The 118893-nt window shown below is 41.7% G+C and overlaps 1 protein-coding gene and 1 long non-coding RNA gene across 3 annotated transcripts; both read right to left on the bottom strand.

Moving 5' to 3' along the window:
• Positions 1 to 18575: 18575 nt before the first annotated feature.
• On the bottom strand, positions 18576 to 95206 carry LOC116975181 (neurabin-1-like). 2 transcript variants are annotated; one of them, XM_033023948.1, is made up of 17 exons: positions 93094 to 95206; positions 67422 to 67554; positions 66314 to 66434; positions 65182 to 65286; positions 58434 to 58572; positions 56973 to 57095; positions 55592 to 55821; positions 54564 to 54660; positions 54331 to 54475; positions 50312 to 50362; positions 49936 to 50087; positions 44875 to 45220; positions 40756 to 40837; positions 29461 to 29532; positions 29088 to 29286; positions 22768 to 22947; positions 18576 to 21320 (listed from the first exon to the last, which is right to left on the bottom strand). In XM_033023948.1, exons 1-17 carry the CDS (start codon positions 94597 to 94599, stop codon positions 21150 to 21152), a joined length of 3852 nt encoding a protein of 1283 aa, XP_032879839.1. In that variant the 5' UTR covers positions 94600 to 95206; the 3' UTR covers positions 18576 to 21149. The 2 variants fall into 2 exon arrangements, with proteins under 2 accessions (XP_032879839.1, XP_032879840.1); XM_033023949.1 differs by having other exon boundaries at positions 40756 to 40834; positions 93094 to 95190.
• On the bottom strand, positions 59226 to 61312 carry LOC116975182. Its single transcript, XR_004412561.1, has 3 exons — positions 60835 to 61312; positions 59425 to 59430; positions 59226 to 59236 (listed from the first exon to the last, which is right to left on the bottom strand). It is a non-coding gene; the product is annotated as an uncharacterized LOC116975182 (long non-coding RNA).
• Positions 95207 to 118893: the final 23687 nt, after the last annotated feature.

The following is a 118893-nucleotide window of genomic DNA, read 5'->3' as shown; positions in this document are numbered from 1 at the left end:
GAAACTGCTCAAACAAAACAAAAAAAATGTTCAAAACAAAAACATTTCTGCAATTGCCAAAAGACAATGTTGTGGCTATTAATTTGCATATATTTTGCTAATTACAGGTCCTCCATTGATTTTCTGGCAACTGATGGTCCGGCACCTCCATTAATCCATACAAAATTATGAGAGCGCACTTGAAATCCGCCTCAAATGTATCACCTAGGTGGGGTAGGCGTCCAATCTCAACCTCATCCGGACTTCTGCGTTGAATGGTGGGTCGAATTTGCCCCCTGCGGCCGTAACTCTGGCCTGGCCAGAGTCGGCAGATCCGTTCCCATAGCCGACTTTGCGGACCGGTATCTCGGTCCCTCAATGGCTTGTTCCAGCACAGTTGGACTCCTCTCAGATGCCTTGACCTCTGTTGGTCCAGCAAAATGGAAAATTCAGAAAGGCTCTGCAACCAAGGGTAAACGGTGGTGGACTAGTCTTTCTTTTCTTCCTCGAAAGCTTCTTAGCAACTGTAAGCTCAATTTTTGAATGGTTGTTTTTCTGTTGCAGAGTATGCAAAACTTGCTATGTTGCACAGTGCCAGAGACCCGGATTCAATCCTGACCTCGAGTGCTATCTATGTAGAGTTAGCACGTTCACCCTATGACCTAGTTTCTTGCAGATGCCTCGGTTTCCTCCCGCATCCCAAAGATGTGCGAGTTTGTATGTTAATTGGCATTTGTAAAATTGCACCTAGCATGTAGGGAATGGATCAAAAAGTGAGGAAGTAGAACTAGTATGAACAGGTGCTTGAATATCAGCATAGACTTGGTGAACTGAAGGGCATGTTTCCATGCTGTATATCTACACTGACCTAAACTTTCCAAGCTAAGCTTTAAAAAAAATTTATTATTACAGAAGATTATTATGATATTACATCTCTCGTTATTATTCATCCATAATGTTTATCTGTTTGAATGAGCACAAACTTCAACTTGGGCTGTTGATTACATCAGCAGACCTCCACAAGGACCATTTGCTGTTTTTCTTTACAAACTGAAATAAAGTTTTGTGAATTAATTTCTGTACAGTGATTTCTTCAAGTCACATCAGATAAATGGGGATGGAAGAAATAAGCCTTTCCTTTAGAGTCTTTTCTCATTTCTGGATATACTGGCATTGTACAATCAAATAATTAAGTGCAGTTTCTTTTAAGAAAACACAGCGTTCAAATAGTACACTGGCAAAATCAGCAATGACGTAAACAGACATAGCTGAGAGAAGACTGAAAAAAGGGCCATGCAATTTAAGGGCCCAGGTGACGTGGGCAGTACAACATATGTCCATTGGCAAAGATTTCAAGAACCACAGCACAAAGCTTTTAGGATCTAATAAAAGTACTTGTATGTACGCGCTACAACTACAATGATGTACCCTAGACGATGGAAATTGGGATTAGGCTGAATAAGACAAGCAATTGTAGCTAGTATCTTGAGCAAAACACAGTGCTGGAATGTTAAGTGGTGTTCACCTGGTCAGTAAATTTCTGTGATGACTCAATATGATCATGGACGATCTAATGCGATCTCTACTCTAATGTTGCAGTTCCACAAAACTCAACTTCCTCGATCTTTCAAATAGTTATCCATCTCCAACTTAGACCACAGTCTTAGAATAAAGGGGAGGCCATTTAAGACTGAGGTGAGAATTTTTTTTTTCATCCAGAGAGTTGTGAATTTGTGGAATTCCCTGCCACAGAGGGCAGTGGATGCCAAATCACTGGATGGATTTAAGAGAGAGTTAGAGAGAGCTCTAGGAGGCTAGTGAAATCAAGGGATTGGGGAAAAGGCAGGCACGGGTTATTGATTGGGGACGATCAGCCATGATCACAACGAATGGCGGTGCTGGCTTGAAGGGCCGAATGGCCTCCTCCTGCACCTATCTTCTATGTTAAATATCTAATGAAGATAGACACAAAAAGCTGGAGTAACTCAGCGGGACAGGCAGCATCTCTGGAGAAAAGGAATGGGTGACGTTTTGGGCCGAGACCCTTCTTCAGTCTGGTTAGGAGTAAGGGAAATGAGAGATAGTGATGTGGAGAGATAAAGAACAATGAATGAAAGATATGCAAAAAAGTAACGATGATAAAGGAAACGGGCCATTGTAATCTGTTTATCGGGTGAAAATGAGAAGCTAGTGCTCCTTGGGTGGGGGAGGGAGAGAGAGAGAGAGAGGGAATGCCAGGGCTACCTGAAGTGAGAGAAATCGATCATCATACCACTGGGCTGTAAGCTACCCAATATGAGATGCTGTTCCTCCAAGTTGCATTTAGCCTCACTGACAATGGAGGAGACTGAGAACAAAAAGGTCTGTGTAGGAAAGAAAAGGAGAATTAAAGTATTTAGCAACTGGGAGATCAAGTTGGTTCAAGTGGGCTGAGCGAAGGTGTTCCATGAAACAATCACCCAGTCTGCGTTTTGTCTCGCCGATGTATAAGGGTCCACATCTTGAACAACGGCTACAGTAGATGAGGTTGGAGGAGGTGCAAGTAAACCTCTGCCTAACCTGAAAGTACTGTCAGGGTTCCTGGACAGAGGGAGGAGGTACAGTGACAGGTGTTGCATCTTCTGCGGTTGCAGGGGAAGGTACCTGGGGAGGGAGTGGTTTGGGTGGGAAGGGATGAATTAACCAGGGAGTTGCGGAGGGAACGGTCTCTGTGGAAGGCGGAAAGGGGAGGAGACGGGAAAATGTGGCTAGTAGTGGGATCCCGTTGGAGGTGGCGGAAATTTCGGAGGAATATGTTTTGTATGCGACGGCTGATGAGGTGGAAGGTAAGGACTAGGGGGACTGTCTCTGTGGTGACTAGGGGGAGGGGGAGCAAGGGCGGAGCTGCGGGGCACCGAGGAGACACGAGTGAGGGCCTCGTTTATGATGGGAGAGGGGAACTCCCATTCCCTAAAGAATGAAGACATCTCGGATATTCTAGTATGGAACACCTCATCTTGGGCGCAGAATACGGCGTAGACGGAGGAATTGAGAGTCGGGGATAGAGTCTTTGCAGGAAGCAGGGTGGGAAGAAATGTAGTTGTGGGAGACAGTGGGTTTGTAATAAACGACAGTCAATAGCTATTTCCCATGATGGAGACCGAGATCAAGAAAGGGGAGGGAGGTGTTGGAGATGGTCTAAGTAAACTTGAGTGCAGGATGAAAACTAGTGGTGAAGTTGATGAAGCCCGTGAGTTCTGCATGGGTGCAGGAGGTAGCACCGATGCAGTCATCAATGTAACAGAGATATCAGAGTTCAGGGATAGGGCCAGTGTACGCCTGGAACAGGGATTGTTCAACATCCCCTACAAAGAGGCAGGCATAGCTGGGGCCCATGCGGTTGCCCATAGCTACGTCTTGGACGCAGGAAGTGGGAGGAGTCAAATAAGAAGTTGTTGAGGGCAAGGACCATAGAAACATAGAAAGTAGGTGCAGGAGGAGGCCATTTGGCCCTTCGAGCCAGCACCGCCATTTATTGTGATCATGGCTGATCGCCCCCAATCAATAACCTGTGCCTGCCTTCTCCCCATATCCCTTGATTCCACTAGCCCCTAGAGCTCTATCTAACTCTCTTAAATCCATCCAGTGCATTGGCCTCCACTGCCCTCTGTGGCAGGGAATTCCACAAATTCACAACTCTCTGCGTGAAAAAGTGTTTTCTCACCTCAATCTTAAATGGCTTCCCCTTTATTCTGAGACTGTGGCCCCTGGTTCTGGACTAGCCCAACATTGGGAACATTTTTCTTGCATCTAGCTTGTCCAGTTCTTTTATAATTTTATATGTCTCTATAAGATCCCCCTTTATCCTTTTAAACTCCAGTGAATACAAGCCTGGTCTTTTCAATCTTTCCTCATATGACAGTCCCGCCATCCCAGGGATAAATCTCGTGAACCTACGCTGCACTGCCTCAATCATAAGGATGTCCTTCCTCAAATTAGGAGACCAACACGGTACACAGTACTCCAGATGTGGTCTCATCAGAGCCCTATACAACTGCAGAAGAACCTCTCTACTCCTATACTGAAATCCTCTTATTATGAAGGCCACATTCCATTAGCTTTCTTCACTGCCTGCTGTACCTGCACGCCAACTTTCAGTGACTGGTGTACAAGGACGCCCAGGTCTCGCTGCACCTCCCTTACCTAACCTAACCCCATTGAGATAATAATCTGCCCCCTTGTTTTTGCCGCCAAAGTGGATAACCTCACATTTATCTATATTACACTGCTCCGCTAGGTGGAGTAAAGTGTTAGTAGAGGGAAATTCGATGGAAGAAACGGAGGGATTTAAGGCCTTCGTGGTGGGGGATGGACGTGTAGAGTGACTGAACATCCATAGTAAAGATGAGGGAGTCATAAAAGAGACGAAGGGCATGTGAGGTATCTTGAACATACTGTAGGTCAGGAGAGATTCGACCAGGGGGGATAGGATGGAGTCGAGGTATGTGGAAATCATTTCTGTGGGACAGGAACAGGCAGAAACAATGGGTCTGCCAGGGCAGTTGTTTGTGGATTTTGGGGAGAAGGTAAAAACGAGCTGTGCGGGGCTGGGAAACAATAAGGTTGGAGGTTGTGGAAGGCAGCCAGCCAGAAGTGATGAAATCAGCAATGGTGTTTGAGATTAAGGCCTGGTGCTCATCTGTGGGATCATGGTCTAAGGATAAGTAGGAGGAGGTATCTGAGAGTTGTCGCCTGGCCTCAGCCCGGTAGAGGTCAGCGCTCCAGACTACCACGGCACCTCCCTTGTCGGGGGGGGGGGTTTGATTATAATGTCAGGGTTGCTGCAGGGAGGGCTGTACATTCAGAGGGGGTGAGGTTGGAGTAGGTAAGGGGAGTGGAAAAGGTGAGTTGGTTGATGTGACACCGGCAGTTAAGGAGCTGTCCCACTGCGGCGACCTAATCTGCGAGTTTAGAAGTTTGCCCACGACTCAAACTCGCAGCATGGTCGACACGTGGATCTAGGAGGTCCTATGAGGTCACTGGAACTCTCCTTCATGCTCGAGGGAAATTCCAGCCTACTCGCGCGTTGAAAAATTTTCCACGAGTAAAATGTGATTGGCATGGTCCTTTTTAACTCGTAGTGCAGTGGAGTGGGGTCTCTATTTAGTTACAGGCAGTCGAGGGCAGCCGTAGGCAATCTCCTTCGCCGACCGGGCATTTTGGCTCATAGGAGATTTCAGGTCCAAGGAAAACCGACCGGTAGGTAAAATGCCCGTTAAATTTTATTAAACGTTGTATGACTTCTTAAAAGTATCTCCACTCCTACCCCCCCCTTCTCTCCTCTTCTCTCTCCTTCTTCCCCCCTCCCCCCCCCCCCCTCCGCACTCTGTACAGGACTTACCGTACACTGTGCAGCTGTCTTTTACCTTCCTCTTCATCGCGGGTGTGAGTTTCAGACAACACTCCCCCGCTTTCCCTGGTCCTCTCCTTTGCGATGTGTATGTTCGGTCGGTCGATCCAGCTCGCGGTTTCAACGCTGACGGTCGATCCAGCTCAAGGTTTTCCAGGCGAGTGCCCTCGAGCTTGAAGGTCGAAGACACTCTTCTTAACTCTCGGATTAGGTCGCCGCAGTGGGACAGCCCCTTTAGAAATGTAGAGGTCTAGAGAGGGTAGAATGCTGTTCTGGGGAGTCCAAGAGGAGGGGCGGGGGGCGTGAGAAGGGGTCATCACTGGGTGGTGAGGACTCCTTCCCATAGATAAAGGCGCGGAGGCGAGGGAAGAAAAGCTCAAAGTCGTGGCGGACCCTGAACTCGTTGAGGTGGGGGCGGAGGGAAACTAAGGTGAGGCCTCTGTTGAGGACAGACCGTTCTGTATAGAAAGAGGGAGGTCAAGGGGGATGGTGAAGACATGACAAGGGTGGGGTTGTGGTCAGAGGAGGGCCGGGGAGTGGACAAAGGGCGAGGCGTGATCTGGTGGGGGGGATGGTGGGTGTTCAGAGAGGAGTCATATAGTATAGAAACAGTCCCTTTGGCCCAACTCATCTGCACTCTTTCCAGCTTAATGACATCCTTCCTGTAGTGGGCTGACCAAAACTGAACACAGTGTGGCCTCACCAGCGTCTTGTACAACTGCAATGTAACAACCGTTGGAAACTTTAAGTTCATGATTCTTTTTTTTCCTAAAGTACTCACTATGTGAACAAGTCATTGAAATGATGGAATGAACATGCATACATTTTGACAGGTTACAGACCAAGAGATTTGGAATGTAACATGAGATCCCAACTTTTATATTAAATACGGTGACTGATGAAAGCCATTGTACCAAAAGTCTCCTTGACCACCCTGTCTATCTACCTGTGACACTCGGGGAACTATTTACCAGCACTCCTACCATTCTCCGAAGGTCCTGCTCTGGTTTGACTTCTTCAAATGCAACATTCCACAATGTTGTGGCTATGCCCCCTTGTTCATGACTTCTATTTGAGCAAATTTCACATGCTCTCTTTCCATGGAATTATGACCAATTACGCTATAAAATGTTACAATGAAGCTTATGGGGGAAAAAATGATGATAAAAAATTGAAGGTGATGTACAGTTTTCTGTTCCCTCTAATGGCATTCTCCATGAGTACTGTAAATAATTTGGATTCTGTTCAGCTTTTTTTTAAACATTCACCTTTCCAATTATAGACAATTAATATGCAGTTACTATAACATGCATCCTCAACTGACCTAAAATCTAAACATACTAGCATTACCTTTTTAAACCTCTTGGACTGTAATCTGGAAAATGGCAACACATGATATTTGTTCCATTTATTTCGTAGACTTGTTCATTTCTGAAAAAAAGAGAATACCGATGAACTTTACCTGATAGCATTTTTCTAAAGATTACACCAGCTTTTCAAATACTTAAGTTAAAGTCTGAAAATATATATTCACCTACTAAAATCAATTGGATCACACTGCTGCACCTGGCAAATTAGCTGTACTGAATAGATGAACCACAATGTGCTATTTGCATCTTTTCATACCTCTAGTTTCCCTCTCCCCTGACTCTCAGTCTGAAGGAGGGTCTCAACCCGAAACATCACCGACAGTATTCCTTTTCTCCAAAGATGCTGCCTAACCCAGTGAGTTACTCCAGGATTTTGAGTCAAAACCACAATTCTATTACCCTCACTCTCTCAACTCAGTTTTGGGCTCCATCAAGATGAAATTTGGAGCTTCAAGACAGCAATAAAAGTTAGTTGGACGAGTTTGTGAATATTTAATTTAGTTTAGAAACATAGAAATTAGGTGCAGGAGTAGGCCATTCGGCCCTTCGAGCCTGCACCGCCATTCAATATGATCATGGCTGATCATCCAACTCAGTATCCCGTACCTGCCTTCTCTCCATACCCTCTGATCCCCTTAGCCACAAGGGTCACATCTAACTCCCTCTTAAATATAGCCAATGAACTGGCCTCGACTACCCTCTGTGGCAGAGTTCCAGAGATTCACCACTCTCTGTGTGAAAAAAGTTCTTCTCATCTCGGTTTTAAAGGATTTCCCCATTATCCTTAAGCTGTGACCCCTTGTCCTGGACTTCCCCAACATCGGGAGCAATCTTCCTGCATCTAGCCTGTCCAACCCCTTAAGAATTTTATAAGTTTCTATAAGATCCCCTCTCAATCTCCTAAATTCTAGAGAGTATAAACCAAGTCTATCCAGTCTTTCTTCATAAGACAGTCCTGACATCCCAGGAATCAGTCTGGTGAACCTTCTCTGCACTCCCTCTATGGCAATAATGTCCTTCCTCAGATTTGGAGACCAAAACTGTACGCAATACTCCAGGTGTGGTCTCACCAAGACCCTGTACAACTGCAGTAGAACCTCCCTGCTCCTATACTCAAATCCTTTTGCTATGAAAGCTAACATACCATTCGCTTTCTTCACTGCCTGCTGCACCTGCATGCCTACTTTCAACGACTGGTGTACCATGACACCCAGGTCTCGCTGCATCTCCCCTTTTCCTAGTCGGCCACCATTTAGATAATAGTCTGCTTTCCTGTTTTTGCCACCAAAATGGATAACCTCACATTTATCTACATTATACTGCATCTGCCAAACATTTGCCCACTCACCCAGCCTATCCAAGTCACCTTGCAGTCTCCTAGCATCCTCCTCACAGCTAACACTGCCCCCCAGCTTAGTGTCATCCGCAAACTTGGAGATATTGCCTTCAATTCCCTCATCCAGATCATTAATATATATTGTAAATAGCTGGGGTCCCAGCACTGAGCCTTGCGGTACCCCACTAGTCACTGCCTGCCATTGTGAAAAGGACCCGTTTACTCCTACTCTTTGCTTCCTGTCTGCCAGCCAGTTCTCTATCCACATCAATACTGAACCCCCAATGCCGTGTACTTTAAGTTTGTATACTAATCTTTTATGTGGGACCTTGTCGAAAGCCTTCTGGAAGTCTAGATACACCACATCCACTGGTTCTCCCCTATCCACGCTACTAGTTACATCCTCGAAAAATTCTATAAGATTCGTCAGACATGATTTACCTTTCATAAATCCATGCTGACTTTGTCCAATGATTTCACCACTTTCCAAATGTGCTGCTATCCCATCTTTAATAACTGACTAGCAGTTTCCCCACTACCGATGTTAGACTAACTGGTCTGTAATTCCCCGTTTTCTCTCTCCCTCCCTTGTTAAAAAGTGGGGTTACGTTTGCTACCCGCCAATCCTCAGGAACTACTCCAGAATCTAAAGAGTTTTGAAAGATTATTACTAATGCATCCACTATTTCTGGAGCTACTTCCTTAAGTGCTCTGGGATGCAGCCTATCTGGCCCTGGGGATTTATCGGCCTTTAATCCATTCAATTTACCCAACACCACTTCCTGGCTAACCTGGATTTCACTCAATTCCTCCAACTCCTTTGACCCGCGGTCCCCTGCTATTTCCGGCAGATTATTTATGTCTTCCTTAGTGAAGACGGAACCAAAGTAGTTATTCAATTGGTCCGCCATATCCTTATTCCCCATGATCAACTCACCTGTTTCTGACTGCAAGGGACCTACATTTGTTTTAACTAATCTCTTTCTTTTCACATATCTATAAAAACTTTTGCAGTCAGTTTTTATGTTCCCTGCCATATTCTTAATTATAAATGCAGACAAAGCATTCCATACTACAGCTTGAAGAAATAACAATATACGCTGTACACTGGCCCTATTCCTGAACTCTACCTCTGCTACGTTGACGACTGCATCGGTGCTACCTCCTGTACCCATGCAGAACTCACTGACTTCATCAACTTCAAGACTAATTTCCATCCTGCACTCAAATTCACTTGGACCATCTCCGACATCTCCCTACCGTTTCTAGATCTCACCGTATCCATCACAGGAGACAGACTATTGACTGACATCTATTACAAACCCACTGATTCCTATAACTATCTTGACCACACTTCTTCCCACCCTGCGTCCTGCAAAGACTCTATCCCCTACTCCCAATTTCTCCGTTTACGCCGCATCAGAAATGTCCTCATTCTTTAGCGATCCCCTCTTCCATTATAGATGAGGCTCTCACTAGGGTCTCCTCAATATCCCGCAGCTCCGCTCTTGCTCCCCCTCCCCCCATTCATAATAAGGCCAGAGTCTCCCTTGTCCTCGCCTTCCACCCCATCAGCCGTCACATTACGTATATAATCCTCCAACATTTTCACCACCTTCAACAGGATCCCACTACAGGCCACATTTTCCCATCTCCACCCCTTTCTGCTTTCCGCAGAGACCATTCCTTCTGCAACTCCCTGGTCAGCTTGTCCCTTCCCATCCAAACCACCCCCTCCCCAGGTACTTTCCCCTGCAACCGCAGGAGATGCAACACCTGTCCCTTTACCTCCCCCCTCGACTCCATCCAAGGACCCCGACAGTCTTTTCAGGTGAGGCAGAGGATCACTTGCACCTCCTCCAACCTCATCAACTGTATCTGCTGTTCCAGGTGTCAACTCCTGTATATTGGGGAAACCAAGCGCAGGCTCGGCGATCATATCGCTGAACACCTCCGCCCAGTCCGCCTTAACCTACCTGATCTCCCAGTTGCTGAGCACTTTAACTCACCCTCCCATTCCCAATTTGACCGTTCTGTCCTGGGCCTCCTCCATTGTCAGAGTGAGGCCGAGCGCAAATTGGAGGCACAGCACCTCATATTTCGCTTGGGTAGCTTACACCCCAGCGATATGAACATTGACTTCAAATAGTCCTTGCTTTCCCTCTCTCCCAATCCCCTCCCCTTCCCAGTTCTCCCACCAGTCTTACTGTCTCCAACTACATTCTATCTCTGTCCCGCCCACTCCACTGACACCAGTCTGAAGAAGGGTCTCAACCCGAAACGTCACCCATTCCTTCTCTTGGTTCTTGGTTTCTTGGTCCTCCAAAATATTCCAAATGGAATTTAAACTGGAGGTGGTGGAGGTAGGACTATAGCCAGAAAGGGTTTTTGGGAAGAAAGAGCTACCTTAAATTTAGTTGCATCTGGTTGGGTAACTATGGTAGGGTGAAGATTATTCCATGCTTTAATTGTGCGGGGGAAGAACGAATTGCTGTACACATCTGCCTTGGTAGCTGGTATCTCAAATTGGATCGAATGCGCTCGTCTGCTCCTAATTGGTTGTGGTTTGGTGTAGGTCTTGTAATCTATGTCGAGCTGACCATTTAACATTTTGTAAAAACAGGTCAAACGGTGAGCTTCACGTCTGTCTTGGAGAGGGTTCCACCCCAGTGAATTCAGAAGTTTGGTAACACTCGCTTCTCTCGCATAGATGTTAGTAACAAATCGAGCTGCCTGCCTTTGGACACGTTTGATGGGAGAAATGTTTTTATTTGTATATGGGTCCCATGCTGCAACTGCATAGTCCAAATGAGGTCTAACGAGGGTGAAGTATAGCTTCTCCTTGACAGAAGTTGAACAATGATGAAAGTTGCACCTCAGAAAATTTAGGACACCTGTTGCTTTCACCGTTGCATGATGAGTCTGACCATTCCAACGCAGAACATTCTGCAATTTGATGCCAAGATACTTGGTTTGTTTGGATTCTTCAAGGGTGGCACCAAGTATATTGTAAGATGTTTCGCCTGGATTCCTCTTTCTGGTGACACGCATGGTTTCACATTTGGAAGGGCTGAACTGCATGCCCCATTGTTGTGACCACTCAACCATTGTATCGAGGTCCTTTTGGAGAGCATCTTCATCATCAGCTGACTTAATTGGACGGTACAGCAAACAATCATCAGCGAATAGTCTGGTCGTACTTGCGACTTTTTCATGGATGTCATTTATGTAAAGCGAAAACAGATGTGGGCCAAGTACTGTGCCCTGAGGTGTACCACTCAACACTGGACGCCAATTGGAGCTCTTTCCGTTCACACACACACACGCTGAAGACGTTTTGTCAGGAAACTGGAAATCCATCGTTTCGTGTTGGAACGAATACCATAGAAGTCAAGCTTCCGAAGCTGTCTCTGGTGTGGGATGACATCAAATGCTTTAGAAAAGTCCAGCACTACTAAATCCGTGATGGCGTTACCATCAAGGTGCTTGGCCAGGTCATTTGTCGTCAGGATAAGCTGAGACTCACATGATCTATGCCTCCTAAATGCATGTTGGTTCTCAGCAACAATGTTATGTTTGCTCACGTGTCGCATCAGATTACCATCAATTAAATGCTCCAGCAGTTTGCAGCAAGTACTTGTTAATGAAACTGGACGATAATTTGCTGGGTTGGTGGTTGAACCCTTTTTAAAGAGAGGAGTGATGTTAGCCTTCCTCCAAGTCAGCGGAACATCACCTGAGTCAAGCGATTGTTGGAAAATGAACTGCAAAACTGGAGCCAGTTCTTCGGCCGCGATCTTGAGGGCTTGATACTGTATCTGATCTGGTCCAATTGCTTTTGTGGTATTGATGTTGAGCAATAACCTCTTGACATCTTCAACCTCAATTTTAATACCAGGCATATCAGCATACGGGCTGGGCGGTAGATCTGGAAATGATGAAGGCTCCATATCTTCCCGGGTGAAAACGTGTTGAAATTGGTTTGCAAGAACTTCTGCTTTCGCCTGGTCCTCAGTGATCAGGCAGTTGTTCACTTTAAGCATCTGGACACCAGTGTTGTCTGTCCGTCTGGATTTCACATATCTCCAAAAAGCCTTGGGTTGCTTTTCCCCCAAGAATAGAAGAAACATGGTGTCTATGAGCACTCCTAATTGCACGATCAACTTGCTTTCGCACTCTAGGAAAATTGTACCAGTCCAGTTTTGTACCCCTTTTTTTGGCACGGATATAAAACTTCTTTCTTACTGCAGAGACGTTTCAGTTTTGCCGAAAACCAAGGACACATACGGCCCTTAATGAGTTTTTGAGGAACATGATTTGTAACAATATTGTTTAAAGAGTTTCTCAGCCACACCCAGTTGTCTTTTACGGATCTTTTATCTGGTTGCAGGTTGAAGAAATCTTTTCCCAGTTTTTTTGCTAAGTCTTTAAATTCCTCACTGTTCACTTTTCTCCAGAGGGAAATTTTACGCGGTGGTTTTGAAGGAACTTTAAGCTTTGTGTGCAGTTTTGTTTGGATAATATAATGATCGCTAATTCCAGCGCACGATGAAACATCCAAAATTAAATCCGGATGCGAAGTGAACAATAAATCTAAAGTATTTTCAGTGGCACTTGTCTCATCACGCCTGGTAGGGAAAGTGACTTTTTGGGACAGGTGATTTTCCAGAGTAAAGGGCCTGTCCCACTTGCATGCGATTGCGTGCGTTTGGCGCGACCATACAGAAGCGGAGTTAATGCGAAGCTCGCACGTGACGTCATTTGCGTCATGCTTACCTATCAGCTGGGCAGGAGGCGGTCCGACTAAATTTGGCCGTCACACGGCATCGGGCGGTGACGTCATCGCGCAACGCCACACGCTAGGCGTACGTCAAGACGCTGCATACGCCGTCAAGACGCTGCGTACGACCGCAATGCGCCTACGTGCCTACAGGCCGTTGGCGCGCAAAGATTTCAGACACTGACAGATTTTCGGAGCCCCGTGTGATGTCGGGACCAGCCCCGCACAACTCCGCATTCTAAGTGGGACCGGCCCCGCGCGGCCATACGGTGCCTGTATGCCTCAAGTGACCACAAGGTCATGTAATTTGCGAGCTAAGGTCGCGTAAGTGGGACAGGCCCTTCAGGTCAGCTAGGGCTTCCTGGAGAGCCCCTTTTGGTTCGCTTTGTATGCCGTCAGACCAATCTACACCTGGGACATTGAAATCGCCCCCCAGGATGATAAGTGGAGAGCGTGACGAGGTGTTAATTTTGGAGTTTGATCCAAGATCTAAAAGAGGCTCCGTTTTCATGTCAGGTGGTCGGTAAAAGCTTCCGATCTGGAGGACCAAAAAACTAACATCAGATTTGCTGTCTAAGTCAGTTCTTTCAAAACAAGGAATGTTGTTAACTCCGATGAAGACACCACCTCCATGCAAGCTTCTGTCCTTCCTAAAAATTTGGAGGTGAGGAGGGAAAACCTCAGCAGATTTGATTGATGGGTCCAGCCAAGATTCAGACCCGATAAGGATATCAGGGTTTTCAGTTTCAATAAATGAATTGATCACAGCACATTTTCCTTTTATACTGCGGCAATTTATTAAATCTCTCCAGAGATGCTACCTATCCCGCTGAGTTACTCCAGCATTTTGTATCTACCTTCAACTATGTGGATAATGGATTAAGAATTTAATTTATTAGGGTGCAATTGGGACATTATTGCAAAATGGTGGTACTTTTGAATACTGAACATCTATCTGTTCCTTCTGCAGAGAAGATTCTCCAATCCACCATCACACCCAAGTGCTGCAATGCGTGACAATTTAATGGAAAGTGATTGTAAATATTATATTTTAGCTGTACAAAATGCTCTTGAAAAGATTAAGATGGTCTGCAAGGAAGGCAAATTAAACAAATCAAAAACTTTTGCCAGATGGAAGAATTGCTTATGTTCAACTTATGGAAACTTGTCAAAGATCGATCTTCACCTACAGAAACTCAAATCCTCTCGTGACATTAATCTTGTGGAATTATGTGACAGCCTTTATAGGTTGACTTTTCAAATGTTGTTACATTTTCACCTCACAAAATTTGTCTTAAGATAATTAAATTATTTCCAAAGACATTATCACCCAAGGAGATTTTATAAGTACATTAAGACAAAATGAAAGACGGAGAGAATAGGACACCATAGAATTTAAAGTGGTCATTTATGTGTGGAGCCGCTGGAGGTATAGAGGTATGCAGTGTGGAGACGGGCCTTTCGGCCCAACATGCCCACGCCAACCAAACAGGTCTACACTTGTCTCACCTGCTTACTTTTGGCCCATATGCCCCTAAACCTATCCTATCCATGTACCTGTTGAAATGTGTCTGGAACATTGTGATAGTACCTGCTTCAACTATCTCCTCTGGCAGCTTTTTCCATTTACCTACCACCTTTCATGTAAGAAAGTTGCCCCACATGTTCTTATCTTTCCCCTCCTCACCTTATACCTATCTCCTCTGGTTCTCGATTCCCTTACCCTACGTAAAATACTCTGTGCATTTACTCTATTTATTTCTATCATGATTTTACACAATTCCTCTCGTGATTTTATACGGCAGGAAGTAGAGGGTGGTGGTGGCAGATTGTTTATTGGACTAAGCCCATGTAGTAGTCTGCCGCACCAGTGGCTAAATTTGATGTTTGTAATCTGTATCAATAATTTGGATGAGAATATATGAGGCATGATTAGTAAATTTGCAGATTACATTAAAATGGGTGGCATTGTAGATAGTGTACACGATTAGCAAGATTTAGAGCAGGATCTTGATCAGCTGGGCAAACAGGCCAAGGAATGGCAAATATTGTTTAATTCAGATAAGTGTGAACTTTTGCATTTTGGGAAAATTAACCTGGACAGCACCTTTACAGTGAATGGTAAGATTCTGGGAGTTGTAGAGCAGAAAGATCCAAGACTACATCATTCTATGAAAGTGGTGTTAGATGTAGATAGGTGGTGAAGACAGCTTTTATAATGCTGGCCATCAGTCAGGGAATTGAGTATAGAATTTGGTACGTTATGTTACAGTTATACAAGACGTTGGTGACAACATTCTTGCGTATTGTGTTCGGTTCTGTCATAGGAAAGGTGTTATTAAGGTGCAAAGTCTAGAGAAAAATTATGAAGATGTTGCCAGGACTCAAGGGGCTGAGCTATAGCAGAGGTTTGGCAGGCTCGGATTTTATGGCTTAAAGTGCTGGAGACTGACGGGTGATCTTATAAAGATGTATAAGATCATGAGGGGGTACAGATAGGGTGAATGTAGTCTTTTTCCCCAAGGTAGGGGAATCAAGAACTAGAGGGCATAGGTTTAAGATGAGAAGAGAAAGATTTAATAGGAACCTGAGGGGCAATTTTTTCACAAAGAGGGATTGGGCATATGGAACGAGCTGACAAAATATTTGAGGCAGGTACAATAACAACATATAAAAGTCATTTAGACAAGTACATGGATTGGAAAAGTTGAGAGGGGTACTGGTCAAATTCAGGCAAATGAAACAAGCTTAGATGGGCTCTCTTGGTCAGCAAGAACGAATCAAAGGGCCTGTTTCCATGTTGTATGTCTCTATGACTATAAATTTCAAAACTTAAATTTAATAAAATATGCTGGAAACATCTACCTAAATATTATTGCAAAATGCCGCACCACATCAAAAATCTGAATTAAAAACCAAATATTGCCAAAAAAGTTTGTTTAGACCACATTTGTTGAGAGGGAAACAAAGATGACATTGCTGGCATTCATCAAAATGCGAACTTAGTGTATGAATCTTTATCTACCTGGCTGGTGTGGGAAGCCTTTAATATCCCCTGTATTGCCAACCAAATAAACACCTATCAGGAAGGAGGCACTAAGAATGCATCGAATAACGCACATTAATATCGCTGCACTTTAGTCACTGCTTGTCAGCTTCTTACCTCGCTGAAATATGCTTGCCCACGTCATCACTCCCACGGGCAAATTTCACATTATGCTCGTTTTATGGCAAATGTGGAAGTTTATGCATTCATCTCTTCTGATAGCACCAATATTGCCACTGTTAAAGGTATACCCTCCAAACACCCTCGTGATTAGTACAGGTGTCAGGGGTTATGGGGAGAAGGCAAGAGAATGGGGTTAGGAGGGAGAGATAGATCAGCCATGATTGAATGGCGGAGAAGATTTGATGGGTCGAATGGCCTAATTCTACTCCTATTCCTGACCTGTTTATTGGCTGGATAGGTAATAACAGACACTCAAAAACTACCTTTATAATTAGGATATGTGACAATGAAAATGTTCATACTGCAAGTTCTACAACTCCACATTTTATGAACACAAACTACTTATAATTTACATTATGAATGTTAGTAAATAGTGTGCAAAATCTCAATAGACTACATTGATCATAACTTGATGATTCAAATTAAATTAGAACTTTTTAAAATAAGATTTGTATGCGGTTTTGGTTCAGCAAAGTTTACAATATAATCCCGTTTTGTTGACATTAATCTGATCAATTTTACATGAGAATAGACAGTCATGTTTTATTTGTCTAGAATCCAAAATTTGCCAAGTATATTTTCCGTCGTAAACCACCACAAATTCTACATCCTTAAAGGTCATTATTGCATATCCCAATAACTGGGCTAGCCAAATAGTTTTCTGCCTGCCTGACAGAGACAACTGCTAATAGCCAGCAGTGCAGTTCAGGCACAGCAGCACAGCATTTGCCTCACAGCATTGTTGATATGGGTTTGTTCCTGAGTTCTGATGGTCTCTGTGTGGAGCTTGCACCTTCTCCAAGTGATTGTTTGGGCTTCCCCCAAGTGCCCTGGTTTCCTCCCATGTCCCCAAAACATGTGGCAGGTTAACTGGTCACAAAAAATCACTCCTAGTTTACAGAAGAGTAGAAGAAAGTGGGGCAGGAATTTGTGCATGAAAGAATACAAAAGGATGGAAGTAAATCGGGAAAAAACAAACTGCTGGAGGAACTCAGCAGGTTCAGGCAGCAGCAGCTGTGGGGAGGGGAAGGAATTGTTGATATTTCCAGTCATGCCCCTGTATGAGGACTAAGAGTAGACATGGAGGCTAATAATATAAAGAGGAGTGGGGGAGGAGCGATACAGAGTCCAGTCGATGATAGAACAGGAGAAGAAAGAATCATTGATGAATGGAGCCAAGTGGAGAAGAGCGTTGGGAGACAGAAGCAGATGGATGGTAAGTGGAAGTATAAATGGGTGCTTGATGGTGGCTGTGTGACTTTTTCATATCCATCATTGTCTTACCAATAAACAGGCACCTCAAACTGCAGTTGTTCCTGTGCATCTGCCAATCTTCCCTACCCATCCCAAATCCTGACCAAACCATTATTTCCCAGCATCTCACTTAGCCAGAGGACTCCTGACATTGTCTCTCCATTAATGTGGCCAAACCTCAAATCCCAATGATTATCTGACTAATCAATTCCTGTTTCCCTACCTGAACATCGCCCTCTCCACAAACGATTTTCTACCCCTGCATTCAAGATTTATCTTCTTGTAAGCTAAATAGCCACCAGCATGCTGCTGCTATGGAGATGATGCAAACCACATTGGATCTTTTGATTATCCCATCAATTTCATATAATGAAAAATGCAAGAAATACTCAGGTCAGGGAATATCTATGTAGAGACAAGCAGTTAGCATCAACTCTGGAAACATTATTTCTGTGTCAAGAGTGTTTTATTGACTCTCTCTACGTATGTTATTTGACCTGCTGAGTATTTACAGTACCTGCAGCTTCTTGGTTTTTGATTACCATACAAATTTCTCAGATCGAAATGTTTGGTAAACTATCTTAACAACATAACACCATGGCTGAGTTTCTTCTATTTGCCGCTTTTCTGTTTGAGATTGTTGCTAAAACACAGCCACTGGATGGCAGTACAGTCTACCCTTGTTATTATGGACCCATTTATAACAGATTTAGATTATATGGTGGATGGAACGTCCCCACGGTAAACAGACACCGCTTTTTGTTTAAGAACACAGGCTGCTGGTTACACTGCAGGAGGTCTTAGAAATTGATAACCAATTACTTTGATCGACACCAGTGTAATGATACTCTATTAAACAATGTAACAAACAGCCGTCAGAATTTTTAGCTTACATTAACAAAAATATATTTTTAGCTGTTAAAAAGAACTTTGTACTTGAAAACAACTAATTGTTTCACAGAGTGACCACTAGGTGGTTGGAGCGAATCCCTTACTCGGTTATAGCGGACAATCGGCAATAACGGACACCATTCTTGCCCCCCCCCCCAGTCCGTTATAACGAGGGTTATCTGTATACAACTTTTATGCATCAATTGCAGCACCTACATCATAAAATACTGTTGTCGTCAGAAAGTTTATATTGTTTGAGAAAAAAAATGATTAAAGAACAGTGCAATAAAAGAAAAATATAAATTAAAACAGCAAAGATCCATTAGTTCAAAAAAAGAAACTGAAAGGACTTTATAAATTATTTTTATTCTCAATTTGTATTTCATTTCAAAATGTTTTAGAGCTAAACCATGTAAGACTATTAATCACTCTTGTACAAGGGGTAATCCATTCTCCTCCCAGCTATTGACCAAGACTGAACCACATTAACTACCTTGATGTTGTACTTGATTTCAAGCTGAGTCTCAACCCCATATTCTCAAGGTCATTACTCAAACCACCTACTTCTGTAGCACCTACCATAATTCCTGTCTCAGTTTATTTACTGCTGAAGCATTCTCCATATTTTTCCAGTTTGTTATCTCAATTCAATTGCTCCAATACCTTCCAAGCCAACCTCAACTTCCACCTCCATAAACATGAGCTCCAAATTCTTCCACCTGCATCCTAATTTCTCTGCACCCTCATGCTTGTTGACATAACATCTAGACCAGCAATGCTGTGATTTAACAATTATCATTCTCCATGACATTATCTTCCTGTCATCATAACATCCTCAAACTTTATAACATTCAACTGCATTCATCCATTTCTGGCCTTGTGTATCCTTGATTTTCACTAATGCTACTGGTGGGCAAATCAAAACACTGACACCACAAAATAACAAGATAGCAGTAAACTGACAATATTCCAAAAGCTGAAACAAATTCCCAACAAAATACAGTTAGAGTAAATAGTTACTGGATACCACAGATAAATGACAAATTGATCTTTTTCCATTTTTTTTAAATCAGAAGAGTTGATCTCAAAGCATGAGAAAAATCAAGATGCTAAACAATGTATGTATTGAAACAGGCTGGGGAATAGAAGGCACCTATTAGATGTCTATCAAAGAAGACACGTCATCAATGAACTACATCCTACAAATCTAATTTGGATAATTATTTGTTTTATTCCCCAGCTAAACAAGTGAAAATGAGCCAATTTTCCCTTTCCTTTTATCATTCAATTTTTCCTTAGCAATGAAGGGAAAAATATTAACTTTGAGGAACAGACGAAACACAGGCCCCATAATACAAAATTATTAAATTCTGCTCTAATTGTGTTATCAAACAACAGAAAGTAGTTTCCTGGTTGCAGACATTGGCAGTAACACCCACTGACAAAAAATGCACTCCGCATAACAAGTTAGACTTGATTTTTAATGATTAGTAATATAACGGCTCTGTTTTCAGTTTTTACTTCAGAAAATCACATTCAAGTGAAATTCAAGAGAAAATAGTTTAAGGAAAGGCAATGATCCCTCAAAGTACTGCATGTCTATATACACTTTTTAAAATTAGGCACACTTTAAAATATCTTTCCAATTTTATTTAAAAGTATAAAATTGGAAAAAATGTGACAACAAATTATCTGCTTTAATCATTTAAAATAACTAATAAAAAGTGAGGGAATCCAGGATATTTCAAATTAGTACTCTGTGCTAAATGGACACGACAAAGGAGAATACAAATTAAACATGGGGCCAGGGACAAGATGGGCATCACAGAGCAATCAAATTCATGTGGAAGCTGACCAAGCTGGCAGCAGATGGGTGAAAGTAGATAATCATTGTTATGCTTCACATCTGCTGTGACTTATCTTCTGATGGATAGTGGACAGAATATGAAGGTAATGTATTCCAAATTATGTTAATTAAATCTTGATGTCCAACCCAAATAAGCACATTAAACAAAAAATCTAGTTGCTTTCACAAATCTAGAATTTCAGAAAACAGCACGTTGGGAATATTTTCATATATTTGATGATAAAAGGCCAGTAGAGTGTAGAAACTGAAATCAGAGAACCATAAAAGTAACATAGCTTCACACATCATTAAAAACTTGTAAGTGGGAAGATAATTATTAACCTCCCATAACACCAGTGTCATAGTTTGGACTATGTGAATTTATGTATTAGAACACTCAAAGGGATCTTCTTGTAATCATTCCTGATCATTTATCCTTTGGTCACCAATGACCTCAACAGAGAAGATTAAAGGACATAAGACAAAACAGTGGTATCCCTTCTGTGCAATGGATTTATAAAGTACAGAATTATAAAATTGTAACATTGTATTGTTTGCAATGTAAATACAAAAATCTATTGCAATTTTATCCCTTTGTGAAATGTACAATAAACTATGGATCAATTAATGCCACAGGCATAACATTTAAATGTTCCACCTTTGTACCTTTTTCTCAAAAACTGTGTACATCGCTGAGTGGGTAGTGTAACTTTCCTTGCAATGTAGTTTGAATCACATTAGAACACCCTTTAGAAAGTATTTGATTAAATTGTAATAGTGTGCTTAAGTTTTAAAATATTAATTTTATTTACTATTTAAGGCCAGAACTATTTTAAGACTGCATAGAATTATAAACCTACAAAAACGTATGAACATTATATACAGAAAATCACCCAATCCATTAAACAAACCAGAAATGTACCATAAATTTCTAATATAAAATGTCAAAGTAACGTACATTTGAGTTGCTCTGTATATGTGAATAAACTATTTTGTGAAGTATTCAACATACAGCCACACTGAAATAGAACAACTATCTAAAATATTTGTACTCAATTGCACTTAAGAGTCCTATTTAACATATTGTTTCTACTGATGTGGCCTGTGTACCGGTTCTTCTTTGTTGATCTTTCTCTTTCTTTTGAATCTTCTCTCTTTGTTTCTCTATTTTTTCATGCGTTTTCTTAATTTCCTTAAGCTTTTTCTTAATGGTGGCACGATCACTTTGACTGGTAACGCCTAACGCCTACAAAATTAAAGCATAACAAAATGTAGAGAACTGTAACCGGATTTTAACCCATTTCTATTGCATGATCTGTACATCATAATACAAACTGTATGCTGTGAATTTACATTAAATTAACAACCAGAAGAATGATAATTAGTTTGACACTTGAGAGTGGAAAAACACAGCTGATTTGTAATGAATCTGGTAAATTAAAGGTCTTTCAAGGGGATGAACCAGTTGGTGCAATCAAATTATGCAACACATTCTGAAAAAGTAAAAGGCCATACTACTGAAAGTATAAAATAAAACCTGATTATTTAAGTCCAGAACACGGAAAGATGAAGTACATTCCTTAAGTATCTGTTGAAAATGAATGAGTATTTGAGGACATGCAGGTCAGAATGGGAGTGAAAAAGAGAATTAAAATGAAAGACAGCTGAAATCTTGGGGTCATGATTGTAGACTGACTAGAGATGTTTCATGAAATAGTGACCCAGTCTGTGTTTGGTATCCCAAATGGGGAGGAGATCACATATGAGCGCCATTATGAGGGATTGTGCCCCTGGTCATAGTGCAGGGCAATAGTCAGTGCTTTTTTTGTAATGGTACTGTGTATTGGCACTTCTAAAAAGTTAAACATTATTTTGTTTTCCGGCCACATTACATATATGACAGACTTATGCTTACTAGCATCTTTTTGTCTACAAAAAGCATTGGTAATAATTTAAGGTACACAAAATTGCTGGGGAAACTCAGCGGGTGCAGCAGCATCTATGGAGCGAAGGAAATAGGCGACATCTGCTGCTATCAGGTAATAATTTAGTCTAGTTTAGTTTAGAGATACATTACGGAAACAGGCCCTTCGGTCCACCGAGTCCGGACTGACCAGCAATCCCCGCATATTAACTCTACCCTACACTAAGGACAATTTTTACATTTATAGCAAGCCAATTAACCTACAAATCTGTACGTCTTTGGAGTGCGGGAAGTTCTCGGAGAAAACCCATGCAGGTCATGGCGAGAACGTACAAACTCCCTACAGACAAACACCCGTAGCCAGGATCAAACCCAGGTCTCTGGCATTGTAAGGCAGCAACTCTACCGCTGCGCCACCGTGCTGCCCATTGGACTTATCAGACATCTGCTGCTATCAGGATCAGCATGAAACGGTCATTCAGCCCATCAAATCCATGCATATTAATCCCATCTTAAAGCATTGGTTTCATAGTCTTCAATGCCAAGGCAATTCCTAAGTGCTCATCTATACAGCTGTTAGCAACTCTGCCATTAAACGGGAAAGTGAGATCCCGACACAAATCGTTTCCCAGCATAAATCAATGAAGGGCCAACACTTTTGGTTGCTGTTGCAAGAATGGAATGGTTAAATTTCATAACCCACTGGGCCACTCAATCACTCTAATATAATATTTTAAATGGAGATTATAGAAGAACATGCCATACCTACCTTTAGTCTGCTGTTATCTAGTTGCATTAATTGTTCTCCGTCAATGTTTTTAGAAAGAAATTCTGCAGAATATTGCTCTAAATTAATTTCTGTCAGCCAGTGACAGACTTGTTGGGTTGTCCATTCAGGAACTGTGCGAATTTGACATTGACTTTTCCCTGTTGTTTGCGTATCAGATATCTATTTGGACAAGGCAATAAAATCATGGGCGATGTATATATTTTTTACATCCTGTACATAAGACTGACATAAGGAGGTGAAAATCTAAAAACATGCACATTCTGTTCAGTAACAAAATGCCCAAGTCCTTTAATACTAATCAATCAGATTACAGTATTGCAAATTTTTTATCTCATGGATATAACTGTTATATGATAAACCGACTGCCTGAATACTGACTAACCATATACTCTCACCTAAATTTCAGTTATCCAGGGGCAATAGACAGGGATGTGCATTATCACCCGTTATTTGCCCTTGCGATTGAACCTCTAGTGGCGCATAATTGTGAAGTGGAAGGAAAATGATACATGATTTTCAAATTTTTTTACAAATAAAAAACTGAAAAATGTGGCGTGCAAAAGTATTCAGCCCCTTTTACTCTGATACCCCTAAATAAAATCCAGTGCAACCAATTGCCTTCAGAAGTCACCTAATTAGTAAATAGAGTCCATTTGTGTGTAATCTAATCTCAGTATAAATACAGCTGTTCTGTGAAGGCCTCAGAGGTTTGTTAGAGAACATTAGTGAACAAACAGCATCATGAAGCCCAAGGAACACACCAGACAGGTCAGGGATAAAGTTGTGGAGAAGTTTAAAGCAGGGTTAGGTTATAAAAAAATCTCACGGAGCACTGTTCAATCCATCATCCGAAAATGGAAAGAGTATGGCACAATTGCAAACCTACCAAGACATGGCCGTCCACCTAAACTGATAGGCCGGGCAAGGAGAGCATTGATCAGAGAAGCAGCCAAGAGGCCCATGGTAACTCTGGAGGAGCTGCAGAGATCCAAAGCTCAGGTGGGAGAATCTGTCCACAGGACAACTATTAGTCGTGCACTCCACAAATCGGGCCTTTATGGAAGAGTGGCAAGAAGAAAGCCATTGTTGAAAAAAAGCCATAAGAAGTCCCGTTTGCAGTTTGCCACAAGCCATGTGGGGGACACAGCAAACATGTGGAGGAAGGTGCTCTGGTCAGATGAGACCAAAATTAAAGTTTTTGGCCTAAATGCAAAACGCCATGTGTGGCGGAAAACTAACACTGCACATCACCCTGAACACACCATCCCCACTGTGAAACATGGTGGTGACAGCATCATGCTGTGGGAATGCTTTTCTTCAGCAGGGACAGGGAAGCTGGTCAGAGTTGATGGGAAGATGGATGGAGCCAAATACAGGACAATCTTGGAAGAAAACCTGTTAGAGTCTGCAAAAGACTTGAGACTGGGGCAGAGGTTCACCTTCCAGCAGGACAACGACCCTAAACATACAGCCAGAGCTACAATGGAATGGTTTAGATCAAAGCATATTCATGTGTTAGAATCAAAGATCCTATAGCGGAGCAAGATGGATTACTCTCACGCAAACGTGTAGTACGCTCATGGGCGGATTCATGGGCGATTTTATGACTCATTTTAGCAACCTGCCCCCGCCATCTTGTTCCGCCATTTTGCTCCGCCCTCTTGCTTCCGGCCAAAGATTGGATCCGCAGTGCGGAGAGGGAGTGCGGGGCCCGGTGCAGCGGGGAGAGAGAGTGCGGTGCAGCGGGGAGAGAGAGTGCGGGGCAGCGGGGAGAGAGAGTGCGGGGCCCGGTGCAGCGGGGAGAGAGAGTGCGGGGCCCGGGGCAGTGGGGAGAGAGAGTGCGGTGCAGCGGGGAGAGAGAGTGCGGGGCCCGGTGCAGCGGGGAGAAGGAGAGCGGGGCCCGGTGCAGCGGGGAGAGAGAGTGCGGGGCAGCGGGGAGAGAGAGTGCGGGGCAGCGGGGAGAGAGAGTGCGGGGCCTGGTGCAGCGGGGAGAGAGAGTGCGGGGCAGCGGGGAGAAGGAGTGCGGGGCCCGGTGCAGCGGGGAGAGAGAGTGCGGGGCAGCGGGGAGAGAGAGTGCGGGGCAGCGGGGAGAAGGAGTGCGGGGCCCGGTGCAGCGGGGAGAGAGAGTGCGGTGCAGCGGGGAGAGAGAGTGCGGGGCAGCGGGGAGAGAGAGTGCGGGGCCCGGGGCAGCGGGGAGAGAGAGTGCGGGGCAGTGGGGAGAAGGAGTGCGGGGCCCGGGGCAGCAGGGAAAGAGAGTGTGGGGCCCGGGGCAGCGGGGAGAGAGAGTCCGGGGCCCGGGGCAGCGGGGAGAGTGCGGGGCCCGGGCAGCGGGGAGAGAGAGTCCGGGGCAGCGGGGAGAGGGAGTGCGCGGCCCGGGGCAGCGGGGAGAGGGATGGCGGGGCCAGGGGCAGCAGGGAGAGGGAGTGCGGGGCCCGGGGAGAGGGAGTGCGGGGCCCGGGGCAGCGGGGAGAGGGAGTGCGGGACCCGGGGCAGCGGGGAGAGGGAGTGCGGGGCCCGGGGCAGCGGGGAGAGGGAGTGCGGGGCCCGGGGCAGCGGGGAGAGGGAGTGCGGGGCAGCGAGGAGAGGGACATAGGAGGGGGGGGGGAGATATTGTAGTGAGGGGGCAGGCGAGGGAGTGCCGGGGGGATAAGGCCTAGTATGTGTGAAGCTGCGGGGAGGTTTACAATGTTTCTTATTTAATGTCCCTTGTCTAGTCTGAAATAAAGTTCATTATTGGATCAGAAGAAATATAATTGTGTGTGTTATATGATTATATACATTTATATAATTTTCATGTATGTGTGTTTATAAACATTTTATTCTTTAACAAGAATTAACAGAATTATGAACTAACAGAATTATGAATCTAACCCTATATCACGCACAAAAAGTTCCGCAATGTCAATCACCCTGCGAGTCGGGTCGGTTCCGGTTACTACAAAATCAACTCAAAACACTGCTTGTGAACCATTTAAAAAGAAATGATTTAAAAAACATTAAAAAAGACAATTACCAGAATCAAATGTTATTGTTGACAAGAAGTATGAACTGACAGATTTATGAATCTAACCCACACAAACTGTTGCCCCACAACATTGATTACACTGCGAGTCAGGTCGGGTCAGGTAGGCTCAGGTTACTAAAATGGGCGTGGAAAAATGCCCATGATCCCCTCCATAGCGTACTACACGTCAGTCCATTGCATTTCGCAGGAGTAGCCTATCTTGCTCCGCTATAAGATCTTTGGTTAGAATGGCCCAGTCAAAGTCCAGACCTAACTCCAATTGAGAACTCTGGCAAGACTTGAAAATTGCTGTTCACAGACGCTCTCCATCCAATCTGACTGAGCTTGAGCTATTTTGCAAAGAAGAATGGGCAAAAATTTCAGTCTCTAGATGTGCAAAGCTGGTAGAGACATACCCCAAAAGACTTGCAGCTGTAATTGCAGCGAAAGGTGGTTCTACAAATTATTGACTCAGGGGGGCTGAATATTTTTGCATGCCACACCTTTCAGTTTTTTATTTGTAAAAGGATTTAAAGACCATGTATCATTTTCCTTCCACTTCACAATTATGCACCACTTTGTGTTGGTCTATCACATAAAATCCCAATAAAATACATTTACGTTTGTGGTTGTAACGTGACAAAATGTGGAAAAGTTCAAGGGGTATGAATACTTTTGCAAGCCACTGTATCTGGGTGTTCAGGTAACCAGAAAATATACTTCTCTATTCAACGCAAACTTCCCTCCTTTAGTTACTAAATTAAACGCCCTTATTCAATTTTGGAAAACACTTCCGATGTCTCTAATAGGCAGAATAAATGCTATAAAGATGATCTTCCTTCCACAAATCCTGTACTTATTCCAATCAATACCGATATATCTTCCTAAGTTTTTTTTCAAAAAACTTCATTCTCTGATTACAAACTTTATTTGGGATTATAAAGCACATAGAATTCATAAACGGCATCTATGTAAACCCAAAGAAACTGGTGGATTGGCTCTCCCCAACTTCTTATACTATTATTGGGCAACGAATATTAAAAATGTAATCTATTGGCTGGACAATACAAGCCAACAGGTAAATTGGTTAATAATGGAGAGAGAGGATTGTTCGCCTTTTAATATAGGCGCGATTCTTCTCTCTCCAATAAATTTGAAGAACACGCTATATGAGAAAAATCCGATTATCCACAGTACTTTACGAATCTGGAGACAAGTGAAATCAACCTTTAAACTAAAGAAATGTATCTCTTCTTTCACCAATTGCCAATAATCCTTTGTTCAAGCCAGATATATTAGACAAAACGTTCACATATTGGGAAAGATTAGGAATCAAAAAACTCGGAGATTTTTATGAGATGGGAACTTTTCTCTCATTTCAAGAATTACAGTCGAAATATCACCTGAAAGGTAATCAATATTTCAGATACCTTCAAATTCGAGACTATCTGAAAACATATACCCAAGACTACCAATCTTTGTTGCCAGACATACTAGACGAATGTATATGAATAGAAATTCGGAGTCAAACAAGTTAATATCATATCTGTATAGCACCCTTTTAAATATAGAAATCCCATCGTCAGAAGTAATTAGAAGAGCCTGGGAAGATGAACTTGGCCTAAAAATTCTAAAAGAAGAAAACCTTCTATATATACACACACAATTGTTCGATTAACGTTAGGCATTCGTTAATTCAATTTAAAATACTGCACAGACTCTATTATTAAAAGTCTAAACTGAGTAAGATCTTTCCAAATGTATCTCCTATTTGTGATAAATGTCTCCTTCAGGAAGCAACTATAACACATTCCTTCGCCTCTTGCATAAAGTTACATAGGTTTTGGAGAGGAATGTTTGAAATGTTTTCAAAAACACTAAAAACAAAATTGGACACCGACACGGAATTGATTATTCTAGGTATGTCAGAAGCCTGCTCTGCGCTATCATTATTTCAAAGACGTTTCCTTAATTATGGCCTGATAACGGCAAAAAAACTAATGCTCAAATTTTGGAATCATACATCTGTCCCTACTCTTAAAATGTGGATTACAAATATGTCTGAGACACTACATCTTGAAAATATTAGACTTGTCTTAGCAGAAAAAACAGATCATTTTTCGAAGACATGGACACCATTCATTGATTTATTACAAGGATAGTATAGTACAACACAATTTTGGAGTTAAATCTAATTACGAGTTGGGTGATGGGTGGGGAGGGATGCGAGGCAGGTATATCATCACTTTTTTCTTTCTTTCTTTTTATTTCTCTATTCCTTTCTTCTTTCTTTTATTTACTCACTCTTTGGCTACACCACTTTGGTAGTCTAGGGGTTCTATCTTTGCTCATTTCACCTTTTCTCTTTCTTGCTTTTTCTCTTTTCTTTTCTTCCAACTATAGCTAAAAGTCAAAATTGAAGCTGTACAATAACTGTATTATGTCATATGCTGCTGGTTATATTTTTGTACACTTGCTTCTAATAAATAAAAACGAAAAAATAAATAAAAAGTTAAATACTTGGATGCAACGTTCAACAGGGAAATTGAACAGCTAACATAGAATGAGAAACAAAGTGCTAGAGGTATTCTGTTCGTCAGGCAGCATCTGTTTCAGTAATGGACAGACGATGTTTTGGGACGGAACCCTTTTTTTTATGACTGTGCTTCCCCATATATCAGCATCTGCAGTTTCTTGTTTCTCCATAACATTGTTCAGAGTTCGTTTTTGCTACATATTGAATTTTTTGTAGTAAAATTCATGCAAAAAATTATCAATCACTACCACTGCATTCTGATTTACTGGAATAGATCATTCTAGTTGTAAATATACATTCTAATTGATTTAACCCCCCCCCCCCCATTTAATAAAGCAACTATTAATATATTCAGCAAACCATCACTGAATATTTAGGAGAGTTTATTTATAATAGTTATTTATTATTCCTCTTCAAATTTGAAAATCATTATATTTCAAACATATATTTAATCTTTGAATACTGCGGTTCACTATTTATGTGGAGAAATCTATCACAATACCCATGATCTTGCTTAATTTGATAAAGCAACGAAGCATAAATCAACAAACTCGGTCACAACTGTAAGCAGTAATTACAGAAAACTATCATGCTTTTCAGAACCTTAACTATTTTTTTCATTGTTGGAGTGGAACTAATTGTAAAATACATCAACCATCTTTTTAACATTATTTAACTGCTAATCTGTAATAGATGACTCTCTCATGTCTCTACTTTCCTTGCATGAAAGGGCCAAGCACCAATTTTATTCGAACTTACTATATTTTTTGGCTTTTCTTTATCCTGTTCACACGAAACATCATGTGAACTTGAAGGCGATGGAAGACTGGTGTCAGAAGTGGCAGATTCTTTACGACCATCCCCAAACCAAGAAAAAGGCATGCAAGTTGGTATAGATGAAACTGAATCTGCAGCTGAAAGGTTACCACCTGACCTATCAAGCAATTCTTTTGATCCCCTGACAAACACAAAAACAATGTTTAGAAATCATATTTAGCAATAGAACTATTTAACTTTATAATGCAAGGTGCATGCAAATTATACCATTACAACATTTACAAGTATTTAAACACCAACTGCGTCATGAACTCTGATCTGAAAAGATTAACTGGCATAATCGAAAGCAACATACCTGCTATCAAGTGAAGTTCTACGATCTTCTTTATCTACTTTCTTGCCTTTTCCGCCAGATTTTCTTAATCCACTTTTTAGTAAAGTAAACAAAGAGTTGGTTAGCCAAGAAGGAAACAAAAACATGAAAAGAAAACAATGTACCAATTCCTAAGAACTGCTAATCAATACCGTATTTCCCGGTGTCAAAGACCACCTTTTTAAGTTGCTAAATTTTGAAAAAAGGCTGGCAGGACAGGATCAAGGGTTTGGTTTAATCAGTAGAAAGGAAAATGTGAAACTCCTTCAAGGAGGCAATGAGGACCGGGGAGCCGCCATCTTCGCCTTCCCACAATGCGCTGTGCGGTTCAGGTCTGAGGGACAGGGACTTCCTGGCTCAGGGAAATCTTATAATGGGGAGAGAGAGCGAAAGAGAGCGAGCCCGGGACGGAGCAGCCAGCCTTCCGCCCAGTAGCTGCCTGCCAACCACCACCTCCACTGGTTGCGCCTGTGGCTGGCTGGCTGGCGGGCGGGCCGGCAGAAGGTGGCAGCCGGTTCCGCTGTCCAGTCCCAGCGGCCGCTCACAGCCACCCGAGCTACTTCCCTCCCGGGCCACAATGCGGTGGCTCTGCGCCCGGAGCGCTGCGGCAGCTGCGAGTGAGCGAGTTACAGGCATGATCCCCGACCCCCTCATTCTCAATGCTCCTGCCCTCCCGCAACTTTACCCCTGGCGGCCCAGCCAAGTTTACTACTTTGTGCAGCCCAGGCCGTGCTGACCTGGGCCATACTCCCCACACGCTGTGGAAAGGAACTCTTCCCCCCCACCCAGCGGCACTGTCCTTTTATAGCCGCTTCCCACTTCACACAGTTCCAGGGTCGAAGGCGCAGGTACATTTTCGGGCATAATGTTAGAGTAAAAAATAGTGTCTTGGACGCCGGGAAATACGGGTAGATATTTTGTCCATAAACAATAAAAAATAATTGTTGAATTATTATTGCCTGGTATTCTTTAGTTTGTAGAACCTGAAATTATATTCTAATGAAAATACACTTTCACATTACCGTATGTTTCGTTTGGACAGGAGAAAAGAAGAATAACTGTTTTTGCCATCAAGAAGAGGAAGAAAAAAAAATCAGATTTAGTTTTATGACACAGATGGGCAGAATAGTGATTCTCAATTCTAATGAAGCTAGGGACAAGACCCTTCTCAATCACTATTGGGCAATTATCCTCCCCTTCGGCAGTTCCTCAGGATCGAGTTTGTGGGCTTTTAGGTAGCTGATGAGGCCATCAAACCACAAATTTTTAAGCAGAAGAGGCAGGCAATGGTTGATTAGGTGACAATTTGAGAGGTGGTGCACTTCTGTATGCACAGCTTCATGGTTCTCAGTATCATTCCATATTGTTCTCCACGGCTTTTGAATAGACATGGATCAGAACTTCCAAAGTATCAGTTGGGGCTTGCATTTCCTCACAGAGGCATTGTGAACATCCTGAAATCTTTTTGTCCATCCAGTAAGCTTCTGCCATGGCAGAGCTCCAAATAGAGTGTTTTGGTAGCCTTGTATCAGGCATGTGGGCACAAGAGGCATATATTTCAATAAGATTATGCTTCTCAGCTCAAAAGAGTACATCAAATTTCTTTGGCCACTCATGATTAGATGAAAGAAATTGCATTTTGCCACATTATGGAGATGATGAGTGAAAGTTAAGCTCAAGCAGGTCAATATGAATGACTTTGACTCAACTTGATCTGGGTTTGGTAAAAACCCGATAATGCAGCACACTTGGCACTATAATGGTATCCAACTGGCAGATTTACGAACTATTAGATATTACTCTTATTTAAACTCTAACATAGCTTTCATTCTTATTTATTAAGATGCCACATAGAAGTATAATAAATGTTCAAGTAAACCAATTAAGTTTAAGTGAACTATCGGGGAAAAAAAGTACTGAGTGAGTTTAAAGTAGCATGAGAATGGGGCTCTGGTGATTTTAAAAGGAGCATGAGAAATGGGACCCATTAAGTTTTAAAGGAGTACCACAAATGAGTGTGGGAGCAAGAGAAATGGAATCCAGACTTCAAAAGGAGTGCAGGAAATGAGGTTCAATGCATTTAATGGGAGAGTGGAAAACACAGGTAACAAAATTAGGCGAGATGCCAAACTATTGGTATTTTTAAACAGGATAGTGGATTATCCAGATTTGACTATAATGTTATGTGAATTCTGAATTTATTTATTGTAATTATTAATTTATCATTACTATAGGTATACTATTATATATAATTCTAAAATGAGTGTTTCCATAATGCAAATTAAAATCATGCAATATTTGTATTTCTAAGGCTGAATTGGTTTAACACTTTCAATCAGGAACAAGAGAATAACTAAAACGTTACTTTGGAAATTGACGATATCTCCTAGTGGCGGCATGCTGTAAGGTTGCAAATTTGTTTGCTCCCTTAACTTTTAACTTTTGCTTACCATTCTTTCAATGTTACTTGTTATTACTTGATTTCAAGGCACGGTCTAACTTTTCTTAAAGTGTTAACACTTTTATACGTTTTAATCGTGTAAAAGATGGAGACAAGAGGGAAAGGAGCTTCTCCGAGGAAGGAGCGTGGAAAAGGCACAGCTTCTGACTGGTATCTTAGAAGCAATATCGAAAATGAAAGATGAACTGAAAAATGAAATTAAAACAAGATTTTGCAGTTTGGAAGAAATGGTGAAAGGAATTTCGAGCAAATTGAAGGAAGTTCAAGTCAAGCTGATTATGTTACAAGATGAATCTCATGAACAGAAGGAACAAATTGATAACTTGCGAACCCTGGGCCAGGAGAGAGATTTGAAGATTGAAAAACTGGAACGGAAAATGAATGAAAATACTCGGGCACTCCAGCAATACAAGATTAAAAATATGGATCTGGAAAACAGAAGCCGTCGACTGAATTTGCGATTTGTTGATTTGCCGGAAGGTCAAGAAGGAGATAATGTTATAAAATATGCTTCTAAAATGATAAAGGAGACTTTCAACATCGAGCACTATGAAAATCTTCCAGTTTTGGATAACGCACGCAGGATCGGAAAGAAATATTGTTCCCAAGAAAAACCGAGACATTTGATTGTTCGGTTTCACTTCTTGCAGATGAAGGAGAATATCCTTCAGGCAGCAAAAAAGTTGGGCATGGTTGAATATGAAGGATGCAAGTTTTGGGTTGTTCCTGATTACAGCCATGAGCTTTTAGAATTAAGAAAGTCTTTCCATAATGTAATGTCTGAGTTGTTTAAGAAAAAGTTGCGCCCTGCCTTACTTTATCCAGCCAGACTGCGTATACGGAGGATCTTTTGCTTCTAGCTTAATTTTTTTTTATCTATGCAGAATTTGAACTACAAAATGTCTGAAATGTCGTCACTTCTGGCTCAGCCCTATATTTTTCTCCTTCCAGTATCATGAACTATTATGCTTTAAGAAAATAACTCTTTACATTCCACATGATTTTTACAAACAATATGGATAAAGTTATTAACTTCCTTTCATGGAATGTGAATGGTTTGAACCATCCCATTAAGAGGAAAAACTGTTTTAAAGTTCTTCGTAGATTAAATGCTCAGATTATCTTTGTTCAGGAAACTCATGTAAGGCAAGACGACATTCAGCGATTTTTCAAGTTTTGGAGAGGACAGCAGTTTCATTCAAATTCACAGGCTAAGGTGAAAGGAGTCTCTATTTTTATTGACTCCTCAATTCTGTTTGTTCATTATGAAACAATTTCTGATCCATATGGTCGATTTTTGGTGATTACTGGTTTCTTCATAACCAAAAGGTTGCTATGGTGAATGTTTTGCACCAAATATTGATCACCCTGAGTTTTTTTAAACAGTTAATCCTAATTTAACTGAACACTTTTTAATAATGGGTGGAGATTTTAACTGCTGTTTGAAACCCTCGATGGACAGATCTGCATCTGATCATGTGCTTACAAATAAATCAGCTAGTTTTATACATTCTTTTTTAGTTGACTCTGGAATGTTAGAAGTCTGGAGATTCTTACACCCAAATGACAAAGAATTTTCTTTTTTCTCTCATGTATATCATAGTTACTCGAGGATTGACTACTTTATAATAGATTCTCGGCTAGTTTCATCGGTCACTGCATGTAAGTATGATGCAATTGCTATTTCTGATCATGCACCAATCAAACTACCCGATTCCAAGTTTAGTGCTAAACAATGGCGATTTAATGCTACTTTGCTTCAAGATCTAAATTTTGTTAATTTTATTGAAGATCAGATTGCTTTTTTCTTCTTAACAAATTCTACTGAAGAAATATCCAATGGTGTAGTCTGGGATGCTTTTAAGGCATATATTCGTGGACAAATTATTTCATACTCTGCGGGATTAAAAAAACAAACTCAAAATGAAATACGTATATTGGCTGATGAGATTAAAGAAATTGATAAAAAATATTCAAAAGCTCCTAGTTTAGAGCTCTATAAGAATAGAGTTGAACTTCAATTGAGACATGATTTGTTATTAGTATCATCGATTGAGAATGAGCTACTTAAAACCAAGTCAATTTTATATACATGGCAAAAAATCTGGTAAATTACTCGCTAATCAGTTGAAAGTGATGTCGGCCAAACGTCAGATTACTAAAGTGAGTAAACGGGATGGTACACTGACTGTGGACCATGATGAAATTAATAAATCCTTTCAGGAATTCTATACCTCCCTATACCAATCAGAATTTTTCACTGATTCCAATATAATGCATGAGTTTTTAAAGAAACTGAACTTGCCAAATTTACCACATAACGAGTCTCTGTTGTTAGACGAACCCATCACGGAGGAAGAATTACAGAAAGCAATCCTCTCGATGAATTTTGGTAAAGCTCCTGGTTCAGATGGGTTTACAATAGAATTTTTAAAGTATTTCTCAAGTTTACTGTCTCCCTGGCTATGAAAGGTTTTTAAAGAAGCCGTTTTAATGAACAGATTACCACAATCCTTTTATGAAGCATCTCTTTCTTTAATTCTTAAAAAAGATAAAGACTCTACTGAAGTGACATCATATAGATCTATATCACTGTTAAATGTAGATTCCAAAATTCTTTCCAAAATATTAGCTATGAGATTGGAAAATATTTTACCGCACATTATTTCTGAAGATCAGACAGGTTTTATTAAAAATCGTTACTCATACTTTAACGTTAGGAGATTAATGAATCATATATACAGCTTCAAATAAAACTCCAGAATGTGTCATTTCATGATGCTGAGAAGGCGTTTGATAGAGTAGATGGGAATACTTATTCAATACACTTGAAAAATTTATGATTTGCACAAATTTATTTCTTGGATCAAGCTGATATATCATATACCTCAGGCTTCTGTACTTACCAATAATCAGAGATCCCTTTTTTCAGGCTCTTTCGAGGTACGAGACATGGCTGTCCTTTAAGTCCTTTACTGTTTAATATCACTTTGGAACCTTTGGCCACCGCTATTAGGGAATCCCCTAATATTTTTGGAATTGTCCGCGGGAATAAGACACATAAGCTATCTCTTTATGCAGATGATCTGTTATTATTCATCTCTAACCCTGAGAAATCTATTCCGGCAATAGTAGCTTAATCAATTTACTTAATCAATACTAAATCAATTTAGTAGTTTTTCTGGTTATAAACTAAATCTTAGTAAGAGTGAGCTTTTTCCATTAAACAATCTAGTTTTGAATTATGGACAGTTTCCATTTAGATTGACTACCAAATGTTTTACTTATTTAGGCATTAAGATTACCAAGAAATACAAGGATTTATTTAAAGCCAATTTTACGCCTCTAATTGACCATATCAAACAACAGTTTACTAAATGGTTACCAATGTCCTTATCTTTAATCGGCCGAATCAATGCTATTAAAATGTTTATCTTACATAAATTTTTGTATTTATTTCAGTCAATACCAATTTTTATTGCTAAATCTTTCTTTGATATTATTGACTCCAAAGTTTCTTCATATATATGGCAGAATAAAAATTCCAGACTAAGTAAAAAATACTTACAGAAATTAAAAAAAAACGGTGGTTTGACACTGCCGAACCTTAGATTCTACTATTGGGCAGTTAATGCTCATATTTAACGTTTTGGACAAAAGATTTAGAAGTACCCAATGCCCAGGATGGATAAATCTTGAACGTGATTCTATGCAAGGGCTATCATTAGCTTCTATTCTAGGGGCCTCGTTACCTTTTACAATTACGAGATTGAATAAATATACGACTAACCCAAAAATAAGACATACATTCCGAATATGGTTTCAATTTCGTAAGTTTTTTGGATTGAATAATTTTATCTTATCGAGTCCTATCATTTCTAATTTTTTCTTCCAACCTTCTAGTACTGATCAAGCCTTTCTGTTATGGAAGAGGAAGGGGTTAGTAGCTTTTCATGATTTGTTTTTACATGGTTGTTTTATGTCTTTTGAACAACTCTCCAATAAATATAATCTATCTAACTCACACTTCTTTAAATATTTACAAATTAGACATTTTTTGAAGGCTACTCTACCCTTTTTTCCGTTACATCAAACCGAAATCTTGGAAAAAAATTTACATTTGAACCCTTATCAGAAAGGCTTAATAACGACTATTTATGAGTTGGTTTTGAAATTACAAGTAGATGAAGGAGAATATCCTTCAGGCAGCAAAAAAGTTGGGCATGGTTGAATATGAAGGATGCAAGTTTTGGGTTGTTCCTGATTACAGCCATGAGCTTTTAGAATTAAGAAAGTCTTTCCATAATGTAATGTCTGAGTTGTTTAAGAAAAAGTTGCGCCCTGCCTTACTTTATCCAGCCAGACTGCGTATACGGAGGATCTTTTGCTTCTAGCTTAATTTTTTTTTATCTATGCAGAATTTGAACTACAAAATGTCTGAAATGTCGTCACTTCTGGCTCAGCCCTATATTTTTCTCCTTCCAGTATCATGAACTATTATGCTTTAAGAAAATAACTCTTTACATTCCACATGATTTTTACAAACAATATGGATAAAGTTATTAACTTCCTTTCATGGAATGTGAATGGTTTGAACCATCCCATTAAGAGGAAAAACTGTTTTAAAGTTCTTCGTAGATTAAATGCTCAGATTATCTTTGTTCAGGAAATTCATGTAAGGCAAGACGACATTCAGCGATTTTTCAAGTTTTGGAGAGGACAGCAGTTTCATTCAAATTCACAGGCTAAGGTGAAAGGAGTCTCTATTTTTATTGACTCCTCAATTCTGTTTGTTCATTATGAAACAATTTCTGATCCATATGGTCGATTTTTGGTGATTACTGGTTTCTTCATAACCAAAAGGTTGCTATGGTGAATGTTTTGCATCAAATATTGATCACCCTGAGTTTTTTTAAACAGTTAATCCTAATTTAACTGAACACTTTTTAATAATGGGTGGAGATTTTAACTGCTGTTTGAAACCCTCGATGGACAGATCTGCATCTGATCATGTGCTTACAAATAAATCAGCTAGTTTTATACATTCTTTTTTAGTTGACTCTGGAATGTTAGAAGTCTGGAGATTCTTACACCCAAATGACAAAGAATTTTCTTTTTTCTCTCATGTATATCATAGTTACTCGAGGATTGACTACTTTATAATAGATTCTCGGCTAGTTTCATCTGTCACTGCATGTAAGTATGATGCAATTGCTATTTCTGATCATGCACCAATCAAACTACCCGATTCCAAGTTTAGTGCTAAACAATGGCGATTTAATGCTACTTTGCTTCAAGATCTAAATTTTGTTAATTTTATTAAAGATCAGATTGCTTTTTTCTTCTTAACAAATTCTACTGAAGAAATATCCAATGGTGTAGTCTGGGATGCTTTTAAGGCATATATTCGTGGACAAATTATTTCATACTCTGCGGGATTAAAAAAACAAACTCAAAATGAAATACGTATATTGGCTGATGAGATTAAAGAAATTGATAAAAAATATTCAAAAGGTCCTAGTTTAGAGCTCTATAAGAATAGAGTTGAACTTCAATTGAGACATGATTTGTTATTAGTATCATCGATTGAGAATGAGCTACTTAAAACCAAGTCAATTTTATATACATGGCAAAAAATCTGGTAAATTACTCGCTAATCAGTTGAAAGTGATGTCGGCCAAACGTCAGATTACTAAAGTGAGTAAACGGGATGGTACACTGACTGTGGACCATGATGAAATTAATAAATCCTTTCAGGAATTCTATACCTCCCTATACCAATCAGAATTTTTCACTGATTCCAATATAATGCATGAGTTTTTAAAGAAACTGAACTTGCCAAATTTACCACATAACGAGTCTCTGTTGTTAGACGAACCCATCACGGAGGAAGAATTACAGAAAGCAATCCTCTCGATGAATTTTGGTAAAGCTCCTGGTTCAGATGGGTTTACAATAGAATTTTTAAAGTATTTCTCAAGTTTACTGTCTCCCTGGCTATGAAAGGTTTTTAAAGAAGCCGTTTTAATGAACAGATTACCACAATCCTTTTATGAAGCATCTCTTTCTTTAATTCTTAAAAAAGATAAAGACTCTACTGAAGTGACATCATATAGATCTATATCACTGTTAAATGTAGATTCCAAAATTCTTTCCAAAATATTAGCTATGAGATTGGAAAATATTTTACCGCACATTATTTCTGAAGATCAGACAGGTTTTATTAAAAATCGTTACTCATACTTTAACGTTAGGAGATTAATGAATCATATATACATTCAAATAAAACTCCAGAATGTGTAATTTCATGATGCTGAGAAAGCGTTTGATAGAGTGGTTGGGAATACTTATTCAATACACTTGAAAAATTTATGATTTGCACAAATTTATTTCTTGGATCAAGCTGATATATCATATACCTCAGGCTTCTGTACTTACCAATAATCAGAGATCCCTTTTTTCAGGCTCTTTCGAGGTACGAGACATGGCTGTCCTTTAAGTCCTTTACTGTTTAATATCACTTTGGAACCTTAGGGAATCCCCTAATATTTTTGGAATTGTCCGCGGGAATAAGACACATAAGCTATCTCTTTATGCAGATGATCTGTTATTATTCATCTCTAACCCTGAGAAATCTATTCCGGCAATAGTAGCTTAATCAATTTACTTAATCAATACTAAATCAATTTAGTAGTTTTTCTGGTTATAAACTAAATCTTAGTAAGAGTGAGCTTTTTCCATTAAACAATCTAGTTTTGAATTATGGACAGTTTCCATTTAGATTGACTACCAAATGTTTTACTTATTTAGGCATTAAGATTACCAAGAAACACAAGGATTTATTTAAAGCCAATTTTACGCCTCTAATTGACCATATCAAACAACAGTTTACTAAATGGTTACCAATGTCCTTATCTTTAATCGGCCGAATCAATGCTATTAAAATGTTTATCTTACATAAATTTTTGTATTTATTTCAGTCAATACCAATTTTTATTGCTAAATCTTTCTTTGATATTATTGACTCCAAAGTTTCTTCATATATATGGCAGAATAAAAATTCCAGACTAAGTAAAAAATACTTACAGAAATAAAAAAAAAACGGTGGTTTGACACTGCCGAACCTTAGATTCTACTATTGGGCAGTTAATGCTCATATTTAACGTTTTGGACAAAAGATTTAGAAGTACCCAATGCCCAGGATGGATAAATCTTGAACATGATTCTATGCAAGGGCTATCATTAGCTTCTATTCTAGGGGCCTCGTTACCTTTTACAATTACGAGATTGAATAAATATACGACTAACCCAAAAATAAGACATACATTCCGAATATGGTTTCAATTTCGTAAGTTTTTTGGATTGAATAATTTTATCTTATCGAGTCCTATCATTTCTAATTTTTTCTTCCAACCTTCTAGTACTGATCAAGCCTTTCTGTTATGGAAGAGGAAGGGGTTAGTAGCTTTTCATGATTTGTTTTTACATGGTTGTTTTATGTCTTTTGAACAACTCTCCAATAAATATAATCTATCTAACTCACACTTCTTTAAATATTTACAAATTAGACATTTTTTGAAGGCTACTCTACCCTTTTTTCCGTTACCACATCAAACCGAAATCTTGGAAAAAAATTTACATTTGAACCCTTATCAGAAAGGCTTAATAACGACTATTTATGAGTTGGTTTTGAAATTACAAGTAGATACATTTGATAAAATTAAGAATGACTGGGAAAGAGAACTCCAAATTTCTCTACCTATAGAGAAATGGGAGAGGATTCTTCAATTAGTTAATACTTCCTCAATGTGTTCAACATTTTCACACAACATAAATTGTCCCCTCTCCAACCATTATAATAATTATTTTACCTTGTTACGCTTGACGACAAACAGGGACTTAAATTGTTAAAATTCTTTGCAGCCCAGATTCTGTTTTGCTTTTTCCCCCCTAGTTTTTTCCTTTTTTTCTTTTTGTTTTTTTATATATGTTCTCTTTTAAACACTTAACTATATTTACATAGAGGTCTATATTCAATGTGTATTTTGACACTGGACTCATATTTATGTTATACCTGTTATTAATGTGATCCTGATCCCTATGTATCAATATCATTGTTATGATTATCATTACTTTTTCTGTTGTTTTTGTTTTTGAAAAAAAACTAATAAAAAGATTTTAAAAGAAAAAAGAAAGGAAATTGACAAGCAGAAAAAGAAAGTGTCACTGAAAAAGAAAGTGTCCCATACAGCATTAAATATTTCAGCTTGCATTAACACACATGAACTTATGGCTATTAAAAAGACAATTATTTTTGAAAATCCTGCAGGAAAAATCATTTTGTTATGTTGATTCTGCAACTCCTTACTCCCAATCCACATTTTCCATATTAACATAATCGAGTTTATAACGTGATTTAAAATATGAACGCCATCTATCTGGTTATAGCAGAATTAACTAAATACTATGAGTAAAAAGGAACTGCAGATGCTGGTTTAAACCGAAGATAGACACAAAAAGCTGGAGTAACTCAGCAGGACAGGCAGCATCTCTGGAGAAGGAATGGGTGACATTTCGGGTCTGAAGAAGGTATCGACTCGAAACTTCACCCATTCCTTCTCTCCAGATATGCTGCCTGTCTCGCTGAGTTACTCCAGCTTTTTGTGTCTAACTACATACAGTACTCTGCTTGTTTCTTATGAACAAGTCATTTTATTGCAACCTGGTGTATACGACAATAAACTAATCTGAATTTGAATCAATAGCCACGATTACACTTATACAAAATATTTTCTTCAAGGCAACGGAGATCATACCCAAAATCAGCAAATCTTCTTTTGGATTTTCCAGATACGTTTTCACTTCCATTGGCTGACTCATCTTCACTTTTCTTGCCTTCTGTCAATATAAAATAATCACATTTTCCTGTATTTATACCTCTGTTTTTAAGTTCAAGTTCACATTTCAAGTTCAAGTTCACATTTAATGCCACATGCACCAATTGAGGTAGTGGAATTTGATTTACCATGCAGTCACACAATCAAAAAGAGCACAATACACAATAGAATATAACATGAACATCCACCACAGTGGAATCAACATTCTTCACTGTGGTAGAAGGCAAAAACGTTCAGTCAGTCCTCCTCCATTGTTCATCCGTGGTCGGGGCCATGAACCCTCCGCAGTCGGACGGTCCGATGTACAGGACTTCTCGTCGGGATGCTTGAAACTCCGACGTCGGGACGGACACTCGAATTGGCTTGGAGGTCCCGAATCGGGCGCTTCCTACCGGAGACCGTGGCTTCATGATGTTATAGGCCAAGGCCAGCGGTCGGAGCTCTTCTCCGGTGATCCCCGGCGAGGGATCCCAGACTCCGCGATGGAAAGTCCATGCCGCGCCCGCGGCGAGAAGTTCCGCTTCAGGATGTTGTAGTCTGCGGGCAAGCAATCGGAGGACTTCTTCTGGCGATGCCCGGCAAGGGATCGCCCGGCTCTGCGATGGAAAGTCCGCGCTGCGCCCGCTGCTGAAGCTCTGGGCCCGACTCCGGGAGAGGCCGCACCAATCCAAGCTGTTAGACCGCGAGGGAGGCCGAAAATGCAACTAGGAAAAAAGTCGCATTCCACCCAGGTAAGTCACTGAAAAACAGTTTCCCCCCTATTCCCCGCCCCCACACCACCACACATTTTTAGACATACAGGTGCACAACCTTTTATCCGGAGTTCCGGAAACCGAAAAGCTCCGAAAACCGGACATTTTTTCCAAGATGTCGTCTGCACACCAAAGCTCGCGTTTGGCGCCAAACCTGACCCGAAACGACCCACGGTCAACCCAGGTCTGTACTACTGTAGCGGCTGCCTCCCTCCTTAACACTTAAACATCTGTAAATCATTGCTTAAATGTTAGTCAGTTAGTTTGGAGGGCTTTTATCTGAAGGGAGGGGGGGGGTGATGGGGGAAACTTTAATTCTAAGTCCCCTACCTGGTTGGAGAGGCGGGGAGCGGGCAATGCCTTACCGGGTCGCCGTGCAGTAAGCTCCGGAGCGCTGTGGCCGCCGACTCCCAACATCGCGGAGCTGGGGCTGCGGGCGTCCGGCCGCGGGCGGCGCCGGTTGTAGCTCCGACCCCGGCAACTCTACCCCTGGCTGCGCGGCGCTCCAAATCCAGCGTGGCCCGCGGCCGGACGCCCGCAGCCCCAGCTCCGCGATGTTGATTGTCGGCGGCCACAGCGCTCCGGAGCTTACCGCACGGCGACCCGGTAAGGCATTGCCCGCTCCCCGCTGGTATCCCAGCGCTGCGACGCCGCCGACTCCCAACATCGCGGAGCTGGGGCTGCGGGCGTCCGGCCGCGGGCGGCGCTGGATTTGGAGCGCCGCGCAGCCAGGGGTAGAGTTGCCGGAGCCGGAGCTCCAACCAGCACCGCCCGCGGTCGGACGCCCGCAGCCCCCAGCTCCGCGATGTTGGGAGTCGGCGGCCACAGCGCTCCGGAGCTTACTGCACGGCGACCCGGTAAGGCATTGCCCGCTCCCCGCCTCTCCGACCAGGTAGGGGACTAAGAATTAAAGTTTCCTCCTTCACCCCCCCCCCCCCACATAAAATCCCTCCAAACTAACTGACTAACATTTAAGCAATGATTCCCCGCTCTCCGGGGAGGAGGCAGCCGCTCCAGACTTTTCAAGCCGCCTACCTACCTAATCTACGCTAAAAATCTTCCATTCGGAAATCCGAAAAATTCCGAAATCCGAGAAGTGTCTGGTCCCAAGGCTTTCGGATAAAAGGTTGTGCACCTGTACTAAAAACAAAAAAAAGTCGAAAGGACGAACAGCTGCTGGCGAGGCTGCCGGCTCGCGGCGCCGCCCGATGGAGGCGGATAGATTTAAGATGTTATCAATAAATCTATTGTATATTACACAAAAGAATAGGAAAGCACAATTTTAAAAGATGTCTCGAACTATCTTTTGATTTGAATGCCAAACCTTATGTGCAGTTAAAACAATGAATGAACACTAAATTGGACAACTCCGATTGAACAGGTTTTAGGGTAAGTACAGTGCATTCAGAAAGTATTCAGACCCCTTCACTTTTTCCACATTTTGTTACGTTACAGCCTTATTCTAAAATGGATTAAATTCATTTTTTAATCATTAATCTATACACAATATACCATAATAAAAAAGCGAAAACAGGTGTTTAGAAATTTTTAGCAAAGTAATTAAAAATAAATAAGGTGTAAAATAATTAAATACTAAATATGGAGTTCCCGATATTGGTCTCTAACCAGTGACCATGAGCTCCACGATGTTAAAGTCCCGCAGCTCCCGCAGTGGAGCTCTCAAAGTCAGTCTCCAGCAAAGGCCGCCAACTCCTCGATGTTAGGCAGCAGTGTGGACGGAGATATGATACGGAAAAAAAAAAATCACATCTCCGTCGAGGTTAGAAAAAGTTCCCCCCCCCCCCATATAAAACAAGCTAAAGAACAGGAAAAACATACAATCAACACATACTAAAAAAACAACGAAGAAGAAAGGGACACACTGTTGGCGAGGCAGCCATTGCTGGCGCCACCCGATAGTTTCCATCACATCTAACAGGTGGTGGTGAAGGAGAATTCAGGTAGTCTGTCAATATGTGCAGCAGGAATTGCCAGTCCCCAAGAATGGTCCACTTTCACTGCACACTGGCCATCACAGACAGCCTCTCCACATTGAGCCATGGGTTATTCGTTGATAAGCAAGCATCAGCAGAGATGCACCCAAATCAGATGCCTTAACTAAAGTTTAAGAATGCATGTACCTGTGAGTGCATGAACTACAAGACCAATCGTACTGTAATGCTCTACCCCGTACTCTATGGGGTCGAGCTAAGCCAGGCACCAGTGTGCTTGCCTCTTAACCTACATTTTATGCTCAAATGTCTGAAGTAGAAAATGAATCACTAACATCTTGACCTGGAGAAGAGAACTACTAAACCATTAAATCCTTTTACATGTTCTATTTTGGATGCGATGCCAATATTTAGTAAATGTGCAAGTATTAACCCATCAGGGCTATTTACAACCAGCTAATGTTGACACCGTGGTAAACATTTAAATACTGAAAGATAGTACATTATTTTGTGAAGAATGAAATGACAAAAATGAAAATTTCCTCAACTGTTTTGACATTTTAACAACTGTTTTGTATCAATTGTAGGAAGTATTGGTAGGCTGAACGCGTGCAAATTGAATATGGGTTTGATTTTAAATCTCAAAGTTGTAAATAAAAAATTCAAGAGGACATCCAACAATGGATAACTTCCCTTATATTTTTTTGCCCATCCCCCTCTTTCCTTTCAGTTTGAAATAAAAATGTAAAAAAATGGTTGAATGGTGTCTAACAAGGGAATATGCATTGCTCTCATCCACCTGTGTAGTACTATCAGACTACCATCCAACAAAGATATTCTGAACCACACCAAATGAAAAAAATCAAAAAGATCAGCTGCTAAATAAATGAGTTTTTAAATATTATCTTTAAAAGTGACAAGCAACATAATACTCTGTTGTTTTATTCAACTTGATCAGAAACATAATACATGCACTATGCCTATTACCCACAATTTAAGAAGTGCATTATAGTATTTCAGCATGTAATTAATATAGATTTGCAAATCAATGAACTCTGGATGCCGGGAATCTGAAATTAAAGCCAAAAATGCTAGAAAAAGCAGGATGCTAGGCAACATATATGGAGAGAGAAATGTTTTGGCCAAAAATATTTCATCAGATCCTTCTGTTTAGAAGTCACCAACCAGAAACACCGTTTCTCTCTCCACTGATGTGTCCTTTCCAGCATCTTCCATTTTTATAATTAACTCAGAATGAATAAAGATATTCATACAGCTATCAATGAAGTTTTGATTTGAACATTACAGATATATAATAATTAAAGTAAGTTTACCAATAGTCTCTTTTCTTTTGCCTTTTGATTCTCTCTTCCTTATCTTTGTAAGAAATGATGGAGAACTTGATGGTGCTGTTACTTTGGAAAGAGACTGTTTTGAGCTTGTACTACTCTCAACACTCTTATGAACTGGTGAGGAACAAGGCGATGCAGAAGGACTTTGATCATGCAAACTGATTATGCTTGCCACATCAGACCTTTCCTCCACTGCTGCTTCTTTCATAGATGTTTCAGGTACAGGAACAGATGCATTTTCAATAGCTTGTACTGCACCCAAGTTACTTAGAATACGTGATGCATCTGCTTGCTCAACTCCTTCGATATTTTCCTCCTCTTCATTATTCTGAAAATGGAGTATAAAAATGTTGATTCGTTAGCAATGATTGGCAATATATATATAAGTAAAACTGTCAAACCTAAAAGAAAGGTAGACAAAAATGTTGGAGAAACTCAGCGGGTGAGGCAGCATCTATGTAACGTAATAATGAAATATTTTATGTATTTTATTAGTAAAGAAAAATTTGGGTTTTGGGTTCTGAGTAAATGAAAGCTTTGAAATTAGGGTTCTGTAGAAGGGCTGGGTAATCAGGAAATTGGAGGCCAGCATTCAAAGTGCATCCAAGCTACTTCCTGTTGTGCCCAAGCAAAATATATTGACAATGGTGAGAGGGGATGTATTTCTTGAGAAGGTTCTGGCTTATAGATACATAGAAAATAGGTGCAGGAGTAGGCCATTCGGCCCTTCAAGCCTGCACCGCCATTCAATATGATCATGGCTGATCATCCAACTCAGTATCCCGTACCTGCCTTCTCTCCATACCCCCTGATCCCTATAGCCATAAGGGCCACATCTAATTCCCTCAACTACCTTCTGTGGCAGAGAATTCCACAGATTCACCACTCTCTGTGTAAAAAATGATTTAACAGAAGCCATAAGAGAGGATGAGCTTTCTGAAACGTTGGAAGTTTTTGTATTCATAAACTTCTGTGGGCAATTGATAAGAATCCTTACATTCTTTAAGAAGGTACTGCAGATGATAGACCTTTAACTAACTTCCTGTTATTTTGGGGTTTCATAACTAAGGTTTGTGATCGATATAACCATAGCATGAGAAGTATTGTATTAGTGACAAGAATGCTTTCAATGGGTAAAGCTGTGATTGATATGTTAGAAGTCATTGCTGCAATTCTGTATGAACATGTGACTCTTAAGGGGTTGGACAGGCTAGATGCAGGAAGGTTATTCCCGATGTTGGGGAAGTCCAGAACTAGGGGATAAGAGGGAAGTCTTTTAGGACCGAGATGAGAAAATCATTTTTTTTACACAGAGTAGTGAATCTGTGGAATTCTCTGCCACAGAAGGTAGTTGAGGCCAGTTCATTGGCTATATTTAAGAGGGAGTTAGATGTGGCCCTTGTGGCTAAAGGGATCAGGGGGAATGGAGAGAAGGCAGGGATGGGATACTGAGTTGGATGATCAGCCATGATCATATCGAATGGCGGTGCAGGCTCGAAGGGCCGAATGGCCTACTCCTGCACCTATTTTCTATGTTTCCAAAACAGTATAAAATATGGTGTATGTCTTCATTCATTAGAGTGGTGGCCTGGGAGGAGTTAAGTATCTGCCGTATGCTTGACTTTGTATCTCCTAGCACTCTCTAGCTAAATGATTATTAAAGCTTGTATTGGTTTTACCCAACTTATTGTAAGTTGTCTGTTTTAAGAAAATGAACCTTAACAAAACCCTTCTTCAGACTGATGTGAGGGTGGGGAGGCGAGAAGAAAAAAGGAAGAGGATGAGCCAGAGGGCAAGAGGGAGAGCTAAGATGGGGAGGAGACAGTAAGGACTACCTGAAATTAGAGGTCAACTGCCAAAGCTAAATATGAGGTGCTGCTCCTCCAATTTCCGGTGGTCCTCACTCTGACCATGGAGGAGGCCCAGGAGGGGGAGTTGAAGTGCTGAGCCACCGGGAGATCAGGTTGGTTATTGCGAACCGAGCAGAGGTGTTCGGCGAAGCGATCGCCAAGCCTACGCTTGGTCTCACCGATGTAGATCAGCTGACATCTAGAGCAGCAGATGCAATAGATGAGGTTGGAGGAGGTGCAGGTGAACCTCTGTCGCACCGGGAAAGACTGCTTGGGTCCTTGAATGGAGTCAAGGGGGGAGGTAATGTGACAAGTGTAGCATTTCTTGGGGTTGCAAGGGAAAGTGCCCGGAGAGGGGGTGGTTCGGGTGGGAAGGGACGAATGGACCAGGGAGTTACGGAGCAGTCTCTGCAGAAAGCGGACGGGGAGGAGATTGAAAGATGTGGGAAGAGGTGGGGTCACGTTGGAGGTGGCGAAAATGACGGAGGATTATTTGTTGTAAGTGCCAGCTGGTGGGGTGGAAGGTGAGGACTAGGGGGACTCTGCCCTCGTTACGAGTGGGTGGATGGGGAGAGGGAGCGGTGTCATGGGATATCGAAGAAACCCTGGTGAGAGCCTCATCTGTGGTAGAAGAGGGGAACCCCTGCTCCCTGAAGAATGAGGACATCTCCGATGCTCTGGAACACCTCATCCTGGGAGCAGATGCGGCGTAGACGGAGGAATTGGGAGTAGGGGATGGAGTCCTTACAGGAAGCAGGGTGGGAAGAAGTGAAGTCCAGATAGCCATGGGAGTCAGTGGATGTTCGGTCAGAAGTCTATCACCTGCGATGGAGATAGTGAGGTACAGAAATGGTAGTGAAATGGTCCAGGTGTATTTGAGTGCTGGATGGAAGTTAGTGGTGAAATGGATGAAGTCAGTGAGTTGTGTGTGGGTGCAGGAGGTAGCACCAATGCAGTCCTCAATGTAGCGGAGGTAGAGTTCGGGGCTGGGGCCTTGGTACCTCTCGAACAAGGAAAGCTGTGCCTCTCTGCATACAATAAGCTTGTTCATCAAGTAAGAAATACATAGATATATAATTTTGACAGTACACAAAAATGCTGGAGAAACTCAGCGGGTGCAGCAGCATCTATGGAGCATCTATGGAGCGAAGGAAATAGGCAACATTTCGGGCCGAAACCCTTCTTCAGACTGGGAATTTTGACAGGTTGTGTTTGTATCTATATAACATCTCAAAAGATGATTATTCAAATTCATTCTCCATATAACTGTTGTAAACAGTCAAGCTACTTAAAAATTAACAATTGCTTCTCTCCAAGGCTATAAATTAACTCCCGTTGAGGTGCATAGTAGGTCAATAGGAAATACTAATATAACTTTTGCAACTGTTAGCTCTGGAAGTTTTAATTTAATAAATAGTTAATTGGGCAACCTTGATCTCAAGCAAACAGCTTCTTTAAACTGGGGACATGTTAGAATGCCCAGTGATATGATGCTGATCTACAATAATTTGTAAAACGGTACCTGTTTTCACTGGGTTGACCAATAATCCAATGATAATAAAATCTTTATTTAACTGAGAGTATCAACATTCAAAATGTACTTCAAAATAAAATGTTTGTGAAATAATGTTGAGAAAAATAAATTACATAAAAACAAAAGGAAATATTTCAGTATAGATCTTTTATCCTTTAACACCTGGCAAAGCTTTTTTAGGATGTTAAAAAAATGGTATGTTGGATAGTATTGCAAATGATGAGGAAGTGATTCATAATAGAATTCATTAGATTTTCCCAAGTTTCTCATTACAAACTGATGGACAGGTGAAGACTAAAAGAAACGATTGAGATTTTTTTAAATGCACGCAAAATTCACATTAAAAGTTTCAAGGTTGTGGGATTCCTGGTGTAGTTGGATCAATATAAATTTTTGTGTGTGTAAGAAGGAATTGCAGATGCTGGTTTACACCGAAGATAGACCTAAAATGCTGGGGTAACTCAGCAGGACAGTCAGCATCTCTGGATAGGAATGGGTGACATTTCGGGTCTGAAGAAGGGTCTCAACCCGAAACGTCACCCATTTCTTCGATCCAGGGATACTGCCTGTCCTGCTGAGTTACTCCAGCATTTTGTCTAAATTTTTGTGTGGGCAGTGTGTTCATGTTTTAAATAAGTCAAAGAACACTCTTAACAGTGCTGTACATAGAGTTTCCAGCACAAAGTTTTAAATGATAAGTTGTCCTCGGATTCCTCATTTCCTTCAATATGCAGAACCTCAAAAGTGCTTGAGAAGGTTTTACAAAACACTCCAGTGAGCCAAATTTTCTTATTCCTCATCACAAGCACAAGCATTCACATTTATGTTTTCTTGCCTACAAAGCTTTTAGAAGTACAGCAAAAATTACAGGTCTTATAGAACCTTGGTGAGCAATAGAAGAAAATGTGTATCAACCAAAGAAAGGATGGTTAAAAGCTACTGTTACAAAACTTCGCGACAGGTTTTGTAACAGTAGAAGATATCACATTTTCTAAAGCAAAATTGGATTATTCCTTGAAACAAAGGAAGACAACTCAGTGAGGAAAGAATAGAATTTGAAACCTCTGCATCAAAAGGAGAAATATTACCTTCTTAAAGGTTTTACAATTCCCTATAACCAGGAATTAAATTGAAAATTTAATGTAAAACTTTTAAATTACACTAGACCGAGTGCAGACCCGTTGGGTCTGCTCCCCCAACGCAGCCGTTCCCTACCCATAGCCCCCACGGGAGACGTGGTCCTCCAACTCAAGCGGCTCAGGAATCAGCAGTGCGGCTGTTTTTAAATGGCGTCTTTGAGGCGAGATGCGGGCGCCAGCAGCCGTTATGGTCGCTGGCCAGCAGGAGGCGACAAAATGAGTGAGTGGGGGGGGGAGAAGGATTTTATGAAAAATGTGTACATAAACACGACAAAATTTAATGAGGAGTGGATACTTGGAATGAAAAGTGAAATCTCTACCGAAATGGAAAAAAACTTGGCGTTTCTGGGTCTGACGTTGGCGTAGCAACGAATCAAAGACTGGCAGCCGCAAGTCAGAAACACACACAGCCAGCCAGCCACAGAGTTTTAATATTATAGATAGATTAGTGATTTTTTTTAAAGTATGATAATCTTATAGTATAAGAAAAGATTAGTCAAAAAATAATCAACGCCTTTACCTGGATACTTTCATTCTCATCATCAGCTTCAAGATATTCCTTTAGTTTTAATCTAGAAGGAGGCTGTCTTTTAACTTTCAAGGCAAGGTGTGCTCTTGCTTTGTGTGAACTTGTATCTAATCGCTTGGTTTCTGGAACAGCCTCATCAAAATCTGAAATGTTAAAATAATTGTAGACAGATATACAAGTTTAGAAACCAGTCAAATACCTAATTTTTTGATAGGGCATAGCGGGTTACATTTGTAATCAGACATTGGCATAATCATGTAAATATAATTAACTCTGATGGTCTCTCATAAAATTAAACCATAATTATAATTGTAATTTGTGATAATCCCATCAAATGAATGGACAATATTTTAGTGTACCAATTTACCACAGATCTTGGAGGTGTTGCAATATTCCCATTCCTCGGGAGATTTTGGAGCTTTAAAAATAAAAGAGGAAGCATATTTAAATTAAGACGTATTTAAAAGTAAGAAATTCTATTGATCATCTACTAACATTTAAAAGATCTTGCTGTTGCAAATGTCTCTTAATTTGTCCAAAGTACTAGCTGTGCAAAGAAACAGGTATAAATATGAAGTCACAGTTGGGAAAAAAAATACACTCCCTCCCTAACTGAAACAGAAAACCCCAACATTTTTTTTAAATTATTAGAATTTTATTTATCAGTAGTGTACATTACAATAATATAAGCCAAAAATAACATAATACATTTCCTGTACTACTTCATATTTTAAACTTTAAAAAGCAGAAAAGTAAAGAGAGCGAAATAGGATAGTAAGTGTGTGAAAGAGTGATCAAAAGAGACCCTTAAGCACGAAAAATTCGAAAAAGAATTATGAAGTAAGCCATGGAAAAAGAAAAAGAGAAAAAGAAAACAGAAGATATATTAAAAGTTAAAAAAAGAGATAAAAGGGATAAACGAACTTCGTATTTTTCCTCACCCCTCACCAGGTCCTAAAACCATTTATTTTCAGAATTCTGTTGCACCTTATACTTGTAGTAAGTCGATAAATGGAGACCAAATCTTTTGGAAATGGTCTGGTTTGCCTGCTAGAAGGAATCTCATATCTTTCAGGTATAGCATTTCGGACATATTTGAAATCCACATATTTATTGTTGGTGTTGGGGTGTTTTTCCAGAATTTAAGTATGAGTTTTTTTCCCATTATTAAACCATAAATAAGTAGGCTCTTTTGGGAGGCAGATAGCTCAGGGCTGACTTCCATTGTTCCAAAAATAATCAATTCTGCATTCGGTTTCAGTTTTATTTTAAATAATTTTGTAAAAATGTCAAAAATTTAATTCCAAAATTTTTGGAGTTTTATACAAAATACAAAGGAATGTGCTGTAGTTGCTTCTTGGGATAGACATTTATCACAGATGGGGGAGACATTTGGAAAAAGTTTACTTATTTTAGTTTTTGAGTAATATAGTCTATGTAAGGTTTTAAATTGAATTAGAATATGTCTTACATTAATCGAGCATTTGTGCACATATAGCAAATGTTTATCCCACCTCTCTTTCGAAATTTTTATAGCTAGTTCTTGTTCCCAGTCTCTTCTAATTCTATCGGATGGTGGTATTTCTATATTTAAGATGATGTTATACAAGTATGATATTAAATTAGCTGATTCGGCCTTTGTATTCATTGCTTCGTCCAATAAATCTGGAGACAAGTTATGATATTCTTGTATATATTTTTTCAAATAGTCACATATATGAAAATATTTAAAATATTGATTATTTCTCAAATTGTATTTAAGTTGTAGTTGTTGGAATGATAGTAAGTTTCCAGTTTCATACATGTCTCCAAATATTTTAATTCCTATTCTTTCCCAGTGTATAAATGATTTATCTATAATAGATGGTTTAAACGACGGATTATTAACTATTGGAGAAAGAAGCGATAGATTTCTTAATTTTAAGGTTAATTTTATTTGTTTCCAAATTCTAATTGTACTATGAATAATTGGATTTTTATTGTATTTTGTATTATTCAGGTTTATTGGTGAGAGGAGGATCGCTCCTATATTAAAAGGGGAGCAATCCTCTCTCTCCATTACTATCCAATCCACCAGCTGGGCAGAGTTGTCCAACAGGTGAATCACATTTTTGATATTTACTGCCCAATAATAGCACAAAAAATTAGGAAGTGTTAATCCACCAAATTCGTTAGGTTTACTCAGGTGTGTTCTTTGTATTCTGTGGGATTTATAGTGCCATATAAAGTTTGTAATATCTGAGTCCAGTTTAAAAAAAAACTTTTTTGGTAGGTATATTGGTATTGACTGGAATAGGTATAAAATTTGTGGTAAAAAGATAATTTGTATAGCATTTATTCGACCTATTAAAGACATCGGAAGAGTTTTCCAAAATTTAATCAGAGCGTTTAATTTATTAAGTAGGGGGATGTAATTTGCGTTAAACAAAGCTTTATATTTTCTAGTGATTTCAATTCCCAAATATTTAAATTTTTCTGTAGCAATTTTAAAAGGTGTGTTGAGTCTCGGGGTTTTATCGTCATAATTTCACTTTTATTCCAATTTATTCTGTATCCTGAAAAGGAACCAAATTCCTCTATTAGGTTTAGTATATTTGGTATACTAATTTGGGATTTTGTGATGTATAGTAGTACATCATCTGCGTATAATGATATTTTATTATTTGCATATTTTGTATTATAACCATGGATGTTCGGGTGTGTTCTAATGCTTTCAGCTAGAGGTTCTATTACAAGAGCAAATAGCAGCGGTGATAGTGAACATCCCTGTCTATTGCCCCTTGATAATTGAAATTTCGGGGACAATATGTTGTTATAGTCTGGCAGTAGGCCTGTTATATAATAGTTTTATCCATGAGATAAAATTCTCTCCCATTTGAAATGTTTGCAATACTTTAACCAGGTAGTCCCATTCCACTTGATCGAATGCTTTTTTTGCGTCCAATGAAATAATTGATAAGTCTTGTTCTACAGTTTTATATGAATGATATCTCAGATTATTGCATGAGTATCTCTTGGGTATGAACCCCGTTTGATCCGCTTTATTAATTTACTGACATATTTACTTAGTCTTCTAGCTAATGTTTTCGCTAGTATTTTTTGATCTGTATTTAACAGTGCAATGGCTCTATATGAACCGGGTTCTTCTATATCTTTATCTTTTTTAAGTATTAATGTAATCGTTGATTCCGCTAATGTTTCTGGTAATAAACCGCAACATTTTAAAGAGTTAATACATTGTAAACATTAGTCATGAGACAAGTGGTAATTACGCCATTTTCCTTTGAGATAAACCTGTCATTTAAAAAATAATCTCCCAAAAAGAAGGGCATTAATTTAATGCTTCACTGGAAAGACACTGTCATATCAGTCTAGACTCTTGTGCTCCAGCCTCTGGAGCAGGATTTGAAACCACAACCTTAGACACTGCAGTGTTAACAACTTTGCTGTGATATAAGGATGTTGATGTTTACATCAGGTCATTCCATTCATTCAGTTTACATTTATATATATATATTTTAAGTTTCTGGCACTTTAGAGACACGGGAGGGGTGTCATTAGCGGGTCAGGTATGTATTGTTGTTTCATTATCACGTGACCTCTGTTGGTCTGGGAAAAATTTAGAAAGGCTCTGGAACTGAGGTGCATGTGACAATAATTAACCAAAATAAACAAGAATCATAAATTCATGCTCTAATACTGCTTTTTAAATAAAAAATGCATCATCTAAATTGGAAAATTATGTTTCTTTCTTCTGATTGTGTTCAGTTCTGGTCACCCTGCGATAAAAAAGACACCATTAAGCTGGAAAGAATGCAAAGAAGATTTACGAGGATCTTGCCAGGATTAATAATAATAATGGATGGGATTTATATAGCGCTTTTCTAATACTCAAGGCGCTTTACATCGCATTATTCATTCACTCCTCAGTCACACTCGGTGGTGGTAAGCTACTTCTGTAGCCACAGCTGCCCTGGGGCAGACTGACGGAAGCGTGGCTGCCATTCTGCGCCTACGGCCCCTCCGACCACCACCAATCACTCACACACATTCACACACAGGCAAAGGTGGGTGAAGTGTCTTGCCCAAGGACACAACGACAGTATGCACTCCAAGCGGGATTCGAACCGGCTACCTTCCGGTCGCCAGCCGAACACTTAGCCCATTGCGTCATCTGTCGTCCCAGGATTGGAGAGTTGAGCTACATGTAGTGGTCAAGCAGGATAGGACTTTATTCCTTGGAGCTATAAAATCAAACATAAAGTTGGCTCTAATGCAATTTAATCACAAAAATTGTGTTACATTCAAGAGATCTGTGCAATGTGCTCCTCAGAAACGAAGGCAACAGCAAAAAGGGATATTTCTCCTCTCATGTTTCTGACTTACTTAGGTTTGCATCATTTTCTTCAGTGCAAATTTCTTCAAATTGTTCTTGATTCTCAAACACTGGTTTTTCTTTGTCCAGCTCATTGTAACTGAGCAATGAAGGCATATGTCCAGTAGATTGCAGTTCATTTTTCAGTTCTTGTATCTGAGGAATACACAAGCAAGTTTAACTTTCCCTCCATGAATGAATGTACTTTGTTCAAAAAGAGTAACTATTTTGATTATACTTTTACCTCGTCATGCAAACTCTTCAGCTGTTTAGCATGTTCTTTTTTTTGATCTTCCAGATATTTCCTGTGATCCTCTTCCTTTCTAATAAATTCAATCTCTCTAAAAGAGAAAGAAGATGTATATAAATTTGTATATAATTGAGATTTTATACAAAAATCGATGCAACAACTATTGCAAAGAAATTCAAAAGGGCTACATTGCGCCTAGCCAGTGCAAAATAAATGTAATTGAAAACCCAGAACATCTTGTTTACATTGTCCTTTTCTTTTCACTGTCTTGGATAATTTATGATCCTGCATGTTGTCCGAGTCTGCGTGTCTGCAATGCCGCTGCAAGTAAAACTTTCATCTTACTTGTTTGTACCTTGTCACACGTGTATATGACAATAAATACCTGATTTACATTCTGCATTATTAATCGAGACAATTAATTTTCATGGCACTATGGCATTATTTCTCAAAGCATTTTAATTTATGATCCTTGAACATGCACCCCCACCGAGTGGTTGGAAAACTATCAACATTAATAATAATGAAATTTAAGATGACAAAATTAACAGCACTTTAAAAATGAAAAAAGCAATCCACCTATTCTTAGCTTTTGAATAGGGTTGTCAATCTTTCAGTAGTTCAATAGGGCTGTGGTAGATGTATTAGGATGATGGGATGCAAAGATGTGGCAGCCAGAAAGGAAGTGTAGCCAGCCCCTCAGTTCAGAACTCAATTCAAAATGTTCAGAGGTGGAGCAAGAGGTCAACTACTTGTCTATCTCACTTTCAATTTCTGTCGCTGGCGGTTCAACTTGGAACTGGTGTCCAGCCATTAGCATGTATCTGCCAATTACTTGGCACAATCGGAGCTTCTATCAAATGATTAGAGGTGAGAATTACCTTAGGTGAAAAGGGTGCGTGTGACAAGGAGTTGAAAGTCAAATAATATGCACTAAAACCAGCGTACTAGTTCCATAATTAGGATATTATAAAGGTTTACACTCTTTGCTACTTCTCTGTTTGGGGACATTGAAAGCTTACTTTTGTTGATATTCCTTTATCAACTTCTTGGCCTTATTATATTTCTTCTCCAAAGCATCATGCTGACATTGGGTCTCTTTCAAGTGTTCATTTAGTGTTTTGCAAAGGTTTTGTGCCTCTAACCAGTACTTTTCCACCTTTTCCATTTTTTCCTTGTTTTCTTCAATACTTTGCTGAAGCTGTATCTTTGCATTTTCCCATTCAATCTTCTCTGCTTCAGCAATTTTCAGCTAGTGGAAAATGAAGAACATGCTGGGACTAGAACAATCCATACAAGCATATAGTTTTTCATTCTTAAACTACTCCACCGAAAATCTGAATCTTCCATCAATTCAGATTTCTGCTGGATGGTTTAAATTAAAGCTGGGAGTAGGTATGCAAGTTAGTATAATTTTTGAACCAACATAAAGGCAAGGTCGGATGCTTTACATACAAAGGCTGTTAATACAACATATAAATATTCCATAGTTGAATAGTATGTACATTGGTCAAAACGCATTTTCAACTTGGCCACTTAGCTGGACGATTCATTGTTGAACTGTTTATAACAATTGTCAAGGAATCTTCCAGTGATCCAAATTATTCCTAGGCAAACGGTCAAATTAAATCTTAAAGAAATTTGAAACAAATTGTTGGGACTTAAATGAGAAATAAAAAAGGGTTAAATAATGGAGCATGAGTTGGTTTTGTTAAAAACTTTATTTTTAATTCAAGAGATGGAATACACATTCTGTGTTTTAAAAAAAAACCTCAAATCAGCTTGAAAACACATTTATAAATTTATAATATCTGTCAGAAATATTTAATTAAATATTTAATCAGAGCCACTGGGAGCCAAGACAATTTTCCATTAATTCACTGGTACAGATACGTCTTAAAGTGTTTAAGATCACAATATTCAAATTCAACTTTCAACTGTGGGGAAAGAGAAAGTCCAATCACAGACCTTTGTAGAGGTCATGTCATAAGTGATAGGAGTAGAATTAGGCCATTCGGCCCATCAAGTCTACTCCGCCATTCAATCATGGCTGATCTATCTCTCCCTCCTAACCCCATTCTCCTGCCTTCTCCTCATAACCTCTGACATATGTACTAATCATTAATCTATCTATCTCTGCCTTAAAAGGAGGCAGAGACCTAAGATAAATAATTTACGCAGGCCACTAAAAGCACCAGGATAATGCATAAATATAATCATGCATTTCTGGAGAATAAAAATTAAACATGTATTCCATCTCATCAAGCAACACAAAATGCCTACCAGCATGGTAAATGTATAAATAGCAACATACAATGGTTTATGAATTGCTTGTTACGGGCAGCAGATCAGTTTAAATTAAAACATGAAAACTATCAAGGAAATAAAATACAACAGAGTTACCTCTTTTATCTTAAGAGCAAGTTGGGAATTCATATCACTTGGTTCACATAGATTATCACTTGCAGATAAATTAGGAACTTCATCTATCACCATTGCTTCATCATCTTCAGGAAATTCTTCGGACTTGAAAAAAAAAAATCAGACAGATGTGATGCACAGCAGGTTTAGCATAATATTTTTATCATTGGATACTCACAATTATTCCATGTCTGTGTTCCACAATAAGTATTCTTGTACATCATCCAACACATCTTAAATACTTATCACAGAGTAAAGAAATATTTACTTTTTAAATATAATTACTTTTGTTGATAATATTCTATTAGCCTGAACATGCTAAAGACCCAAGCAATGGAATTTCATTTAACTGTAGATATTGCAGTTTGAACTTTATATTGATAATGTATATCATTAAGACCCCAGGATGAAGCCCACCATGTCTCAAAGACATCACCCCACAGCTTCAACAATATGCCGAGTCCTATTTTCCTGGTGATTGCGATTTCCCCTGATTTTTGTCCTCCCCTCCACTTTCTGAGTTTCAGCTACAGCTGCATCTTTGTCTGTGTTCTCTTATAGGGAAGACTGAAACCAGGTACTTGCTTAATTAATCTGTCAGTCTTGTTTTCCATTATTAATTCCCAGACTCACTTTCTATGGGATCAAAACATACTTTGTTATTTTTTCTTTTATAACATATCTACTGAAACTTCTATTTTCACACTTTGGCCTAGTTTTATTTTGTACTCGAATCCTTTCCTTTCTTATTCATCTTTTAGTCATTCACGATGTTATTTACATTCTGTCCAATCTTTCGACCTATCACTTGTCATTGCATAATTATATGTTTAATTTTTTTAATCAATCTTTAACTTTTTTAGTTAACCGCAAATGGATCCCCCTTTAGAAATTCCTTTCTTGTTGGAATGTATCTACTAAGAAGATATATTAAAAATCCTCATACATGGTTTCCACTATGTTTCAAACGATTGATCATAATTTGAAGTGATAGTTGATTTTATTGACCTCTGCATTCATGACCTGATAATTGCCCTAATGTTTTATTCATCTTGGACAAAATAACTACAACATTCAATTATGATCACTGGGATAGATATCTAGGGTTACCTTCACAATTACGTCCATAATTAATCTTATTTTGTTGCACAATTGCAGAATAGCATGCTTTCTGGTTGGCTTTAGAATGTGCTATTATTGTAAACTAGCCACATTATTAATTCCTCGTTAAGGTTTCCTTTGCCTATCTGAGTTTCCTATCTTTATGCAGATTAATATTCTACTTGGATATTTACTTTCTGTTGAGCTTATTTTACACTTTCTCCTACCAGGTGTTTATGTTCAGGGGCCTATACAACACTTGCATAAATATCTTCTTGCCTTCATTGTCTCTTAATTAACTGCATTGCCACAGGCTTAGATTTAAGCAATAATTCCTCTTACCTGCTCAATATCACTTCCACTATACCGATTACAGCGCTGCTCAAGAAATGCCTCTTGGCATCTTTCCTGTTCTAGTGTTTCACTGATAAGCCGAGCAACCTCACTCTGCTGTCCAGGTTTTTCTCGACCAATAAGAAATCTAATGAAAACATTTTCACATTTTTAATTTTCTCACATTTCATAATTTTATTTTATTTTTCAAAATACATCCGTAAATGCATTATTCTACAAAAGCAAAATGCTTTAAAACCGAATTAAAGCAGAACATTCTGGAAATGCGCTGAAAGCATGGCCAATTGTTGTAGTGTATTTAGACTGCACACATTTCAGACAAACTGTGCCAATGTTGAAATAGTGTATATTGAAGGGAGTGGTCTGAGTGCTGATTAAGTGAACTGAGTATTTTGTGAGTCAAGTGGAGAACATTCTGTCACTACATTCTGCCAAACCAAGCTCAAAAACATTAAGACAAATCCAATCAAGTCAACAACCTCTCCATAAGCATAAAAACTGGAGGGCAAGATCAATAGAATGACCATAAGTTGGGCTAGAAATTAACGGTTGCCCGGTTGCCAATGGCCATCTAAAGTCCCGCCAGGCAACCTAAAAGCCGTGCCATTTTGCCCGGCTTGGCAAGCAAAAAAAATAATTGATGGGTTTTTTTTGCGATGGGTGCGATCGCACCCCCCTTTTTTTCCCCAGAGTAAAAAAAATAAAGAGTGAAAAAAAATAAAAAAATTGGGGCGCAATATTTTTTTATTCTACACCAGGACAGAGGGAGCCTTGCCTTTGGGCTCCTTGGCCTTCGCAGCCATACAGCCACTGGATGACCCTGGCGTTGCGCTCGATGACCGAGAGGGCAGAGGCTTGTTCTTCACCCGGAGCGGCTCGTTGCCGCTATCGCTGCTGCTGTGCCGGTACGGCTCGCTCTCCGAGTCTGGGCAGCTTCACGCTGCAAAACTTGAAGCCAAGGCTTTCAAAGGCGGCAAACTTCTCCCTAGTCACGTTCTTGATCACCTCGAGCTCAAGTCTGCAGTGTTCGAAGAAACTCTCCAAGCCTGAGCAGGCTCGGGAGAAGCAGCAGCTGAGGTCCGAGTGCGAGCGCCGCAATCCGCCTTCACCAACCCGCCGCTTGAGCGGCTCCTTGGGACGATCTGCTGCTGTTTCACGGGGCGTTGCGACTGGGTGGAGGGGAGAGAGGCCGGGGGAGAGGAGGGGGGAGATGAGGGGGGGAGATGGGAGAGGAAGGGAGGGGGGGGGGAGAGGAGGGGGGAGGGCGGGAAAAAGAAAGGAAGAGGTGGAGACAGTAGGCTATGGGAGAGCTGGGAATGGGAGGGGAAGGAGGGAGAAAGCAAGGACTACCTGAAATTGGAGAAGCCAATGTTCATACCACTGGGGTGTAAACTACCCAAGCAAAATATGAGGTGTTGTTCCTCCAATTTGTGGTGGGCCCTGGCCATGGAGGAGGCCCAGGACAGTAAGGTTGGATTCGGTATGGGAGGGGGAAGTTGAAGTGCTGAGCCACCGGGAGATCAGGTTATTGCGAACGGAGTGGAGGTGTTGCGCGAAGCGATCGCCAAGCCTGCGCTTGGTCTCACCGAGGTTGATTCTACGCCGAATAATCCAACCACATTTTTGTTTGGAAATGGAAATAAATAAAATTGCATTCATTGCAATGTGTAAAAAGAGTTGAGATACTATATTATAATTTTGCTGCATGTCATTGTGGTCATCATGTCTTGATTGGTGAATATGTTTAGTTTGTGACTTTATTTGAAACAGAAATAATATGTGAATGCTTCATTGAGCATAATTCCGACTGGTAACTACGCACTTCGTCCGAGCACATTATCGCACGTGCATGCAAGCCGTCTTAAATGACCATCTAAACTGTCATTTGGCAACCTAAAAAGCTGCCTAGGATGCCCGGCTGGCAACAGAGAAAAAAAGTTAAGTGAGAGCCCTAATAAGGTCATCAACTTGAAACCTTAACTCTGTTTCTCTCTGCTAGATGTTGCATGGTCTGTAGTGTATTTCCAGGATTTGTTTCTTCAGAATACAATCATTAGCTGTTTAAAAAAAAAATCAGCTGTTACTAATACTCTGTTGGCAGTTCTCATTGGAGTTTCTCCAGATCACTTGGTTTCAGACTTCATTACAACGTTGATTCACACAACGATTTAATTAATTACTATGAAAACACAAAGAAGGTGCTAGAAAACCAGGATAAGTGCTCAACCAAGAAAACCAAGCCCAAAGCCAAAGTAGTATCTGAACTGCTTATACACATTTATGCTATGAACAATAACTTTATTGTCACATGAACCTAGGTACAGTGAAGTGTTTTGTTTTGCATGCACCCTCGTAAAATCATATAGCAGACCTCACCTAGGCAATACACAAATGTCACCAAGTTTCTGGCCCAGATAAAGTTACAAAAGTTCACCGAACAGTCCTATCTTCCCTCCCCATCTTCTGCCTGCCGCCACACATAGTATGTGGCCCCCCTTCACCCGCCGGGTTGCCCGCCATTCTCGCCCCCCGCCTGGTCCTCTCACCGACCCTCCTCGCTCTCCGCGGCTGCTCACAGGTCACTCCTCACTCGGCGGCGTGTTGGGTGAGCCGGGCGGGTCTTCCGTCATCGGTAAGCAACGGGCAAGCGGGCCTGCTTGAGGGCTTGGCCCCAATTGCCTGGATACCACCAAGCATGTGGCCCGCTGGGACACCCCTGGCGATTGGCTCGCATGAAGTAAAAGTGAATGAGCCAAATTCCAAAGAAACAGTAAGAATGTATGGTCTTGACAACATTTGACTGAGTATGATATCAAGGAGCACTGGTAAAAACTGAAAGCCATTGCAATTAGAGGCTACAACTCTACTGCCTATTATTTGCAATTTTACTGACATTGAATTCAGGCATGGGCATAAAGGTACATGTACTGTGCAGGTCACACAATTGCTCAGTAATGATCATTTCTGACTATCTCACCCTAACATGTCATTATCACCGCCAAATACTCAGACACAACATCCCGAATCAGGAAGATTTGTCCATATCACCCATATCTGGGGTGCCACTAGGCTCGGTGCTGGGAAGCCAATTATTTACAATATATATTAACGATTTAGACAAGGGAATTAAATGTGACATCTCCAAGTTTGTGGATGACACAAAGCTGGGTGGCAGTGTGGGCTGCGATGGGGATGCTATGAGGCTGCAGGGTGACTTGGATAGGTTGGATGAGTGGGTAGATGCAGTATAATGTGGATAACTGTGAGGTTATCCACTTTGGTGGCAAGAACAGGAAGGCAGATTACAGGGCTCTCGCTTAACTTTTTTTCCCTGTTGCCAGCCGGGCAACCTTGGCAGCTTTTTAGGTTGCCAAATGACAGTTTAGGTGGTCATTTAAGATGGCTTGCATGACGCGTGCGATAATGTGCTCGGACGAAGTGCGTAGTTACCAGTCGGAATTATACTCAATGAAGCATTCACATATTATTTCTGCTTCAAATACAGTCACAAACTAAACATATTCACCAATCAAGACATGATATATCTCACAATGACATGCAGCAAAATTATAAGACAGTTTCTCAACTCTTTTTACACATTGCAATTAATGTAATTTCTATTTTGTTGTAAGTTCTTTCCATTTCCAAACAAAAATGTGGTTGGATTATTCAGCGTATGATCAACCTGTGTCAATAAATCCTGGACCATGGTAACATATATGCGTACGTATAGTTGTGAATGTTGCTCATTAAATAACTACAGTACTGATACTCCATATTAAGAACATTGATTTGCCGTTAAAATGAATTCTGTAATAACGTGTCAACGGCAGCAGTGACAATCGAACATTGCAGTTTTAATGTTTCACGTGTTCACAATTTAATTAATCCATCTTTATGGATTAAAACAAATAATGGGAATTAAAACACATTTGATTGCATTCCGTTATCAAACATAGTCAATGTTCGCTCTGAAGACATTTCCAGGACAATAGGGTCAGGGAGGGGTGTGTGTGTGTGTGAATCAGTGCAGGGTGGATAGATGGCTGAGGGGGAGGGGGGGGATTAGAAGGCAGTCGGTGCAGAATGGATGGATTGAGGCAGGTGAATTATTACCTGGTGGTTGGAGTTGGTAAAATTGTGAGGGGAGAGCACGGGGGATGTCAGTGATGTTGAATGGGGGGGTTCAGTACGGGATGGATGGGGGTAGACAAAAGTGCTGGAGAAACTCAGCGGGTGAGGCAGCATCTATGGAGCGAAGGAAATAGGCAATGTTTCGGGTCGAGACCCTTCTTCAGACTGTTCCCCCCATTCTTCTTGAATGGCAGGATCAGTACAGGATGGATGGGGGGGGGGGGGGGGGGGGGGGAGATCAGCGCAGGATGAATGGGGGGGGGGGGGGGGGTCAGTACAGTGTGGATCGGAGGGTCTGTGCCGGATGAATGGGGGATCACTACAGGATGAATGAGAGGAAGGTGCAGGGTAAATGGAGGGTGGGTCAGTACCGGATGAATGCGTGGATTAGTACAGGATGGATGGAGGATCAGTACAGGATGGATGGGGGATCAGTGCAGGATGGATGGAGAAGTGCAGGATGGATGGGAAAGGGGTAAGTACAGGATGAATTGGGGGACCAGTGTAGGATGGATGGGGGGGGGGGGGGGGGGGCGGCAGGAGAATCAATGCGAGGTGGATAGGGTGATCAGTGAGGACTGAATAGAGGCGGGAATGGGGATCAGTGCGGGATGGAGAGGGGTCCCAGGAGAAGGGGGGAGGGGGCGTACAAGAGAAAGAGAGAGAGAGAAGGGGGGCGAGGTATGGAGGAAGGAGGGTCAGCGCTCCTCGGACAACATCGTCCCGCTGCCTTGGCTGTTGGGAACTCCTCGCCACTGCCTCCCTCCTCCGCCAGCCAACAGCAAGGTGCGGGGCCGAGCGGTGCTGTTCAAAGATCCCATAGCTATAGTATCTTTGGTGCAGCTGCTTCAGAAGGGTCGGAGCGAATGACGGGTCCCGAACAGCGGCAGCAGCGGCCGCGAGAGCGGCTCCATCACCTCCTCCTCCCGCACCCCGCCCGCCCTGATAAGGACCGCTGCTTGCAAATGCGCTTTCAATACAAACCCTCCCGCACGCCGAGGCCTCGCCCTCCCACCCTCCTCCCTGCCTCAGCGTGCGGGAGGGTTTGTATTGAAAGCTCCGTTAGTGGATTTGCAAGCAGCGGCCGCTATCAGGGCGGGCGGGAGGAGTAGGAGATGGAGCCGCTGTTCGGGGCCCGTCATTCGCTCAGACACTTCGTCACCACGCACCTAGTATTTTTCTCACGCAATACAGCCATCACCGCTGACACAAAACGTCGCGTACCTTTTCTCCAGAGATGCTGCCTGACCCGCGGAGATACTCCAGTTTTTTGTGTCTGGCTTCGGTGCAAACCAGTATCTGGTTGCCAAGCCGGGCAAAATGACTCGGTGTTTAAGTTGCCCGGCGGCGCTTTGAGTGGTCAATGGCACCCGGGCAATCGTTAATTTCGAGCCCTGAGATTATTATCTGAAAGGTGTCAGATTAGGAAAAGGGGAGGTGCAACGAGACCTGGGCATGTTTGTGCATCAGTCACTGAAAGTAAGCAGGCAGGTACAGCAGGCAGTGAAGAAAGCTAATGGCATGTTGGCCTTCATTGCGAGAGGATTTGAGTTTAAAAGCAAGGAGGTCCTACTGCAGTGTGCAGGGCACTGGTGAGACCGCACGTGGAGTATTGTGTGTAATTTTTGTCTCCCAATTTGAGGAAGGACATTATTGCTATTGAGGGAGTGCAGCGTAGGTTCACCAGGTTAATTCCCGGGATGGCGGGACTGACATATGATGAAAGAATGGGTCGACTGGGCTTGTATTCACTGGAATTTAGAAGGATGAGAGGATATTTTATAGAAACATATAAAATTCTTAAGGGATTGGACAGGCTAGATGCGGGAAAAATGTTCCCGATGTTGGGGGAGTCCAGAACCAGGGGTCACAGTTTAAGAATAAGGGGTAGTCCACTTAGGACTGACGTGATGGAAAGAAAATTCACCCAGAGAGTTGTGAATCTGTGGAATTCTCTGCCACAGAAGACAGTGGAGGCCAATTCACTGAATGTTTTCAAGAGTTAGATTTAGCTCTTAGGGCTAAAGGAATCAAGGGATATGGAGAAAAAGCAGGAACGGGGTAGTGATTTTAGATGATCAGCCATGAAAAATATTGAATGGCGGTGCTGGCTTGAAGGGCCTACTTCTGCACCTAATTTTCTATGTTTCTATAAATACTGTATATATAATTCTCAACTCTCTTGCAGGGCAATTTAAGAAGGCAGTTATGAACTTGGTTCCAACTGAGGCTATATGAGCCAAACCAACATGGGAGAGGAAATCTTGTTCCTTTAAAGGATTTAATAATCCAGGTATGTCGATTTTCATTACTGGTTCTAATTTATTATTTCATCTTAAGGTAATTAATTAAACTTTACCAGGTACTGCATAAGAACTCATTTGAAGTCAGCAATAGCACAGGTTTCCAGATCATAATTACAAGGACATAATCATTGTGCTTTGGTACCCTCCCTGAGTTTACAAGAAACTAATGAGTCTAGTTAATAATGAAGTAAAAACAATACTCCTTTTCGCAAAACGGTGCAAGTTAAATATATATAAAATTATTGATCCATGTCTATCGCCTCTATTGTATAAATTGATTTATTACAACCACTTACCTGACCATACCTTTGGTGTTCTTCAATACAGTGGCTGCAAACATTTGTGTAACCCCAACCAAACTGACACCATCCACTTCAACTATCTGGTCATTCACCTGGATTCTGCAATAAAGAATACAAATTTATGCTCTGTGGTACAGTATATTTTATCCGATGAATTTCAAGCAGCTTTTATGAGCAAACTGCAGTACAAAGACAACCACTATTTTCTTTTCAAAAATTAGTCAGATTTTCTTAGATAAGCAGTTAAGCAAATTTAATAAAAAGGCAATTTTTTCGTGTCGCTGCAGAGTTTTAGATTCAAAGATACTACTTTGAAATAGATCATGTTTAAACTCAAGTCACAAGAAAACCAACAATCAGATACAGTGACTCCATGGATTTCAACGGAAAGGAACATGGTACAGAAGACAATTTATAGGTAATTATATGTTCTTGATATAATTATGTTAATTAAATGCATTTGCTTTGCGTATCTAATACTTTAAAGTGTTTTTTTAAATGTTATAGTTTTGATAATATTTGTACCTCAAAGGCTCATTTTAAATGTTCCTAATCATTTTCAATCTCGCAGCTTTATCAAACCATTTGCATGGGATTAATGATCAATGAAGCCTTGTGGTACCTATTGCCTTACTAATCATGTTATGGCTGGTTTCTTTCTAGACTTTTATACAGGTGGACAGAATAAGAACAGAATTAACAAGTGCATGAACAGTGAACAATAAACAATGTTATAGATATTTTGGATTGACGATCTTTGTTTCTCCAGGTATCATACAAGTTATAGAAGATATGCCAGGCTACATATGCTTCAGTAGACACAAAGTTGCAGTAACTCAGCGGGACAGGCAGCATCTCTGGGGAAGGAATGGGTGGCATTTCTGCTTAAGTGACTGCTTTCAGAAAAGGATTTGCAATTTTAAGATAAGATCAAAAATGTTTAGGAAAAAAGGCAGTCAAATTGCATTTTTATCTGAATACCGAACTATTACTCCAATTGCAAATGCACCATTTTTCACTCTTAATTCCTTATCATTCAAAAAATGCAAGACAAGGTCTGTTATTTGATCAATCCATAGCTAGATACACCAAACTCCAAAGAAGATACATTTAGTTAACGTCTTACCGTTTATCTCTACATGCAGCTCCACCCTCAGTGATAGTCTTCACAAAAATTCCCAATTTTTCAAGTCCTTGATCTGCACCAACACCCATGCCAATAATGCTAATTCCAAGTCCACCTTCACCTAAATGTTTGATACATTTTTAAACAAAGTTCATTTGTTTTAAAACAATGATCATGCTCACTTATTTAGCAAGTCTACTGTAGTAAAATATCCCCATCTCCTTCAAAAAAGTACATGGTGATTTGGTTAAAGTAAAAAATCATGCATTAGCTTGGGCATGGGGTGTTGGACAATGTCAAATAAATACATACTGAGGAGGATTCCGAGGTTATGGGGAAATATTGGAAGACTGATGAGTGAAGTAGTTTGATAGCTGAAAATATCTGTGGATATGAACCGTTTTGCGCACATGGTACATGAATTTTGGGCTAGATAATGAACTAGTTGTAAACTGTATTGAGTTATGAATAGTAATGAAGCCATTAAGTTTGAGCTCACTATTTCAGTTCAGAAATTTAAATTAAAGTAATTAAATAGATATGAAGTTTTAAAAGCTATTCTCAGTAATAATAACCATGAAAACTATCAGTGGCCATAAAAAAAGCATCCGGTTTAGATATCTTTCAGTGATGGAAGTGTACTATCCTTATCTAGTGTGAACTATATGTCACTCCAGTGCCTCCAATGGGATTCATTCTTAATTGCAATTGGGGGTTCACAACCCATGAATGAATGGATGAATGAATAAATAAATAATCTGAATGCATTGTTCCATTGACATCTCTTTCTCTTTGGCAATTACCAAAAAACAAATGACAGATGTGTCAGCAATGTGATTCAAACAATTCTTCATGTCACCCTGAAAAACACTACAAATACTTTCTGCAATGGTTAACTTTGCATTAGAATATGATACTTTATCTAAAAGGCTGAAAAAACTTAGACTTTGTACAGTTGTTGGAAATAATTTAAATATATTTCTATATGCATGTCAAATTCCATATTTTCATTATCTGATATTTTATAAATATCTTTAGAAACAACTATTTGTTAGCTGATTAAGTAGGAAAAGAGAGCCAACAACAAAACAGCTACTTTAAAACTCACCCTTCTCAATTTCAACTGGAAAAACATCCATCTTTTCCACTCTCTTCTCCAATTCGTATTCTGCCGATGCTGCCACAGGATCAACGTCCTCATTTCGCCTATCGTAATCATCATTTGAATAGGTACTGTAAACCTGCAAAAAAATTGTGAAATGTTGCCGTCTTCCATACCATCATTAAATTTCAAATCAACTAATTTCATATCTCACCAATGTTTTTCAGTAAAAATACAGTAAACAGTTACTAGGAAAATGCTACTGCTCACAAATATATTGGGACTATGCTGAAGCAAGTACATTTGTTGTAATCCTCCAATGTTCGTATTGTATAGACGTACAATAGAACATGCTACCCAAAACTTTATACTGCACTGCCATTAACTAGAACTTTAAAAAAATGTCTGCTTGGCTCAAGCAGAAGGTCTAAATTCAACTTCTGTTTTAAAACTTCACTACCAATGGAATGTATAAACTAAAACCATGATTTTCCACAAAAAAGTAAAAGACAAAAAGACTCATTCATTTTATTTGCTTTCCAAATATTAAATGAAATATTTGATGCATTTGATGTGCAAAGACGACTGCACTTAAAAAGCAATAAAATGTTAACTGTCCCTTCCCAGATTTCCATTTCAGGGATTCACATATTTAACCTGGCCAGTGAACACGATGGAACTTGTTACCACAGCAAAATCTCTGGGCTGGGACAAGCCATGGCAGTCAAGGGAAGAGGGATATAACAGCTTTCTAACAGGAGGAGATGAGAGAGACTACAGTTTAGTTTAGAGATACAACACGGAAACAGGCCCTTTCGCCCACTGAATCCATGCTGACCAGCGATACCAGCTATCCTACAAACACTAAGGGTAATTTTACAATTACAATTATACCAAGCCAATTAACGTACAAACTCCATACAGACAAGCACCCATAGTCACAGTCGAACATGGGTCTCTGGCACTGTAAGGCAGCAACTCTACCGCTGCAGTTTGTCTGCCACTGCCACTGAAGTCACGGCAATGGATGATTTTAGAAAAATAATTAAACAATCCATGGTAAAACATAAAGTTAAAGTGACACAAGGATTATAAGAAGTACATTTCATTATCTTCAAATTCTGATAAGGGATTAGGGGAGTAGAGGAATTGGAAGAAAATCCAGAAATAGGAGAAATAGTAATTAGTTATGACGACTATTAACTGTGCTTCCTGTAACAGAATCACCTCCAGATCTGGATAGTGCCAATCCTGGCCACAAATCCAAAATATATTGCAAATCAATGGCAATAAAAATGATAAAGTAGGGAAACAGTAGCAGATTCAGTTAACATAACATATGAAGAACCCGATTTTAACAAAATATACACTTTGCATGGAAAAAAGCAAGATACTGTGGAAGGATAGTTGTTATAATTTTTCAGTAATGCATAAATTGGAAAATTAAGATTGAACCCACATACCAAGATGTAAGTCACATGAAATAAATCTACCACTCTTGGCAAAAGTGCATCTTTTGGCACACCAATTGTTCCAAGTTTATTATGTAGACTTAACCAAAAAACATTACATATTATCCTATCTTTTTTCTCCAGAGATGCTGCCTCTTATAACATTATATATTATTTGATAAAATCATAATTTGTATAAATTTGTGAATACTGTGATCCTTTTTCTTATTTAAGACAAATATTCTACTGTCAAATCGAGAATGCTGTAGCAGAACTCATAATAAATTTAGTTGCAGTAATTATTTAGTTTTGTGATGTAAATAAAAATGAATATTACCATTTTTCAAGTTGGAAATGCATAATCCTCACAAAATGTTTCCTCGCGGCTTTCACACTAAATAATCTTTAATTAAACTATTGGATTTTAGCAGAGTATTGCAAAGCCTTAGGAAATATACTACTGCGCACAATTTTCTATTGACTTCATTTTTTGGGATGTGGGATTTCTGATGAGGCCGGCATTTACTACACACTCCAAATTGAGAAAATGGTGGTGAGCCAACTTCTTGAACTGTTGCAGTCCTTCTGATGAAGATACTACACAGAGCTAGTAAATCAAGAACTGCATGATTAAGATCCAAAACCATCCAAGACAACAAATCATCTACTGCAGGAACTCAGCGAATCGAGCAGCATCTACAGATGGAAAAGACCTGTTCAGGAAAGTCAGATTGGTGTGGACTTGGAGGGCAACATGTATTCCTGCGTGCATAGTGGTTGAGGATGTGGGATTGGGGATGGAGTTGGATTCACTGGAGATGGTCTTGGAGGGGAGGATGCTCCTCAAACTGCAGAGCATCTTGGACAATACCCTTTCCATGACACACTGGCCAACCTGAGGAGCACCTTCAGCAACAGACTGGTTCCACCAAGGTGCAGCACAGAACGCCACAGGAGATCCTTTTTCCCTGTGACTATCAAACTGTACAACTCCTCCCCCTTCTGTCGTGGGGTAAACTGATTCCCCTTCTCCCCCTCCCCAATCTTTGCACATCCCCAATCCTGGACTTTCCACTCATCCCTTTAATTTCATGTTTCATGTATCTTGTTGAGTTTTATGACTGGTGGCCGACCAATTTCCCTCCTGGGATAAATAAAGTTCTATCGTATCGTATTGGGAGAGGCTATCAGATTGGGAGTAGCCCCAGCCACTAACTGAAGCTGGAATACATTTCAGCCACTAGGTGGTGGTGGCATAGGGAATTAACATTTAGGGTGACTTATACAATGCATCAAATCAGATGTTCTTTCCTGTTTGCAGGAATTTGTTGCAACATTGACTTCCGGAGCAATTGTCTTCGTCTACATTATGTTAGAAGCTTTCTAGTCCTAGATAAAAACCAAGGGTCATTTTGATGAGTGGGTATTAATTATTTTATATCCATGAGTTTCAATTTTCTTCTCAGATAAATACTGTGTTCCAAATTCAGCCTTAAAATCGCAACGTTTTCTAATCTGACAACTCAGTAGTACAGTAACTACAAGACAACTAACTTCAAGATTGAGGGCGAAGAAATGTGAACATGATTTAACGAGATACAAAATATTGAATACATATACACGAGATACATATATTTGAATAAATTAACTACATTTATTCTCTCAAAATGATAGGGAAGAGGTAATAATAATAATAATGGATGGGATTTATATAGCGCCTTTCTAATACTCAAGGCGCTTTACATCGCATTATTCATTCACTCCTCTGTCACACTCGGTGGTGGTAAGCTACTTCTGTAGCCACAGCTGCCCTGGGGCAGACTGACGGAAGCGTGGCTGCCAATCTGCGCCTACGGCCCCTCCGACCACCACAAATCACTCACACACATTCACACACAGGCAAAGGTGGGTGAAGTGTCTTGCCCAAGGACACAACGACAGTATGCACTCCAAGCGGGATTCGAACCGGCTACCTACCGGTTGCCAGCCGAACACTTAGCCCATTGTGCCATCTGTCGTCCCAGTTTTATTGTCCCAGGATATTGTCACTGTACTTCACCATTCAGCAAATTTGATGAGTATACAATCCCAACACCAGAGGCAACAGGGCCTTGATCAGCTGGAATCTGCCTCACATCAAAACTATGTTCCTGTGGACATGCTGAAACAAGCAGCATGCTTCAAAGGGTTTGCCGCTCATAAGATTCAGTTCTGCAATGGCTTCTGCATAATACTTTAAAAAATGTTTGCCCAGCCCACACATACAGGTAGGCCCAAGTTTAAACAGATCCCATCCAATTCGGAACCAGTTATTCTCATTTCACGGCAGGCTAATAACTCATCTTGTGCTGCTATAAATGATTTCAAAGTCTAATATGGGTAAACAAAAAAATCTTAGCTGCTGTATGTTGGCTTCTGATGTTTAGATGTGTTCAGGTTTATATTTGAGGACTTTACTTCATATTTTTCCCTTTAGTTTTCTGCAAGATCGTTAAGATTTTACAGGCAAAAATGTGCTTTCCTACCTTTTATAAAATTAACCTTGTTTAGGATTTCACAGTACACAGTGGTCAGCACAGTAGCGCAGCTGGTATAGCTGCTGCCTCACAGTGCCAGATACCCGGGTTCGATTCTGACCTCGGCTGCAGTTTGTGTGGAGTTTACACGTTCTCCCTGTGACTGCGTGTGTTTCCACTGGGTGCTCCAGGTTCTTCCCACCTCCCAAAGACGGGCGGGTTAGCCGGTTAATTGGCAACTGCGAATTGCCACTAGTGTGTAGGGAGTGAATGTGAAAGGATGATCGATGGCCGGTGTGGACTCGGTGGGCCGTAGGTCCTGTGCCATTATGTATCTCTAAACTAAACTAAATAAAATGTTTCTGTGCATGGCGTCATTTCAGTTAAATATTGGGAAACTATTTATTGAAATGGAAACTTCTAGTAGCTATGCATTACAAAGATGACCTGCTATCCTCAAAACTGCACTGTTCCAGTAGCTTCGAATGAGATGGAGTGCAACGCTTTGATGCAGATCACGATAGTCTTAAAAGAAAATCTATCATCCATTCTGGGCACCTGTAGCATACTTATGGAAACTGGAAGGTCAGGACCCTTCTTCAGACTGACCCCGAGTTACTCCAGCATTTTGTATCCTTTTGTGTAAACCAGCATCTGCAGTTCCTTGTTTCTACTTGGTCCTCGATTTTCCCTGTACTTGTGAATACCCCATCAATAGAAATTCTTTTCACTAACACCACACTGAATCATATATGCAACTCCATAATCTGTCTGACCCATTGCCAAGTTGTATGCGACTCAAGCCTATAAAATGATGAAAGGTTTTGATAGTTTGGATACAGAGAAAATGTTTCCACTTGGGAAAAGCATAACTAAAGACCATGAATGTAAAATAGAATAAAGAGAAACCTTACTCACAGTAGTGATAATTTGGAACTTGTTTCCACCAGAGGTTACTGAACCAATAGTACAGAAACATTTAAAAGGGCATCGCAATTTATAAAATGAAAAAGATAATAGTGAAATGCAAATAGACTTTGATGAGGAAAGGAGACTCCAACGAAGTGCCCATTGGTTACACTAAATAAAGTAAAAGAATGATTAGATGAACATTGAATATTAGCCTATATCAACTAGAAGTATAACAGATTGCACAGCTATAATAAATGTAAACGCTGACCTATTGGAATCTGAGACAAGTGTTCATACTGAGAAATATTAAAGAGATAGAGACATGAAACAAATATTTTGTACCAGTCTTCTCAGTGGAAGATAGTCATTAAGGGTGCTACGAAGAAGCATACATTGGGGAACTTAAATGGATTAATATCTAAAGAGATCAAGTGCAAGGCATACTAGTAAGATTGAGGATGACAAATCCTCTGGACCTCAGCAGGGATGCACGATAAGTAACTAAAGAAAAAGTAGCCATGATCACAATGAATGGCGGTGCTGGCTCGAAGGGTCAAATGGCCTCCTCCTGCACCTATTTTATATGTATGTATGTTTCTAAGTAGTCGAGTTTTCTGGATTACTATATTTTTTGGATTCTGGAAAAGTTCCAGAAGATCAGAAAACAGTAATGCTCCCTAGATTACAAATTCCCAATTTAGGAGATTGCTAGGATTGATGACAAAGGATTTACCAGCTGCTGTGGGGCTGTTGGTATCGTCTGCCGGGTAGGAGGAGCAGGGCATTTCTATGTGCCTTGACTACCCCCCCCCCCCATCTCGAGCCAGAACATCAAGCCAAGCACATCTGGGAGTACTGGGTCACTCTTTCACTCAAGGAGGCAGTGAGGCCGGCTGGTGGCCGCCCTTCCCATACTTGCTTGCTCTCCCCATCATTATTTTTTATTGTGATCCTCTCCCATACATTACTTTGTTCATTTCCGACTTATGAACAGTTCGGTTTACAAACAGTTCTCAGAAACTGAGCCCTGTCGGAACCGGGAGTCTGCCTGTAAAGAGGACCTGGTGCACGTAGCTCATTTCCAAAAGACATCCAACAGAATGCTGCAAAAAAGGTTACTGCACAAGCTAAAGGCTCGTATTAACATATTCCTATGATAAAGATTGCTTTATTTACACTTAAGCAAAGGGTAGGAACAAACATTTTCAATTTATCGGGCAGTGATCAAGGATCAATGCTGGGTCCTCGCCTGCATACAATCAAAATTCATCATCTAGATTAGGAATCACATGTAATATGGTAATGCACCCACATTTATTAATGATGCAAAGATAGGTGTGAATTTAAGATTCAAGGACACAAAAGTATTTGCGAAGGAATCTAGACAGGTTTTCTGTGTGGGTAAAAATATATAAATTAGAATACAAAATGGAGAAATACAAGATTAATTAACTTTCAAAAGAACAGAAAAGTAGATTAGTTTAAAATTTAAAAAATGTTGATATTCAGAAGAATCTGGTGCCATAAAAGAATGATAGTTAGCATGAGGGAATAGTAAATAATTACAGCAAATCCAATGAAAACTAACTGCACACAAGAGCTTGGGGGACTTCATTTGGATGCGCATAACATAATTCAAGCAAACATCTGCATAAGTTATGTCCTCCTCTTAATGATTACAACACACAAGTCATTAGAGATAGGTGCGCCATGAATGAGAGTTTACAATTACATGGAAGTTGCACTAGGACAAAATAAAGAGTCTTTCGTGCGCCATAAGCACTAGTAGGGTGGCAGAAAATGCAATCCAGGAAGCCACAGCTGCTTGATTTGAAGTGGATACTGGAAGGCATTGTATCTACATAAATGGATACAGGAGTCAAGGGAGGAGTCTCGGATGGACCATAAGGAAGAAGTTGGATAGAAACACTGGAAGTAGTTTTCACTTTGCAGGCTTGCTCCTGAGTTTATGAACACATGCGCAGCGGCACTTCTTTTCTCCAAAAGCTTCACAAATATTGGAAATTATGCCTTGTTCTCTTTGGAATAGAAACGTCTGCAAGGGGATCTGATAGAGAGATTTAAAAATCATGGATCAAACAGAGAGTAGAAAAAGAGAAAATGCTCTCATTGGTGCAAGCGTCAAGAACAGGGAGCATGGAATTATGGCAACTGCCAAAAAAGCCAAGAGTAACCACATGTAGCACATGGAGGGTCTAAAAGGCACTGCCAGAAGTAGTAGCAGAGGCAGGTTCAAATGTAGCTTTGAAAAGGAGAGGGTTAAGTATATGAAGGAAAATAATTTGTAGGCCTCTGGGGAGAATTGGAAGGAATGACATTAGCCAAATTGCTCCTGCATAGAGCCTGTACAGATTCAATAGACCAAATGACCACGTTCCATGCTCTTACGATTAAGTGATCTAGGACACGGTTGTTAGTACAACATTACAAACTTTTGGAGACTGCAGAGTGCAGTTATCATCTCATAAAAGGAGAAAGGATTGCCTTTCACTAGTGTTTCACTAGATTGATTGCTAGGAGGAGGTGCTTATTAACCTTTTAGGAAACATTGAGTGAAGGATGTGGAGTGATCTCATTGAAACATGCAAGATTCCAAAGGGTCCGTTTGGGGAGATGATGTGAGAATGTTTTCTTTGGTGAGTACAGTTAAAGGAAAAAAGAATTAAGAAACAGAATCAACTACTGAAAATAAGATGAGGAAGAGAGCTATGAATCTTTAGAATTTTCAATCCCAGAAGGTAGTGGATACAGAATTCTAAAATAAAATTGAGGCTGAGATGGATATTTTGGGGGATTTTAAGGGGTGCAAGAATATTGGGGATCTGTTTTGTCCTCCATTTTACAAAATAGTTTGCTAATGTTTAAATTCCAAAGGGTATTGATGCACAAATGTTACAGATGTCAGTGACCTAATTTACCATTACCAGATTTTCAATTTTTGCTTCAATTTCACAGCAGATGCAGTGTTCCTCCCTTTAACTTGAACAAGTTGAAAAAGATCAAAATAAACAACACTGGACAACTGTGTTAATCCAAAACTCTAATAATCCAGCAGACTGGAGTTTGATAGTGCACAACTAGCAAATTTTCTGCACTATTAGATAACACTCTTAAGAATGCACCCATCCATTATAACTTTACTTCCTTTTAAAATGTTATACAGCTGTATATATTTTTTTCAGTAAAACAAAGTTCCAAATGAGGACAGTAAGGAAGGCCTTGGTGAATTCCTAATGAATGTAGATAAGGGGTCCCATTGAGCTCGTAATGAGGGTGAAAAGGAGGTCCTGGTGAATTCACAAGTAAAGGAAACATTATCCAGTAAGCCAGATGCCTGGAAAAGAATGTTAATATTGGTTTGCTTATCCTGCCTGTGTATTTGAAGGATTTTGCAAACATGGCATTGGTAGTTTCTTTGAGGTGCTTGCAATAAATAGTCCGTGTCTCAGAAGTATCTAGAAGGATAAGGATCACTGCATTTTTCCTGTCTCATCATGGACCTTTGTGCAGCATTGCAGAAAATATAAAAAGTGGTCAAGACAATAATGCAGACTTGCTTGACAACTCTGTACTGAGATTGGATCAGTTGTAAACCCATTGGTGAGGATGACAGCTTGCAGGTCATCAAGATGCAAATATACGATGGCGGTGAATATTATTGGGCAGGAAGATAGATGGAGGATGGTCCACTGTCCCTCCACAATAGTGTTGAACACTTTGGGCATGCTATGTATGCCTTGTACAGTAAGTTTTACTTATCAACAATGTAATCATAATAAGTAACAATAAGTACTTATCAAATAATAATTGATCTCCATTCAGGAGTTACGGTACAGCAGATGGATTTATAGTGTACAATTAACTGAAAATTATTTTAGTCTATACCATTCAATGACACGCTTGGCTATTAGGCTATCTGGTGTGACCTAGATACAAAGTCCTTTCAACATTCTTAAAAGGTTACCATGGAAACCAAACTTGAACAATGCTCTTTTATATCCAAAAATGCAGTAGGTGTAACTATCATTTACAATGGAGAACCAAGTCCCATTCAAGCTGAATATGAGGGATTACTTACAATTGTAGAAAATAGAATAAACTATTACAGTACAAAATAATGTTCTATAAAAGAGGTTGTAAAGTGCCAGACTCTGACATACTTATATTGATTTATTTTGGACTGCCAGTTCTAATATACATTTAGTTCTACTTTGCACATCAACAGATATTCAGTGAACGTATGCCATACTTTAAAAAAAAAAACATAAATAGACATAAAATGATCTTCAAATGATCAGGCGTACATTTCCTATTTTGTGCCCCGTCATGTCAATGATTTTACCACCAAATTATGCCTTGTATTACATAACCCACATTGGCCTGGCCTACATCAAATGCAAACACTTTGTTTTGTACTCTTAAAAAATACTTCCACTCAAAAGGTTGCCTTTATAATCAAGACTCCTAAGCAGCAGTTTTGGATCCTTGTCTTCTCCAGCTAGCTATAACACACGCAAAACAGGAAATGTAATACAGAGTGTGCAAGCCAGCCACATGGCAAAATAGAGTAAAGATATCACGATAAACTATTCGAAGATGTTAAAACTAAGAAATCAGAACCAAATCAAAAACGCGTTTTCTCCTAAAAAGATTGATACCTAGGTAAAGGACCCAGTTCAAAACTGGAAACACCACATATTTGAAAAACAAACCAAACAAGGTAAAACAAAGTAAATAGTTACGTTTTTTAGCCCAAATTATAAACTTTAAACTATTATGAAGAAAAATAAGAGCAAGAAAAATGAGAATTGAGGTATGAAGAAACGATGTCACAATTTCAAAAGAGTAATAAAGCTAAATCTGAATTTTGCTGCATGCTGACGATACAAAGTGAAAAGTGGTGACACAGTAATACGAGAGGTTTGAGTGAGAAATAGCAACAACACACAGCAAAAAACTCAGCGAGTCACCAAGAAGATGTGTTTTTATGTTTATGCTCAAGCTAATGTTTAACCACCTTCGTACAACTTAAACGCAAGAATTTTTTAATTTTATACATTATGAATCTGAGAACTAATGAAGACCAGCAAAGAATGGGAAAATTAATGAGACCTGGCGCATAGACACAAAATGCTGAAGTAATTCAGTGGGACAGGCAGCATCTCTGGATAGAAGGAATGGGTGATGTTTTGGGTCGAGAACATAGAAACATAGAAATTAGGTGCAGGAGTAGGCCATTCGGCCCTTCAAGCCTGCACCGCCATTCAATATGATCATGGCTGATCATCCAACTCAGTATCCCGTACCTGCATTCTCTCCATACCCTCTGATCCCCTTAGCCACAAGGGCCCCATCTAACTCCCTCTTAAATATAGCCAATGAACTGGCCTCGACTACCCTCTGTGGCAGAGAGTTCCAGAGATTCACCACTCTCTGTGTGAAAAAAGTTCTTCTCATCTCGGTTTTAAAGGATTTCCCCCTTATCCTTAAGCTGTGACCCCTTGTCCTGGACTTCTCCAACATCGGGAGCAATCTTCCTGCATCTAGCCTGTCCAACCCCTTAAGAATTTTATAAGTTTCTATAAGATCCCCTCTCAATCTCCTAAATTCTAGAGAGTATAAACCAAGTCTATCCAGTCTTTCTTCATAAGACAGTCCTGACATCCCAGGAATCAGTCTGGTGAACCTTCTCTGCACTCCCTCTATGGCAATAATGTCCTTCCTCAGATTCGGAGACCAAAACTGTACGCAATACTCCAGGTGTGGTCTCACCAAGACCCTGTACAACTGCAGTAGAACCTTCCTGCTCCTATACTCAAATCCTTTTGCTATGAAAGCTAACATACCATTCGCTTTCTTCACTGCCTGCTGCACCTGCATGCCTACTTTCAATGACTGGTGTACCATGACACCCAGGTCTCGCTGCATCTCCCTTTTCCTAGTCGGCCACCATTTAGATAATAGTCTGCTTTCCTGTTTTTGCCACCAAAATGGATAACCTCACATTTATCCACATTATACTGCATCTGCCAAACATTTGCCCACTCACCCAGCCTATCCAAGTCACCTTGCAGTCTCCTAGCATCCTCCTCACAGCTAACACTGCCCCCCAGCTTAGTGTCATCCGCAAACTTGGAGATATTGCCTTCAATTCCCTCATCCAGATCATTAATATATATTGTAAATAGCTGGGGTCCCAGCACTGAGCCTTGCGGTACCCCACTAGTCACTGCCCGCCATTGTGAAAAGGACCCGTTTACTCCTACTCTTTGCTTCCTGTTTGCCAACCAGTTCTCTATCCACATCAATACTGAACCCCCAATGCCGTGTGCTTTAAGTTTGTATACTATTCTCTTATGTGGGACCTTGTCGAAAGCCTTCTGGAAGTGCAGATACACCACATCCACTGGTTCTCCCCTATCCACGCTACTAGTTACATCCTCGAAAAATTCTATAAGATTCGTCAGACATGATTTACCTTTTGTAAATCCATGCTGACTTTGTCCAATGATTTCACCACTTTCCAAATGTGCTGCTATCCCATCTTTAATAACTGACTCTAGCAGTTTCCCCACTACCGATGTTAGACTAACTGGTCTGTAATTCCCCGTTTTCTCTCTCCCTCCCTTCTTAAAAAGTGGGGTTACGTTTGCTACCCGCCAATCCTCAGGAACTACTCCAGAATCTAAAGAGTTTTGAAAGATTATTACTAATGCATGCATTATTTCTGGAGCTACTTCCTTAAGTACTCTGGGATGCAGCCTATCTGGCCCTGGGGATTTATCGGCCTTTAATCCATTCAATTTACCCAACACCACTTCCCGGCTAACCTGGATTTCACTCAATTCCTCCAACTCCTTTGACCCGCGGTCCCCTGCTATTTCCGGCAGATTATTTATGTCTTCCTTAGTGAAGACGGAACCAAAGTAGTTATTCAATTGATCCGCCATATCCTTGTTCCCCATGATCAACTCACCTGTTTCTGACTGCAAGGGACCTACATTTGTTTTAACTAATCTCTTTCTTTTCACATATCTATAAAAACTTTTGCAGTCAGTTTTTATGTTCCCTGCCAGTTTTCTTTCATAATCTATTTTTCCTTTCCTAATTAAGCCCTTTGTCCTCCTCTGCTGGTCTCTGAATTTCTCCCAGTCCCAGTATGCTGCTTTTTCTGGCTAATTTGTACGCATCATCCTTCGCTTTGATACTATCCCTGATTTCCCTTGTTATCCACGGATGTACTACCTTCCCTGATTTATTCTTTTGCCAAACTGGGATGAACAATTTTTGTAGTTCATCCATGCAGTCTTTAAATGTCTTCCATTGCATATCCACCGTCAACCCTTTTAGAATTAATTGCCAGTCAATCTTGGCGAATTCACGTCTCATACCCTCAGTTACCTTTCTTTAAGTTCAGAACCATTGTTTCTGAATTAACAATGTCACTCTCCATCCTAATGAAGAACTCAACCATATTATGGTCACTCTTGCCCAAGAGGGCACGTACAACAAGACTGCTAACTAACCCTTCCTCATTACTAAATACCCAGTCTAAAATAGCCTGCTCTCTCGTTGGTTCCTCTACATGTTGATTTAGATAACTATCCCGCATACATTCCAAGAAATCCTCTTCCTCAGCACCCCTGCCAATTTGATTCACCCAATCTATATGTAGATTGAAGTCACCCATTATAACGGTTTTGCCTTTGTCGCACGCATTTCTAATTTCCTGTTTGATACCATCTCCAACTTCACTACTACTGTTAGGTGGCCTGTACACAACACCCACCAGCGTTTTCTGCCCCTTAGTGTTTCGCAGCTCTACCCACACCGATTCCACATCCTCCAAACTAATGTCCTTCCTTTCCATTGCGTTAATCTCCTCTCTAATCAGCAACGCTACCCCACCTCCTTTTCCTTTCTCTCTATCCCTCCTGAATATTGAATATCCCTGGATGTTCAGCTCCCAGCCTTGGTCACCCTGGAGCCATGTCTCCGTGATCCCAACTATATCATAGTCATTAATAGCTATCTGCACATTCAACTCATCCACCTTATTACGAATGCTCCTTGCATTGAGACACAAAGCCTTCAGGCTTGTTTTTACAACACTCTTACCCCTTATACAATTATGTTGAAAAGTGGCCCTTTTTGATTTTTGCCCTGGTTTTGTCTGCCTGCCACTTTTACTTTTCACCTTGCTACCTATTGCTTCTACCCTCATTTTACACCCCTCTGTCTCTACGCTCACACATTTAAGAAACCCTTTCCCTTTAACTCCATCCTCCACTATCCCATTTGACACCCCACCCCCCTTATTCAGTTTAAAACCACCCGTGTAGCAGTGGCAAACCTGCCTGCCAGAATGCTGGTCCCAGATTTATCAGTCAAATGTTTGAACATTAAGCTGAAAGCAACTCTTTCTGTAAAGATGTAAAGGAATTGGGATTGAAAAAAGTGAAACAGGTTAGAAAAGTCCACTGATTAGGATCATGTGAAGTGGTAATATCAGGGAAATGGCTAGAATGTGTGCAGAATAAATTCTATGGAGGGCAAGCATAGAGGAACAAATGTTGGTGGCCCCCTTAAAAGATTAATTATCAAGTTCAGTTCTTTTGGTAATACAAGTAATCTGAAATTGACAATCAGAATTACAACATTATTGGCTAATAAGACTAATTAGATAATTTTTTCAGTCATTACAAGAATAATGGGTCCCTTTATTCTGTCCATTGCATATATTTCAATAATTGGACCCAATTTTAGAGTCATTCTTTTCAAAGAACATTATATACAGTATTCAACCCGCCTAGAGTGTGTTAACCAAATACATATATTACAGGAAACATTTAAATAAATATAAGTATGAATGTATTTGACAATTCTTATTACCTAAAATCTTATTCCTCGAGACTTCTTACACTTCAGTTTCCTAGGATTTTTGATAATAACAGGGCAAATGTATGTGATAGCGATAATGCTAAGTTACAAATTTGGCAGTGCATTAATATTTAGTTTTTAGACCTGATATTAACTGTGTCAGCTCCATTCCAAGCCTTAAAGCAACTTCTAACAGGAAGCAGCTTTACGATGACATGTGTAGACATTCAAAGTTGGAATTACAATGGTGCAGCGAGTGCATTAGGCAATCCAGGAACTTAAGCCCCTGTCCCACTTACGTGTCCTTGGCACACTAATTACGCGACCACGTGCTCGCGTTGAGGCGCGACGGTCCCGCGAAGGTCGCGCGCGATTTCATGCGCCCGCACAGCTGTCTGGAGCGCGTGACGTCATTTGAAGATGGACACAAAATGCTGGAGTAACTCGGCGGGACCGGCAGCATCTCTGGAGAGAAGCAATGGGTGATGTTTCAGTCTGAAAAAAGGGTCTTGACCCAAAACGTCATCAATTGCTTCTCTCCAGAGAGCACGTGCTCACGTTGAGGCGCGACGGTCCCGCGAAGGTCGCGCGCGATTTCATGCGCCCGCACAGCTGTCTGGAGCGCGTGACGTCATTTGAAGATGGACACAAACTGCCGGTCCCGCTGAGTTACTCCAGCATTTTGTGTCTATCTTCAATTTTCTTGGCCCCGCTCTGGGAGTACATGTGGGGGCGGATTCGGACCGCAACGGCCGTGAGCCCCAGGTCGATTTCGGCAACGTTTGCCTGCTTCTGCTGCTGTTGGAGGTGAGACGTTGTGTCGCGCCAGGGTCTTGGGCCTGTCCCACTTTGGCCATCAGTTACGCGACAGGCCGTTGGCGCGCGAAGATTTTGTTCGCTACAAAAATTTCGGAGCCCCGCGCGATGTCGCGCACAATTACATACCCCTCCGCGCTTCTCAGTGGGACCGACCCTGATTTGCCATACGATGCCCGTGCGCCTCAACACGACGACGAGGTAGCGTAATTTGCGTGCCAAGGACACGTAAGTGGGACAGGCCCTTTAGCTAACAACAGCATTGAGAGAGGAGACCCATGAGGCAAAGACAATAGACAATAGGTGCAGGAGTAGGCCATTCGGCCCTTCGAGCCAGCACCGCCATGCAATGTGATCATAGCTTATCATCCCCAATCAGTACCCTGTTCCTGCCTTCTCCCTATATCCTACGACTCCACTATTTTTAAGAGCCCTATCCAGCTCTCTCTTGAAAGCATCCAGAGAACCCGCCTCCACTGCCCTCTGAGGCAGAGAATTCCACAGACTCACCACTCTTTGTGAGAAAAAGTGTTTCCTCGTCTCCGTTCTAAATGGCTTACTCCTTATTCTTAAACTGTGGCCCCTGGTTCTGGACTACCCCAACATCGGGAACATGTTTCCTGCCTCTAGCGTGACCAAACCCTTAACAATCTTATATGTTTCAATAAGATTCCCTCTCATCCTTCTAAACTCCAGAGTGTACAAGCCCAGCTGCTCCATTCTCTCAGCATATGACAGTCCCGCCATCCCGGAAATTAACCTTGTAAACCTACGCTGCACTCCCTCAATAGCAAGAATGTCCTTCCTCAAACTAGGGGACTAAAACTGCACACAATACTCCAGGTGTGGTCTCATTAGGGCTCTGTACAACTGCAGAAGGACCTCTGCTCACATATTCGATTCCTCTTGTTATAAAGGCCAACATGCCATTTGCTTTCTTCACTGCCTGCTGTACCTGCATGCTTACTTTCATAGACTGATGTACAAGGACCCCCAGATCCCGTTGTACTTCCCCTTTTCCCAACTTGACACCATTTAGATAGTAATCTGCCTTCCTGTTTTTGCTACCAAAGTGGATAACCTCACATTTATCCGCATTAAACTTCATCTGTCATGCATCTGCCCACTCCCCCAACCTGTCCAAGTCACCCTGCATTCTCATAGCATCCTCCTCACAGTTCACACTGCCACCCAGCTTTGTGTCATCTGCAAATTTGCTAATGTTACTTTGAATCCCTTCATCCAAATCATTGATGTATATTTTAAATAGTTGCGGTCCCAGCACCGAGCCTTGTGGTACCCCACTAGTCACTGCCTGCTATTCTGAAAGGGTCCCGTTAATCCCTACACTTTGTTTCCTGTCTGCCAACCACTTCTCTATTCATGTCAGCACTCTACCCCCAATACCATGTGCCCTAATTTTGCCCACTAATCTCCTATGTGGGACCTTATCAAATGCTTTCTGAAAGTCCTAGTACACTACATCCACTGGCTCTCCCTTGTCCATTTTCCTAGTTACATCTTCAAAAAATTCCAGAAGATTAGTCAAGCATGATTTCTCCTTCGTAAATCCATGCTGACTCGGACCGATCCTGTTACTGCTAACCAAATGTTCGGCTATCTCATCTTTTATAATTGACTCCAGCATCTTCCCCACCACCGATGTCAGGCTAACTGGTCTATAATTCCCTGTTTCCTCTCTCCCGCCTTTCTTAAAAAGTGGGATAACATTAGCTACCCTCCAATCCACAGGGACTGATCCTGAGTCAATAGAACATTGGAAAATTATCACCAATGCATCCACGATTTCTAGAGGCACTTCCTTAAGTACCCTGGGATACAGACCATCAGGCCCTGGGGATTTATCAGCCTTCAGTCCCATCAGTCTATCCAACACCATTTCCTGCCTAATGTGGATTTCCTTCAGTTCCTCCGTCACCCCAGATCTTCTGGCCACTACTATATCAGGAAGATTGTTTGTGTCCTCCTTAGTGAAGACAGATCCAAAGTACCTGTTCAACTCATCTGCCATTTCCTTGTTCCCCATAATAAATTCTCCTTTTTCGGTCTTCAAGGGTCCAACTTAAGAGTCTTAACTAATTTTTTCCTCTTCACATACCTAAAGAAGCTTTTACTATCCTGCTATATATTCTTGGCTAGCTTACCTTCGTACCTCATCTTTTCTCCCCGTATTGTCTTTTTGGTTATCTTCTGTTGTTCTTTAAACATTACCCAATCCTCTTACTTCCCGCTCATCTTTGCTACGTTGTACTTCTTCGCTTTAATTTTTATACTGTCCATGACGTCCCTTGTCAGCCATGGTCGTCCCTTTCTCCCCTTGGAATCTCTCTTCCTCCTAGGAATGAACGGATCCTGCACCTTCTGTATTATTCCTAGAAACACCTGCCATTTTTGTTCCACTGTCATTCCTGCTAGTGTATCTTTCCAGTCAACTTTGGCCAGCTCCTCCCTCATGGCCCCATAGTCCCCTTTATTCAACTGCAATTTGAACTTCAACGTGCCCTATGTCCAGGCTACTGTTTGGGGGCCTGTAGATTAGTCCCATTAGGGTATTTTTAACCTTAGAATTCCTTAGTTCTATCCATACTGACTCCACATCTCCTGTTCCAATGTCACCCCTTGCAAGGGACTGAATTTCATTCCTCACCAACAGGGCAACCCCACCCCTTCTGCCCACCTGTCTGTCTTTTTGATAGGAGGTATACCCTTGAAGATTCAGTTCCCAGCCCTGGCCCTCTTGCAGCCATGTCTCAGTAATTCCCACAACATTATACTTGCCAGTTTCTAACTGAGCCTCAAGCTCGTCCACTTTATTCCTTAAGGGCCTGTCCCTTACGGGCCTGTCCGTTACGGAGCTGGAGCTACCGTCTGTGAGGGAATCCCCGTTCCAGCGCAGGTCCGCAGAAACAGCAGATACAGCAACTACAGTACCTGGAAACAAAGGGGAAGCCTCCATTGTGTCCGGAAACGTGGCCGTCGGGCAGGACTTCAGGTCAGAATGAAGCGCAGGGGCCTTCGGCCCCCTCTCCCTACTATCCTACTGGCTAATGTACAGTCCCTTGAAAACAAAGTGGAGGACTTAAGGGCAAGACTGCTTTATCAAAGGGAGCTGAGGGAATGCTCTGTGTTCTGTTTCACAGAGACATGGCTCATCCCCAGCTCCCCAGACTCAGCGGTCCAGCCTGAAGGGTTCTCCATCCACCGCATGGACCGTACCCTGGCATCTGGGAAAGGGAGAGGAGGGGGCGTCTGCCTCATGGTCAACTCTGCGTGGTGTTCAGACGTGGCAGTCCTGTCCAACTCCTGCTCTCCACACCTCGAACATTGGCGGTGAAGTGCCGTCCCTTCTACCTCCCGAGAGAATTCACCTCCATTATCCTGACCGCGGTCTACATCCCACCCCAGGCAGATGTCCGTCTGGCACTGGAGGAGCTGCACGCCGTGGTCAACAAACACCAGACGTCTTACCCCGAGGCATTTACACCATTGCTGGGGACTTCAATAAGGCGAACCTCAAGAAATCACTCCCCAACTTCCACCAACATGTCTCCTGCTGCACCAGAGGACCTAACACCCTCGACCACTGCTACACCACCATTAAGAATGCCTATCGTTCTATCCCTCGCCCTCACTTCGGTAAGTCCGACCATACCGCGGTGCTGCTTCTTCCTGCCTACAGGCAGCAATTAAAGAGCGCACCCCCAGAAGTGAGGACAGTACAGAGCTGGTCGGGGGGGGGGGGGGGGGGGGGGGGGCAGAAGAACAACTCCAGGACTGTTTGGAGTCTGTAGACTGGGCAATGTTCAAGGAGTCGGCAACGGACTTGAACGAATATGCCACAGTCGTTACAGACTTCTAAAGAAATGTGTGGAGGACTGCATCCCTACAAAAACCTTCCGAGTGTTTCCCAATCAGAAACCTTGGATGAACTTTGAGATCCGCACTCTCCTGAAGTCCAGACACAGGGCATTCACCTCCAATGATACAGTGGCCTACATGAAGATCAGATACGACCTTGGTAAGGCCATCAAAAAGGCCAAAAGGGACTTCTGCTCCAAACTGGAGGACGAGACAGATGTTCGGCAGCTGTGGCAGGGCCTGAATGCAATCACCTCCTACAAGGCAAAACCAGGGGGCAGCTCGAATGTCGGTGTAACATCACTCCCTGACGAGCTCAATGCGTTTTACGCACGCTTTGACAGGGAGAATACTGATGTGCCTTCCCGATCCCCCATTCGCTGTGATGGCATTTCAGTCTCAGTCACAGAGGCTGATGTCAGGAAATCCTTCAGAGGGGTGAACCCCCGAAAAGCACCTGGTCCTGATGGTATACCCGGTCGTGTTCTAAAAACCTGTGCGGACTAACTGGCGGGAGTTTTTACGCACATTTTCAACCTCTCACTTCTGAGGTCTGAGGTCCCCACCTGCTTTAAAAGGGCATCAATTATACTGGTGCCCAAGAAGAGTAAGGTGACGTGCCTCAATGACTATCGACCAGTGGCACTAACGCCGGTGGTGATGAAGTGCTTTGAGAGGTTGATCATGGAGCAAATCAACTCCTACCTCGACAAAAACCTAGACCCACTGCAGTTCGCGTACCGCCACAACAGATCAACGGTGGATGCGATCTCGCTGGCCCTCCACTCGCACTGGACCGCTTGGACAACAAAAACTCATATGTCAGGCTGTTATTCATTGATTACAGCTCGGCATTTAACACAATCATCCCCTCCAAACTGGTTACCAAACTCGCAGAACTGGGTCTCTGCGTATCTCTCTGCAACTGGATCCTCGACTTCCTCATCCACAGACCACAGTCTGTTCGTATTGGTGGAAATGTGTCAGCCTCGATAACAATCAGCACGGGAGCACCTCAAGGCTGCGTGCTCAGCCCCCTGCTGTACTCACTCTATACCCATGACTGCGTAGCGAACCACAGTGCGAACTCCATCATCAAGTTCGCTGACGACACCACTATTGTGGGGCGTATCACTGATGGGGATGAGTCAGAATACAGAAGAGAGATCGAGCAACTGTCCATATGGTGCCAGCGCAATAACCTGGCCCTCAACACCAGCAAAACCAAGGAACTGATTGTGGACTTTGGAAGGAGTAGGAGGGGGACCCACAGCCCCATTTATATCAACGGGTCGATGGTTGAAAGGGTCAAGAACTTCAAATTCCTGGGCGTGCACATCTCTGAAGATCTTTCCTGGTCCGAGAACACTAACGCAATTATCAAAAAAGCTCATCAGCGCCTCTACTTCCTGAGAAGATTACGGAGAGTCGGATTGTCAAGGAAGACTCTCTAACTTCTAAAGGTGCAGTCGAGAGCATACTGACCGGTTGCATCGTGGCTTGGTTCGGCAATTTGAGCGCCCTGGAGAGGAAAAGACTACAAAAAGTAGTAAACACTGCCCAGTCCATCATCGGCTCTGACCTTCCTTCCATCGAGGGGATTTATCGCAGTCGCTGCCTCAAAAAGGCTGGCAGTATCATCAAAGACCCACACCATCCTGGCCACACACTCATCTCCCTGCTACCTTCAGGTAGAAGGTACAGGAGCCTGAAGACTGCAACAACCAGGTTCAGGAATAGCTACTTCCCCACAGCCATCAGGCTATTAAACCTGGCTCGGACAAAACTCTGATTATTAATAACCACTTTCTGTAATTTGCACTTTACCAGTTTATTTATTCATGTGTGTATATATTTATATCATGGTATATGGACACATTTATCTGTTTTGTAGTAAATGCCTACTATTTTCTGTGTGCTTAAGCAAAGCAAGAATTTCATTGTCCTATACAGGGACACATGACAATAAACTCACTTGAACACTTGAACTTGAACACCAGCATGCGATTGTATGCGTCTAGCACGACCAAACGTGGTGGCTTGAGACGTACGCCTTTGCGGGGCCGGTCCCAATTCCAACCGCGGAGGCATATGGAGTTGTGCAGGGCTGGTCCCAACATCATACTCACCAATCAGCTGGGCAGGAGGCGAGCCGACTGAATTTGGACGTTATCACGCAACGGCACGCCGGGCGGTGACGTCATCGCACACGCCACCACTAGGCATACACCGTCAAGACGCTGCGTATGCCCGTAGAGGCGCTGCGTACGGCCTCAATGCGGTGACGGGCCGACAGGCCGTTATCGTGCGGGATTTTCGGACAGCGCAAGATTTTTGGAGCCCCACGCGATGTCGGGACCAGCCCCGCACAACTCCATACACCTCCGCCGATCGAAGTGGGACCGGCCCCGCAAGGCCGTACGCCTCAAGCGACCACGTTTGGTCGCGCTAGACGCATGCTGGTGGGACAGGCCCTTTATACTTCACGCATTCATATACAGCACTTTGACCTCCGTTTTCACTTCCCCTTCATCAGCCGGATGACCTGAAACATCAACTTAATTTCTCTTCCCACTGAGGCAGCCTCACCCTCTGAATATTTCTGATGGAGGAGCCAAAATTTGTGCACAAACAATTTCAATCCTTAATTCAGCTTTTCCATAATGAATGGAATATGCCTTTATTATGTATTTAAAATCTTAAATGTTATTCCTATTTTCAAGATTTCAAGGGGTTTATTGTCACGCCACTTCCATACACGGTACAATCCTGTGTGAAAATCTTGTGCTGGAGGAATCCGTACAGTAAATATAACATCTATTTCATATCTATCTATACACTTTTAAAACTCTTTTAAAAAGGGAGGGAGAGAGAAAACGGGGAATTACAGACCAGTTAGTCTAACATCGGTAGTGGGGAAACTGCTAGAGTCAGTTATTAAAGATGGGATAGCAGCACATTTGATGAAATCATTGGACAAAGTCAGCATGGATTTATGAAAGGTAAATCATGTCTGACGAATCTTATGGAATTTTTCGAGGATGTAACTAGTAGAGTGGATAAGGGAGAATCAGTGGATGTGTTATATCTGCACTTTCAGAAGGCTTTCGACAAGGTCCCACATAAGAGATTAGTATACAATCTTAAAGCACACGGTATTGGGGGTTCAGTGTTGATGTGGATAGAGAACTGGCTGGCAGACAGGAAGCAAAGAGTAGGAGTTAACGGGTCCTTTTCAGAATGGCAGGCAGTGACTAGTGGGGTACCGCAAGGCTCAGTGCTGGGACCCCAGCTATTTACAATATATATTAATGATTTGGACGAGGGAATTGAATGCAACATCTCCAAGTTTGCGGATGACACGAAGCTGGGGGGCAGTGTTAGCTGTGAGGAGGATGCTAGGAGGCTGCAAGATGACTTGGATAGGCTGGGTGAGTGGGCAAATGCATGGCAGATGCAGTATAATGTGGATAAATGTGAGGTTATCCACATTGGTGGCAAAAACAGGAAAGTAGACTATTACCTGAATGGTGGCCGATTAGGAAAAGGGGAGATGCAACGAGACCTGGGTGTCATGGTACACCAGTCATTGAAAGTAGGCATGCAGGTGCAGCAGGCGGTGAAGAAAGCGAATGGTATGTTAGCATTAATAGCAAAAGGATTTGAGTATAGGAGCAGGGAGGTTCTACTGCAGTTGTACAGGGTCTTGGTGAGACCACATTTGGAGTACTGCGTAGTTTTGGTCTTCTAATCTGAGGAAGGACATTCTTGCTATAGAGGGAGTACAGAGAAGGTTCACCAGACTGATTCCTGGGATGGCAGGACTTTCATATGAAGAAAAACTGGATAGATTTGGCTTGTACTCGCTAGAATTTAGAAGATTGAAGGGGGATCTTATAGAAACTTACAAAATTCTTAAGGGGCTGGACAGGCTAGATGCAGGAAGATTGTTCCCGATGTTGGGGAAGTCCAGAACAAGGGGTCACAGTTTAAGGATAAAGGGGAAATCTTTTAGGACTCAGATGAGAAAAAAAATGTTTACACAGAGAGTGGTGAATCTCTGGAATTCTCTGCCACAGAATGTAGTTGAGGCCAGTTCATTGGCTATATTTAAGAGGGAGTTAGATGTGGCCCTTGTGGCTAAAGGGATCAAGGGGTATGGAGAGAAAGCAGGTACAGGATACTGAGTTGGATGATCAGCCATTATCATATTGAATGGCGGTGCAAGCTCGAAGGGCCGAATGGCCTACTCCTGCACCTATTTTCTATGTTTCTATGTCGGGAGAGATTGGACCGGGGGGGGGATAGGATAGAGTCGAGGTACGTGGAAATTGTTTCCGTGGGACAGGAGCCGGCAGAAACAATGGGTCTGCCAGAGCAGTTTGTGGATTTTGGGGAGAAGGTAAAACCGGGCTCTAAGGTTGGAGGCTGTGGAAGGGAGACAGCCAGAAGTGATGAAATCAGTAATGGTGTTTGAAATTAAGGCCTGGTGCTCATCTGTGGGATCATGGTCCAAGGATAAGTCGGAGGAGGTGTCTTATAGAGAGTTGTCGCCTGGCCTCAGCCCGGTAGTGCCAGACTACCCTGGCACCTGCCTTGTCAACGGATTTGACTATAATGCCAGGGTTGCTGCAGAGCCAGCAGAGCGCTGTACGTTCAGAGGGGGTGAGGTTAGAGTGGAAAAGGTGAGACAGTTGATGTCACGCCAGCAGTTAGAAATAAAGAGGTCTAGAGAGGGTAGAAGGACGTTTTGGGGAGTCCAGGAGGAGGGGGACCGGTGGAATCGGGAGAAGGGGTCATCACAGGTGGTGAGGACCCCTTCCCATAGAAAAAGGCATGGAGGCGGAGGCGACGGCAGAAAAGCTCTACGTCCTCAAAGGCCCGAATGGCCTACTCCTGCACCTATTGTCTATTGTCATGGTGGATCCGGAACACGTTGAGGTGGGGGGCGGGGAACGAAGGTGGGGCCTCTGTTGAGGACAGACCGTTCCGTATCAGAAAGGGGGAGGTCAGAGGGGATGGCGAAGACACAACAAGGATGGGGGTTGGGGTCAGAGAAGGGCCGGGGAGTAGATACAGGCCGAGCCGAGGACTTCTCTATCCATGTCAATACCCTACCTCCAATACCATGTGTTCTAATTTTGGACTAATCTCTTGTGTGGGACCTTGTCAAAGATTTTTTGAAAGTCCATATACACCACATCCACTGGCTCTCCCTTTTCCATTCTACGTGTTACATCCTCAAAAATTTCCGAAGATTAATCAAGCATGATTTCCCCTTCATAAATCCATGCTGACTTTGACCGATCCTGTTACTGCTTTCCAAATGCACTGCTATAACACCTTTAACAATCGACTCAAGAATCTTCTCCACTACCGATGTAAGGCTAACTGGTCTATAATTCCCCGTTTCTCTCTCCCTCCTTACTTAAAAAGTGGAGTTACATTGGCTACCCTCCAGTCCAGGGGAACTGATCCAGAGTCGAGAGAACATTGGAAAATGATCACCAATGCATCCACGATTTCTAAGGCCACCTCCTTGAGTACTCTGGGATGCAGACCATCAGGCCCGGGAGATTTATCTCCCTTCAGTCCCAACAGTGGAAGAACACGGATTGGTAACGTTTTGGGTTGGGACCCTTCTTTCAGTTCTTTCAGCAAGACTGAAAAGTTGAGTATAAAACATGAATTTGAGAACCTCACCTATCATAAACTAATTTATACATATAAACCTTAATTCATGTTTATTTATCACAAACTACTTGGAATCATTTTAATCCAGAATTTCCATATTACATGGTCACCTTTCAGAAAAATAAAATTTAGTGCAATACCCAAAAGGTATTCACCATTTTTAAAAGGGTCACATTTCCCACCAACAAAAGGATTAAATTCAGACCACATCATCATCGACATAGCTACCAATCTTGATATCGATATCCCCTAGGAAACTACTAAACATACTTTATAAAACATGTCTGACCACATTAACAGTTTTGCTTAAAAACTTTTTTTATCATATGCCAGTTATAGGCAGCATTTCCAACTAGCTGTACAAGAATGCAACAACCTTGGAACAAAAATAGTTTATAAATTTAATAAACTTTTTAAACTTTCTACTCATGGTTTTTGGTGTAAGAAAAGTAGGTGTTTCAATTCACTTGTAACAGAAAATACTTGAGATAGTTATAGTGCCCATTACTTAATATTAAACCTAACTCTGTAGAAATTTGGTACATCACATCAGCTGTTGTCTATCCAACTTTGGGGCATGCCGAACCTGCATTATGCACTAAAACTTAAACTATTTAAAAACTTAAAGTGAAGAAGCATTTTTGATCCAAAAAAATTGCTATCAAGAGTCATTTTCATTATAGATCATAGCCAAATTAATAATAATAATACTTCTTCCTATCAAAGTATGTTGGGATCTTGATTTAGAAGCCAATATTCACTTCTGATGACTGGATTGGTTTTGAAAGTATTTAATCTCAAGCACCTGACCTGAATGATCTGACCTGAACGTGATCAATGAAGATAATTTTTGCCAGCTGCTCAGTAACAACAATCCTTAACACATAGTGTGATGTACAGAATGCCTGGAACTGAACAACTTTATTTTAAACTGGTCACTCTCACATGATATTCTACATAAAACGTCATGATAAAGCATAATTGTCACATGAAGTACATATGGGGAATGTTATAATATTGAAAATTAATGTAATATATGTACTTTTTTTGTTCCTGTTTTATAGTCATGCATTTCACTTAGTTTATGTTATATTTCTATTGAGGAGACCTTTTCCGGTAAAGCTTCCAACCTCAAGAAAGTGAGTGAAACAGTAACTATTCTGCTTCTACGTTAGAAGTAAATAGAGATCCAAAAGCAAAATTAGTTTTGAAGTCAACAATCTGAAATGTTTGTCTACACATATGCTGCTTGTACTCTTGAGTATTTACAGCATTATCTTTATTATGTTTAAAGATAAAAATCTGCCTCTCAGATTAACTATTTTTTTCAAATATTCAATATTTTGTTTTATAGTTTGCCTTTTTTGAGTTAAATAGGAAGTGTTTATTTCACTGTTAGAATATATCTATGCTTGGGATTTAAATAAGGAAGATGGGGTTTTTTTCCACCACTAAGAGTTACAGGTTTGCTCTCAATATTAAGTGACATAAGAAAATCCAGAATCCTACCTTAATTGGGGCAGTGGAGAAGTTAACCTTTCTGTGTAACTTTGACTCTTCTTCGGAGAGCCCTGATATTTCCTCAAACTCGTCATCGAGGGTATAGTCAACCTCTTCATCAAAATATTCACAATCACACTTGCTTTTGCTCTCTTCTTGGAAAGACCCCTCAGTATCTTTATCATCAACAAATGCAGCATTCTCAATCCCACATACTTCTGATCCAGAAAACACCTTTCCTCTAATTCTATCTTCCTCTTCAGTGTTCTCTGCATCCTCATCTTCCTCTTCTCCCATGCTCTCATCTGATTTTTGTGCTATATCATCAAATGTCAGCTCTTCATTTTCCTTGCTTTTGGAAATTTCGCATTTCTGTTCTACGTCTTGGTTAATACTGTGAAGTGGTTCCATCTCCCTCTCAATAAAAACATTGTCCAATTCAATTTCACTCTCCGAAGATTCATTCTGAACTTCTACCAATTCTGCCCGAACTACCCCTATCTTGTTTGGAACCTCATTTGGAACATGGCTGTCCAATTCACTGCTGAAAGAACTACTACTTTCAATAATAGTATTATGACAAGTAGATGTCTCGGAGACATAGCAGGAATCTTTATCTGACTTGTCTACATTCTGTTTCTTGAAACTGTACCCTTTCACATCATCTCCTGCAGGGGACGCACTCTTACTAATAAATGAAGTGTCGGATGACTTTTGGTGTCCTCCAGTAATCTGATATTCAGTTGCACAGTTTGTTTTGTTGTCTTTGTTTGTTTCATCGCTGTCGCTATCCGCGAGAAAGCTTTCCAATCGTCGTGAAATTGGCCCAGCGTTCAGAGACGAACGAGGTTGACTTTGTTTTAAATCGCCAGCTGCTTTCTGGTTACTTTGCTCTCTCGAATTGCTGCTGGACAGAGCTGTGGGATTTAAGTCGTTCTTAACTTTCTTTCCTCCACATTCCGAAGACGACGAGTTGCTCCTTTTACCTTCAGAAGAATAACTACTCGTTGAACTTTTACTGTCGCTTTTATGAGAGGTTTTATCAAACACTTTTTCTCCAGTTTGACGCTCAAAAAGTCTTCTCGTTTCTGTGAATTTTTCAGCCATACTAGTTTTATCCAAATCTCCATCTTCACTGTTCTTTTTGTCAGAAATGGGCAGTTTATGACATGTTTGATTGACGCTACTGTAGACAGCTCCACTTTGTTGTTTTGGCGGAGAAAGTGGAAGCAAATCAGTCTTGGTTTCATTCAATTCAGTCGTGTCATCTGTTGTGTTACCCATTTGCATCAACATATTTTTTATTTTATGTACTCGATTTCCGAAATGTCTTCCCCGCAAGTCGTCCCTGTGTTCAGTTTCTCGATTTGTTTTTTGGACACCCATTTTAGAATTATTTTCCTGTTTGCTTCCGTCAAAAGTGCATCTCAAAGCCTGAAAGTCCGCCTTGTAGGCATTCCTATGGGGCGAAGCGCTCCTGAACGTCCTCTCTCCTTTACCTTCAGCTTTCATCATATTAGATCAGTTCGAGCATTAAGCCAAGTCCGACTGGAGGTTACCAACGGCTCCTTCGCGACAGAACAAAACGCGAAGGCCACTTGTTGGCGAGCAGGGCTGAAACCTCGGCGATTACTTGGACGTACCGAAACTCTCTATCTGCAGGATGGAAAACGAGCCGAGAAGAGTTACAACTGGCGAGCGACAACTTTTAGGACGTCAAACTCTCTCGGCGCGGCGCGGACGGGCAGAGGCAGCCTCGACACAGTCACATTCCCAAATTATGTGGCGCCTTGCGGCCTGACCCGACTCTCCCGCCCGAACATGGGCGCGCTCGGCCGCTGGCGGAACGGGACAAGACCCGCTCCAGGTTAATCCGCCCCCGGAGTTTACTTCGCTCAAAACTCTCGTCACCGCTTCAGGGAAAAGAAAAGCCTCGGGTCTTCTATCACCCGCCCACTTTCTCAGAGAAAGAGTGAGGAAAGGGGGGGGGAATAAGATTACCCTCCCTGACTCAAGCCATCGGTACCGGCAGGGAGTCGCTCTGAACTCCCCGTGCGGTTCCTGCTTTTTTCTCCAGGGCCATCGCCATTAGTCAGTCTTCCTCCTCCTCCTCCCAACTCCCGAGGCGGGGGAGGGAGGGATGGAGGGCGCGCGCGCTTCCGCGAGCCGAACCCCACGCTGGGCGCTCGCGACCGAGGCGCCGTTCGGCCCGGCCCAGACGGTTGCTGCTGGCCCCACTCAACGGGCGGCGACGTGTTGAACAATGTTAAAGAAACACACACGGACAGGGCCGGACCGGTTCAACAGGTTCACGCCTGCCCGAGTTTCCTCTTGGATGTAGACACAAAATGCTGGAGTAACTCAGCGGACAGGCAACATCTCTGGAGAGAAGGAATGGGTGACGCTTCGGGTCGAGACCCTTCTTCAGACTATTGGATGATTTGCCCATTTGCCAATATTTAGGTAGGACGTCCTGAGGTGAACCACCGTGAAATACTTTAAAACGAGTATAATACTTACACGGACGAAAAAGATCCGTCTCCGACACTCGCACAACTTTCGATCTTAATACTTTATTTTTTTGACAGATAGGTAGACCGAAATATAATTGTTGCGATTCTATATTTTCAGTTAGAAGAGCCAACACTTACTAACAAGAATGTTTTTTTTTCAATGTTGCTTGTAGTGTGCCATCCATTATTTCCCCTCGTCCAATGATAACACTGAAGCCGTAGGTTTACCGTCGATTCTCGATAGTTTAGGTAGAAAGAGCAGCGACAAAAACAGTATAAATAAACACCGCCCTGAGAGATTTAGTGACAAAGTTAATTTAAAAACAGCAAATTTGAGAAACGTTCAACGCATTTTATTTTGTTAGTTTAAAAAAAATGTAACTTGAGAACTGATGGCAAGCGCCGTGGCACCTTCGTTTTGAAAGGTTATAAAACATGAAGATCCACGGCCATACTAAATTAAGGCTTGCTCATAAATCACGGCTTTAACCTATTAACTAACATAAAGTGTCAGTCATCATGACAGGATTACACTTGAAAACGTGGAATTTAGTCGGTGAGCTTGTGTATATTTTTCTTGAGGGATGGAGGAGCTATTGAATTTTTGTGCCACCTCCCTTGAGTATTGATGACCTAATTATGAAGTGCAGGTTATTTTTAAAAGCAGAACGTGTTGGATACTTTCACGATGTCAGATAGCTTCTGTGCGATGAAAAAGGAGAGTGATCCATTCTTCAGTTTGTAATCGACCTGGATTGACTTAATTGAGTTATGCTGTTAGTGCACTCCAAATCAATAAAACATGCAAAACTATTAGTGAAATTGCAAATTCACTAATATAGCCTGATTATATTGGCATATTATATTACATAAGAAATAAGACCAGGAGTTGGTCATTCATCCTCTCAAGCCTCTTTTGTCGTATCAGGATCATGGGTGATTACCCATCACCATTGATTTGTCCTACACGCAAATCCCACAATTCCTTTAATATATAGGAATTCTCCAACTTATATTTTGAATGCAATCAATGACTGAACCTCCACAACACTCCAGGATAAAGAATACCAAAGGTTTACCAGCTTTTGAGTGGAGAAATTTATCTTCTCAGCTATAAATGGCTTACCCATGTTTTATAACTGCACCACTCCATTAGCCAGGGGGAGCTTCCCTACATCTACCTTGTTGAGCACTCCAAGAATTTTCCACATGTCAATGATAGAAAATTCAAGTGATGATACTTAGTTGCTTAAGCTTAAGCCATTGCCTTGAGAAACTCATAATATCCCTGGCGCTGGGAGCTTCCTTTGTGCAAGGTGTGACTGTGTTTTCACTTTGATGTCCATTCTCGAGTTTTACCAGGTGTCTTTGCAAGATGCTGTAGCAATCTGCTCCTGCTGTATAACACTATGATTATAAAGATTCATGGTCCTAGAAAAGAGACCATTTCTGCGCTTCAAGAGCCATCTCCTCGCAAAGGTAGATATTGACGATTAAATTCACTATTGTTTTGAACACATCACCGCAGCCTACGAGGAAAATAAGTTCTCCTTTAAATTTCTCCCCTCTTACCTTAAACATATGCTCTCTTTCTCCACCTTTGGAAAAAGATTCTCAATACGCCCCCTCATCATTTTATATATCTCAAGAAAATCACCATTTGGCCTTATACATAACAGTGAGAATAAACTCATCTTAATCGATCTCTATAAGAAAAACATCCATTCCACACAACATCCTGGTGAATCTCATCTGCACTCTTTCTAATGCTATCACATCCTTCCTGTAGCGTGGTGACAAGATTACAGCTTTCATCACTTTGCTGATGATTGAGAGTAGATTGGACAGTAATTAGTTGTATTGAAGGGGACATATTTGGATAATTTTCCACATAGATGTTAGATAGATGCTGACTTTGTAACTGTACTGTAACAGCTTGGCTGGTAGCATCAAATTTCAGAACACCACTCTTCAATACTATAGCAAAAATATTGTCTGGTACCATAACCTTTATGGTGCATCCAGTATTCTTAATAATTTGGTATCATGTGGAGTGAATATAATTGGCTGGTGACTGGCATCTTGGCGAGTATCATCGGCAGAGGCTAAAATGGATCCTCTGTTTTGCACCTGGCTGAAATTAGTTGCAAATTTTCAGCTTGTTAGTTATCATTCACATGCTAAGCTCATCATCAGTGAAGATTGGGTTGCCCTGGAAGCCTCCTACTACAATCAACTGTTTAATTGTCATCCACTAGTAAGGGATGGGATATGGTAAGACTGCAAAGTTTTGATCTGATCTAAAGGGCTGGGGGAACTCAGTAGGTCAGGTAGCATCTGTGGAGGAAATGGAATGTGAGGCTTTGGGTTGGGACTCTTCATCAACAGATGTTGTTGTTTGTGAGATTGCTTAGCCGTGTCAATCGCATGCTGTTTTTGTTGTTTAACTTTCAAGTAGTTCTGTATTACAGCTTCTCCAGAGAGGTATCTCATCCTTTTTAGAGTTCTGACAAAAGGTCCCAGACTGAAACATTAACCATTTTCATTTTCCAATGTTGCCTGACGCTGGGAGTTTCCAGCATTTTCTGTTAGCTTTAAGGTATGCCTGATGCTGCTCCTGAGATATCCTGCTGCATTCCTCTTTAAACCAGATTTGATCTCCTGGTTTAATATTAACGGTAGAATGAGGGGTATGCAGGGTAAGAGGTTGTACATTTCTGGTACTGCTGATGGTCCACAGCACCTCTTGATGCACAGAGAATGGAAATTGCACTCAACATTTGCAAGACTAAGATGTTGTATCAATCTGCTTCTGCTGTATGTAACACTGCACTCTGACAATAAAGATGAATTCACAGAATCCTTTACCCAGGGTAGAGGAACCAAGAGCCAAAGGACATAAGTTTAAGTGGAGATGGGAAAGATATAAAAGGAACCTGAGGGAAAATCTTTCACTCAGAGGGTCGTGGATATGTGGGATGAGTTCTTAGAGGAGGTAGTTGCGGTAGGTACAATAACAACATTTGAAAAACACATGGACAGGTACATTATTTCAAATGAAGGAATGAATACCCAAGAATGCATTACTCCCTGAGAACTGCATGATGTGTTAACTTGCATATCACGAGTCCTGATTTTCTCATTCAATTGAAATTGAGCCATGTTGGTGTAAATCGGAATGAAAGAAAATGAATCATAGTACTCAGTATAATGGTAATCGGACAACGGAGATGTGTAAAGAAAGAAAAAAAGGTTAAAAGAGCAAATAATTGGCAAATATAAAATGTGTGTGAGTAATGCATCATACAACAATTTATGTAATTAATGGTATATTTTTCACAAAAATTGCAATATTCCATTTATTTATGCTTCAATAAATAATGCAGGCATTATACCTATAATGATCTACTAATTACAGTACAGGTTTTATGAGACATATGGACCTAAATATTTGACCCCAAGGACCACAGATAGTACAGCTTGCTTCATCTTTGTCTTTCCTCTCTTTGATGAGACTGTTTGAGAGGTTGAGATTGACAGTGAATAAAGGGGAAATGGCAATATAGGTGGAGTTACTTGGTGCTAATGGGGAATTAGAAAGACCACTTCAGGAATCCATAATGCAGGAATCCTCTGCAGGTTCCATGGCAACATTCTTTTTGATTCCTTTTATCCATAAGAATTACTGGAATTATTTTTTTTAACGTAGGGCAGATGGAGGCATATTTCAAGTTGAAAATAAATTACATGCCCTCAACCACAGCAATCAGACACTCCTACCACTTCATTACCCACATACGTTTTGGAAAAAATGACCACCTGACTGTGCGCTTACTCCTTGATTATAAGCAGAAGTGAAAAGTGAGGATTCAGTACAAAAAGGTGAAAAGTGAGGATCCAGTATAGAAAGACCAACATTGGTCTGAGGAAACACATGAGATCCTATGTGACTGCTTGGAGTTAATGCAAGTGAACTGGTCTATATTCTAGCACTCGGTGCCTAACCCAAATGAGTATGCCACTGCCGTCATAGACTTAATCGGTAAGTGTATGGAGGACTGCGTGCCAATGAAGTCACCCTGAATGTTCCCCAACGATAAACCATGGTTGAACTGTGAGATCCACTCTGGTAAAATCCAAGTGTGTGATGTTTAAGTCAGATGATCCTGACCTGTACAGGAAATCTATGTCTGACCTTCATCAGCGACACCAAGAGACAATTCCGGACTAAGCCAGAGTTGCAGACTAACCACATAGATATATGTCAATATCTGTAAGGCGTGTATCCTATTATAAGTTATAAGGTGAAGTTGGGCATTATCACTGCCTATAATGCATTTCTCCCGACAAGCTCAATGCATTCTATATTCACTTTGAACAGAAGGTCAGTGGAACAGCATCTGCCTTGGGTGCATCTGTATCCACAGTCACTGTTGCAAATGTCAGATCGGCCATCCTGAAAGTGAACCCATGGAAAGTGACAGGCTCAGATGGAGGACCCAGCCATGTCCTCAGAACCTGCACAAGCCGACTAGCAGGAGTATTTACTAACATCTTTAACCTCCCTAAACAGTCTGAACACCACTAACATTACAGTGCCAGAGTAACGAAAGGATACATGCCTTAATGATTTCCATCATGAAGTGCTTTGAGTGACTGGTCATAACATACATCAACTCCAACCCCGCAGAGAATCTAGATTGGCTCCAATTTGTCTACAGTCTCAAAAAGCCCATAGTAGATGCCATCTCCCTGGTCTTACACTCATCTCCGGAACATCTGGACAACAAGGACATCTACATCAGATTCCTATTTATTGACTATAGCTCTGCCTTCAACACCACCATCCCAACCAAACTCATCTCCAAACACCTTAATTCAGGTTTCAGCACCCCCCTCAGCAACTGGATCCTTGACTTCCTGACCCATAGACCACACTCAGTAAAGATAGTTAACCAAACATCCTCCACAATAATTCTCAACACTGCTGCTGCAAGGCTGTATTCTCAACCCTTCACTACACTCCATAAACACTCATGACTGTGAATCCAAATTCTGCATTAACTCTATTGATGCATCCACTATTTCTGGATGCAACGGGGAATTACAGACCAGTTAGTCTAACATCGGTAGTGGGGAAACTGCTAGAGTCAGTTTTTAAAGATGGGATAGCAGCACATTTGGAAAGTGGTGAAATCATTGGACAAAGTCAGCATGGATTTACGAAAGGTAAATCATGTCTGACGAATCTTATAGAATTTTTCGAGGATGTAACTAGTAGCGTGGATAGGGGAGAACCAGTGGATGTGGTGTATCTAGACTTCCAGAAGGCTTTCGACAAGGTCCCACATAAAAGATTAGTATACAAACTTAAAGCACACGGCATTGGGGGTTCAGTATTGATGTGGATAGAGAACTGGCTGGCAGACAGGAAGCAAAGAGTAGGAGTAAACGGGTCCTTTTCACAATGGCAGGCAGTGACTAGTGGGGTACCGCAAGGCTCAGTGCTGGGACCCCAGCTATTTACAATATATATTAATGATCTGGATGAGGGAATTGAAGGGATATCTCCAAGTTTGCGGATGACACTAAGCTGGGGGGCAGTGTTAGCTGTGAGGAGGATGCTAGGAGACTGCAAGGTGACTTGGATAGGCTGGGTGAGTGGGCAAATGTTTGGCAGATGCAGTAAAATGTGGATAAATGTGAGGTTATCCATTTTGGTGGCAAAAACAGGAAAGCAGACTATTATCTAAATGGTGGCCGATTAGGAAAAGGGGAGATGCAGCGAGACTTGGGTGTCATGGTACACCAGTCATTGAAAGTAGGCATGCAGGTGCAGCAGGCAGTGAAGAAAGCGAATGGTATGTTAGCTTTCATAGCAAAAGGATTTGAGTATAGGAGCAGGGAGGTTCTACTGCAGTTATACAGGGTCTTGGTGAGACCAACCTGGTATTGCGTACAGTTTTGGTCTCCAAATCTGAGGAAGGACATTATTGCCATAGAGGGAGTGCAGAGAAGGTTCACCAGACTGATTCCTGGGATGTCAGGACTGTCTTATGAAGAACGACTGGATAGACTTGGTTTATACTCTCTAGAATTTAGGAGATTGAGAGGGGATCTTATAGAAACTTACAAAATTCTTAAGGGGTTGGACAGGCTAGATGCAGGAAGATTGTTCCCGATGTTGGGGAAGTCCAGGACAAGGGGTCACAGCTTAAGGATAAGGGGGAAATCCTTTAAAACCGAGATGAGAAGAACTTTTTTCACACAGAGAGTGGTGAATCTCTGGAACTCTCTGCCACAGAGGGTAGTTGAGGCCAGTTCATTGGCTATATTTAAGAGGGAGTTAGATGTGGCCCTTGTGGCTAAGGGAATCAGAGGGTATGGAGAGAAGGCAGGTACGGGATACTGAGTTGGATGATCTGCCATGATCATATTGAATGGCGGTGCAGGCTCGAAGGGCCGAATGGCCTACTCCTGCACCTAATTTCTATGTTTCCCTACTGATATCAGACTCCCAAATAGACATATCATATGCTAAGGATGTATTCCAGATCTCCCAATCTATGTTGTTGCAGTCTTTGCACTTTTTTTGTCTGTACTTTCTCTGTAGCTGTAACAAGCTTTTGTGTACTCTGCTTTCTTTCTCCTTTTTGCACTACATCTTGTACTTAAGTATCATATGATTGTACTCATGTACTCTTAAGATTTGTTTGGGTAGCACATAAAACAAAGTTTTTCACTATATCAAAGTGCAAGTGATAAGATAAACCAACACCGTCAAGAGAGTCTAATTGTCATATACACTGGGCAAGGAACAATTAAATTCATATTAATGCATCATATTAATGCATCAATGCAACAAATAAACATACAATAAAAAGTAATACAACAAATGATCAGTTATGCTAGTTATACCATTACATACAGCTTATAAATAATGTAGTTAATAACTGACAATGATTATACCCTGGAATAAACACTTAAATGTCACTGTTTTTTTCCTCTCTTAATAAATGATTCCGATAAGATTCACAGGAGATCTGATTTAATTCAGCTCTAAAAATGGTTCAAAATGAGGAACGCTGCAAAGTAATAGCAGTTATTCCAGTCATTGGAACCAACTAATGCGTAGATGTCTGATTAAAATGAATAGCGTTAAATGCCATCTTGCTGACCTACTTTCTAAGACCTACCTTTGAAATATGAGTTATTTTTTAGATTGGAATTATCTGTAAGGTTACTCCTAAATATGAGCCTGATCACTCTAGTACGTTCAACAGAAATTAAAATAAATTGAATGAGAAAGCCTGGAGCAATATAAAAAGCTGTTCAACTCTTTGATAAGCTGATAATTTATGGAATGTTTTATGCACCCTCATGAAAGTTTTTTGTATGTCTTGTCTTGAAAACAATATTGTTAGTTCTCTTGAGAAACAGAAGAAACTGGCACATACGCATTTTATGCAAAACTAAATATACAATGAAAAATAATGTTGCCCTGGATTTTGTGAAATGGGACAACTACCTGGTCTAGTTCTCTAGAGACTGATGATAGCACATATTAACCCCAGCCAGCCTTGATCCATTGCAGTTTGCTTACTGTAACCACAGGTCCTGAGCAGGTGCCATCTCCCTGGCCCTAAACTTATCTCCGGAACACCTACACAACAAGGACTCTTATGCTAGACTCCTATTTATCGACTATAGCTCTGCCTTCAACACAAGAATCCCATGCAAAACCATCTCCAAACTCCTGGACCTAGGAATCAATTCTCCCCTCGGTCACAGGATCCTTGACTTTCTGACCCACAGACCTCAATCACTGAGGATTGGTGACAGAACCTCCTCCACAATAATTCTCAATACTGGTGCCCTGCACACATGCTTACTCAGTCTATACTCCCTTTATACTCTATATTCTATGCTCACTATATACTTGTGAATGTACGGCCAAATTAGGATCTAATACCATCTGCATTTGTTGATGACACCACTATGTTGGACTGAATCATGAACATTGAGGAGTCGCAATACAGGAAGGAGTTAGAGAATTTAATGACATGGTGTCATGACAATAATTTCTATGTCAGCAAAATGAAGGAGCTGGTGGAGTACATGCCCCAATCAGCACACCAATGTCTTCACCGCTTGTGGAGACTGAGGAAATTTGATATGTCTCCAGTGACTCTTGCAAACTTCTGCGGATGCACCATAGAAAGCATACTGTTGGGTTGCATCACAACTTGGTTTGGGAACAGAACAGAACAGACCACAAGAAATTGCAGAGAATTGTAGATTTAGCCCAGTCATTACACAGACACGACTTCCCACCATTGACTCCATTTGATAATCATGCAGCCTTGAAAAAACAGTCAACATAATCAAATACGTCCCACCCTGATCATTCCTTCTTTCCTGTGCTCCCGTCTGGCAGAAGGCACAGAAGCTTGAAAGCGCAATCCTCCAGACTCAGGAACAAACTCTGTTATCAGGCTTCTGAACGGTCCTTCCATTGGCTAGGGTACTAAGCATTTACCTCTACCCCATTAAAGACATTATACTTGGTATATGGAACTGATGGGCTACAATCTACCATGGGAGGCTGATTCAAAAGATTAAGATGCACAGGATTAACAGTGACAATAGTATGGATTCAGAACTGGTTTGGGCATTTAAGAGACTTTTGGATAAGGATATGCAGGGAATGGAAGGATATGGATTATGTGCAGGCAGATAAGAGTTCGTCTTGGCACAAACCTTGTGGGCCGTATGGTCTGCTCTTGTGCAGTTCTATGTTCCTGTGCCCTACATTGCTGAGAACTATATTCTATTCTTTTGCTCTATCTATTGTATTTCAGTTTGACTTGGTTGTAATTACATATAGCATATCTGATCTGTTTGGATAGAATGCAGAACACAGCTTTACGCCATACCTTGGTACACGTGACAATAATAAATCTATACCAAAACTGAGTATGAACTTACCAGGTCTGGATCCAAACGGCTTAACTTATTGGCTGAAAATGTCCTAAAGCAAGTGGTGTGATATGGGAGGTTGCAGATTTAGCCTTACCCATAATACTCATATGATAAACTATGGTAGATGCCAAAGTAAATATGTCAATATTTTTCATTTTCTTGTGACATTCAGTAACCAGAAGAAAGGCAGAATTTTTTTTCTTCTATTATTAACACCACACTTCAAAATACATTATTTTACTGCAAACATTAAAGCAAATACGAATATTTAATTAGAGTGATTTAATCTATTATTTTTTTTCTTGCAGTGATTTCTTGCTATTCAAGGGAATTGCGCCCAGGCAGAGTGCAGGATTCGAGAATGGATCCCCAGTCAGTGTTGAGGAAGTCCAGCAAACACCTACTCCTTCATTAGAAAGCACATGGAGTCCAATGCAACCTGGAAGTCAACTTTGGAGTTTGGCTAGTGAGTTTGAAACCTAAGTATTCTTTTTGTGTCCCAAACTTGCCAGCAAAACCCCAATCATTCAGTACCCCCAGAACTTCGACAGTGCTGACAAGCAGATTTTCTGGACTATTGCTGTTATTAATACACAAATACATTTTCTTTCATTTTGTTAATATTACTCAGTAATATAAATTCTTCAGAGCATTTGGTGCATTTATAGGGAGTGGGAAAATGTGTCCCTGTGATCTTAAAGGGAACAAGAAATATAACCAGTGAGTCTTAGCTTGTCAATATGTTCTAGACTAATAACTGAGTCAGGTGCCGGACTATTGGGGTTTCTAAACCATTGGATTATTGATCATTGGAATTTTGCTCTACATGGTAAATATTGACAGTACTGTCTGGAATTACTAGCAAAGTTCAGACCATTTGTCGATGCTGTGTGATTCTAGGTCCCTTAACTGTTAGTCATGGTTCAGTGGAGAATTGTTGCCTGTGTGTTGGAAGGTTATGGGTGCAGATCCAAATTAAGAAATTAAGACTAAAACAGATTATCAGATCACTGTCACAGTGCTGTTTGTGGCATCTTTACTATGTACAAATTGGATGCCATGCTTTTGCATTACGGAACTGACAATGTGCTAACTAAAAGTATCTTGCTAGCTGTGAATAACATTGGGTGATTGTAAAAGGTGCTCTTTTTGTTTCAATCTATGTTATCTGAAGAAACTTCAAACATATAATCAATGTTTAATATAGCAAACAGAATTACCTGCTAACTTTTTTTTATCAAACATTGCTTTGTGCTTTAAATGTGCTCTTTTCTTTAGTGCAGATATTGCTAGGATTATTTTTATTTTTTGGATGATATAAGCATCAGTAATATTTCAGTTGAAAGCTGAAATAAACAAGATCATTATTGTTTAGAAGATTTACAGAAGACACACTCTGTTATGTGACTGCTTCTGATTCCGTTCTGCAGAATTTATCACATGAGCTACCAGACACATAGTTGGTCAAGATGAGAAGAATAAGTTAATGGTAATCTGAGGAGAACCCTTTCCATTCAGATTGTGGTTGGTATATGGAAAGAGCTGCCAGAGGAGGTGGTTGAGGCAGGTATTATAACAGCATTTAGAAAACACTTGGACAAATACATGGGCAGGAAAGTTTTAGAGGGATATGGGTGAAACACAGGAAAATTGAACTAGCTAAGAGGGGTCATCTTGGTCCGAAGGGCCTGTCTCTGTACTGTTTGACTCTATGGCCTGATTATAATTTTGAACAGGTGACAGCTTCACAATTATGATCGCTTATTTTGATTAAACAAAGTTGAATAACCAAATTCTGCAGTTAATATTTAAACAGGGATCACATAATATTTGTAGGAGCCATTTATGCTTAAGTTAGTTATTGTTAGCATTTCTGTATCTTTTTCCTAGCTTGTGGGTGGGATTATATACGTAGAAGGGGGTGTCTACATTTTTAGGAGGCTAGCGTAGACTCAGAGATTGGGAGTTTTAGTTTGCCTCGAGGGATGGTGAGGTCACCAGTTTTTACCACGTTCACGTTCATGTTCACGAGACGCCACATGGAAGAAACTGTTAGTAAGAATAAAAGTTATTAATTATTTCTTTGTTTTGTATTACTTCAATAAAAGACCAATTAATCAAGAAACAACAACTGGAAGATTCGTTTTTGCTATCTGCGAGTGCGTAAACTATATCTCCACCACATCCCAGAGTAGTAATGGCAATTAAAAGTTGGACATTGAAAAGTTAAGAAATTGCTATTACAATATTTTTAATTCCTCTGCAGAGTTCTAGTCAGCAAGCTTTTCTGTGTGCAGTTTGGCATTGATTGTATCCAAACCGGTGAGATAGAATTCATAAATCTTTGCATGATATTTACTTATGTTTGGGTTGGTATGCTTCGTGCCGTATTTCAGGATTGTTTAACCATTATTTTTAGAAATGATTTTTAATAGAAGTTAACCTTAAACAACATTCTATTCATAACACAAATAGTTGGAGGGTCAGTAGACATAGGTTTTACAGCAAACAGTCCATATTGTAGTAGAAGTAGTGTAAATGACCCAGTCGTTTGCACAACATGGTACAACATAGTTTTATTAAAGGTCACTTACAGTCAAGTCAGGTTTATTCGTCACATACACATACGAGATGTGCAGTGAAATGAAAAGTGGCAATGCTTGCGTATTTGTTCAAAAACTACAAAACAGAATGGAACAGAATCACGTATTCACATATTACATATTTGTGGGAGGGAAAAAAAAGAAAAAACAGCAATTTTAAAAAGACATCACACAACAGTAAATTGGTACAGTAAAGTTAATCCCTGGTGAGATAGGAGTTTACAGTCCTAATGGCCTCTGGGAAGAAACTCCTTGTCATCCTCTCCGTTTTCATAGCATGGCAACGGAGGCGTTTGCCTGACCGTAGCAGCTGGAACAGTACACGTCAGCATGTTGTTATAGCTTGTACCCAAAACGCTAATAACGCCTAGAGGGACGTATATATGGTTACACAAAATCTCCATATCTAAGGGGTGGCCTAAAGACCCGTCCCGCGTGCATGCGGTATAGATCCGCATCTCCTCCCTTCACCGGGGAAGTAACCGGGGACGGTGCCGGAGACCCGCAGGGTGGAGGTGGCAAAGCCGGCCAGTGGGGCGCCGAACATTGTGGTGAGGCCGTAGGGGGCACGGTCAGTGGTTGCTCTGCAGCAGCTGAGAATGAGGGAGGAGTCAGTCTGACAATAGCAGGGTACATCAGACACGTGACCTCTGGATACGAAACTGCAGGACGTGGTTCCTTCACAGGAAGGAGATGCGTCTGTAAAGGCCCCCGTCGGCGCTTACCAGGTAGGAGCGCGGTTCCTTGGCAGGGCTGTGAATGTGACCCAAACGGCATACAGGGACGTATATATGGTTGTTGAATGGAGTTGTTTCTGGACAATGGGAGGTGAACGGACCTGTGGCTGCAGCAGCTGCTGGGGCACGGGCAGGGCAGCACGGGTTTGACGAGACATCAGGCGTTGGGCTGGAGACCCCAGTATTGGGTCGCGGGCGATGTTCCTTAAGTTGAGCAAAGTTTTGGAAACACTGACTGGTGAACTGACTGCCGTTATCAGAGAGGAGATGTGCATGGCACCCCCTTTGGCCGCTACAAATTCCTGAGAATGCCCTTCGGCATCAACTCTGCAAGCGAGGTTTTCCAGCGCACAATGGAACAATTATTTGCGGGGTACCCGTGCGCCATCATTGTCGATGACATTCTCATTGCCGGACACGAAATGGCTGAACATGATGCCAATCTAAAAAAAGTACTAGACCGTGCCAAAGACATCCATCTCAAGCTCAACCCTCTAAAATGCCGATTTTGTGTCACAGAAGTCAGCTATGTCAGCCACGTTTTAACCAGTGATGGTCTCAGACCGGACCCATCCAAGACCACTGCCATCAATGAGATGCCAGTTCCCACTGATGTTATGAGTTTACAGAGATTCCTGGGAATGGTCAACTACCTGGGGAAATTCATTCCCAACCTCAGCGATATATCTGCCCCCCTGCGGGAACTGACTCACAAGGACACTGCCTGGTCCTAGTACCCACAGCACCAAAGAGCTTTTGAAATCCTCAAGTTGCAACTGGCCAGTGCTCCAACCCTCACCTACTTTGCTTTAAAGTTGCCAGTGACACTCACAAGTGATGCATCCCACTTCTGACACCATGTAAATGACCCAGTCATTCGCACCACATGGTACAACTTGGTTTTATTAAAGATCACTTATAGTACACTTCAGCATGTTGTTACAGCTTGTGTAGCGACTATTCGACTGACAACATGAGCTGAGTTCTGATAATATAAACCGTATAGTAGGCGGAGCTTCAACTAATAAGCACTACAATTGGTTAGTGTGGAGTAACCAATCTACAAGTAGTAAAGAGGAGTGGAAAAAAGTTGCAACAACCTTGTTGGACAAGAGCAAGGCAATTTCCCTTGAAAAGTGCAGAGCATGGAGGGTGGTTACATATAATTTATGTACATTAAATCAATCACAGACACCTATAGTACTATGGGCATGAAGCTTAATTGATGGAATTACCCATCGTTTCACTCCAACTGGCTACAGCATTGTCAAAACATATATGCAGTCTGCTTCAAATGCTATCCTGTTTGAAAAAGAACTCTGAAAATGATGGATAGTTAAGTTTGTCATGATTACATCTTCTCAGAAACTAAATAGGCCTTTCATTAGTGTAACACAGCATTTGTAAATCATCTTGCAATCATTAAACTGAAAAGTCTTTGACTACTTTTTATAGTTGTGCAGCCTGACAGAAATAGGACAGAAGAACAGGGGCACAGAGGGTTCGAATTTAAATACATCATGCAGCCAGCTAATTTGTTAAAGTCAAAGTTCCAAAGCATTGAAGCTTAGCAGGAGGCAGCAATAAAGATTGGTGCAGTGAATTGTTAGAAATTAATTTGTTTAATTTGGGCAAGAAAATCCACTGATTTTAAAAACTACAATGTGCTCAGTACTTTGTGTTATTATACAAAATAAGACTGAAGCCTATGAAATAATTGACTATTGCTGCCTATTTTCACTCATCACAAAATGAAGCAGCTTAAGAATTGATGTCAAGCTTGTCTCACCATCTGCTTCCGGAGAGAGTCTGAAGAAGGGTTTCGGCCCGAAACGTCGCCTATTTCCTTCGCTCCATAGATGCTGCTGCACCCGCTGAGTTTCCCCAGCAATTTTGTGTACCCTCACCATCTGCTTGTTTGGTGCAGACATTCAGTCCCAGTCAGGGTAAGATATCATGATAACACTCCAGCCTTTTTATAATTCCAGCAGATATTGAGCAATGTGAGTCACAGCTCTGAAAAATAGAGGAGGTGGAGAGGCTTTTCAGAAGAGAGAAAAGCCGGAAATCTCCAGGACCGGACAATGTTTCCCCCTCTACTCTCAAGCTCTGTGCCGAACAACTGGTATCGGTTCACACAGCCATTTTCAACCAGTCCCTACAAACCTGTATTGTCCCTGCCTGCTTCAAAGTCTCCACAATTGTACCTGTACCCAAAAAGGCAAGAATTACTGGTCTTAATGACTACAGGCCTGTCGCACTGACATCTGTAGTCATGAAGACCCTTGAAAGGCTTGTGCAGGCCAAGCTGAAAAATATCACAGTTTGCATATCGGGCCAATAGATCTGTGGACGAATCGGTCAACCTGGGCCTGCACTTCATCCTCCAGCACCTAGACCGCCAGGGGACCTATGCGAGGATTTTTTGTTGTTGATTTTAGCTCTGCATTCAACACCATTGTGCCAGAGCTACTACAGTCCAAACTTTCTGAGTTGACTATGCTTGAACCCCTCTGCCGGTGGATCACCAGCTTCCTCACAGACAAGAAGCAGCATGTGAGGCTGGGAAAGCACATCTCTGATCCGCAAACCCTCAGCAGAGGAGCACCGCAAGGCTGCGTACTCTCCCCTCTCCTCTACTCTCTCTACACCAATGACTGCACCGCCATTGGCTCCTCTGTCAAGCTTCTCAAGTTTGCGAACGACACAACCCTGATTGGTCTGATCCAGGATGGGAAGGAATCTGCCTACAGACAGGAAGTGACACAGCTGGCGTCCTGGTGCCATCGCAACAACCTGGAGCTCAATGCTCTTAAGACAGTGGAATTGATTGTAGACTTTAGGAGAGCTCCCCCTCCCCTCACCGCACTCACCATCAACAATCCCACAGTCACATCTGTGGAGTCTTTTAAGTTCCTGGGAACCATCATCTCCAAGGACCTTAAGTGGGGGGCAACCATCGACCCCCACAGTCAAAAAGGCACAACAGAGGATGTACTTCCTGCGGCAGCTGAGGAAGCACAATCTGCCACAGGCAATGATGGTCCAATTCTATACGGCCATCGTAGAGTCTGTCCTCACCTTCTCCATCATGGTCTGGTTTGGCTCAGCCACCAAGCACGACACCTGGAGGCTGCAGCGAATCGTCCGATCAGCTGAGAAGGCTATTGGCTGCAACCTTCCCTCCATTGACGAACTGTACACTGCAAGGGCCAGGAAGCGAGTGGGTAAGATCATCTCTGATCCCTCTCACCCTAGCCACAAGCTCCTTGAATCACTTCCCTCTGGAAGGCGACTCCGGACTGTCAAAGCTGCCACAGCCAGACATAAAAACAGCTTTTTTCCACGAGTAGTAGCTCTACTCAATAACCAAAAATCTGTAGCCTCCTTTTGCTCTGGTATTTTATTTAATTCACATGTTTAATCAATAATGTTTTATTATTAATGTTGAATGTTTTATGTATCATTCTTAACTGTCACTGTATGTCATGTTGTCACTTACGGGCAGAGCACCAAGGCAAATTCCTTGTTTGTGAATACTTGGCCAATAAACGTATTCAATTCAATTGTATGTATATGTATGTATATATATGTATGTGGATATATATATATGTGTGTGTGTACTTGAGGGTGTGTGTATATATACGAACTTATTTTTTCTCTTGTTTATCATATTGTTTACATTGTACTATGTTTATATATTCTGTTGTGCTGCAGCAAGTAAGAATTTCATTGTTCTATCCGGGACATGACAATAAAACACTATTGACTCTTTCTTGACATTGCAAGAACACATGTGGTATGACAAGTGCTAATGAACCCATATAGGTAATAACAACAGACCCAAATTTTATGTTGAAATTATGTAATTGCACCAGGATTTGCAACTGTGAAATTGTAAATATTTAAATTTTAAAATAATCTTAATTTGCCATGTGGATCTAATTTATAGACAACATATACTTGATAAAATATGTACTGAAAGAGTTTAGTTCTTTTGATGGGGCATCCAGTTGAGGTTATTTTTCAAAGAGAATAATGGAACTGATTATGATGTAATGATCTGGGCCTGTAGTCACTGGGATCAATTACATTGGTGTTTAAGTAGGAGGACTTGGTCAGGCATGAGAAATGCAAATACTGTAACAGAATTAGTAGGATTAGCATGCTGAACCAAGAACAGTATAAAAAATATTGCAGGAAGTAACTGTTACACTTACAGAAAGAGAACACCATGCAACAACTTTTAACATTGATTGTGCTGCTTTGTGCTAGGTGCCATTTATTCATTGGCAATTTTTTGCTGGTGAATAACTTATTTTTATAACATTTTATAAGACAATTTTATTTAGACTTCATTAGTGTTCATTTTTTCAAAAATGATATGCATTCAAACATCAGTACTTGATAAGGTGAGTAGAAACAAATAATTTCTTAGGACAGATGGATGAAACAACAGATTTGCATTAAGGGCTTACAGGCAAATGCATTTAAATAAAAACCTATGAACACATGCTGTCTAGCAATGTTAGTAGATGTTATCCAGTCTTCTGACACAATATCAGGCACTTGGAACTGTCTTCCTCATTATAGTATACTAGACGACCCATGCCGTTGAGATGCCAGAGATCCTCTTTGTGCCGTCAGTCAAAATGACGATCTGAAAATGGCGGCGGGCCCAGCAACCTTCCCCCAACTGCCACATACGGATAGCGGGCCCCGCAACCCTCCTCCAACTGCGCAGGCACGGCAGACGGGCCCAGCAAGTGGGAGCGCAGAGCCGTTCATGGTATAAAGTAAATTAAAGTTTATAAAGGGAAATACTTTGTAAAATTGAACAAAAGTTGTTACTGCACACCGCAGGCGAATGGGAGTAAGGCACCCCTAAAATTGTTGGGCTATCGTGTACCAATTTGGCTGTATTTCAGTAACATACGTACAGGTCCCGACCACGGGGGAAAATGGAGGAGGACTGGCCAAATTTTGTGCCTTCCACCACAGTGCTGTGGTGGATGTTTGTGTTAAATTTTTATTGTGGTTTTGTGTGTTCTTTTTCATTGTACCGCTGCTGGCAAATTCATAACCCGTTCCCCCAATGCAATATTCCATCACCCACCCATAGCCCCCAATTGCGCAGGGGCTGTTCATTTCCCCTTATTCATCCACCCTCATTTTAAACTTTAAAAAAATGCTTGCTAGGGCTGGTGGGACTCAGTGCCCTGGGATAGCAACATTGTAGCGAGCTGGGCTACAATCCCATTGTGATGTTATAGCTGTAAGTGCCAGTGCAGAGGGAAGAAATCTTTCTCAAATTGGGGTTTTGTAAAGATAAAAGTAGGAATAACCTGTAAAATATAACATCATTCTGAACGAAATTTGAGACACCACACCACAGGACAATTGTGAGTAAGGTGGTGCAAAATTGTAGCCATATCGTGTACCATTTTGGCGATCAAATGGGCACGCAAGCAGACACGCACACACGCATTGAAACAAACAAGATGAGAGTTTTAGTAATATACTAGACCAAGTGCAGACCCGTTGGGTCTGTTTTCCCAACGCGCGTTTGTTGGGGGGCTGCGGCATTACACTCACACTAACCACCCCCCAAACACACAGGTGGGGGGAGAGGGAGACGGGGTGGGGAGAGGGGAGGGTGAGAAGAGGGGAGGGAGGGGAGAGGAGGAGGAGGAAACTGGAGAGGTTTGGAAGGGAAAGTATAGTGGGGTAGGGGTACTACCTTCTGTGACAGAGAATTCCAGAGATTCACCACTCTCTGTGTGAAAAATGTTTTTCTCATCTCGGTCCTAAAAGATTTTCCCCTTTATCCTTAAACTGTAACCCCTTGTTCTGGACTTCCACAACATCTGGAAAAATCTTCCTGCATCTAGCCTGTCCAACCCCTTAAGAATGTTGTAAGTTTCTATAAGATCCCCCCTCAATCTTCTAAAATCTAGCGAGTACAAACCGAGTCTATCCAGTCTTTCTTCATATGAAAGTCCTGAAATCCCAGTAATCAGTCTGGTGAACCTTCCCTGTACTCCCTCTATGGCAAGAATGTCTTTGAGCATTGGGCATTGTGACATCACACAATGGAACGTTCACCAGGTGCTGGTGCTCCTGCAAAGGCATATGTAAATGAATCCATTTAGATTGAACATATGTGAACATTGGGCATTGTGACATCACACAATGGAACGTTCACCAGGGGCTGGGGCTCCTGCAAAGGCATATGTAAATGAATCCATTCCGATTGGACATCTGTGAGCATTGGGCATTGTGACATCACACGATGGAACGTTCACCAGGGGCTGGGGCTGCTTCTATGGGAATCAAAGGAAGAAAGGCAGGCAGCCGGATGGACACCGGACGGACGCCGGACGGCGGCAGGCACAGAGTTTTATATAATAACTAGACCAAGTGCAGACCCATTGGGTCTGTTTCCCCAACGGCGTTTGCGGGGGGGGGGGGGGGGGGGGGGGGCTGCGGCATCACACTCACACTAACAACCCCTCAAACACACAGGTGGGGGGAGGGGGGGCGAGGTAGACTGGGTGGAGAGAGGTGAGGGTGAGAAGAGGGGACGGAGGGGAGAGGAGGAGGAGGAAACGGGAGAGATTTGGGAGGGAAAGGAGAGTGGGGTAGGGGGTGAGTGAGGGGGTGGGGAGAGAGGTGGGGGGGGGGAGTGGGGAGGGAGGGGATTGAGGGGGAGAGGGGTGGGGGAGAGGGGGGAAAGAGTGGGGAGTGGAGGGGGAGGGGGAGAGAGAAGTGGAAGAGTGGGGAGTAGTGAGGGGTAGGGGGAGTGATGGAAGAGGGGTAGGGGGAAGGGGGCGGGGGGAGGGAGGAGGAGAGTGAGGGGTGGGGGAGGGGGGGAGAAAAGATCTCGGCGATTCTGCATCTGGTTTCGGAGTAGCAAGGAATCAAAGGAAGAAAGGCAGCCGGCAGCCACACAGTTTTAAAGATAGACTAGACCAAGTGCAGACCCGTTGGGTCTGTTTCCCCAACGGCGTTTTTTGGGGGGGAGGGGGGGGGCTGCGGCATCACACTCACATTAACCACCCCCCAAACACACAGGTGGGGGGAGGGGGGGTGAGAAGAGGGGAGGGAGGGGAGAGGAGGAGGAGGAAATGGGAGGGAATGGAGAGCGGGGTAGGGGGTGAGAGAGGGGGATGGGGAGAGAGATGTGGGGGAGGGGGGGATGGGGAGGGACGGGGGGAGAGGGGTGGGTGGAGAGAGGGGAAAGAGTGGGGAGGGAGAGTGGAGGGGGAAGGGGGGAGAGAAGTGGAAGAGTGGGGAGGGAGGGGGAGAGGGGTAGGGGGAGTGATGGAAGAAGGACAGAGGGGTAGGGGAAGGGGGCGGGGGAAGAGAGGTAAGGGGGTTGGATAGAGAGGGAAGGGGGTGGGGGAGAGAGGGATGGCGTGGGAGGAGGAGGGGAGAAGGGTTAACGGGGAGGAGAGAGGGGCGGGGGAGAGATGTGTGGGGGTAGGGGAGAGAGGAGGAAGAGTGTGGAGGGGGAAGGGGGTGGGGAGAGAGGGAAGGGGTGGGAGAGAGAGGGAATGGGGTGGGGGAAGAAAGGGATGGGGTTGGGAGGAGGAGAGGGAGAGCAGAGGGGTGGGGGAGGGGGAGGAGAGAGGGATGGGGGAGGGGGAGAGAGGTGGGGGAGGGGAGGAGGGAGATGGGGTAGAGGGGTGGGGGAGAGGGAAGGTGAGTGGGAGAGAGCGGGATGGGAGAGGGAGGAGACGGAGAGGGGTGAAGAGAGGGAGAGGGGGAGGAGAGAGGGATGGGGAGGGGAGAGATGTGGGGGGAGGGATGGGGACTGGAGAGGAGGAGGGAGGGGTGGGGGAGGTAGGGGGAAGAGTGTGGAGGGAGGGGAGAGGGGGGAAATAGTGGGGAGGGATAGTGGGAGGGGGGAGAGGTGGAAGAGTGGGGAGGGTCAGAGGGGTAGGGGGAAGGGGTGGGGGAGAGAGGGGAGGGAGGGTGAGAGAGGGGTGGGGGATGGAAAGGGGTGGGGTGAGGGAGAGAAGTGGAAGAGTGTGGAGGGAGGCGTAGGGGGAGTGGTGGAAGAGGGACAGAGGGGTAGGAGGAAGGGGGCGGGGTAGAGAGGGAAGGGGGTGGGGTAGAGAGGGAAGGGTGGTGCGGGGAGAGAGGGATGGGTGGGAGAGGGAGAGGGGTGGTTTGAGAGAAACATAGAAATTAAGTGCAGGAGTAGGCCATTCGGCCCTTTGAGCCTGCACCACCATTCAATATGATCATGGCTGATCATCCAACTCAGTATCCTGTACCTGCCTTCTCTCCATACCCCCTGATCCCTTTAGCCACAAGGGCCACATCTAACTCCCTCTTAAATATAGCCAATGAACTGGCATCAACATACCTTCTGTGGCAGAGAATTACAGAGATTCACCACTCTCTGTGAGAAAAATGTTTTTCTCATCTCGGTCCTAAAGGATTTCCCCCTTATCCTTAAAATGTGACCCCTTGTTCTGGACTTCCCCAACATCTGGAACAATCTTCCTGCATTTAGCCTGTCCAACCCCTTAAGAATTTTGTAAGTTTCTATAAGATCCTCCCTCAATCTTCTAAAATCTAGCGAGTACAAGCCGAGTCTATCCAGTCTTTCTTCATATGAAAGTCCTGAAATCCCAGGAATCAGTCTGGTGAACCTTCTCTTTTGCTGTCCTTTGAGAGTAGGCTTTTTTTCCTCAAAGACATTTTCATTGAACTCAGATGTATGCAAACCTGAAACTTTTTATGGTCATATTGTACAGCATATAAACAGGCCCCTAGGCCCATGACATCTCTGCTGACCATCATGCCTATCTATACTAATCTCACTTGTCTGCACTAATTCCATATTCTATGACTTGATCATTCAAATACTTCTCCAGATGCCCTTAAATTTGTTGCTGTTCCTGCTTCCAACATCTCCACCCACAACTCAATCGAGATACCAACTACTCTTTGTGTGAAAAATGTACCCCTCAAATCCCATTTAAACCCCTGTTTTCCTCTCACCTCTAACACCTATGCCCGCCAGTTTTCGGCACACAGTTTTAGGCAATCAGTGACAATAAGCACAAAGCATCTGCCACCATAATCCCCAATACTGGGATGCATTCTCAGCTCCTGTACAGCCAAATTCTGCTCGAATAGGTTACAAATGACATCACAGTGGCAGGATGGGTCTCAAACAATGACAAGATAGAGTTCAGGAAGGAGAGAGTAAAATGGTGTCAAGATAACAACCTCTCCCTCAATTGTCAACAAGACAAAGGAGCTAGTTATTGATCAGGAAGTGAGGTGGAATAGATGCTCCAATTTGCATCAATGGTGCCAAAGTGGGAATGGTTGAGAGTTTCAAGGTACTAGGCATAAATATCTCCATTAATTTGTCCTGGACCAACCATATTGAACCTATGGCAAAAAAGCACACCAACGCCTCTACATCCTCAGAAGACAAAGGTTGTTCTCCAATGACTTTTACCAACTCTTACAAACATCTACAGATGCACTGTGAAAAACATAATATCAGATGCATCGCAGGACGGTTTGGGAATAGTTCTGCCCAAGATTGCAAGAACTTGCAGAGAGTTGTGGATGTAGCTGACTCTATTACACAGACCTGACTATCCACCATGAACATTACTCTTCATGCTTCCTTGGAAAAGCAGCGAACATAATCAAGGAACTTTTTCATCTCGGTCACCCCTCTTCTCCCCTCTCCTGTGGGCAGAAGATACAAAACTTAAAACCAGAAACAGCTTTTTCCCCACTGTTATTAGACAACTGAAATGACCTCCTGTTAGCTTCCATCTTGTCCTGATCTTCATTGCAGATCCTGGACCATTTCTCTGTAATTGTAAAGCTATAATGTTGTAACACTATATTCTGCACTATGGAATGTTTTTATTTTTGCACTACCTGTTGTAGTTGTGTATGATTTGATTGTACTCATGTATAATTTGAACTTCTTCTTCTTATCGAGTCCACACACAAGATTAGAAGTTGTTCAGCCAGAGCTGAACACACTTCTCGGCATCTGCACAATGGTGTCTGTCTTGCGCTTCTTGTGCTTCTTGTGCGTGGTGGTGGAAAGATTGGTTGAAACAGGGCCGCGACGTGAACGCTCTTTCCTTGGCCCCTATAATTTGATTAGATAGCATGTAAATAGAAGCTTTTTACTGTAACTCGGTACACGCAACAATAATTAACCAATACAATACCAATATCTTAGGAAACTTTAGCCCCAGGAAAAACATACCCAGCCAATCTAACTTCTCCTTCTAACTCAAGCCCTTGAATGCAGCCAGCACCCTTGCAAATCTTTTCTGCACTCTATCTAACTAAATCATACTCAACACTCCAAGTCAGCATAACCACTGTTTTGAGCAGCTTTTTTAACACAAGGAACTGCAGATACTGGTTTACAAATAAAGGTATAAAGTGCTGAAGTAACTCAGTGGGACAGGCAGCATCTCTGGAGAACATGTATAGGTGACATTTCGGGGTAGGCCCTTTCAGACCTCCTCCTTACGACAATCAGTCTGAAGAAGGATCACAGCATGAAACTTTGCCTATCCATGTCCTTCAGAGATGCTGCCTGATCCTCTAAGAAGTCACTCCAGCATTTTGTGTCTTTTTCTGAACAGCTTTAACATGATATCCCATCTCTTATACTCAATGCCTAGGCTGATAAAGGCAAGCAAGTCACATGTCTTCCTCACCAACCCGTCTACCTGTGTTGCCACTTTCAGGGAACTATGCAGTTGTACTTTCAGGTCTCTCTGTTCAACAGCACTTCATATTACCTAGCCATACACTGCATATGTCCTCCCCTGGTTTAACTTCCCATAGTGCACCACTTTACATCTGAGTTCAATTCCATCTGCTATTCCCTTGCCCACCTCCTAGTTGATCTAGATCCTGTTGTAACCTTCACCAGCTTTCTTCACTGTCCACTACACGATTGATGTT

Source organism: Amblyraja radiata, chromosome 7, assembly GCF_010909765.2.
Source record: "Amblyraja radiata isolate CabotCenter1 chromosome 7, sAmbRad1.1.pri, whole genome shotgun sequence".
Classification (NCBI taxonomy): domain Eukaryota; kingdom Metazoa; phylum Chordata; class Chondrichthyes; order Rajiformes; family Rajidae; genus Amblyraja; species Amblyraja radiata.
Note: the sequence above shows the minus strand (reverse complement) of the source record. Positions and strands in the feature narration are given on the sequence as shown.

Excerpts from the sequence above, each read along its gene's own strand:
- LOC116975181 (XM_033023948.1), bottom strand. The coding sequence starts at position 94,599 with ATGATGAAAGCTGAAGGTAAAGGAGAGAGGACGTTCAGGAGCGCTTCG. Across the intron at positions 54,476-54,563 it reads TGAAGAGTTTGCATGACGAG|ATACAAGAACTGAAAAATGA; the intron begins GTAAAAGTATAA and ends TGTATTCCTCAG. Across the intron at positions 29,287-29,460 it reads AGAACTTCACTTGATAGCAG|GGGATCAAAAGAATTGCTTG; the intron begins GTATGTTGCTTT and ends TGTGTTTGTCAG.